The 144,179-nt window shown below is 41.4% G+C and overlaps 1 protein-coding gene across 1 annotated transcript; it reads left to right on the forward strand.

Moving 5' to 3' along the window:
• Positions 1 to 1,841: 1,841 nt before the first annotated feature.
• Positions 1,842 to 94,568, forward strand: LOC308286373 (germinal-center associated nuclear protein-like; the record flags this gene model as incomplete). Its single annotated transcript, XM_080727369.1, has 29 exons — positions 1,842 to 1,953; positions 10,990 to 11,137; positions 11,768 to 11,985; positions 25,609 to 25,748; positions 27,850 to 28,047; positions 30,502 to 30,537; positions 34,212 to 34,352; positions 34,551 to 34,642; positions 35,986 to 36,148; positions 38,437 to 38,597; positions 39,812 to 40,086; positions 40,870 to 41,072; positions 41,574 to 41,674; positions 41,835 to 41,966; positions 44,152 to 44,265; positions 45,429 to 45,581; positions 46,406 to 46,603; positions 47,684 to 47,752; positions 49,056 to 49,190; positions 49,882 to 50,035; positions 51,825 to 52,107; positions 53,884 to 53,981; positions 58,687 to 58,917; positions 60,233 to 60,395; positions 63,379 to 63,638; positions 91,991 to 92,050; positions 92,643 to 92,723; positions 93,316 to 93,555; positions 94,545 to 94,568. 29 exons carry the CDS (start codon positions 1,842 to 1,844, stop codon positions 94,566 to 94,568), a joined length of 4,383 nt encoding a protein of 1,460 aa, XP_080583495.1.
• Positions 94,569 to 144,179: the final 49,611 nt, after the last annotated feature.

The raw sequence follows: 144,179 nt of genomic DNA on the forward strand, positions 1-144,179 counted from the left end.
CGGTACCTATTTTAACTGCCAGGTACAGTATGACTGCAACTGGCACGACTGGTCTTCAACCAGCCTAAGTTCTCACATGTCTCCCCCCTTCTCCGCAGCCTCCACTGGCTCCCGGTTGCGGCCCGCACTGAATACAAAACACTGATGCTGACCTTCAAAGCAGCCAAAGGTATGGCGCCTCCATACCTCCAAAACCTGATCAGCCCCTACAACCCCACCCGTTCACTTAGATCAGCCAACACAGGGATGCTGACAGAACCCTCGCTGAAGGCCCCAGGACAGAAATCCACTCGTCCGAGACAGTTTGCCCTCCTGGCCCCCAAGCTGTGGAATAAACTTCCTGTCGCACTTAGAACAACGGACTCACTCGCTAGCTTTCGCCGTGGACTGAAGACTCACCCTTTCAGACTCCACCTTGACCCATAGCACCACTCAATGACCATACATGAAGCTAGTCAACATTTTTGTTTTAGTTTTTCTCTTTACTGATTTTATTGTTTTAGATTGAAATTCATATGCATTTGTTATATTGTTGTTGATGTTCTGACATGTTATCTTGTTATTATAGTAATGTATTATCTGCTTATTGTAAGTCGCTTTGGATTAAACGCGTCTGCTAAATGCCTGTAAACTGTAAACTGTAAACTGCCAGGTATGAATTAATTAATCTGCTTTTTCTATTTGTGTGTGTGTGTATTTATACCTTATTCTCACTGGCATCAGGAACGCACCATGTGGCCAGGATGTAAACAAGAAACACATGACCAGGCGAGCGTTGTCTTTTCTTTCACCGGAGAATAATAATTGTATTCGTGATCATCTGTTCTTTAGTTAGGGTCCATAGAAAAAAACAAAAACAAGATAAATGGATTTTTCTAAATCTGATAACATGGAGCCGGGCGGACCGTAACATTTTTGGGATGAAGTCATTTCCGGTTTTATTCTGTGATTTGTAGTCCTGGGATTACTCACATGATGAGGAAGAGCGCCATCTAGGTTGAACCACTGAAAAGCAGTTTGACGACTCTAGTCGTCCTTGGTGGTGAACCGTTGGATTCTGAATGACATTGGCGGTGAATGTGTCAATCTCTGTAGAGTTAATCAGCACATATAATAGCTCTAATTAGCAACGCTCACCTAAATTCAATAGGGTGAGCTTAAAAACAATATTTCTCTAAATTTCAAAAGTCTAAATCATGATGATGATGACTGTGGTGTCCCCCAAGGATCTGTACTCGGACCCTCCCTATTCACCCTGTATAATGCTCCCCCTCGGCCGTGTCATCAGCAAGCATGGAATATCCCTCCATTGCTACGCTTATGACTCCCCCCTACAGTCCCATTGTCATCCCCGTCACCATCATCTTCACCTTCATCCACACTCACCATCTGCCTGGAGGAGATAAGAGGCGTGGATGAAACAAAACTTTTTGCAACTCCACAGCTCCAAACCAGAAGCCATTCTCATCTGCACCCCACACCAGGTTCAATCGGCCCCCATGAGTCATGACATGCATCACCTTCTCTGGCCAGGACTTAGCCCTTTCATCTGTTGTCACCAACCTGGGTGTTACAATGGACCCCAACCTCCACGATGAGGCCCACATCAAAAACCTTTGCAAAACATGCCTCTTCCACCTCTAGTCCACGCCTTCGTCTCATCCAGGCTGGACTACTGTAATGCACTTCTCGTCAGGATCCCAAGCAAGAGCCTTCAAAGGCTCCACATACATCCAGAACAGTGCGGCTAGGATCATGACGAGAGTGGCATAACTACAAGCGCATCACACCCATCCTCTGCTCACTGCACTGGCTTGGCTTCCCAAGTCCTCCCGGACAAAATGCAAGATCTCCCTGTTAACCCACCAATGCATCCACAATGCGGTAATGCCTCCTACTACCTGAAGGAACTGCCCGAGCCACAAACCTCCACTCGCAGCTTCCACTCTGGAAGTACTAACTGCCTACAAGTCCCACCCACCAAGCTCCGCAACCAAGCTTTCTGCTCAGCTGGCTCTCTGTTGTAGAGCCAAAGTCTGCCCGTGCTTTTAAGAGAGGACTAAAGACTTTCCTATTAACCCACGATTTGTGTAACCCATTTTCTTCACCCAATCCCAATTGCTAAGTGTAATCCTGGGTGATACACTCCCTCTGCCAACCTGAGGAGAGCAACGAATTGCGCTAATGCTTCCTTCAATGCACGAGGAGTCCAAGCCGCTGCTTATCACCTGAGTCTCCCTGGTGGGATGTAGTTTGTGAAAGGAACACGTTATCCTCACCAGTTTCTTTCCCCTCCATCAGGCGCCCCGGCTGGCCAGGGGGGAGGCAGTTTAGAGACCAGGATCACTGCATGTTTTTGTGAGGGTACCTATCCTAAGGGACACGGCGAGAGCATGCAAACTCCACACAGAAAGGCCCTTTTGCCAACCCCACCTAGGGCATGGGCACTGATGACGCAGAAGAGAGAACACACCCTCAGCGCCCACAAAGTCCCCAGCGGGAATCAAACCCAGGAACTTCTAGCTGTGCGACAGAGCTAGCTCTGAGGCGACAGCACTAAAGCCTCAAGACTTGTTTAACCCCTATAGGTTTTCTTTGCTTACCTTGCTTGTTTTTAACGCCTCTTTTTTAAGATTGTTTAATGTGTTTTTGTTTTTATTACGGTATGTACTGTGCAATAGGATAATAGAAGATAATATTGTAATGTGAAGTAATGTCATATTCCCTGAAAGAGAGGTGGACTCTGTGATTTGACAACAAACGTTTTGCCTACCTGTAAATTGTACAGAATATTGATGAAATGTCATTGGTTGACATGCAGCACCTGACTTTAAAATTGGAATATATGTCTTTAACACATAATAAATTAATCTACATGGACAGTTTGCCTCATGTTGCTTTGTTACTCTCTAAGCATGACTGTAGAAACAATTAATAATTCAGCAAGGACTACAGTATCCAGGTGCTGCAGTGCAGAGGTGAGAGAGACTTGTGGTTGTACAGTGAGTTATATGATTAAAGGTATCCGGTCGACTCGCTAAATTTCAAAGTCGCCAAATTTGCGGGACAACTTGCAAAAGTCAACCAGTTGTGGACATCTCGCACAATTCGCTGGAGGAGTCGCCTATGGACTATTAGGCCTATAAACGAAAAAAAACATCTACTATATTAAATTGATCTAATTAGGATGCAGTCATGCAGAAGAATGGCAATGCAACCGTGCAGAGCTTTACCAATCAGAATTGTATATATCATTTTATGGCCACCGCTTGGGGGGGAAAGAAATAAAAAAGAGAAAGAAATCCAGTGTCCATGGAGTGAAAGCTGTTTGTGCATGCAAATTGCAGCTACATTAATTCATGTCTCAAAGTTATTCTATGATGCGTTTGGTCCTCATATGTAGGCTAGAAGCAAAGTAGGCTAATAACTGTATCCATCTTTGAATGTTCGGTGTAACTTTGATCCATATAAAGTCTATCATTTGGGACAGACATGTAGTTGGGGACGTTGGGGAGATGGTGAGATGGTGATGGTGTAGTATGCTTTATAGTAGGCTAATGGTTATAATAATGCTGCTGTCGCTGAGCAGATAGCCCTATTCAGTCGTCTGTGGCCTGAGTGTTTGATTATAATTGTTTATATCACAGTCCGTGGTTTAGGGGAGAGCCGTCCACGCTGGCTGGCGACATGACTTTGGAGCATTTGGCGATGTGTCTTAAATCCTTTGGCGACATGTCCACGCTAGCTGGCGAGGTGTCCTAGAAAATTGATTTGGCGAGTTGGATTTTTAGCGAGTTGACCAGTATTCGTTTATAATTATAAATGTACTAAACTATTAGGGTTAGGTCCATTTATCATTTATAGACTAGGCTGGATTTCAGAAAAGGTGCTTATTTAAAGTGCTGAAGGCAAATCGTGTTAATTTATGACATACATGTTTTCTAGGGGTATTAAGGGCTGCTGAATCCAAATCTGCTGTATGTCTGAATGTACTGAATTTCCCCCTTGGGATAATAAAGGTATCTATCTTATCTTATCTTATCTTATCTAATCTATGTCAAGCATACAGACCAAAATAGGACCCCCCCTGAATGAGAATGTTTCCCCAGACCTTCTTACCTGGTTAGGTTGATATGCCTCAATTCTGCCCCTGTTCTGAGATTTGTAGATTAGTCCCCACTGCTAAAACGGGCGTATCACCTCTATCCAAAAGCGCACATTTCGGCCGCTTCAAAAGATTTTTTTTTTAAATGAATCGTCCAGACATGCTTCCTAGACATACCAGACACGCTGTTGTAGCCTGTGAAGGGTTAATAGCCTGTTTACCAGGGCTAAGGAAAGCAATGCTGCCTCGAGCTCTCGCGAGATTTCGCGAGACTTCCGCTATATAGCTCTCAGAGCTGATGCTGGAAGTGGCCGTGCTCATGGCTTTGTTTACATCAATGCACAGAGCGTCTCGCTAAAACACTGTGTGTGGTGACTGTAGGAAGCATGTCTGGACGATTCCTAAAAGATTTTTTTGTTTGGAAGCGGCCGAAATGTGCGCTTTTGGATAGAGGTGATACGCCCGTTGGGGAATACAATGAAATATTCTGATTTAAGATCAATTTTGAGGGACCCACTTTTATATCATTTATATTGTGAAAAATAGCTATAGTCCACGCCCTTAGCGTTATTCCACGCCAACCAGTCTAAAAACACCAAATATTGCCCAGATGTAGCTCAGGGCATGCTCTAATGATTTAGCTATGGTACCCAAGCTGGCGTCCTTCGGGGTCACCATAGTGGCCAAATCCAATATGGCTGCCACCTGAAAATTGTTTTTTTGTTAGACTTTAAATCAGATGATCTACAAAGGCAGACCTGGTGTCTATTTTAGGTTGTTTGACAATAATAGAAACATACTTATCTTTACGATTGGGTGTGTCTGGACACCTAATTTGCATATCTCCAAGATGGCAGATATATGAAAAAGCAACAAGATCATGGCTTTGATCCTGGGCATCTCTAACTCAGCGTATGAGTAGCATGACTTGGGTCTGGCAAGCTGTGTGGTAATATAAGTACTGGTAGCTGATAGTAGGTGTTGCACTCAATAATTCATCTTCCAGGGGACTAGCACATTGGTATGTACTGATAAGTAGCCACTCTGTCCTATACTAATTACTGTTGTGGAGTCAACCATAAGACAACCATTCAGACACGATAGCAGAGTCAGACTAGCCAGTCACTGCAACCACATGGATGTGCTAAAGAAGATGCTGATGTGGAAAGCACAAATGAGCTGGCTAGATGTATGGTGAATCGAGATGACTGAAGATGCAGATAAAGGACGCGTCTGAGAGAGATACGCTCTATATAGTTATCAGAACTAACAAACTCGTTTCCTACAGAGGATCGCCCCGATGGTCAATTTCAACACACTGAAGACCATAGCTGGTGCAATAATCCAAACAGCCCAAAACAAACTAATTAGGGTCCTGCTTAACCTTCCCTATCAGACTCACCTCACCACTACTCACCAGTTAAGAGTTGACAGAGATGACAGAGTACAGCAACTTGCAATGGGCCTGGTGTACAAGATACACTACACCACTATGATACCCATGTACCTGTCAAAATACTTTACAAACGTTATAGTCTAGCGGAAAGATGCTGATTTCAATGCATGATAGTTCAGTTGTTGATAAAAGCATGACATTTGGCACAAATGACCTTCATATGACCCTAATTAATAATCAACCTCTGGCCAAGCAAAATTCCAACATTTTTCAAGATGGCCAGCCAGTTTGAAAAATGGCTGCAACTGGACCTACGTTTTGGACAATATCACATTGCTTGGGCTGTAAATCTTTGATTTTCCTCTCATTTTGATATAAGAGAATGTTCTGGAGGTATTACAACCAGGCAAGTTCAGAAATAATATTAGGTTCCAATATGGCGGCATATTTTCCAATATGGCTGCCGATACATTGCATAAATGTACATCTGCTCATAGTTAATCCACAGTTGGTGATACAACCATGAAATCTGGCACAGATCACGTTTATACTACCCCAATTGATAATCAACCTCTGGCCATGCAAAATTTTAACATTTGCCAAGATGGCCAGACAGTTTGCTGCAACTGGACCTACGTTTTGGACAATATCACTTTGTTTGTGCTGTAAATCTTTGATTTCCCTATCCTTTTGATATATAAGAGAATATGTTCTGGAGGTATTATAACCAGGCAAGTTCAGAAATAATATAGGTTCCAATATGGCGGCATATTTTCCAATATGGCTGCCGATACATTGCATAAATGTACATCTGCTCATAGTTAATCCACAGTTGGTGATACAACCATGAAATTTGGCACAGCTGACCTTTATACTACTCTAATTGATAACCAACCTCTGGCCACGCAAAATTCCATAATTTTCAAGATGGCCACCAGTTTTCAAAATCGATGCCCAGCCTAATTGACCAGGGCACACTGGTTGACACTATAGCACACTAGTCGCATGGGGTTCGATGTTAGCTATTAGTGAATACATTTTCTAATTTCACTTACAAGGAAGCTGACACAAGGATGTTCCTTTATGCAGCCTATGCTGCGAATCATGGAGTGTCAGCTGCCATCATCTGAAGCTCAGATACTGACGTTCATTGTCAAAGCAGTTTCAGCCATAGCTGAATGGTTAGTGAGCCCGCCTGGGGAACCAGAGCCCCAGGTTCGATTCCAGGCCAGGCCAGCAATGTCGATCTGTGTCCCTGAGCAAGACTCTTAACCCCTAATTGCTCACACGCTCCTTGTGGGCAGCAAATCAGCTGGGTTGGGCTGAATTTCCCTCGCGTGAGGGGTAGGTAACTACTAACTAGCTATGGGATCAAATTCATCAGGTTCTTTCATGCATTCAGCGAATGCAATACAGTTTCGTCCTTCCATGGACGGTCAGCATGGCAGACATGGAACGTGTTTCAGAAGATATCCCGGGTCTTCACCAAATTAGGTTCAACACCTGTTGCAGTAACTGATGAAGACATAGAAGTCATTGAGGAGTTTGTAGTACTCATGTACGATAGAAGTAGTTCCTACAAGGAAGTGAATGAGGCAAGGCTGCACTTGTCTGCAAGAAAGCAGCGATCATATGACTGTATTCTACCAACATGCTGCTCTGAAAGAACACTGCAAGAGATCTGCATTCCAAGCAGGACATATATGGGGCCTGTCACTCTAATGTAGTCCTGTTTTGTCAAGTCCAATTCACTTGGGATAGCACCAGAGGGACAGAACCTGGCTTCCACAATGGATGGATCTTCCAGCAATGGCCAAATCATGCCAAGAGCTGACGCAATGTCAATGTAAAAAGGACGCTGCAAAAACTTTAAGTCTGGACTAATCTACACACCCCTTTGTGGTTGCAGTTGCTAGCACACAGGCCTGTCACTTTCCCAGCAACCATTATAAATGAGAATGTGTTTATAATGATTTGCCTGATAAAAAAAAAGCAAAAATAAATAAATAATAAATACAATACAAAATACATTTAAAAAGATGCTAAGTTTTATAGGATCTAAGTGTGTGTATGGTGACCTTTAAAAACATGTCAACCTATTTGAACCTATAGGTCATTCTAAAGCTACAGAATCACTTTAAAATGTGCCATAAAGGGATTCCGTGAAGTGGTAATTTACACAAATATGTGTTACAAGCTCATGTGGATTAACCATAAACAGTAAATGTCAATTTATTGGCAACCATATTGAAAAATGTGCCGTCATAAATCAAAGATTTACAGCACCAGCAAAGTGATCTAGTCCAAAGCGTAGGCCCAGTTGCAATGCAGCCATTATAAAAACTGGTGGCCATCTCGAAAATGGAGGAATTACGTGTGGCCAGATGTTGATTATCAATTCTCCCCTTTGCAAATCCCGCCCCATTCTGCCCTGATACTATGGTGGTACAGATGACCCTGGGCAGATTGTTTTTATAGTGGCAGTGAATGGGGGGAGAGGGTATTTTCATTGCCTCATTATTGCAATTTAAAGTACCAAAGGAAAAACATCTAGGTGATATTAATAAAAAGGGAAGACAAAGGTACAGTAGTTACATTGCAAACCAGGGGGTTTCCCCGAAAATATATGTTTTAATTTGTTTAATCCCAGTGGGACAGAATCACCATTGCAGATTCTTTTATAGTGGAAGTGGATGGGATTTTTCTTTTTTTCATAGCCTCATTACAGCTATATAAAGTACCCAAAAAAAAAACATCTACGTGATATTAATAAAAAGGGAAGAAAAAGGTACAGTAATTACATAGCAAAACAGTAGTTTTCCCCCGAAAATATATGTTTTAATTAGTTTAATCCTCTGGATCAGAGAGAGAATAGAAATAGAAAGAGAAAGCGCAGTGCATCTTGGGTAGGAAGATGACAGCCAGATTATAGTTCTCCTCACATAATAGGCTGGCTTTCGTAATTCTGCCCAATATATGTACCCAATCGTAACTCTTAGTTACATTGATAAGGTCCATGTGAACTAGTTTGTTGAAGCTTATTCATTATATTGAGTGAAATCGCGATCACCTCGCGCGGCCGTACTAGACGCACGCCGTGTCGCGCAGTGCGGACCGTTCTTGAAAGCCTGAAGCAACATTCTCCACTGCACAAACTCCACCCCCGATAGCAAAAAGTGAATGTTTTTTTCTGGTTGGCCAGTCAGGGAGTCTCAGGGACCAATCAGAAGGCTGACAAACGGTGGATTAGGGTAGTCTAAATGTGATCTGTGCCAAATTTCATGCTTGTATCTCCAAATGTGGATTAACTATGAGCAGCTGTACATTTCTGTAATGTATCTGCTGCCATATTGGAAAATATGCCAACATATTGAAACCTAATGTAATTAATTTTTTATCTTGTTTGATTGAAATACCTCTAGAACATTATTCTTAGATCAAAATGAGCTGAGAATCAAAGATTTACAGCCCCAGCAAAGTTATGTAGTCCAAAACGTAGGTCCAGTTGCAGCCATTCTGAAGACTGACGGCCATCTTGAAAAATGTTGGAATTTTGTGTGGCCAGAGGTTGATTATCAATTAGGGTCATATGAAAGTCATCTGTGCCAAATGTCATGATTTTATCACCAACTGAAATAGCATGTCAACTTTCCGTTAGACTATGTTTCAACTATACTGAGCCGCGCAACATCGGAACTGGCTCTGTTGAATTGAATTGTAGTCCTTGGATAAGTCCCGGAAAAGTCGCGCTGCGATTGGCCAGTAGTCACTTTGACTGACAGTGTTCCCTTAGTTTTCCCAGGATGTCCGGACTACAACTGTTGCACGTCACTCCAATGAACTGCAGAGGCGAAGGAGGCATCTAGCTCTTTATATCTGTGCCGATCCATGCCAAATTTTGCACACACACCAAACAGTGGCACAACCTCCACCCATCAATTCTCACATGGCCCTCTTCCAGCACCACCATGAGGCCGATTCTTGCGAAACACATTTTTGGACACTGCTCCTACAAATTTTGCCCTAAAATCATGCAAATCGGTACACACTTGCTCTACACTCATGTCATCAACATGGATCTGTCCCATTTAGCGCCACCATCAGGACGATTTTTTCAAACACATTTTTGGACACTACTCCTAAAGATTTTGCCCTAAAATCACGCAAATCGGTACACAGTAGGGGATTCACGAATAGTGATTTTTAGTATTCGATTTATCTGACCTCAAAGTATTGGAATAGTCGAATATTCGACAGGACTGGCCAAACTGTCAAACATCAAGTAAGCAAGAGGCGAACATTGTGAAAATAGCCGATCTACATCCTCACAACGCCTCACGTTGCGAGGCGTTGTGAGCATGTAGATCTGCTATTTTCACAATATTTATCTGGGGAACCGAGTCACATTAACACCCAAGGGGCCAAACTCGTTCAGTAACGAGATAAGGCCACTAGGGGTCACTCTGCCAAAATGAGTTGTCTCGTTCCTCAACGAGACAACAAAGGGTTAACTGTACAGCATGCTGCGTGCATGCTGTGTGCCCTGTGAATGACCCTAGTCCATACATCACACCGTGGCTCGCAGAGAGAGAAGATGGCGCGACTAGGCTGCATTGATTTCCATTCTAGGCTGAAACATAAAAAGGGCTTTATCTATGAATGAGGTGCAAAGAACGCCAGGGAAGCAGAGATCTGATTGTTTTCACGGCGACACTTTACCGCGATGGTCGGCCCCGGTTTGGATTTTAGTTTTGCGAGCGTTTGTAAACAAATGGATTATCTTCCTCAATCTTCAGTGGACACTCACATGCACACGCACGAAGCTTCCGAGGCTCTTCAAAATATAAAGCGGGAGTGAACGGCGGCAGCAGCAACAGCTAGAAATGTTAGAAACCTTGGCTTCCCATGTGTTAAATGTAATACCTACAATTAGCCAGTAGCTATGCCCTTCCCCTAAAAGCTTTTGTCCAATGCTAGCTTAGCAACCGGCAGCTTGCCAAGGCTGTTGCCAAGGCAAACCTTGGCAAGCAGGAAGTTATTCTAAGCTAGCATTGGACAAAAGCTTTTTGGGAGGGGCATAGCTACTGGCTAATTCCAAGTGCTTGTCAGGGTTCTTATGAATTCCTATCTAGCCAAGCTTTATAAACCATGAAGAAATATATATATTTTTAAAGACAAAACAATAATAATAAAAAAAAAAACATAAGCGAATATTCGATTTCGGTGAACAACGTCGAATAGTGACTTTGAATATTCGAATATTTTAATATTTGGTGAATACCCTAGTACACAGTATGTCTACACTCATGTCATCAACATGGATCTGTCCCATATAGCGCCACCATCAGGCCGATTCTTTCAAACACATTTTTGGACACTGCTCCTACACATTTTGCCCTAAAATCACGCTGCGGCCTGGTGGTGGTCGCTTATCTCCCAATTAGGGAGTCTTTCTGGTATTGTATTTTCCCATATGGCCCGCCCCCAGGTCCAGCTGAGAAGGGGAAGAGACCGGCGTCCAAGCGGGAGGAAGGGGAGATGAAGGCCCAGAGCTCCTCCTCCTCATCCTCTTCTCCAGTCAGGAGACCCACGGCGCCACCTAGAGTTCCACCTGTCAGCAGCACCTTTGCCCGCAGGTAACCTTTGACCTTTAAGCCATTTAGACCGGGTACGCATTATTGCGTATTATTATTATTGAATGCTTTAACTATTGAACAATAGCAGATATACAAGCTCGCAGCGCGGCACCGAGTGCCGCGCTGCGAGCTTGTAGATCTGCTATTTTTGGAAAATTTTGAAAATGTGTGTCTTTGAATATTTTAACCGATTCTATAAGTGTCTTCTAAACCCTTCTACGTTTTTTTGAAAAACACATGTTTCTATGTCAGTGATGCTCAAACTTTTTCATGTCAAGGACCCCCAAAATGATATTTATTTGGCCACGGACCACCATCTCAAAATATTTCCATATAGTTCCAGGGGCCCCTCAGTAGGAAAATCTTAGTTAAAATTTTCCCTTTAAAAAAACAAAGATTCTAGTCCTAAATGCCTTTATTCACCTTCACCCGCCGCAGGTGACCTGTGAAGCTGAGTTAGGTTTACCGATGCCATTCCTGCTGTACCTTTGAACTTTGGCGACACAGATTTGCGTTCAGGTTCAGGCCTAAGAGTGTGTGTGTGTGTGTGTGTGTGTGTGTGTGTGTGTGTGTGTGTGTGTGTGTGTGTGTGTGTGTGTGTGTGTGTGTGTGTGTGTGTGCGCACATCAGCTCTCCGGTCAAGAAGCCAGCGGCGGCCAAGGCCCTGCAGATGGACAGTGACGGAGGGCAGCAGAGGGAGGAGCCAGGCCCGGAGGCCCCGCCTCCCAGCTCCGCCTCCCCCGAGCGCCCCGTCCCCTCCTCCATCCTGCCCCTGATTGGCCAGCTGGCCGAGACCGCCGAAGAGAAGTACCGCCTCCTGGAGCAGAGGGACAAGATACTGCGACAAGGTGACGGCGCTAGGAAAACATTTTTCTTGAAAAACGGATGCTAAAATAAAAATAATGTTTAAAAAAATAAGCTTCATATATGTTTCTATTCCAAAATGACCACAAAAAGCGTAAAATAATGATAAAATAATCATTTTGGCCATTGTCAGACCGACACTTTGTTTACATTCTATCTAGTCTATAGACTAGGATGCAAACAAAGTGTCGGCCCTACAATGAAAAAGACCGCAAGGATCAGAATATCCCCAATAGGGCTGTCACAATTATTACATAATCGTCTAATCGCAATTATTTGACATAATCGCAATTAGTTTGCATAATCCTCATAATCGTTTCCATGTTGAGAACAGTGTTGTTTTTGGCAGGTATTTTAGATTTAGTCTTAGTCTTTGACAAAATGCTTATAATAATGAATTGCATTTTTATAGCGCTTTTCCAAGTGCTCAAAACCACTACGTCACTAACGTAGCCTTTGGGAATAGTACCGTTCTCCGCATCCAGTGAAAAAAAAGTTGGCATGCTTTACAACAAACAATCCAAATTAATTTACGTTTGCTTAAACAAGCCAACATTAAATTAGAAAACGTTGAGGTAGGAAAGTGACCATGGCCGGGTCCAGTTGTCAAATCAACTTCTCAGCAAAGCAAAGGATTATGATTTGTTAAAAGGACTGTGTGTCCGTTGGATTGGAATATAGCAGCGCTCCGTCGTAGGTAAGCCTGCATTATTTCCTGGGTTGTAAAATAATTCCATATCGTTGCTTCTTTTCCGACGACTGAATCTATTAATTGATGTTGATGCTGCTGCATGAGGCAGATACAGGAGGTCTTTCCTCAATCAGATGATTAGCTTTCATTTCCCAATAGAAACGTAATAAATTCTCAGCAGTAATGTGTGCTACTAACTTCTGACATTAACAAACAACACGCGTATAGGCATGCCGACATCCCAGCCAATCACAGAGCCTGTTGCTATTTGCGTCCTAGAACGTTCCGTATGATTGGCCACTACTCAGCCACTATAATATTTTACAGTTTTCATGCATGTTAAAACGACCAGATGTTCGTCTCGTCTCCGTCACGTCAATGAAAACACACATTCGTCTCGTCAATATGTTAGTCACCGTGCCCCCCATTTTAGCTCGTTAACGTCACGTCTTCGTCGTGAAAAAAAGGTGCGCTAACGAAATGATATTCGTCATCGTTTCGTCAACAAAAACAACACTGGTTGAGAAATCTTAATATAGTTTCAAACACTTTGCTTGTAGATCTGCTATTTCCACTACCAATGTTCTTTTTTAAGTATAAAGTTGTCAAATATGTCCGTGAGTTCTTTGTATATTTAGGTTGTGTGTCATATCTGCCATGTGCAACTTCAAAACCTAAAAGCCAAACAGAAATGTAATTGTCAAAGACAAAAACACAATTAAATCGCCAATCACAATTATTTGAGTGACAATTAATCGTCATGTAAAATGTCATAATCGTGACAGCCCTAGAGGTGACGCCGCTATGAAAACTTAATATCACAATTATTGTGACCAAAGAAATCGCGATTTACAATATTATCGCGATCATCAGAATATCACCAACGTCCATTATCCAGGGGACGGAACATTTGCGACGCGTTGTGAGCTTGTAGATCGTCTATTTTTTGTCAAAGAGATTTGATAGAGAGTGAAAAAAAATACTATTTTAAGTACGTTTTACAAATAGAGGGTTTAAGTGGTACCGGATATGCAGCTCGGCAAATAAAAGGTGAATTGATGCATGATGGAGGACGATTTCACGATAAATTTAATCTCCATTATCGTGGAGATTTTTTATCAAGATAAACGATAATATCGCTTGTCGTCCCATCCCTAGCCTTCGCACGCACGCACACACGCACGCACGCACGCACGCACGCACGCACGCACGTACGCACGCGCGCACGCACGCGCGCGCGCGCGCACGCACGCACGCACGCACTATGGCGGCTTTTCCGTGCCAGGTAAGCAAAGAGACGCACGGGTGCCGCATGGCTTTTTGTTTACATATGCGTGCGTGCATGCATGCGTTAGTTGTGCTCCAGTGGCACTCCGGGGCACACGTTGCACACAGCTTTGGTACGCGTGACACGTCATGTAAAAAAAAAAAAAAAAGGATGGCACAGCTATAAGGTACGCGTGACATGTCATGTAAAAAAAAAAAAAAGGATGGCACTGACAAAAAAAAAAAAAAAAAAAAAAAGTCTGTAGATGTACAGTGATTCTTATATCAATGGTTTCATTGTAGACAATTCATTTTAAGCTCTAACTCATGAACACAAGGGTCCATTTGGTTTCATCTTATGTTCTAAATAACAGTCTTGCCTGACTTTCATGAGGGCAGAGGTATAGGCCTACCTTTTTTTTCTTTTTTTTTTTCTTCGGTGATATGCACGGCAGCACGTCATTACTTTCTTTCTGACAGTGGATTTCAACCAGTGGTCCGGGGCCCCACAGTGGTTCTTGAGGGGGTGCCAGGTGTCTAATGGCTTTTCAATCAATCCTCTACAAGTCTCCATGATTCATGAACATTAGCAATGGACCGACGTATCTCTCTCTCTCTCTCTCTCTCTCTCTCTCTCTCTCTCTCTCTCTCTCTCTCTCTCTCTCTCTCTCTCTCTCTCCCCCCCCCCCTCTCTCTATGTCTGTCTGTCTGTCTGTATATATAAAGATATTGGCGATACGTTGTGCCATTGACCGTTAAAATGTTTAATTGGCCGGTAATTATAAAGTCCACCGGCACCGGACACTGTGACCGGCTGGGAAAATGTCTCCCTTATATAGGCTATTTTATCATGTGGCTCCCTTTGGGCTATTTTATCAGATTTAAGCCTATTATTCTTATTATTATTTGGTTAAAGTAGTAGGCTACAACCATTAAATCAACATCATCATTTTTGTATCATGATCTGTCAGCGTGGTTTAAATCCCGAAGGGTGAGCGTGCTGCGGGCTGCTTCTTCTGTGCTGTGTGCTGTTAAAAATCAGCCTATTCGTCGTACGATGGTGACGCGCGTTGAAAATATCAGAGCTACAAGCTCACAACTCGTCGCAATTCACCACGCTATGAGCTTGTATATCTGCTATACGCAACACGGCCATACGGCGAGCTGCCTGCAGCTCTAGCGCTTGTCCCAAATCAGCGCTGTCTTGTTCGCTGGAGACCCTGCAGAGTCGGGGTTTACCAGTGGCGTCAGTTCAGCAAAAGCTAAGGTATGGCAACATGACTGGTGTCTTGCACGCGCGCCCTCGCGTGCGTGCAAGACACCAGTCATGTTGCCATACCTTAGCAACAGACATGATGAAAAGTACATTTTATTATTTCCCACTGTAGCCAAGGTATGGCAGCTGCCATAGCTTGCCATACCCAATTGACGCCTCTGGGGTTTACTGTTACAGAACCGTGCGGATTCCGTGGTAATCTGAACCAAACCGGACCAGTTGACGATTATAAAAAAGGGATCCGAACTCAGTGGAACCACGTGGATATTATAGCCTACAAGACTTTCTGATACAGAAATTGATGTGGTGGTGCGCTCGTTGAATTAAGGCAACTGAGAAAAGTCAGCCTTCCTTGCGCCATCATAACATTAATAAAACAAAACAAAGGTTGTATATTTGCATATTAAGGTTTAATGACACGTAAAGACCAAATCATAGGCCTATACGTAGATTAATTCGTAGGCTATTGTGTCGCCGCGGTGGCGCAAAGGCAGTTCACTTGCGCCCACTTTATTCACTTATTTTTTGGCAAGCAATAGTTCTGCATAAGTAGATAGATATTATTTAGTTAATTATAAAAACAGGAACAGAATGCATCTGTGATATAAAGAGGAAAGAAGCCCAAACCTTATGGGCTATGGCTCGGCGAGCCCAGACTTATTTAGCTGCCTCTCTGTCTGTCTGTCTGTCTGTCTGTCTGTATAGGCCTATATAAAGATATTGGCGAAGCATACGTTGTGCCCAAGGCCAAGAGGGGTGCAACATGACCTTACACACATCGACGTAGAAGCCGATGATCCAGCAATCATTATTTTAAGGCCGTCAGTAGATTAACCACTTGAACCCTAGCATATAGGCTATTCTGAGAACTTTAGACAAAAATGGCAGATCTACAAGCTCACACCGCCTCCTGCTGCTAGGCATTGTGAGCTTGTAAATCGGCTATTTCACACATGAATCCAAAATACACTGATGATTGTGCTGTCAAACAATGAAACTATATGGAATCTATGAAGGTTGTGGGGATCCCTGCTTCATCTCTCTCGCCTGTGACACCACGCAAAGCGTTTCGGGGTATTCCGAGTTTTGCACGATCTGATCATCTGCTTCAAATACCACCAGTGGTCCTTGAGGCTTGAGGTGGTCCACAATCCCCAGCTTATTAATGATGGAGTTGGACAGTTGGTAACCAAATGGACCTCGGCGCTTGCTGAGATCTCTCTCTCTCTCTCTCTCTCTCTCTCTCTCTCTCTCTCTCTCTGCTCTCACTGGGCGCAGTGGGGCAAAGTAACTAAGTAGATTTACTTATACTGTATACTCAAGTAAAATGTTGAGGTATTTGGATGGAACCGACGTATCTCTCTCTCTCTCTCTCTCTCTCTCTCTCTCTCTCTCTCTCTCTCTCTCTCTCTCTCCCCCCCCCCCCCCTCTCTCTATGTCTGTCTGTCTGTCTGTATATATAAAGATATTGGCGATACGTTGTGCCATTGACCGTTAAAATGTTTAATTGGCCGGTAATTATAAAGTCCACCGGCACCGGACACTGTGACCGGCTGGGAAAATGTCTCCCTTATATAGGCTATTTTATCATGTGGCTCCCTTTGGGCTATTTTATCAGATTTAAGCCTATTATTCTTATTATTATTTGGTTAAAGTAGTAGGCTACAACCATTAAATCAACATCATCATTTTTGTATCATGATCTGTCAGCGTGGTTTAAATCCCGAAGGGTGAGCGTGCTGCGGGCTGCTTCTTCTGTGCTGTGTGCTGTTAAAAATCAGCCTATTCGTCGTACGATGGTGACGCGCGTTGAAAATATCAGAGCTACAAGCTCACAACTCGTCGCAATTCACCACGCTATGAGCTTGTATATCTGCTATACGCAACACGGCCATACGGCGAGCTGCCTGCAGCTCTAGCGCTTGTCCCAAATCAGCGCTGTCTTGTTCGCTGGAGACCCTGCAGAGTCGGGGTTTACCAGTGGCGTCAGTTCAGCAAAAGCTAAGGTATGGCAACATGACTGGTGTCTTGCACGCGCGCCCTCGCACGCGCCCCATCTGCTTCAAATACCACCAGTGGTCCTTGAGGCTTGAGGTGGTCCACAATCCCCAGCTTATTAATGATGGAGTTGGACAGTTGGTAACCAAATGGACCTCGGCGCTTGCCGAGATCTCTCTCTCTCTCTCTCTCTCTCTCTCTCTCTCTCTCTCTCTCTCTCTCTCTCTCTCTCTCTCTCTCTGCTCTCACTGGGCGCAGTGGGGCAAAGTAACTAAGTAGATTTACTTATACTGTATACTCAAGTAAAATGTTGAGGTATTTGAAGATATGATTAGGCCTATTATATTATAAAACATCCATTGATCCACTTTAGCCGTACGTTTTATGCCTATATGCCTATAACAAGACAACTAAAGGAAAGAGAGAGAGGGGGAGGGGTTATTATTACCCTTATTACTATACTACTAACTAGGTAACCTCGCACACCAGGCTTTCTACTACTGCTACTACTACTATTGCGAAGGGCAAATGCGTTGTACAGTAGTTATCTAAACCGGAGCATGGAGGAGCTTGGAACATGCATGGTACAAAAAAAATGGCGGAATGGCAGAGAATCTATGCAGATTAGCAGTAGGCCTAAATGGTGAGGCCACATTCTCATAATATAATTCGGTTTAGTCGTGCGAATAGGAGGGGTGAAGTTGCCACATTCTTGCATATTTAATTGATACGTTTGCGTCTGTGTGTAACCGCAGGACCCCCGCAAGCGCCGCATTAGCCTATTTATCAGCGGTCAACGTTCGTAAACGGGCAATCAAAAAATAAAACCAGCGGCGGCGGGAGAGTCTCGCAAAATCTACCAGCAATAAACCAGACAGAAAATACTTTAGCAAGATATGAATATCTACGAAGAGGACAACGTCTCTCTCTCTCTCTCTCTCTCTCTCTCTCTCTCTCTCTCTCTCTCTCTCTGCCCCTCGTCTTGCCCTCCGCTGGCTCACTCGCTGTAGCCTGACACTTCAGTCCGCACATCACCCCCCCCTGCTGGTGGGTGGTGTGTAGTGTGGACTGAAGCTGCACGTATTTTAATCTATTTCGAAGGCGCCTTTAGAGCGGGCGCTTTGAATGGGCCAATCAGGGTTGTATGCTTGGGGCACGTGGTGATTTCTCCCTCCTGCGCTCCGGTCCCAGCCCCCTCCAAACAGAGCTCTTGAGCTCACGTGAGACTCGCTCGTGGACTCTGATTGGTGTCCTCTGCCCACGTGAGAGTCTAGTGGACTCTGATTGGTCCGTGAAAACTGTCATGGCGGAGTCAGACTTGACTCGTATTATTTTAATAAACTATGAAATAGTGCCGTTTCCTCACGTTTTAATACCATTTTGCACTAACGTAAACATGCAGACATATAATATGTTATGAGAAATAACGTATTTTTGCAATGTCACGCCACGTCGACATCGCGCGGCGTGTGTGTGTGTGTATGTGTGTGTGTGTGTGTGTGTGTGTGTGTGTGTGTGTGTGTGTGTGTGTGTGTGTGTGTGTGTGTGTGTGACGTCAATAGGCTTTAGCCCGCCCACGCCGAAGTAGAATCTGCCCTGGTAATCTCAGACTCTCCCGGAGTGAAACGTAGTGAACGTAGTGTGAGATGTCTGGCGCTCGCAGTCAGGCAACACTCGCTGCGCAAAAGCGTCTCCATTTGGACATGATTTGGCACAGAGAGCAGCGCGCGCAAGCTAGGGCGAGAGACCCACACATCGGCCTATATTATATTAGCCTATAGCCTATATATGATATACAAGTGACTCCAGAAGCACTTTCCTTTCATCTAAATGTGAGCAACTCCTCACAAATAATACACTATGTGCGATGGAGGGAGGGGTGATCAGAAATTAAATCAATGAGGGGAGGAGGCGGCCAGAATGGTCAGAAATCTAATGAGAGCGGACGGTCTGGAGGGGGATTTAACCTCGAAGTGTCGTTTTGATTGCCGTTGGAACTAACGGTCTAACGCCCGTCCTGCGATAGTCATGAACAGCGTGACACCAGATAGATATAGATAGATAGATAGATAGATAGATAGATAGATAGATTATTATTATTATTACCCTTATTACTACTATACTACTAAGGCAAGGGGTGCCTCTCCGCTGAGCGCATGCATTGCTCGTGCCTAGAGCTTAGATTGGGCCTAAAAAAAGTGAGCCTGGCCCAACCCAGCCGGCAGAACGTCAGCCCGGGCCCGGCCCAAAGCCCGATACATAATTGACAATTGGAGACCGGCCCGGCCCGAAGACCGACATTTTTCTAAACAAGCTTAATTGCAGAGTGCGTGTAGCAGCGGCCTTTTGTTTTCATTACATTTTAAATATTGGTGAAGAACAGAGACATGATACCCCTTTCCAACTGTCTTTATTTTTAAAAAAAAACAGCTTGGAGCAAATGGGGATATAAATGTATACAATTTGCTATAATTGTGACAATTCCCAAATCATTTTTTTTACTGTAAGAACAATTAAACATTCAAGTGGAGCCTGCGCTCTCGCCAGTCAGGCAGGCATATTGTATGAAACTGTACATTTTCTTTTCCTATGTAAACTTCTAAATAATAAAGTCTTCAATACAGTAGTAACGGAGGAGGGGGGCCAGGGCCTACAGCCTCAAACAAACAAACAAACAAACAAACAAATAAAAACGTAGGCCTAATCCCTTCAATCGCGATTCAATTGTGAAACAGGTCCCGACTCCCGAGGACAATTTAACAATGAACAATCCTTTGAGTTTGCGTTGTGCGACATTTGTGCAATTAAAATAAACAATCTCAAGTTAAGTATGTGTATAAAATATTAGAATGAATAGCCTTAATCAGTCAAGCAACGAAACATTCCCATTCCCTGGTTAAATTAAAGTATATAAATAGGCTAAACAAATAAAATAAACAGCATTTGTTATTTTAGTCCGTAACACAGCACTTTTCTTTGTATGAATCAACACTTATTCGTTCAGTTTAATAGTCCCAAAAATCCAGCGCTGGGCGCAAGGCCGCGCCGGGAGGCCGCACCGCCGCAGGGCGCTCGCTCCGGCGAATAATCCAATCAGACAGCAAGCAGCTGAAATTAAATAAAATACATTTATAAATAAATGATAAGATCACAAGAGACCAAGATGACTACATTCTACGTTGGCCATTGGGTATATATTGCCAACAGTTAAAGGCTAGGCTGTTAGGGGGTCATTACATGAGGTCGATTTTTTTGTAGACGATAGTTTTTACTATTGATTCGGCCATTTTGACACACGGAGACGCGGTTTCATGACCCTAACCGATACTTTTCGGAATTCGGCTCTGAAAGTGCATTTCTGCGGTTTCGCATTGGTTTCGCACCGGTGTAATATAGGAAATCGGCGGCGAGGGAGAGTGCGATGATGTCATAGCCCCCTGCTCCCCCTCCCCTGCTGCATACAGTGTCAGTCTGTCATACTAACCGAAAATGTATTATTATTATTTGTGTTGTTTTAGGCCTAATTAAAACCCAGAAAATAGCCAAAACTGAACACATAGTGATCTATTAGCCCAAACCTCATTTGGAAAATATCAGGAGTAGGCTAGCCTATATGAAAGCCTTTTAAAAATGTTTATAGCCTACAATTGGAATCCTTCTCCAAACCAATCAATTACAACTGCCAGCAAAAGACGTAAAGATTATGTAGGTCCGATCAATTTAGTATTTAGCGCAGCTGGCTACTATACAGCTCGTTTGACAGGAGTCGCAAGCCCACTAGGCTACCAACAGCTCTCCTCTCATCAAAGTTACTTTAAACCAGTATTCCATTCTCAGCCAACTAATTATTAAATCCATTTATTTCCGAGTTTCCAAGAGACCGACCATTTAATGATTATTAAAGCCCATAGTTGTGCGTCCCTCTCTGCCTTCATGTGCCGATCCATCCACTTGCAGTGCAGCCGTGCGCTGTTCTGATTGACAGCGAGGAGCTGTAAACTGTACACTTTATCATGTAACATTTATGGTATTCCAGGCAATAATGCATTCCCCTTGTTTTTACCTAAAAACTGGATTAATTCTTCAAAATGTGGACTACATCACGTCACAGATGCAGCGCACTCAAGGTAATTATTGTGACTTATCCAGATGCTTTGCAATTAGGCTACTCACACGAGTAATGAATATGCTGACAGACAGACAGACAGACAGATAAAAGAAACTGCTCATATCACAAAAAAAACGTCCTCCTATCGCTCCTAACTTTTACTGTCCAGTCAGAGTCCACGAATAGGCCACTCGCTCATAATGTCACCAAAAAAAAGAAAGAAATTCCTCCTCCTCCTCCTCCGGTCAGTTCTGCAAATGCAAAGGTATGGCAACATGGCTGTTGTCTTGCACGTGTGAAGGCATGCATGCAATACACCAGTCATGTTGCCAATACTTAGCAACAGGCATGATGAATTTATTTTAAGAAGTACATTTTATTATTTCCCCTTGTAATCAAGGTATGGTAGACTACCATACCCATATGTGCCTCCATAGGCGATTTTAAGGGGTGTCCTAGGGTGCACGTGCAACCCCTGGCCGCCAGGCGGCCATTTTGATTTTTTTTTTTTTTGTAATGTAACTTTACATCCACTCAGACCGAATACAACAACACCCCCTAGTGGTAGTGATAGAGGCTGGCAGCTCCAGGCAGCCCCCCCCCTCCCCTCCTGATGTGATGTCATATCCACGCGCCAGTATTGAAATTGAAAACAACGTGACAGACGTATGTCAAACATACACTCTTGATGCAGATGTTCTGAAAGCTGAAATCTCTGTAATGACTTCCATGTACAGGGAAGAGAATGTGCGCAAAAAAAAAGAAATGGAGGACACGACACTGTTTGAAAAGAAACTTGCTTTTTTTCAAGAGAAGGGAATGCATAATTCTGATTCATTTGGTACATTAAAACACGTCTACACACTGTACCTCACCATACCAGTTACGAGTGCTTCAGCTGAGCGCAGTTTCTCTACTTTGAGACAACTAAAAACGTATTTACGGACAACCATGACTGATAGAGGCTGCAGTTCATTGTGTAATAAGGATGTGTCTACTATTTGTTTTTGTGAAATGCTTATTTGACACTGTAAATGACTGCTTGATTGCTTGATGAATGATGATTAACTTGATGTTTGGCTTTGCTGCCTCTGTCTGCAAAATAAGTAAATAAATCCTATACTAGACATGCTCATGGTGTCTAGAAAAAGAAGCACCTGTTTTACACTTTTTTTGTTTATATTGTGTTACATTTGGGTACAAAATTAACTGCAGAAATCCGCTAAAACAACATTACAAAACCGCTAATATCCGCAATTTTTTTATAAGGATGTGTCTACTATTTGTTTTTGTGACGACGTCGTGCAACGTCGTGTTTTTGTGACAACGTCGTGCAACGTCGTGCACGCGCGCACAGCGCGCGTGCATGAGGCGCGCGCTGCGCGCGCGTGCATGAGGTAATAGAGGTCGTGCACCCCCCGCTGGAAGAGGCTAGAATCGCCTATGTGTGCCTCTGTAGGCTACTGCGTTCGCTGCCTCGCAGCATGTTGCGTTATAGGTCTACTTCTGTGTTGCAGATAGAAGACAGAACTCACTTTATATAGCCCATCCCCGTAGATAATGTCCAGAAATATGCTCCATAGGCTATAAATGTTCCGACCTTCATCTTCCAGGTGACTTTTGTTGATGTTTCACTTCACCTCGCTAAAAACCTCCTTTTGCGGGACTCATTGAATATGCGTACAGACGATAATAATATGGATTTGGGAGCATAGCCTAATTACAAAGCATGTCTCATTAAAAACAATATATATTTTATAGTTGAAGGGTAAATACACAGTATAGGCCTATGTAGGCTGGGAACATGACACATTTTGCTTGAATTCATGTGTTGTCAACTTGTCGTATAAACACAGAAAAACGAACCAACAACCAGGTGTAAACGCGACGTTTTTTGGGTAATAAACCCAAAACGAGACCGGCAGCGTTTCCAATCGTCCTGGTATAAAGACCCCCAATTGTGATGAAGAAAATCGTTCAACGATGTCCTTCGCTCGGAGATGGTTCTGCCCGCAGCGCTGAAAACCCGTTCACTGGAACTGCTGCTGGCCGGGATGCAACCGATCTGACTAATACTTGTTGTGTATATTGTGAATGTGACACAATGCATACACACATAGCTAGCTCCAAATTTTTTTCTTTATTTATTTTTCTCAAGCCCGACCCAGCCCAAAGCCCGACATGTGCGTGACAAATTGAGCCCGGCAGGCCAGGCCGCTGCTCAGAGCTGAAGTTAACAACTAAACAAAACAAACAAATAACGAAATAAAGGTCTAAACACAACATAACTGAACAGAACTAAACAAATAATAAATAAAGCAATTTAACTGACAACTTAACCAGAAGGCAGCCATTCCGAAGGGCTCAACTTAGGAACACCAAACAAAACAAAAACAGTTAAATAAATAAATAAATAAATAAATAAATAAATAAATATAAATAAATTAACGAAATATGTATAGTCTCAATCAGTCAAGGATTAAAACATTTGGTTAAAATGCAAATATAAAAATGGGCAAAACAAATAAAATAACCAGCATCTGTTATTTTAGTCCATAAACACAACACACTTCTACTTAATATATTAGTCCCAACCAGCAGGGCGGAAGGCCGTGACTCATGCATGCGCTGATCTGACAGTTACATTTCATCATCACATCATCGCCCAAATAATAATAAATAATATATTCGGAATGACGGGGTGTTTCCAGAAAATGAAACGAAATCTATTTGGTTTCACTTTATGCTCTCAAGATTTAAAATATCCATTTGGTTAACAACTCTCCATAATTTAGCTGTGGACCACTTGGAACTTCCCCCAAGGACCAACGGTGGTCCTTGGCCAACGGTGGTCCTTGGGGGGAGGACCACCAGGACCACCAACTCACCAAAGGACCACCGGTGGTCCTTGAGGGTCTGTATTTTATCCCAATTCAAATAGGCCTATATAAAGCAAATTTGCTACGTCAGCCCTATAAGGAGCACAGAGAGCAGCCCACATGGAGACAGTGACAGACCAACGCATGCTCGCATGAACGTCTGGATGGATGTTTTATTTGATATACACGTCTACACACACACACGCAGGTTTAGCGCTGAGAATCAAATGTGTGGCACACATCTCACACGTGCGTACAAGAGCAGAGCAGCAAGTCAATCATGCGAGTATTATGGCTGCGGTTCTGCTCATGAGCGCATGCCTGAGCGGATGAAAAAAACGGACCAAAAGATTTATGCGTGCGTTAACACGAGCGTTCGCCACAAACGCCTAACACTACGCGACCTCGCGTTCCCCTGTGAGGCACAAAAGAGAAGGCACACGGGGACGCGTGCCGGCGACGTTTGCGCGTTCTGATTCAAAAGCCATTTGAAAATTACAGGAGACGTTCATGCGTTCAGTACAACACAGATAAAATCGAATGCGTGCGCGCGAGTGTAGCAACGTCCATGTGGCACGTTTTGCGCTCGATACACGCACGCACGCACACACACACACACACACACACACACACACACACACACACACACACATTCTACAGTTGATTTAGTTGAATAAAATGTATTTCGACAGGCCTTGGTGGCGTCGCAATGGCTGGTTATAGCTGACCCACAAGCAGTGTTGATTTCGTCGACTAAAACTATGACTAAAAATGTTTGTCGACTGTGTTTTTTTCACTGACGAAAACAAAATAAAAACGAAATAAAAACTAAGCTGTGATGACTAAAACTAAGACTAAATATATTGACAATTTGGTCTACAAAATAAAAACTAGACTAAAACGTTAGGGAGGGACTGGTGGAGAAGAGAGTCATTTTATATTTGGTTGCTCTCAGGTTTTGGCATGCTGAAAATAGCAGATCTAAAAGCTCACAAAGTGTCGCAGAGCGACGCGTTGTGAGCTTGTAGATCGGCTATTTTCAGCACGCAACCAAGTGTAAAATCAGTCATTACGATGCCATCAAGGCCCGCCAAAATACTTGAGTTGACTAAATCAACTGAAGATTTAGTCGACTAAAACCTTATGATATTTAGTTGACTAAAATGATACTAAAACTAAAACTTTTCAGGTGAGTAAAATTATGACAAACTAAATGACATTTTATTCAAAAGACTATGACTAAAATTAATTTGCTGTCAAAAACAACACTGCCCACAAGTTATTTTCCGTCACTAGTTTTTGTCAACCAAGCCTGCTGAGACGGTCCACAGCCCTCCTCTAAGACACAACGTGTGTGTGTGTGTGTGTGTGTGTGTGTGTGGTCTGCAGGTCGCCCTAAGAGGACAGACCTGGACATGTCCAAGGTGTTCGTGGGGACGTGTCCTGACATGTGTCCAGAGAAAGAACGCTACATGAGGGAAACACGCAACCAGCTCAGTGCCTTCGAGGTTCTCCCCGACACCAAGATGGTAATGTCCCTAACCCAGGCGTCTTCAATGTTTTCAGGCCAAGGACCCCTTAGTTGAGAGAGAGATGAAGCTAACCCACAACCTGTTTCTATAGTTTCATAATTTGACAGCACAATCATCAGTGTATTTTGGATTCATGTCAATTTGTGTTTTCAGATATTTAACCACTTGAACCGTCAATACTTAATAGAACTTTCACTATGTACTTAGTCTGCTCTTTTTCCCCTCTACACCAAACCTCTTTTTGGGACAAGGCCAACTAAAAGGCCAACTAAAAGCCAACTTATTTCCATAGGAAACCATTGAAGTATCTCATATAACATTGAATGACAGATGGATAGAACACAGTACTATGCAGTAGATATAGTAAAAAAAAAGTAAATAAAAATAAAATAAACAGTGTACAACATATATACAGTAGGTATTGTTTGTTTGACTTGACTTTGGGTTGAACGTGACAGCGTAGACTTGTTTGACAGCACTATTATCAGTGTAGGTTGTTCATGGTTTAATGTATATTTTAAGATTATTATATTTTTTTAGACATTGAACTTGAACCGTCTGCTCTTCTTTTCCCTCTACACACCAAACCTCTTTGCCAAGAATAGCAGATCTACAAGCTTATAGATCGGCTATTCTTGGCTAATGTTCCACACAGAATAGGGACACTAGGGTTGAAGTGGTTAGTGTAGAAAAAAATAAAAAAAGTTCTTATCACACAAAGATTTGGAGGACCCCCTTTAGTAACTCTGAGGACCCCCAAGGGGTCCCGGACCCCCTGTTGAAGACCCTTGCCCTATGTATTTATTGATGTTTGTAGGTGTATTAAGGAGTGTTTAAGGAGTACATTATAATTAGGGATGAAGCTTGTTCATTGTTATTGATAATGAGCACATTATTGATCCTGCTTATTGACCCCGGCTTTCATCGAGCCCACTATTGAGTGTTTTCTAATATTTTGTGGAAATATATGAGACGACAAATTCTGAACATAACTGGTATCTTTTCTATTGGCCAGTTGTTGCGACTGTGAGTTTGTGGCTGACCACCATCTATGAAGATGACAATTGATAAAAGTAACAAATGTCATTACCAGGCCTGGAATTTCTACATTTTAGGGGCAAGGCCACTTGGCCTTTGGTGTTGTCCATTTTTTGAGGGCACAAAGGTTAAATGCCAGGGCAGGAAGGCCATCAAATAAAACAACAATTTTAGTCCATTTAAATAATTAATTTAATTTAAATGTTACATTTAACATGTAGAATATCTGCTGTGAAATAACTAAATGGGTATTTCCAATCTGATGCTCAGCCCTGCACAAATCAAAGATACTGGATTGGTTTAAAAATGGGAACTCAACAAGTTACTGGTGTCTACATGACAAGAAAGACACTGGTGTCTACATGTTGACAAGACAGAGACAGAGGATAAAGTGGTATTCAGCTGGGGCATTAAGGCCACTGTGGCCTCAGGTCATGCCAGATTTTGGAGGGGCACAAGGCCAAACTGAGGGGCAACGACGGCCATGGCCTTCATGGCCTCCCTGAAATTCCTGCCCTGGTCATTACATATCATTAAAACAATCATTCATTAGTGTGCATTAGTGTTAAATGGCTTTATATTATGGATTGTATTGTAATAATTTCTTCATGGCCTCTTGTCTTGATTGTTTAAACATGACATCATGGGCCTCTATGCTCGATAACAAGCTTGATAAAGCCCAAAGCTTATTGATACTGGGTAATCAATAAATCTGTTATTGGGTTATCGAGCTGCCCTTGTTTAGGGCTCTGTCCCTAATTATAATACATATTGATGTTTCCAGGTGGACCACCAAGCAGCCATGTGTTTATGTATGTGTTTATGTATGTGTTTATGTATGTGTTTATGTATGTGTTTATGTATGTGTTTATGTATGTTTCCAGGTGGACCACCAAGCAGCCATGTGTTTATGTATGTGTTTATGTATGTGTTTATGTATGTGTTTATGTATGTGTTTATGTATGTTTCCAGGTGGACCACCAAGCAGCCATGTGTTTATGTATGTGTTTATGTATGTGTTTATGTATGTGTTTATGTATGTGTTTATGTATGTTTCCAGGTGGACCACCAGGCAGCCATTAAGGAGTACAGCCGCTCCTCTGCGGACCAGGAGGAGCCTCTCCCCCATGAGCTCCGCCCCCTCCCTGTCCTGTCCAGGACCATGGACTACCTGGTGACACAGATCCTGGACCAGCCCAGAGAGAGCACCAGAGACTGGTACGACTTTGTGTGGAACCGCACCCGCGGGATACGCAATGTAAGCAATAGTAGTAGTAATAGTAGTAATAGTTTGTAGAGGCTTATTGCTGGTTGGCCCCGGACACACATTTAAAGCATGTGCTTTATGCTTTACCTGGGGGCATAGCAGTAGGCCTGGGACGATTCACTTACCTCCCGATTCGATTCGATTTCGATTCATAGGGTGGCGATTCGATTTATATCACGATTATAGATTTTTCTGCGATTCGTGATTCGAATCGCGATTATTGCGATTCTTTCCCACAATTTACATTGCTTTTTTATATAATTTGAATTAAAAATGTTTAGGTGGTGGTCATACGTAGGACCACAGCACTTTATTCTCACACAACCTTTTTTGTGCAGGCCTGATTGTGTGTGTGTGTGTGTGTGTGTGTCTGTGTGTGTGTGTGTGTGTGTGTGTGTGTGTGTGTGTGTGTGTGTGTGTGTGTGTGTCTGTGTCTGTGTCTGTGTCTGTGTGTGTGTGTGTGTGTGTGTCTGTGTGTGTGTGTGTGTGTGTGTGTGTGTGTGTGTGTGTGTGTGTGTCTGTGTCACGCTGTAAACTACTTCTGAGCAACGGGTATCAAGAGGTCAGGTCACCAATTGACCTCTCAGAGAAGTTCAATAGAAGCTTAACAAGCTTCAATTAAGAGCTGTATTCCATCGGCTGTATTTCTCCTAAAATATATATAAAAATAAAAAATAAAACTATTCACAATTCACTTACCTCTCGATTTGATTAATTGAATCGTGGCATCAACATCGCGATTAATTGGTGAATCGATTTTTTGGCACACCCCTACATAGCAGCGTCCCAATGTATTCTTTACACATGTTTTGAAGAGGCAAGCTTGCTCTGTGGCTTAAGGACAACCTTAAGAAGAACTTAGAACAAGCTTGCCTCTTCAAAATCAGAATGAATGGACCCTATTCACAGCCTGCCCACTCAGCAAATTTCTCAGCAACTTCCTGGTGCTGATGTCAGCTTTGAAGGGTAAACTAACGCAGAAAATGCTGGACTTGAAGCCAACAAATCATTATTTTGAATGGTAAAGTAAATTATAATGCTTTGTGCCTTTTACTATCTTGTGTTCTTGATCATGCTATCCGTATTTTATACTTTACTATCCGGAAATTGCATTACATTTGCGATTTCTGTGTTAACTCTATGGGCTTTTAGCAGGGTTTTACCCTTCAAAGCGTGACTTCAGCACCAGGAAGTTGCAGAGTGGGCGGGGCGTGAATAGGGCTAACCTCCCCCTAGGTAAAGCATAAAGCACTTGCTTCAAAACGACCGTCAGGTCGACAGAGCTTCTAATTAAGTTGCTGCTTTCACACTCACCAACATGGCTCTGTGCCACTCACTCACATACTGTAGCTCTGTGCCACCTTGGCTTTCAGACGTGACAGGAGATGAGCGTGACATGAGGCGTGACTGACTCACTCACTCACTCACAGACATGAGCTGGACGTTTTCATACTAACTGCAACCGGACCGCCAAAATCAGCCAGAACTATCCCTGTTATGTAGTGTGCTAGACAGGGACATGCACACATAGACATCAAAGGGGGCTTGAGCCCCATTCCCTTTTATCTGTCTATAAAAAGTGCTCTCTCCAGACCATGAATGCAGTTTTCACTGTGTTGAAAGAAATGCAAATGCCCTCTTTCCATGCCATACCTGAAGGCAGCATTCAAGAGAATTGCCTTGAATGCAGCATCTTATGTTGAAAGAATTGTCCTCTGTGTAGAAATCCATGCCATTACACCACATGTCCAGTATTCACTTGATTATACTTAGTTTAATGTGGTTTCAAGTACCGAAAATAGCCGACCTCCAAGCTCACAACCCGTCGCAGCGCGACGCGCTGTGAGCTTGGAGGTCGGCTATTTTCAGAAAAGTCTATAACTGAAGCTCAAGGGAATTTAATTCAAAAGAAACTAAATGGAATTGAATTAGAAAAGTCTGTGACTGGACCTAAATGGAATCTAATTCAAAAGTCTGTGACTGAAATTAAATAGAATTTTATTCAAAAGTATATCAATGAAATTAAATGGAATCTAATTCAAAAGTCTGCGACTGAAACTAAACAGAACTTAATTCTAAAGACAAACAATGACATACTGTATGTATGTTCTCCAGGACATCACCCAGCAGCACCTGTGCTGCCCGCTCACCGTGTCTCTGATCTGTATGTGTATTCTCCAGGACATCACCCAGCAGCATCTGTGCTGCCCGCTCACTGTGTCTCTGATCTGTATGTGTATTCTCCAGGACATCACCCAGCAGCACCTGTGCTGCCTGCTCACCGTGTCTCTGATCTGTATGTGTGTTCTCCAGGACATCACCCAGCAGCATCTGTGCTGCCCACTCACCGTGTCTCTGATCTGTATGTGTGTTCTCCAGGACATCACCCAGCAGCATCTGTGCTGCCCACTCACCGTGTCTCTGATCTGTATGTGTATTCTCCAGGACATCACCCAGCAGCATCTGTGCTGCCCGCTCACCGTGTCTCTGATCTGTATGTCTATTCTCCAGGACATCACCCAGCAGCACCTGTTAGTCAGGTCTCTTATGTTAAGAAATGTATGTTTGTCGGATTTCTTTGAAGATTTGTAAAACTATACATTTTTTGAATCTTCAGAGCATGGAGAATCCAAAAATATATGTTCCCATTTGCACAGACACCTGCAAAGCCGCCATTTTGGACATTCAAAATGGCTGACATAAAATACATAATTTGTGCTATTTTGGCTTCTAGACAACCTAGAAACTTAATTAAACATGCCAATCCTATGTTTTCTGGGTCAAGGAATCGATTGAGTTGGGTGTAAAATGTTCCGGACCCCCACCCCCTTTCTGGGGGTTATCTATTTTGGGACCTCCCAGAACAGTACACCAGCCAGTTAATGTAAAATTTTCATAATAATAGAGTTGTTTCATAGGTTTTAAAACATCCTGAGTTCATTTATTACACTTTTAAAGCAGCCAGAATAACTCTTCTGACTTTTGGTTGGGGTCTTTCTTCACCTGGGACCCCCCCACACAGACTCCTGAGCCTATCTCAGTGATCGCTCTGCTCAAGAACAATGTTAAATTAGATCATAATTGAAGCATAAAAGTTGTTGTAGCTGGGCTCTGAAAACAAAAAGGAGTAGGTCCTAGTAGCAAATACCAGGGGTCTTCCGCGGGGGGTCCGGGACCCCTGGGGGGTCCTCAGAGTTACTACAGGAGGGGACCCGCCAAATCTTGATGGGATTTGAAACTTTTTATGTAACATTTGATGGTTTTCGTATTCTCAGTATTATTTATAAAATTTTTGTGTTGGACAGTTATGGTTGACAGGTGTTACTGCAGGGATTGCAATAATTAAGGTATTGCAATGTATTACTTTAGGCGTGCAGACTAACGTGTCCCTTTATTGCACTGCACTCACACTGACAACCCAACACACCTCTGTGTTATCGTCACCCCAAAACCTGCACCCTATCCTCTTAAAGAGCTCATGGTCAATTATGCCCAAAGAGATTAACTACAATACATGTCCTCCCTAATAGTGTTGACAGTCTTTGTTTGTATTGTTTAAGCAGCTGCACCGTCCCTTGCAATCTGCTTTGCAGCCACATTTGATGAGCTCAATTTGCCTATATTTACTGTATATGAGTTAAAGCGAAGGATCTCAATGTCTTACACTTACCTGAGTTTCCTTTTAGTTGACCTTGTATCAGTGAACTGTCATGAAACTGTACTTTTTCCTATGCAAAACCTCTAATAAATACTTCAATCAAATCAATAAAAAAAAGCCTTTGATGCAGGGAGGGAAAGACACCTGACTGGAACATACCCTCCACTCTCTGAATTCCATCTATTTTCTTCAATTGATGGAAGCTCAGGGGAATTTGTCAAGTATGACAAAGTAGGCATCATAATATGATACCTTCATCAAGGGACATGATTTTGAGGAAGTGCACACACAGGAAGAGGCTGATACCCTGATTCCTCATCAAGTCCTTGCCTCTGCTGCTTATGGTGCTTTGTGAGACATATGTGTTTCGTCACCCGACACTGATGTCCTCCTGCCTACCGGCTCTTCATCAGAAGAGCTCAAAACGTTACCACAAGTAAACGTAATGTTTGGAAGCATAAATTGGTGTGCAGACTTTTATTGTTCTATTTGTATGCACTGCTTTAGTCTAGCACTCAGCCAACATTGGCTTTAGATGTGCGTGCCTTCTGGCTGCATTGCAGTCACTTTGTCATCTCCTGCTGTTACTTCTCTGATATTTGTCAACAGTCAAAGCCAAGGTACAAAAAAATGTAAATAGATATATTTGAGCGAGTTCAAGTTATTGAATGTCACAAATGTCAAGGGTTCCTTGGGCTACACAATTCATCATAGGTCAACGCCTACTTGAAGCCTGACAATGATGACAAAGCCATTAACCACTTAGCAAAGGTTCCATTTCCCCTGAGCTTATTAATCAACATTGCAGTCATTGGAGCATGTTGCATGCCGTGTTTACAGTTCTAAAGGTCCAACAACCAACTCGTGCTGCACTGCTACCACATATCCTCCGTGCCAACTGTCACAAATGTCACAATGCGGTATAAATCATACCTGACAAATTTCCCTGAGTCTGCATGCCCAAAATAAGAAGTTGCAATACCTTAACTCATCTGGTGCCGATCCCGAACTAGTTCGGCTTTATTTCAATCCAATACAATCTTTTTTTTATTAATTCACTTACCCCGAGCTGCTTGTAGAGTCGTGGGTGGTCCTGGCTCGCTAGCCGCTAGCCAGCTAGCCGTTCTACTCTGTCCGACGATATATTCCATTAAAAATGGTTTAAAATACATTTTTGAGCTCCCCAATGTTCACCCGATGTTCGGCGCCGCTTCCGATGAGTACACGAGTGTGCCGATCCCGAAGTAGTTCGGCTTTATTTAATTAAATGAATAAAATGATAAGAGGCCTTCTGAAGCCTGGCTTGATTTTTGTAGCTACTAGCCGAAAGCTAACAACGTCCCGGCCGGCCGTAATTTGCGAACGCAATCGCCAATCTCCGCCTAATCCAATGAAAGACCGCATCTTTAAAGGCTTATATCTCTTTTTTGTGTTTTAGGAAAGCGGCGCGAGGTTTATTTACGGCGAAATCGCCCAAAAATGATCTTTTAGATGACAAAATGGGAATAGCCATTCTGTTAGCATCTTCATCCGGGACATTTCCATGCCGTGCATCAACGTGAGCACGTCAGGTCCTGGAAGCTGAAGTCCTGGAAGCTAAAGCGCTCGCCTATGAGAGATGCGCTGGCATTCTTTGGCCCCTAGAGGGCGCTGGCACGCAAAGAGTTAATTATTCCCTGCAGTAACACCTGTCAACCATAACTGTCCAACACAAAAATTATATAAATAATACTGAGAATACTAATAAACCATCAAAGTACAATACATAAACCCAGGATACATAAAAACATTCAAAGTTTCAAATCCCTTCAAGATTTGGTGGCCCCTGTAGTAACTCTGAGGACCCCCCAGGGGTCCCGGACCCCCCACGGAAGACCCCTGGTATTTGCTACTACTACTTTTTGTTTTCAGAGCCCAGCTACAACTTTTATGCTTCAATTATGATCTAATTTAACATTGTTCTGGAGCAGAGTGATTACTGAGATAGGCTCAGGGGTCTGTCTGGGGGTCCCAGGTGTGGAAAGACCCCAACCAAAAGTCAGAAGGGTTATTCTGGCTGCTTTAAAAGTGTGATAAATGAACTCAGGATGTTTTAAAACCTACAAAACAACTCTAATATTATGAAAACAGGACATTAACTGGCTGGCGTACTGTTCTGGGAGGTCCCAAAATAGATAACCCCCAGAAAGGGGGTGGGGGGCCGGAACATTTTACACCCATAATGTACTCATTCGATTCCTTGACCCAGAAAACATAGGAATGGCATGTTTAATTACGTTTCTAGGTTGTCTAGAAGCCAAGATAGCACAAATCATGTATTTTATGTCGGCCATTTTTTATGTCCAAAATGGCTGCTTTGCAGGTGTCTGTGCAAATGGGAACATTGATTTTTGGATTCCCCATGCTCTGACGATTCCAAAAATGTATAGTTTTACAAATCTTCAAAAAAATCCGACAAAAATACACAACCAACCTGACTATGTGCTGCCCGCTCACGGTGTCTCTCATCGAGAAGTGCACGCGTTTCCACGTGCACTGTGCTCACCACCTGTGCGAGGAGCGCCTGATGACGTTCGACACCAAGATCAACAACGAGAACATGACCAAATGTCTGCAGAGCCTGAAGGAGATGTACCAGGTGAGAACACGTTTGTGTACGTGATACGCATCACGATAGAGAGGTCACGATAAGACATGTATCACAACAGGGTTCCCACGGTCCTGAAATTCCTGGAAATATTATGAAATTAGAACAATATCTTTCCAATACTGGAAAACATACATACTCAAATGTTTTACTCAAGTAAAAGCATCAGCTCTTATCTTATTTCACCAGGACCTGGCAACACGCAACGTCTACTGCCCCCAAGAGGCCGAGTTCCGCCAGTACAACATTCTGGTCAAACTTGATGATGGAGATATCCTGAGGTCAGTGACAATGACAAGCATTTCATGAATGAAAGGAAAAGGTTTAAGAAGTAGTGAAAACATGTCAGTGGAAAAGGTGTGTATGTGTTAGGGCATTCACCAAATATTTGAATATCAAAGTCACTATTCAACGTTGTTCACCGAAGTCGAATATTCGCTTATTATTATTATTATTATTATTTTATTGTTTTTTCTTTAAAAAAATATATAGTTTATAAAGCTTGGCTAGATAGGAAGTAAGAATGAGTTGTCAATGCCCCTGGTGGATGAATTTGTTAATGCTCTATACCAGGGCTTCTCAAACCTTTTTCGGCCGTGACCCCCAAAATAAACATATTTCAACTGGGGACTCCCACCCTGACAAGCACTCGGTTCTGCAGATAAATATTGTGAAAAAATGTTCGCCTCTTGCTTATTTAATATTTGCCAGTTTGGCCAGTCCTGTCGAATATTCGACTATTCGAATACGTTGAGGTCGAATAATTCGAATACTAAAAATCACTATTCGTGAATGCCCTAAGAAGTAGTAAGAATAGCAGTTTGTAGATCTGCTGTTTTCACTAGTTTGGGTCCTGGCCAAATGTATCATTTCTCGTTTGGGTCTTTCTTGAGCTATAGGGTTTTTGAACCACGGGTGTAAATTCCGTAATGTGTGATTTAATTGTGCACAAATGGCGGAAACTGCCGATCTACAAGCCTCTGCGTCACAACGCACCGTGAACTTATAGATCTTTAACTTCCTTTAGTTTTCAACAGGTACAATACCACAAGCAGCACAGATGCGACGCAATGTGAGCTTGTACATCGGCTCTGTTAGCCGCAGTACACTGTGGCACGAAGCATATATCAGGCAATGTCTTCAATGTTTTCAGGCCAAGGACCCCTTAGTTGAGAGAGAGATGAAGCAGGGACCCCCACAACGTTTTCATCGTTTGACAGCACGATCATCAGTGTATTTTGGATTCATGTCAATTGTGTTTTCAGATATTTAACCACTTGAACCGTCAACACTTGACCTTTCACCCTGTACTTAGTCTACTCTTTTTCCCCTCTACACCAAAGCTCTTTGCCAAAAATAGCCGATCTACAAGTTCACAACGCCTCGCGCTGCAAGGCGTTGTGAACTTGTACATCGGCTATTTTTGGCTAAAGTTCTCAGAATATGGACACCAGGGTTCAAGTGGTTAATACAAAATAAAAAATAAATCTTTCTATCACTCAAAGATTTGAAGGACCCCCTCTAGTAACTCTGAGGACACCCTAGGGGTCCCGGACCCCCTGTTGAAGACCTGTGTAATGTGTATATGTATGTGTGTATATATGTACCTGTGTCTCTGTTACAGAGAGGTGCAACAGTACCATCCAGATGTGCGTAACTCTCCTGACGTCCAGTTTGCGGTCCAGTGCTTCTCTGCTCTGAACAGCAACAACTTTGTGCGCTTCTTCAAGCTGGTGAAGAGCGCCTCCTACCTCTCTGCGTGTTTACTGCATCGATACTTCAACCAGGTACTGCACACCTCTGATCCAGGGGTTTTCAAAGTGGGCACCCTGGGGTGCTGTGCCGCAAGATAATTTGATAATATTTCGAATTCATCAATATCACTTCACTATGCTTAGTAAAACACAGGGTTCCCACGGTCATGAAATTCCTGGAAATATTTTGAAATTAGAAAAAATAGTTTGGAAGGTCCTGGAAAAAATAGCTATGCATTGTCTTTGGTTATTGATTTTGTTAATACCTCTGAAATGACAAATTAAACATTGGCCAAATTGTCAAATATTAGAGGCAGAAATTGTGAAAATAGCCGATCTACATGCTCACGGCGTTGTGAGCATGTAGATCGGCTATTTTCACAATAAAACGTGTTATACAAAATTCCTCAACTCTCTTCAAAAATATGATTATTTCGGGGGTCACGGCCTGAAAAGGTTGAGAACCACGGGCATACACTACCTGTCTTTGGGCATTGCGCAGGAGTAAGCGACTCGTTATTGAGCTGAACTATTGTTATATAGTCCTGGAAATCGGGTTAAATATTCTGGAAAAGTTTTGGAAAGGTTTGGGAAATGAATTGGTAAAAATGTGTGGGAACCCTGAAAACAGACCTGATTTGCACTGTACTTGATGAGTTCTTTTTCTATCTACGACAACTCTCTTCACCAAAAATAGCAGATCTACAAGCTCACAACGTTACGTGACGCGTTTTGAGCTTGTAGATCGGCTATTTTTGGTGAACCTTCCCCCCAGAATAGGCATGCTGGGGTCCAAGTGGTTAAACGTCAAGTATAACGTTATTTTCAGTCAGTTCTGATGGAAACGGATATGTCTCCAATAGGATGTAAGATTTTAAAAATGAACAGTGTAACTCATGGGTGCAGTGGATGAAACAGTTATTTACAGGGGTGCCCCGAGTCAAACAAGTTTGAAAACCCCTGCTCTAACATGGGGACTGAGTTACTAGGGCCCAGGAGGGGCCTTCATTATTTTATACTTTAGCTATTGAAAAATAGCAGATATACAAGCCAACAGTGAGCTTGTAGATCTACTATTTTGGAAAAGTCTTGAAAATGTGTGCAAATCTTTGAAAAATGTATTTTTAACATTTGTAACTCAAATTCTGCTTCTGGGGGGGTCCCTGAAACTAAATGTTTTGCGATGCGGGTTGTGGCCAAATACATATCATTTTGGGGGTCCTTCACGTGAAAAGGTTTGAGCACCACTGCTGCTGCTCCTAAGCAGCAGTGTTATAGCAGTGTTTAACACTTCAAAAGGCCATAGACCGGTGACCATTGCTCTTGTCAGCGCAACATAAAACTAGGTTCTGTGTTCTTGCGTCATGGCATCCACTTTGAGAAACCCTGGTGTAGGGCAGGCTTTAGAGTCCAACACTCACTAGTGGTTCTCAACCTTTTCAGGCAGCGACCCCCAAAATATTAATATTTTAACAGGGACCCCCCCACCCTGACGAGCACTAAGAGTTGAAGCATAACATTTTGTATGACACGGTTCTATTGTGAAAATAGCAGATCTACATGCTCACAACGCCTCACGTTGTTGTGAGCATGTAGATCGGCTATTTTCACAATTTCTGCCTCTAATATTTGACATTTTGGCCAAGGTTTCATTTGTCATTTGCCAAGGGGGTCAGTCATTATAGGAACCCTAACCCAATTTGGAGGATGTGTTTATTCCTTTTCCCATGATTTATCTCTGCTGTGTCTGACAAGTATGTTAACTGTACTGTATGTAACAATGTTCTGCTGTCTATGCACTCTGTAACTGGCTGTTCTTTCATAAAGTCTGACTGCATTGGCGGTGTTTATGTCGAAGCATGCTTGTACTACTGTTCATGTGGACATACACATTTGTGTGTGTGTGTGTGTGTGTGTGTGTGTGTGTGTGTGTGTGTGTGTGTGTGTGTGTGTGTGTGTGTGTGTGTGTGTGTGTGTGTGTGTGTGCAATCTATTTGTGTTCATCTTTGGCAGCCTTGGACACGTCGTACATAGGTTGGTTGTAAGAGGCTTCCAACAACTTGGGATGCCAAAAAAAGCAGCTAAACGGCTTGCAAAGTTCTGTGCAATCTCGTCTACTATCGGTAGTCGCCAAATGTGGCGAAGGCGTTGTTATATGTACCCTTGAATGGTGTGTGGTTATTGGATATTTGTCCAGGATTTGCTGACTGTACATTATTTACAGCACCTTGTAATATTTGTGTCCTTGTACTTGTATCTCTTATGTGGACATAAATAAATTATTGAAATGTGTGTGTTTGTGTGCGTGCGTGCGTGTGCAGGTCAGAGCTAAGGCCTTGAAGACCCTGAACATCGCCCACACGGTGGGCTCTCAGCGCTCCACCAGTTTCCCCATAGAAGACATGGTCAGGATGCTGATGTTCCACAACACAGCAGAGGCCACAGACTACATGACTCACTACGGACTGACTGTCAGCGACGGGTAGGATTATTAATATGTCTGGGCGATATTAGGAAAACCTTCGATATTCGATAACGTTGTTGAATACCTCTATCGATATTACTCACCACATTAGTAAAAACAATTGCATTATATAGTTTGTAATGTTTTTCTGCTTTAGGTCCACTGCCTGCGTAACCCAGATAATGAATAGCATATCCATGCATGTGGACTGCACTGTACACATAAAATGAAGATTTCCATTTCCCAACAAGTGTTAGGTGCATGCATAGTGTCTGTTAATTAATTTGACACATACACCAATACCTCATTTCAAGCTGTCTTCGTCGATATGTATATCTGTTACACATCTGTATTCAGAAACATTGCTATTCAGAAGATTGACTTCCATTATTCTAAATGGAGGTGTCACCTAATCCTAACCTTAACCCTAACCTCAGTGGGGGTATTTCTGAATAGGAATGTTTCTAAGTAGGGGTGTTTCTGAATAGAGGTCTGCCCCCATGTATACCTTGTATGTTGATACCTCGATAGGAGGCGAACAGTGCTCTCCTTCGTCAGAAGCACACATGCACGACCCGCACACAACTCCGGATGCGGTTTGGAATTTCCATACACTAAATCAGGGGTCTTCAACGTTTTCAGGCCAAGGACCCCTTAGTTGAGAGAGAGAGATGAAGCAGTGACCCCCACAACCCGTTAATAGATTTCCATAATAGTTTCATCGTTTGTCAGCACAATCATCAGTGTATTTTGGATTCATATACAGTAAATGTGTGTTTTCAGATATTTAACCACTTGAACCGTCAATACTTGACATTTCACTCTGTAGTCTGCTCCTTTTTCCCCTCTCCACCAAACCTCTTTGCCGAAAACAGCCGATCTACAAGTTCACAACGCCTCGCAGTGCGAGGCGCTGTGAGCTTGTAGATCGGCTAAGTTCTTAGAATATGGACACTAGTTCAAGTGGTTAATATAAAAAAGGAGAAAAAAAAGGTTTCTATCGCACAAAGGAGTTGGAGACCCCCCTTTAGTAACTCTGGGGACCCCCTGTTGAAGACCTCTGCACTAAATTGTCCATTTTCAGTGCAGTTTGCGATTCAAAATCGTGCCAGCCTTATATTTATAATGTGGGGGTGTGTGTGCGCGCGCGCGCGCGCGTGTGTGTGTGTGCGCGTGCGTGCGTGCGTGTGTGTGTGTGTGGTCACGTGACCCTCTCATGACTCCGCCCACAGCCAGGTGGAGCTGAGCCGGACGGCCTATCAGGAGCCAGAGCTGGCCCTGTCCCAGCGCAGGTCGGAGGTCATCCTGACCAAGCGGTCGGTGCCGGTGGGTCAGGTGGTGAACGGGGGGGCTCTGCCCCTCCCCCCCCAGCACACCCCCGTCTGCAGCTTCGACGCCCACAACAGGTTCACTGGAGGAGAGCCGGGGGCCGCGCCGCCCCCAAGCTCCACCACCTGTCCCCCAGCCGCCCCCTGTCCCCCCGCGCCAAGCCTCTTCAGGGGAACAGGTACCAGAATCCCTTTAACCTAGGTGGCCATATTTTCAGCCACTCAAACCGGGACGGGAACCCCTTTGGCCTAAAACCGAGACCCTCAAAGCAATGCGCACGCTGCGGTGCACGCGCTTTCCCATTCTCTAGCGTTTGTGCACATACGCATCGCAGGGTTGCATACAGGCAATGAGTGATTGACAAACAGCCTCAGGGTGTATTTGTTCATGTTTTTCTGATTGTCTAGGTGAGCATGTTTTCAAGAAAAGAACATGATAAATGTCTATGCAACCACTGAAAACGGCTACTGTTATTTTAATTCTGGTGAATGTTGAAAACCAGGGACTTATTAGTGTTTTAGTTGTAAGACATTTACCATGAGAGGGAGTGGGTTGTTGGCTGATTTACCACTGTTTCAGGGTTGTGGCACGAGGCGAAGCCGAGGAAAACTTCTACCATATAAATGAAAGAAAACACAGTTGTAACTTGCAAGGTTATCTAGTTAAAATCATTATTTTTTTCAGTGCGTGGGGTGGGGGCCAACTCAATGTTGTTGACTGATTTACCACTGTTTTAAGCCAATCAGAATCCAGTATCTGAACATGTGACCACAAAAAGTGGTAGAATTAGAGATATTTGTCGGGACAAATGGGACAGTCCCGGCCAAACCGGGACGTCTGGTCACCCTACTTTAACCCAGTGGTTTTCAACCTGTGGGTCGGGAACCCTCGGGGGGGGGGGGGTCCCCAAATAATATTGGGGGGTCCCCAGATGATTAACTTAAATACTCAACGTGTTCAGTCTTTGCAGCGAAGCCGGATGTGAAGTCGGAGAGTGACGTTGAGTCGTGGCCGCCGGTCAAAGCCCCCCGCTCCAGACCCGCCACCCCACAAGACCTCTGCAGTACCACCGCCCTGCCACTAGAGGCTGCTGACGTCCAGCCCCAGGAGCAGCCTGTCAAACTCCCCACACCCCCACCACCTGCACCTGTCTACACTGACGAGGTAAGACATACACACCTGCACCTGTCTACACTGACGAGGTAAATAAGCAAACCTGCAGCCAGGAGTGTGGCACCAAATTCTGGGCCCTGGGTACAAGGATTCGGAAAATATATAGTTCCAGGGACCCCCCAGAATCAAAATTTGAGTTAAAAAAGTTTGCTTAAAAATACATACATTCAAAGACAGATTTTCACGACTTTTCAAAAATAGCAGATATACAAGCTCACAGCGCAGCACCGAGTGCCGCGCTGCGAGCTTGTAGATCTGCTATTTTTCATTGCTAAAGTATAAGATAATGAAGACCCCTCCACCTTGGGCCCTGGTAACTCAGTCCCCAGGTTCTGTGTAAGGGTTAAAAAATATAGTTTTATTATAATTATATCATTATATTTCCAACAACATCGCCACTGTGCCATTTTGAATCTTGTGTGTGTGTGTGTGTGTGTGTGTGTGTGTGTGTGTGTGTGCGTGTGCGTGCGTGCGCGTGTGCGTGCGTGACAGGACATTGTGAGCGTGTTGGACACCATGGTAGAGGAGGTGCTAGGGTCAGAGGTCAATGAGGTCGCTCTGGGTGGATTCGCCTACACCTCTGTAGCCCTGGAGTAAGTAATCACATTACAGTAATCTATTACAGTAATCCCAAAACAATTCTGGGACAACGTGAACCTTCAGAGGTTTTTCTTTTAACAACGTGTGTGTGTGTGTGTGTGTGTGTGTGTGTGTGTGTGTGTGTGTGTGTGTGTGTGTGTGTGTGTGTTGCAGTGAGAGCAGTGTCCAGGTGGAGGCGCTAGTGAGTCTGGTCGTGGGGGAGGAGCTTCGGGAGGTTTCGTCCAATCAGATCCGTCTGGAGGAGGAACGCATCGCTGAGGAGAAGCGCAGACTGGACGAAGCCAGGTTGGAATGACTGCCCCCTGCTGTCCTTATTAGCTCATTATTAACTCATTGTCACAATTCACAATCACAGTCACAATTATTACATCGTGATTATTTGACATAATTGCGATTATTTTTCATAATCGTCATAATCGTTTCCATGTTGAAAAATGTTCACATATATATATATATATAGATCTACAAGCTCACAATGCGACGCGTTGTGAGCTTGTAGATCGGCTATTTCCACTATCAATGTTCTTTTTTAAGTATAAAGTTGTCAAATTTTTCAGTAATTTCTTTGTATATTTAGGTTATGTGTCATATCTGCCATGTGCAACTTCAAAGCCTACAAGCCAAACATAAATGTAATTATCAACGACAAATACACAATTAAATCGTTAATCGCAGTTATTTGAGTGACAATTAATCGTCATGTAAAATGTCATAATGGTGACAGCCCTACTCTTTGACTGCCAGGATTCAGAGGGTTTTTCATCAACATTTGAAAAATCGCTGAACATTCTGCGTCGCTCCGATCTGCTCACAGGAGCATCCAAATGACGCCCACGGGTGTCCTAGGATCTTAACCCATTTAGGCCTAAAATTATTGAATGTTGTAACTATTAGAAATATCAGATCTACAAGCTCACAGCGCGGCACTCGTGCCACGCTGTGAGCTTGTACATCTGCTATTTTTCAATAGTTAAAGCACAAAATAATGATACACCATAATGTGTACCCGTTCTAAATGGGTTAAAATAATCCGTGTTCACACGCGACTAGGGGTGTAACGATATAGTAACTGTATCGAAATATCGTTTTTAACTTAACTTAACGTTTTATTTTGTATCATATCGAATCGGCAGTGCAAAGAATCGATTGTATCGATACTACCTACTTGTGCATTGTATTTAGCATTTTTAAGAAGAAAAAATTAAAAAGAGGGGTTTAATTACTTTTCCTTTCCATATAGCTACACTGGTCTATCGATAAATGTGTGTAATCTCTGGGTTCATGTCAAGGTGCAGGTTTGTCAATATACAATGTCCATGTATTTGGCAGATAATCACTGTGTTTACTTATTTATATCCATAATAATACATGTTTCCCTTAAAAACCTGCACTATCCACACCTTTCACAAAGATTTAATTTCTTTGCTAAATAGTTACTATATCGATTTTAAATCATTGAATCGAATCGTATCGTAGCGCCATGAATTAACCAATATCGTCCATGTATCGTATCGTCAACCATGTATCGTGATATGTATCGAATCGCTATTAAAATGTACTGTTATACCCCTACACGCGACCATTTGAAATACAGAGGATTCCGTGTCAACTTCCTCGCCACATACAAGCACTCTATGTGTATATATACAGAATGTCTCAGTGTTTTGGAGGTTCTGTGAGATTGAGACCAGGAGCGCTCGTTTTGCGGCGCGGAGCAAGCGGTGGCTTTGATCCACACCTGGCTTTGATGTGCCCACCTGAGTGACAACAAACACAGTAGCAAACAGCATAACTCATCAAACTTTGTGACGATTGCTAGGTTGCTATTTTTCAATAGTTAAAGTATACAATAATTCCAGTTCTTAACCCATTTAGAACGGGGACACATTATTCTGTATCATTATGTTATGCTTTAACTATTGAAAAATAGCAGATATACAAGCTCACAGCGCGGCACCGAGTGCGAGCTTGTAGATCTGCTATTTTTGAAAAATCTTGAAAATTTGAATTTTGACCCTATTCTATAAGTGTCTTTTGAATCCTTCTTAAGGTTTTTTGAAAAACTATTTCTATGTCAGCAATCTGGCTCGCCATCGTCAAAGAAAAGGTCCTTTTCACTTGGAGCTCAGTTAGTCTGTTCTTGAGAGACTACTATGTCAGTGGTTCTCAAACCTTTTCATGTGAAGGACCCCCAAAATGATATGTATTTGGCCACGGACCCCCCCATCTCAAAATATTTAGTTCCAGGGACCACCCAGAAGCAAAATTTGAGTTACAAACGTTCGCTTTGAAAATACATATATTCAAAGATTTGCACACATTTTCACAACTTTTTCAAAAATAGCACATCTACAAGCTCGCAGCGCGGCACTCGGTGCCGCGCTGTGAGCTTGTATATCTGCTATTTTTCACTGGTTAAAGCATTCAATAATTCTAGTTCTAAATGGGTTCTAATACTGCTGTGTTCCAGGAGGAGACAGGAGCATGAGGTGTTTGTCAGTCAGTACAGTGTGAGTCTCAGTACAGAGCTGCTCCAGGAGGTCCTGGACCAGAGCATCACAGAGACCGCCGCCCAACAGATCCGGTGAGTCAAGTAAGCAATTTACCCCGAGTGAGAGGACTTTTCTACCACTTTTTCCCGTATACATGAAAGAAAACACATAGTTGTAACTTGCAAGGATCTTAAGTTACAATCATTATTGCCTATAAAACTTCCGCGAGACAGCAGATAGTTCCACAAACAACATCTTCTACTCACCAACAGATGGCGCCAACTCCATAGTAATCCATGCGTCTAGCTTACAGCTAAGCTAACGTCAGTTAAAAGCACCGTTCCGGCCGTAAATAGAGGCTGTTCGCTTCCAGAAAGGCATAGGTTCAGAGAAAAGGGGCTTTAAAGTTGGCGGATTGCATTGGATCCAAATAAATCGGCGACGATAGTACGCACGTTAGTAAACATAGGACCGCTGCGACCTTCATTTGTTGGTTGGGGGAACTACCTCCTGAAGTCCCCGGATGTACACTGAGGCGCATTGATCTCGGACACACAACTTTGCGGCAGTTGTCCTCTCATAACCTCCGGAATTTAGCCAATCAGAATCCAGTATTTGAACACGTGACTCGAAAAAGTGGTAGAAGCCTAATTTATTGTTCGCCCCGGTTTAAAACACCAGCCCTGTAATTCACAATCACGTTAAAGACATAATTTTCTTCAGGACAACCAGGGCAATCAGAATATGTAGGCATTGATGTCATATGCATCTATCCTCCACAACGTTCCAACATCCCATCGTGCATTGCGCAGAATGTGCAGGCAGGCGCCGCAGCCGAGAGTGATCTACAAGCTCACAACGGTTGCATCTGCGACGCGACGTGAGCTTGTTTGTGTCCCGCAAATAATGCTACAGTAAATTATTGCGGAAACAGGTGGACAGAGGGTATGCTCGTGACATCATCATCATGCTCGGACGTTATGCGGGAACGCCTTCTACTGAGTTGCAAAAAATAAAATAAAATAAAATACAAACTTGTAAATGTATGAATATTAGATTTTCCTTTTAGAAACACATTCTCCCAAGACCTGGCAACCAGAGGGGGAAAACACACGTCCAAAGTTTCTACCAAATATTCTGTGCCAGGGACCCCAATGGCCCATACAGGATAACATTTTGTATTCACCCCCCAAGACTTTCTTTTGAAAAGCGGTGTGTGTGTGTGTGTGTGTGTGCGCGTGCGTGCACTCCTCAGAGAGGCTCAGGAGGAGAAGGAGGAGCTTATCTCTCGCTGCACCGAGGAGGAATGCTCCGCCCTATTGGATGAGACGCTGGAGGCAGACATCGCCCTATTGGTGGAAAACGTACTGAGGGCAGAGCTACAGCGCATCCACAAGTACATCAAAAGGTAAACCCACCTCTTAAAGACCATGGACAAATAGGCCTGTCACAATTATTACATAATCGTCTAATCACAATTGTTTTCGCAATTGTTTACCATAATCGTCATAATCATTTCTATGTTGAGACATTTCTCCAAAAGTAGTGGATATAGTAGATCTAAACTCTCACAACGCATCACATCGCAATGCGTTGTGAGCATACTGTATCTGTGCGTTGTGAGCATATCTGTAGTGATAATATGGCCATAGCTAACACTGGATGCCAAAAAAAGTGAAACATTTGAGTATTTGTGTATTAAACAATTAGAGCCCTAAGCCCAGCCACTAAACAGAAACGTCTTTGTGTGATGACGAACATCAAGAAAATGTATAATTCACGAGGTCAGAATGACTGACAGGTGTCTGTGTCAATCAATGTCATCTACTTCAACTTCGGCGACTCCCCGCGAGTCGCTGGTTCGCGCGTCTCCTCCTTCCCCCGCCTCCCCTTTTGTCCTCTCCGTACAGCAGGGCCAGTCTGTTGCACTGGCTTGCCTCTGGTCCAGCCAATCACAAGCCGTGGCCGACATCTGATGTCCTATGAACACAAATTTGTTTCTGTAGGCGCTGTCTTGTTGTCAGCCCGCCTATCTTTACATATTAATGTCGTCAATGAGTTATGGCCTGTCTACTTTTTGACCGTCAAATAACAATCACCCAAGTGCTCTGCTGTACCTCCTCTCTGGAGCGTTTCAGGAGGAACTGCGTCACTATAAGGAAGTGGAGTGAGTGGAACACTTGGTTTCATTGGGTCTTTAACAAGACATGTGCTGGATGTGTTTGATCTCAGATGGTTGGACGTGGTGGCGTTCCGGCGCCAGCTGAAGAGACAGATGCGGGGTTTCCCCGCCGCCCCGTGCTGCGTGGACCCCCGCTTCAAGCTGAAGGCCCTGGCCCCCAGCGCCCCCCAGAGGCCCTGTCTGGAACAGCTGGCACGAGGCCTGGTCAACCTGGGCAACGCTGGCACCGTCTCCTTCTCTAGCACCAGGTGGGCCTAATTAACACTGTCACCTTCTCTAGCACCAGGTGGGCCTAATTAACACTACACTGTCACCATACCCGTAGAATGGAGAGAGTTACGACACTTACATCGACTCCCATTGTAAGTGTGGAAACTATGGTGGAAAGCTAGCTTAGCCTAGCTTACTGGAGCCTGTTCTCATTCTTATCGAGCCTTTGCTGCTCTCCAGCCCCGTCTGCCCCCATTATAACCAAGGCATTTTCACTCGCTGGTAAGTAGACTAAATCACGTCTTTTTTTCCCCTTTTAATAATGTTGTCTACCTTGGAGAGGCCCGTGAATGCGTTAAAAGGGTGAAAAAGACGTGATTTAGTCTACTTACCAGCGAGTGTAACACTCTCCTCTAGTCTAAACCACACTGACTGTCACCTTCTCTAGCACCAGGTGGGCCTAATTAGTGTGGTTGCCTAGAGGGCAAAACCTATTCTAGTGTGGCATTTGTCATCTTCTTGGATCAACTTTTAGCCAATCAGGAATCAGCATTCTAGAAAAAAAGTCATACTCCTTTAAGGTGTGTGACCCCACATCAAAGCAGTTTTCACACACCTTTGGGTCTAGTTGAAGTCCATGTATGTTACAGTTAGTTTGAGAAACCAGTTAGAATGGGAGAGGAGCGCTTGTTTTTGTTCACCTGGATGTGGAAGAAGCCCATGTCTCAGTGGTAGAGCATTTGACTGCATTAGTCCCACGCTGGTGAATGCTAACCTGGTGAATGCTACTATGTCTAAACCTAACCCTAACCTCAGTAAAACTATGCCTAATCCTAACCCTAACCTCAGTAAAACGATGCCTAAACCTAACCTCAGTAAAACTATGCCTAAACCTAACCCTAATCCTAACCTCAGTAAAACTATGCCTAATCCTAACCCTAACCTCAGTCAAATTATTCCTTTGTGCCCAAAAACGAGCGCTCCTGTTCTCAATCTAACTGAATCTCAAACTAACTGTGACATATACTTAATGAATCCATTCTTGAGTCTTTGTTCTTTACAGGGTGGATCAAAAGGAGACGTGCTTAATGTATCCATTCTGTAATGTCTCTCTGCAGGTCTGATCAGATGAGACAAGAGGCCATGCATCAGATGAGAGTGCAGTACTACTTCCAACAGCTGTTGAAGTAAGTCACTGAATCAACGACTACCATTTACACCAGGGGTCTTCAACGTTTTTAGGCCAAGGACCCCTTAGTTGAGAGAGAGATGAAGCAGGGACCCCCACAACCTGTTCATAGATTCCGTATAGTTTCATTGTTTGACAGCACAATCATCAGTGTATTTTGGATTCATGTCAATTTGTGTTTTCAGATATTTAACCACTTGAACTGTCAATACTTAATGAACTTGACCTTTCACTCTGTACTTAGTCTGCTCTTTTTCCCCTCTACACCAAACCTCTTTGCCGAAAATAGCCGATCTACAAGCTCACAACGCCTTGCAGCGTTAAAGTTCTCCAAATATAGACGCTAGGGTTCAAATGGATAATATAAAAAAGGAGAAAAAAAGGTTTCTATCGCACAAAGATTTGGAGTTCCCCCTGTAGTAACTTTGACGACCCCCTAGGGGTCCCGGACCCCCTGTTGAATACCCTTGATTTACACTGTAGGCTTTTATCACACACTCTAATCCAGTGGTTTCCTGTGGGTTTTAGGGGGTCCCCAGATGACGGTGAAGTGACAATTTAAAGACTTTTAACAAATTATCAGCCGAGTAGGGCTGTCACGATATGGCATTTTACATGGCGATAAATTGTCACTCAAATAGTTGCAATTAACCATTTAATAATGTTTTTTGTCGTTGACGATTACATTACTGTTGGGCTTTAAGTCTTTGAAGTTGCACATGGCAGATATGACGCATAACCTAAATATACAAAGAAATAAAGGACATATTTGACAACGTTCTACTTAAAAAAAGAATATTGATAATGGACATAGCCGAGCTCACAATGGGTAACATCGCGACACATTGTAAGCTTGTAAATTGGAACTGAATATTTTGAGATGGGGGTACATGGCCAAATACTTATCATTTTGGTGGTCCTTCACATGAAAAAGTTTGATCACCACTGACATAGAAACTAAATAAAAAAATACATTCAAATTTGCAATATTCAAAGACTTTTAACAACTTTTCAAAAATAGCAGATATACGCGCGCGCTCACAGCCGCATCTGTGAGCTTGTAGATCAACCTGTGGGTCAGGGCCCCCAGGGGGGTCCCCAAATTATTTTGCCGGGTCCCCAGATGATTAACTTCACAATAGAACCATGTTATACAAAATGTAATGCTTCAACTCTTAGTGCTTGTCAGGGTCAGGGCGAGGGTGTGGTAAAATATGATTATTTTGGGGGTCACAGCCTGAAAAGGTTGAGAACCACTGGCCTAATACACACTCTCACTCATTGTATCTTGTGTTCTTCAGTGAGAGGGTGTGGAGACCACTGGATCTCCCAGCGCTGGTGATGGAGAACCTTCCCAACCCGTCTGACAGGATCTACTGGAAGACCACCCTGCTACTGCCTGGAGACCATGATGGACACACCAGTCTGGAGGACAGGTTAGGAGATCCACTGACCTTCTATGATGGGTGGAGCGTTGTCCAGGGGGTTTTAGGGAAGAGAGAAGAATCTGGGACGCGTGGAGCGTCGTCCAGGGTGTTTTAGGGAAGGGAGAAGAGTCTGGGACGCGTGGAGCGCGTGGAACGCGTGGAGCTCACAGCGCGGCACCGAGTGCCGCGCTGCAAGCTTGTAGATCGACTATTTTTTTTAAATTGTGAACATTTGAATTTTGACCCGATTCTGTGTCTTTTGAATCCTTCTAAGATCTTTTGAAAAACGTATGTTTCTATGTCAGCAATCTGGCCAGCCATCGTCAAAGAAAAGGTCCTTTACACTTAACTGGAGCTCAGTTAGTCTGTTCTTGAGAGACTACTATGTCAGTGGTTCTTTTTCATGTGAAGGACCAAATGTATTTGGCCACAGACCCCCATCACAAAATATTTAGTTCCAGGGACCACCCAGAAGCAAAATTTGAGTTACAAACGTTCACTTTAAAAATACATATTTTCAAGGATTTGCGCACATTTTCACGACTTTTCAAAAATAGCAGATCAAGCTCACTCGTGCCGCGCTGTGAGCTTGTAGATCTGCTATTTTTCAATAGTTAAAGCATTAAATAACTCTAGGCCTAATTGGCTTAACGTGTCTATGGCGACATCACCATGGTGCTTCCTGTCACCTGACAATCAGGATCCTCTCTGATTGGCTGGAGGCGAAACTGGGCGGAGACAAGAGGTCAGAGGTCACAGAGAAGCGTCCGGACGGTGCACTGCAGACGCTCTACGTCAGCAACACACTGCACCACCACGACCAGCGCACACACTCTGTGCACGTCAGCATCAAGGTGCACACACACACACACACACACACACACACACACACACACACACACACACACACACACACACACACACACACACACACACTCTGTGCACGTCAGCATCAAGGTGCACACACACAGACACACACACACACACACACACACACACACACACACACTCTCTGTGCACGTCAGCATCAAGGTACACACACACACACACACACACACACACACACACACACACACACACACACACACACACACACACGCTCTGTGCACGTCAGCATCAAGGTACACACACACACACACACACTCTGTGCACGTCAGCATCAAGGTACACACACACACACACACACACACACACACACACACACACACACACACACACACTCTGTGCACGTCAGCATCAAGGTACACACACATGCACACACTGTGCACGTCGGCATCAAAAGTCTTTTCTCTCACTCCCCCCCCCCCCCCCCTTTTCTTTTGAGGGTACCTACCTGAAGCAGAGAATCTTTATTAGTGTGGTTTCCCAACAGGGCAACACAGTCCTGGGGAAACTCCACTAGATAAACCTTTTTGTGAATCAGATGCCATTGGAAATTGAAGGAAAAACATTAGAGGAGTGGTGCCAGCTGGAGTAATGGTTGAGCTTCACATGACAGGTTAACTTGCATGCAGAATACAGTCACGGCAACCACACTTGCAATTTCCAATTTCATCTTTCTAGTTATTTGTATTTGAATGCATTGATCATTACCCATTTAGGCCTAGAATTATTGACTGCTTTAACTTTTGAAAAATAGCAGATATACAAGCTCACAGCGCGGCACCGAGTGCCGCGCTGCGAGCTTGTAGATCTGCTATTTTTGAAAAATCGTGAAAATTAGGATTTTGACCCGATTCTATAGGTGTCTTTAGGTGTCTTTTGAATCCTTCTAAGTTTTTTTGAAAAACCTATGTTTCTATGTCAGCAATCTGGCCAGCCATCGTCAAAGAAAAGGTCCTTTTCACTTAACTGGAGCTCAGTTAGTCTGTTCTTGAGAGACTACTATGTCAGTGGTTCTCAAACCTTTTCACGTGAAGGACCCCCAAAATGATATGTATTTGGCCACGGACCCCCATCTCAAAATATTTAGTTCCAGGGACCACCCAGAAGCAAAATTTGAGTTACAAACATTCGCTTTGGAAATACATATACCGGTAGTCAAAGATTTGCACACATTTTCACGACTTTTTCAAAAAATAGCAGATCTACAAGCTTGCAGTGCGCTGCGAGCTTGTAGATCTGCTATTTTTGAAAAATCGTGAACATTTGGATTTTGACCCGATTCTATAAGTGTCTTTTGAATCCTTATAAGGATTTTTGAAAAACCTATGTTTCTATGTCAGCTATCTGGCCAGCCATCGTCAAAGAAAAGGTCCTTTTCACGTACCGGTAACTGGAGCTGTTCTTGAGAGACTACCATGTCAGTGGTTCTCAAACCTTTTCATGTGAAGGAACCCCAAAATTATATTTATTTGGCCAACGGACACCCATCTCAAAATATCTAGTTCCAGGGATCACCCAGAAGCAAAATTTTTGTTACAAACATTCGCTTTGGAAATACATATAGTCAAATATTTGCACACATTTTCACGACTTTTTCCAAAAATAGCAGATCTACAAGCTCGCAGCGCGGCACTCGGTGCCGCGCTGTGAGCTTGTATATCTGCTATTTTTCACTGGTTAAAGCATTCAATAATTCTAGGCCTAAATGGGTTAAGTAAAGCATTGACATCGACACATTTCCCCGTCCCAACGTTCCAGGTGTCCCGCGGGCCTCTGAGCGAGGACAGCCTGCTGAAGGTGGAGGAGCGTCAGGACCTCCAGGGCACGGGGGGCCTGGTGCTGCTGCTCCCTGCCCAGGCCGGGGCCTCTCTGCCGGGCCAGGAGGACGGGGACGTGGCCCTCCTCTCCGCTCTGCTCCAGCTCAGGCAGCTGCAGCAGGTCAGCAGCTGGCACTGCCCGCTGCCTCTGGTCATCCTGGTGCCCGGAGGAGCCTGTGGTGGCGCTGCCGCAGGCGCCACCGCACCGCCACAGCTGGAAGAAGGTATATATCGCCAACACGCAGCGGTGGAAAGTAGTAAAGCTGGGCGATATTAGGAAAACCTTCGATATTCCATAACGTTGTTGAATACCTCGATATCGATTACTTACGATATTAGTAAAAACAATTGCATTATGTTGTTTTTAATAGGTTCAGCTTTAGGTCCACTGCCTGCGTAACCCAGATAATGAATAGCATATCCATGCGTTCGCACTGCACAGTAAACACAGAATAAAGAAATTAAATGCCTGATTTCCATTTTCCAACAATGGTTTTATTGAAATAACCACACCTGGTTACAGATGGACTGTTTTTTTTTTTTTTTGCATGTGCTACGAGCATACATAGTGTGTCTGTTAATTAATTTGACACATAAACCAATACCTCATTTCAAACCGTCTTCGACGATACAGTATGTATACCTCGCATGTTGATACCTCGATATCGATATATTTCTGATATATTGCCCAGCCTTAGAAAGTAGCTAAGTAGCATGTATTCGAGTAGAGGGGGCTAGTCACATGGCATAGATAGATAGATAAATAGATAGAATACACACATATAAATATTTATTGTTTGTGACTGTAGGTTGCATTTACTATGAAAACCTGCAGTTCATGTGTGTCAGTCAGTTATGTCTCATGTCACGCTCCATATATAGCCAACACAGAATTCATTTGCAACCATTCTTTGATTAATTTTGTCCTCGTCTCTTTTATGACCATATATGGTGATCTCTGATGTCATCAATATTAACTCATCTGGTGCCGATCCCGAACTAGTTTGGCTTTATTTCAATCCAATACAATCTTTTTTTTATTAATTCACTTACCCCGAGCTGCTTGTAGAGTCGTGGGTGGTCCTGGCTCGCTAGCCGCTAGCCAGCTAGCCGTTCTACTCTGTCCGACGATATATTCCATTAAAAATGGTTTAAAATACATTTTTGAGCTCCCCAATGTTCACCCGATGTTTGGCGCCGCTTCCGATGAGTACACGAGTGTGCCGATCCCGAAGTAGTTCGGCTTTATTTAATTAAATGAATAAAATGATAAGAGGCCTTCTGAAGCCTGGCTTGATTTTTGTAGCTACTAGCCGAAAGCTAACAACGTCCCGGCCGGCCGTAATTTGCGAACGCAATCGCCAATCTCCGCCTAATCCAATGAAAGACCGCATCTTTAAAGGCTTATATCTCTTTTTTGTGTTTTAGGAAAGCGGCGCGAGGTTTATTTACGGCGAAATCGCCCAAAAATGATCTTTTAGATGACAAAATGGGAATAGCCATTCTGTTAGCATCTTCATCCGGGACATTTCCATGCCGTGCATGAACGTGAGCATGTCAGGTCCTGGAAGCTGAAGTCCTGGAAGCTAAAGCGCTCGCCTATGAGAGATGCGCTGGCATTCTTTGGCCCCTAGAGGGCGCTGGCGCTCAAAGAGTTAAGCTCATATCTGGGAGTGTCGGTCTCATGATAATCAAAGTGGTTGTCGCAATGTGAGTCATACTTACAAATAAATACCAGCCTTGTCCCTTTTATGCCCATATATGGTGATCCCTGATGTCGGCAATAAATCCCATTCAGGCCGGGAACACATTTTAGTGTATTACAGTACATATACAGTATGTAGGAACATATTTGTTTTTGTAGGCAAATTTTTGAATAAAATTGTTTTTCAGAAAACTTTGGTCAGGCCTAAATGGGTTAAGCCCATATCTGGAAATGGCCATATATGGACACATTGTGTCAGTCTCTTACTGATATATACTGGTTATTGTGTTCACAGCTCTGATGCTGGGCTCTCTGGTGGAGGAGGGTCTGGTGTCTGAATACACCCTCATCTACATCCCTGAGACCACCTCTGACCTGCAGGGGTCCCAACAGGTAACACACACATTTTAATGGGGGGCGGCATAGCTCAGGGGTAGAGAAACCGTTATTAGAGCACAAAGGGTTCACGAAGGGTTCCCAGTTCGAATCCGGGCTCCCCCTGAGTTAATGACGAAGAGTCCTTGAGCAAGACTCTGAACCCCTAATTGCCCTTGCATGGTTTCCTCCACCACCGGTGTATGAATGTGGGCGTGAATGGGTGAATGTAATGCACAATCTCTGTAAAGCGCTTTGGATAAAAGCGGTATATAAATGCACCATTTACCATTCATTCCTTTATCGGATTACGATTAGAGACATAAATCATCAAAGTCCAATAGTAATAAGAGGCAATGCAGTACAGTGCAAAAGATCATGTTCACAAATAATGTCCTTAATTCCCTATGCTATAGGGCAGATTGTGAAACACATAAACTATGGGTATAGATGGCACCGTCTTTTCCAAATAAAGTGACTGCCAATGATGGCAGACACAGAGCAGAACTTAGCCAATTGGTTTGCTGCTTTTTTTGCCAGTCCAGCAAGTTGGACTCTTACACATTGTAATGAACATGCCCTAGGCCAGGGATACTCAAACTTCTGAACAAGTTGGACTCTTACACATTGTAATGAACATGCCCTAGGCCAGGGATACTCAAACTTCTGAACAAGTTGGAGTCCTCTTACACATTGTAATGAACATGTCCTAGGCCAGGGATACTCAAACTTCTGAACAAGTTGGAGTCCTCTTACACATTGTTATGAACATGCCCTAGGCCAGGGATACTCAAACTTCTGAACAAGTTGGACTCTTACACATTGTAATGAACATGCCCTAGGCCAGGGATACTCAAACTTCTGAACAAGTTGGAGTCCTCTTACACATTGTTATGAACATGCCCTAGGCCAGGGATACTCAAACTTCTGAACAAGTTGGAGTCCTCTTACACATTGTTATGAACATGCCCTAGGCCAGGGATACTCAAACTTCTGAACAAGTTGGAGTCCTCTTACACATCGTTATGAACATGCCCTAGGCCAGGGATACTCAAACTTCTGAACCGGTGGGCCACATTACAACAATGAAAAACTCGCACTTTCGAACGACCATCATTTCGACCGGAGGGTTAGCGACTCACCCCACGGAGGTTAAGGTTAGGATAAGGGTTAGAGTTGGGTGTCGAAAAGATGACACGTAGAAACAGCGAAGCTATCCCCTGCGGTTGATAAAATGACATTACTTGATAACTTTTTGCTTTATTTCCACATAATACAAGACAATTGCAATGTGCATTATTTTACGGCTTGGAATTCCATTTATATTCTGTCAATGACAACATTTGTAATCAAAGTAATTTGCTGCATTTTCTCTCTTTTTAATAATTCTGTGAAATTAGCATATTCCACAAAAACACCAAAACAAACTAATGTACGTTTGTCTGCTATTTGTCTGGGTTGATATCTGTCTTCCTGCTATCGAGTTGGAGCTGAGCACAACTCTCATTCAATTGCTTCACAATGCTATTTATGACGTTGCCACATTCAACACAAATTGCTTTTTACAGAAAATAAACTTTAAGGAAAATAAAATCAAACAATCTACTTAAAATAGATTACCCTGTTTAACTACCAAATGGCTAATTATGCAGTTGTTAAGTAGAGCTACAGTATGTCCCTTCATTTGCATTAGGCCTACAATAACATGTTGGGTATGCTAATAAGTTGGGCAGAGGCAGAGCCACTGGTAAAAAAAAAAGAGCGAGAAAAAAAAAAAAAGCGGCGAAAATCGGCGATTTCTATGGCCGTTTTCAAGATGTTTTGGCCATTATCTCTGGAACGCAAGGTCCAATCTGCTCAGTTTAAAGCTTGTTGGATGCGCAACTTTGAGGAGGGGCCGGAGTTTGAGTATCACTGCCCTAGGCTACCAAATATCAAAATTATAATTTTACAATTATAACCACAAGCAGAGATGGTATTTGCAAGAGGCTGATATTTTGACCATTTATAGCTAAAGCAGGTGTCCATGTACATATCAAAAGAGCATCCAACTTCTAGAATGAGAACTGACTTGGTAGATTCATTGATCATGACAATGATCTGGAGTATTGGGGAAGCTTTCCACAGTATTGTTAAATGTATTGTTGAGTTGAGATGAGTCGAACCAGTTAATTTGAACAGTTTTGTTAATATGGAATATTGTGTGTTGTCCAGTGGCACGGCGCAGTTCTTTTGCTGTCAAATCCACAATGCGATCGTGGCGTGCCATATACAGTCCCTTGCAAGCGGGGCAGCCGTTCATAATGTGCGCAACGGATTCCAGTTCTTGGTTATTGTGCAAAAGGCAGTATGGCTCGTGTTGTGATGGGTACCAGAGGGCGAGGTTGTATTTGGTAGGTAAAACTATTGTAGAGTTGTGTAGTATGGAATGGGACACAGTGTGGTCAGCACACGGCAGACAGGCCAGTTTCCCCTGTAAGCGCAGCTCAGTCCAGCGTTGCCGCTGGCGGGCTTGATGATGTTCAATAATGTCTGCAGTTTATGGGGTCCAGCACTTTTTTGGTTTCGTCGGTGTTCAGCACCGCCCGCACGGAGATACTCCCGTCGGTTACCACCACGTCGCCAGCCTCCACCACACGGTCCGCGTCGCTCCAGCTCAGATGTATTTGAGCGCTGTTGCATAAGTCGTTGAGGTCAGGCCAGTCAGAGCGCACTCCAAATCCCGGTGCGCGCGTGTCTAGTTTCCCACTCTGCTTTGTTTCTGAATCCCAGAAAGTTGGCCTCAGTTGTTGAGTGTGGGACTTTGCACTTTGATAGATCCAGGAGAAGTGATGCTCATGCCTGTTCTCTGACAGCAGGATCCTCGTTGTTAAGCATACTGACAAGATGATTTATTCTCCTAGCTGCGTATATCCATTCAACATTGGGGACGCCTAACCCCCCCCCCCCCCTCGCTTCTTTTATGGGAGATTAAATCTCTAGTTGAGTGCGTGTTCAGGGCCATCCATTTCCGTAGTAAATGGACCGTCTTATTGTTTAGTTCTGTTAAAGTGCATTTGGGTATGTGGATATTGGCGAAGAGATGCTGCACTTTGGAGAGCGCAATCTCGCGCACTGCTGTTAATTTCATGGTTATGAAATTAACAGACACCTGCATGCATACACACACATGCATGCACACACGAGCGCTCACTCACACACACACAGGGCACATGCTGTGTTCAACAAATAGGGCTGTCACGATTATGACATTTTACATGACGATTGTCACTCAAATAATTGCGATTAACGATTTAATTGTGTTTATTTTGGGGGGCACGGTGGCGCAGTGGTTAGCGCTTCGCCTCACAGCTAGAAGGTCCTGGGTTTGATTCCCGCCGGGGGACGCTGTGGGCGCTGGCGGCGTGTTCCTCCTCTGCGTCATCAGCGCCCACACCCTAGGTGGGGTTGGCGATAGGGCCTTTCTGTGTGGAGTTTGCATGTTCTCCCCGTGTCTCCTAGGGTTGATACCCTCACAAAAACATGCACGTAATCCTGGTCTCAATAATGCCTCCCACTGGCCAGCCAGGGCGCCTGATGGAGGGGAAAGGAACTGGTTGGAATAACGTGTCCCTTCCACGCGCTACGTCCAAACCAGGGAAATCTCCACTGTCAGGTGAAAAGAAGCAACTTGGACTCCGTGCATAGAAGGAAGCATGAGGTCAGTCCGTTGTCTCCCCAGGCGCGGCAGAGGGAGAGCAGAGCCCAGGATTACATAGGCAATTAGCACTGGGTGAAAAAATGGGTTACAAAATTGTGGGATAAAAATTAAAAAAAAAAAAAAAAAAAAAAAGATCTGCTATTTTGCTTCTGGGGGGTCCCTGGACAAATATATTTTGAAATGGGGGTTTGCGGCCAAATGCATGTAATTTTGGGGGTCCTTGACATGAAAAAGTTTGAGAACCACTGATTAGAAGAAGGATTTAGAAGACATTTATAGAATGGGGTCGGAATATTCAAATAACATGCAAAAATGTTGCGATTCTTTTTTTTAAATTGCAGATCTACAAGCTTGCAGCGCTGCACTTGGTGCTGCGCACATCTGCTCAATGTTAATAGTTAAAGCATTGAATAATGGTTAAAGTGGTTAAATTCTAGAGTGACACTAATGTGTTCTAAATGGTTTCATGTTTTTTTTTTTTTTTGATAACTTTGTCTTTATTTGAATTGCAATTTAATACAAAAACGTATCAAGACATACCGTCATAAAAAATGAATACCACAAATTAAATTGGACACAAATGTATCAAATCAAAAACAGAAAACAAAAAGAAAATTGCAACATTTACGGGGGTTCACATTATACACATTTCTCCTTTTTTGAATTTATACAATTTTTCCCATGTTTTATTATAAAGTTCTACTTTTATTTTCAACACAACTCAGATATTTGTCCCCTGCTTGTACAGACTCCTCCATATGACCCATGCATATAGTACCAGACATGAATGAGGAATTTCATATCCCAACACCTCACATATAACCGAATGTATGACATCCCAGAAGGGCTGGACCATTTTACAACTCCAAAATATGTGTGAATGTTTGGGATCAGTTTGGCCACATTTTCTCCAACACATTTGGTGAGTTTTAGCTTGTTTACTCTTAATCTGGGGTGTGATGAAAGGTTTCATGAATTTTACATACATTATAAATAATAATATCATGGTATGTTTCTCCCCAGGTGAAACAGGCCATGGCGTGGCTGCTGTCTCGCTCTCCCCCCTCCATCCACATGTGTGGTCAGACTCTGGTCCAGCTGGTGGAGAGCACTCTGACCAGAGAGTTCACCTCCAGACTGTGTTCTCACCATGCCCAGAGGCGGAGCTCCGCTCTGGGCCCCGAGGCTCCAGGGCCCATCATCAGCCTGTACAACGCTGTGCTGGAACACCTGGCGGAGCTGGTCAGCTCCAAGGTAGGCACTGTTCTTTTTGACTGCACCTTTTTAATATAGTTTTATTCTTAGTCTTTTGAGTAAAATGTCATTTAGTTTTAGCAATATTTTAGTCATTTGTTAATTGTTTAGTGTTAATCTATTTTAAATTCTCAGTTGATTTTGTGGACAGGAATGTATTTTGATTTTACACTTGGTTGCATGCTGAAAATGGCCTATCTCACAACTCTGCGACAGATTGTGAGCTTGTAGATCTGCTATTTCAGAGCGCAACCAAACAGAAAATGTTTTTTATTTATTTTTTATTTTTTATTTTTTAGTTCTGCTGGATCTCTTCTCCACTAGTCCCTCCCTAACATTTTAGTTTTAATTTGCTGACAAATTTATCAATTTATTTACTATTAGTTAATAGTTTTAATTTTATTTGGATTTTATTTTCGTCAAAATTTTTCTTCATAGTCAATGAAAATTACAATTATTACATATTAATCACCTAATCACAATCAATTGACATACGTAATCGTTATAATCGCTTCTATGTTGGAAAACGTTCATACATCTTCAAACATTTTCCCAGAATAGCAGATATACAACACGTCTCTTTGTTATGTGTTGTAAGCTTGTACATCAGCTATTTCTGCTGTTTTACTTTATTTTGAAATGTAAATGTATTAAATATGTCAGCAATTTCTAAATCTAAGTTATTTGTCATGTCTCACCTGTGCAATTTGTGATTATGAAGCCTAAAATGCCAAACAGAAATTAGATTGGTATTCATAACGTTCCAATGTTCAAATGCCCCAAAACTCATTTAATTCATTAATCACAATTATTAATTGTGACTATTAATCGTCAAGGTGCCTAGGCTATAGGCCTGCCTGTGTGTCGTGGGTTCGAGTCCCATTCCAGACGATCTCACATCTCACTCTCTCCCTGTTTCCTGTCCATCTTAACTATGCCCCATTTCCACTGTAGGGCCAACCCAGAACTAGAACCAGAACTTTCCAGATCCAAGAACTTTCAAGAACCTGTGAAGTTCCGGGACCAAGTTCTGCTTACATTTCCATATAACCAGAACTAACCGGGAAGGTCCCAAAAAAGAGCAGCAGCGCTGCTGGCCCCTCCCATAAGTTCCCAGAACTCAAGTTTAGTTTTACCTCAGGAGCAGGACCTAAAAAAGGTTCCAGGAACCTTGTCTGGAACCGGGCCGTGCGCAAAAACCAGAACCAAAAAAATAGGTTCATGTTCCTGAAAGTTCTGGTTCCACCTTACAGTGGAAAAGGGGCTTATTACTCTATAAATAACAATGTTGTAATGGTGTCTGCTGTCCTCCCAGGCCCTGGCCAGCCTCTCCTGGCACCCGGGGGAGTTTTCCCAGGCTGAACCCAGACACCTGCTGCCTCACGTGGGATGGAACTCTGACGACCACCTGGCCTGGCTGCGTCACACCCTGCTCAGCCTGCACATCCCACCCTGGCAGCCAGAGCCCTCCCAGCACGGTCAGTGGAGACATGGATTCATCTATCAGGATGAGGATATGATTTATTCCTATTCATTATCTATATAGCATGGTATTTATCCATATTATGTATCTAGATAGCATGGTATTTATCCATATTATTTATCTGCATAGCATATTATTTATCCATATAATGTATCTATATAGAATATTATTTATCCATAAGATTTATCCATATTGAATGTTATTTATCCATATTGTCTATACATAGAGTAGCACAGGGGTCTTCAGCGACCCCTTAGTTGAGAGAGAGATGAAGTAGGGACCCCCATAACCTTTTCATAGATTCCATATAGTTTCATTGTTTGACAGCACAATCATCAGTGTATTTCGGATTCATGTCAATTTGTGTTTTCAGATATTTAACCACTTGAACCGTCAATACTTAATAAACCTGACCTTTCACTCTGTACTTAGTGTGCTCTTTTTCCCCCTCTACACCTAACCTCTTTGCCGAAAATAGCCGATCTACAAGCTTACAACGCCTCGCAGCGCCAGGCGTTGTGAGCTTGTAGATTGGCTATTGTTGGCTATAGTTCTCAGAAAATGGACACTATGGTTCAAGTGGTTAATATAAAAAAGAAGAAAAAAACGTTTCTATCACACAAAGATTTGGAGGACCCCCTGTAGTAACTCTGAGGACCCCCTAGGGGTCCCGGACCCCCTGTTGAAGACCCCTGGAGTAGCATATTTATCCATATGGCATTTATTTATCCAGATTATGCATCCATGTAGCATATTATTTATCCATATAGAGAACCAGAGTTATTACAGAGGGAATAGACAATGAGTATTATGCTCAAAGTTTAATACAACATCTCAGTGAAAAGCAACCCACTCATGGGTCCTGACCCACTGTTTGGGAAACAGGAGAGTGTTTTTTGCAGGTCTTTCAGTCCGAGTGTATCAAAAAAGCAACTGGGTTAAGCACCGTTGGTCCCACCAGTTTAACATTCACCAGCTTAGCATTCTCCAGTGTCGGCAGGTTAGCATTTCACCAGGTTAGCATTCACCAGCACCAGCAGGTTAGCATTTCACTAGCTTAGCATTCACCAGTGTCGACAGGTTAGCATTTCACCAGTGTTAATTTTAATGAGGTTAAAGTTAGGTTTAGGTGTTTCTCTGTCCCTCAGACTTTTGTCACCTCGATGCAGCCAATCGCCTGCTTCCGCTGCCTTAACACAGTTGCTGTTTTGATACACTCGACTGAAAAAACCTGCAAAAAACACTGTCCCTTTGGAAAACTGCATCAGAAGCTTCTAAAGTTCCACTGCAGTGCACTGGCTCCCCCTGCTGGGCAACAACTGCTCTATCTCTACATGGCTGAAAAGTTCTCAAAACATTACACTTAATTCATTAACAGATTACATTAACAGGCGTCATCTGTTTCTGTCAAACTGGAGCTATGACTTGAGCTTGGCTGTCGTTGGAGGTTTATCTACAACTCTGCAATTTGAGGACCCCCTCGAAAACAAGATGGTGCATCTCAAGGGTTTTATCCTGCAATTGAATTGTGAATAAACAAAAAAAAAAAGTGGTTTTATTACAGTAGGTATGTGTCTAGGTCAGTGTTTCTGTGGACCTTTGGTGTGCCCTTTGAGATGTTTGGTTTTCCCTTTGAAATGTCAAAGGTAACTGGGGGACCCAGGGAGATCCCCAAATGATTTTGGGATCCCCAGATGACAGTGAAGTCACAATTTAAGAAAGAAAATGGACCATCACTGCACCAAAAGTAATCAACAAACTATATAAAAACTGGTCAAACATTGGCCAAAAAGTACACACCGTATATCTAGGTGTGCCCTGGGATCTGTTGGCTATGAAAAGTGTGCCCAGGCAGAAATAAAAGGTTGGGAAACACTGTCTTATGTAAATGTCTCCTAAATCTTTCTAACCAGTACTATTATGCGTGTTAAATAATATTAAACACACATAATAGTAACATAATATGACACATTTTGTCATTATGTTCATGTTTAATGTCAGCCCCCTGTTCAGAGCTGTGCGTGTCCATCTACCAGTACTGTTATATTGTTTTATATTATGTTAATGTTATGTGTAAAGCATGGATTAATCCATGTTAATGTGTTCTATCATGTTGTTTTGTTTTATATTATGTTAATGTCATGTGTAAAGCATGGATTAATACATGGTAATGTGTTCTATCATGTTGTTTTGTTTTATATTATGTTAATGTGTAAAGCATGGATTAATCCATGGTAATGTGTTCTATCACAGTGGTTCTCAAACCTGTGGGTCAGGACCCCCAGGGGGGTCCCCAAATTATTTTGCGGGGTCCCCAGATGATTAACTCAATGTGCAGCATTGTTTTCTCACTCATCAGTAAACAAACCAACATAAAGTCTAAGTGTATAGAGGGTATATGCACATTTCTAAAGTGACAATTTAAGGACTTTTTAATACCTCTAAAATAAAAAATCTAACTTTAACCAAATTGTCAAATATTAGAGGCAGAAATTGTGAAAATAGCCGATCTCGCAATGCGAGGCGTTGTGAGCATGTAGATCTGCTATTTTCACAATAGAACCTTGTTATACAAAATGTAATGCCTCAACGCTTAGTGTTCGTCAGGGTGGTGGGGGGTCGCCAGTTAAAATATGATTATTTTGGGGGTCGCAGCCTGAAAAGGTTGAGAACCACTGTTCTATCATGTTGTGTTAATGTTCTATCATGTTGTGTTAATGTTCTATCATGTTGTGTTAATGTTCTATGATGTTGTGTTAATGTTCTATGATGTTGTGTTAATGTTCTATGATGTTGTGTTAATGTTCTATGATGTTGTGTTAATGTTCTATGATGTTGTTTTAATGTTCTATGATGTTGTTTTAATGTTCTATGATGTTGTGTTAATGTTCTATGATGTTGTGTTAATGTTCTATGATGTTGTGTTAATGTTCTATGATGTTGTGTTAATGTTCTATGATGTTATATGGTGTTTGCAGCCTCCTGGTCAGAGCTGTGCTCCTCCATCTACCAGTACTGTTCCCTCATCCCGGCCTCTGACCACACAGCCCCTCTCCTCATGTCCAGACTGGACCACCTGCTGCACAGCGTCAGCCTGCAGGGGGGCTCCCAGAGGACCCCCCAGAGGACCCCCCAGAGGACCCCCCAGAGCACCACGTACCAACACATTCCCTGGGACGACATCGTGCTGCTCTGCATCGACCACAAGATGAAAGACTGGCCCCCCGCCGGACCCCCTGTCTGTGAAGGTCTGTCTCACTGTCATAGTTCTAATGAATAAGAGTATCTTTAGTTTGTCATGGTTCTAATGAATAAGATTCTCTTTAGTTTGTCATGGTTCTAATGAATAAGATTCTCTTTAGTTTGTCATGGTTCTAATGAATAAGAGTCTCTTTAGTTTGTCATGGTTCTAATGAATAAGAGTCCCTTTAGTTTGTCATAGTTCTAATGAATAAGATTCTCTTTAGTTTGTCATACTGTAGTTCTAATGAATAAGATTCTCTTTAGTTTGTCATGGTTCTAATGAATAAGATTCTCTTTAGTTTGTCATAGTTCTAATGAATAAGATTCTCTTTAGTTTGTCATGGTTCTAATGAATAAGATTCTCTTTAGTTTGTCATGGTTCTAATGAATAAGATTCTCTTTAGTTTGTCATGGTTCTAATGAATAAGATTCTCTTTAGTTTGTCATAGTTCTAATGAATAAGATTCTCTTTAGTTTGTCATAGTTCTAATGAATAAGATTCTCTTTAGTTTGTCATGGTTCTAATGAATAAGAGTCTCTTTAGTGTGTCATGGTTCTAATGAATAAGATTCTCTTTAGTTTGTCATAGTTCTAATGAATAAGAGTCTCTTTAGTTTGTCATACTTCTAATGAATAAGATTCTCTTTAGTTTGTCATGGTTCTAATGAATAAGAGTCTCTTTAGTGTGTCATGGTTCTAATGAATAAGATTCTCTTTAGTTTGTCATAGTTCTAATGAATAAGAGTCTCTTTAGTTTGTCATAGTTCTAATGAATAAGATTCTCTTTAGTTTGTCATAGTTCTAATGAATAAGATTCTCTTTAGTTTGTCATGGTTCTAATGAATAAGAGTCTCTTTAGTTTGCCATGGTTCTAATGAATAAGATTCTCTTTAGTTTGTCATAGTTCTAATGAATAAGAGTCTCTTTAGTTTGTCATGGTTCTAATGAATAAGAGTCTCTTTAGTTTGTCATGGTTCTAATGAATAAGATTCTCTTTAGTTTGTCATGGTTCTAATGAATAAGATTCTCTTTAGTTTGTCATGGTTCTAATGAATAAGATTCTCTTTAGTTTGTCATAGTTCTAATGAATAAGATTCTCTTTAGTTTGTCATGGTTCTAATGAATAAGATTCTCTTTAGTTTGTCATGGTTCTAATGAATAAGATAACATTTATTAACATATAATAAACATTTATTAACAATTAATAAAATAATTTATTAATGTTAATAATTGTATCTATAAGACAGTTATTAATGTTTATAAGGAATTTAATAAACATTTATTAACAGTTAAGAGGATGTTAATAAGACAATTTATAACTGTTAATAAGTGCTTTATAAGACACTTATTATTTCTTTATAAACATTTGTAAGGCATTCAATAAAGTTAATAGTAGGTTTATTAGACATTTATTAACTTTTAATTGCTTATTTCTAAGACACTTGAAAAAACGTTTTCATTTTTCTAAAACGTTTTTAAGGAATTAATAAACATTCATAAACTGTTAATAACCTTTAATAAAAGTTATTAAGATATTTACACAGCATTAAGTAACAGTTTAATAGATGTTAATAATATATGTACATTAACCGTTATGAGTTTACTGAACCGTTGGTAAGGGAACTAATAAACCTTAATAAATTGATAATATATTAAGGTTACTAAAAAAGGGTCTTATAAACGGTAACAAATCCTTATTAGACGCTTGAAAACCAAATTTATTCTTAATAAATGTTTATAAGAACTGTAAAAATCATTAATAATATTTATTAAATGTTAACACATGTTAATAAGATGTTTATAAAGCTTTACTTAACCGTTAACAGGTTACCCTAAGTTAACCTAACCGTTGGGAAGGGATCTAATGAAAATTAATAAACTGTTTATAATATATTATAAAACTGTTAATGGGGTATGAAATAGTCTTATGCACTTGGGGGGTAAAGAGGAACGGTCATTTACTATAATTAAACAAACCTTTATAATGTGTTTTATTAACTAGAAAAAAGACTTATAAACATCAACAACTTGTTAACAATGTCTTTATTAACACTTAAATAGGCAGGAACATTCATCTATAAACATTTATAAACAGCTAGTTCGTTTAAAGTGGGAAGTGGGAAGAGTCATCTATAAACATTTATAAACCTCTTACAACAAATAAACGGTGTCTTATTAACAATAACAAATACTTAACAATGCACTTATTAAAGTGTGAACAGTCATCTATAAACATTTATAGTTCGTTTAAAGTGGGAACAGTCATCTATAAACATTTATAAACCTCTTACAACAAATAACGGTGTCTTATTAACAATAACAAATACTTAACAATGCACTTATTAAAGTGTGAACAGTCATCTATAAACATTTATAAACAGCTAGTTCGTTTAGTGGGAACAGTCATCTATAAACATTTATAAACCTCTTACAACAAATAAACGGTGTCTTATTAACAATAACAAATACTTAACAATGCACTTATTAAAGTGTGAACAGTCATCTATAAACATTTATAAACAGCTAGTTCGTTTAAAGTGGGAACAGTCACCTATAAACATTTATAAACCTCTTACAAAAAATAACGGTGTCTTATTAACAATAACAAATACTTAACAATGCACTTATTAAAGTGTGAACAGTCATCTATAGTTCGTTTAAAGTGGGAACAGTCATCTATAAACATTTATAAACCTCTTACAACAAATAAACGGTGTCTTATTAACAATAACAAATACTTAACAATGCACTTATTAAAGTGTGAACAGTCATCTATAAACATTTATAAACAGCTAGTTCGTTTAAAGTGTGAACAGTCATCTATAAACATTTATAAACCACTTATAAGAACTAAACAGTGTCTATTAACATTAACACATTGTTTATGTTGGCACTTATCAACACGTTAATAGACATTTTGCAGGTACTTGGTTTAAAGTGGGAACAGTAATCTATAAACATTTATAAACACATTATAAGAACTAAACAGTGTCTTATTAACATTAACAAATTGTCAAAAGGCACTTATTGACGCGTCAATAGGCATTTTGCAGGTACTTGGTTTAAAGTGGGAACAGTCATCTATAAACATGTATAGATATAAATATTAATGTTTTGGGGCTAGCGATTCCTTTGCAGCTTATGTAATATCATTCCAGTTTATGTACAACTATCACTGTTGTACACCTCTTCCTCCTCCTGCCATCGCTTGAAGATGAAGAGCTTGAGGAATTTGAGGCGAAGGTGGTTGAGTAGCTGGACTCGGATGGTGACTTGACAGAGGTTGGAGACTCATTTCTTGATGCTGTAAAAACAAAATGCAAAATGTTATATAAATAGGAGGTTAGGCATTTTAGACATGTTTTGTTCATAAAGGGGTTACAGTGCACTTATTGTAAATAATAATAATAACAATAAATAAATAAATAGGAGCAGCGCTCTTCCGAGCACAGGTCTCCAATGTGATAAGCAAATGTGAAAAGGGTGCCATGTCATCTGTGGCCTGTCATGATTTCGTTCCAAAGATGTGTTTTGCTCAAATTGAGCTGCTGGTGGTGCTATAACAGGCCGATGTGAAAAGGGTGGCATTTGTTCCTTGACCTACGGAAATCACAAGCTGCGTTTCTGATTTGAGGCATTTTGTTCAAAACGGACCAATCCTGCAAACTTTGGAAGCCACTCAACTAGGATGGAATATGAATTATCGGACAGCTCAGTCTTGATCACTTGCCTATAGCGATACTCTGTACTGATTCCTGTGATTTTTGGAACAAATCTGAAGGAGTAATTTAAAAAAAAATGTTTTACTTAAGTCAGCCTCCAGGTGGCACTATAAAAAGCAGATGCGAAAAGGGCAAAGGTTTTTCCTTGGCCTCGTGGGAGTGCGCATACAACGTTTTACACTGATCGGTGGAGTTATTGGTAAGAACCATAGACTGTAAAAAAATATGGACGATGCAAAGCCATTGGTTTCTATGCTGCGAAGATGACGTTTTTCGTTCAAAAGGGAGCACACTTGCAAAAGCCAGTCTTAGCCTATCAGGATGGAATTTGAAGAATCTGAAAGACCTGTTTCGTTTAATGACTATAGAGATACCATGTAACGATTTGCGTGATTTTTGGACAAAATCGTTAGAAGTGCTGTCCAAAAATCTTGGATCACATGACCACAAGGGGGGGGGGGGGGGGGGGGGGGGGGCAGCCTGTATTACAATCCATTGTAAACAATGGAGCGATGGTCCCAAAATATGAGTTCTGTTCAACCAATTTATTTGGACCAAATCGACAAATGGGCAGATGACAATTTGGATTAAATAGATGGGTACATCCACAATATTCATGGCAGTTAGGTTGCAATGTTACTCTGTACAAAGACTTGCTACAGTATCTGTGCAGACTAGTGCTTGCTCTGCCATTATATTAACTTACTGTATTGTGATTTTTGCATACTAACCCTTAAAGGGGCACTCCACCACTTTTCAACCTATGTTCATATAATTGGTCCTCACTCAAAAATAGCTTTTTTTTTCCCTCAGAGGAGGGCTGTGGGCAGGTCAGAAACCCATCATCTTGTGACATCATCGATTGCCAATCCAGTTTATAGAAACTGCAGGCTTTCTATTCCCGCAAAGTTGCAATTTTAAAGTGGAAGCCATTGTTCTCACGATAATAAAAATCTATTTTTTTTTTCAAAAATATTGATACATTTTTTGGGGGGAAAATGATGATGTCACAAGACGATGGATTCTGAACTTCCCACAGCTCTCCTAGGAGACTTGGACTGAGTAGAAAAAAATTGTGATATTTTACCATGAACATTAGTGAGGACCTATTATATGAAGACAGGTTGAAAAGTGGTGAACTACTCCTTTAAATTCTGTTCGGGTCATTATGACCCGTTTCACATTTTCATTTGGAAAAAAAAGGTAGAAGTTTTTTTTTTTTCCACCTGAAACTCACTGGCCTTAAAGATTCTTCTGAGATGAAACATGTACAAAGTTTTACACTGATCGCTGGAGTTATTGGTAAGAACCATAGACTGTTAAAAAAATATGGACGATGCGAAGCCATTGGTTTCTATGCTGCGAAGATGACGTTTTTCTGTCCCTTGTATGGGTGTCGCCATCATTGTTCGAATGGTACCCCAGGAATCACAAGGAATGCTATTGGCTGCCAACGGTCACGTGGAACCGCAGGGATACATGGGAGAATGTGGTGTTGAGCCTCCCGAAATGAAGAGCCTCCCGAAATGAAGCACACGAAGAACACAGCAGGCTAGTATCAGTTTAGTTGGCCACTCCCCCCGCAAATCTATCATCAATTTTAACATAAACGTGGCCATATTTGCACAAAAGGCATATCATGATTGAAAGGGAGTTTTCCACTAGCGACAGGAACCATAAAGTATGTATGACAATGTTTATTAAGGTTAGAAAATCAAAGGGGAAAACGAATGGGGTCCAATGAAGACAAATTCTTTTTGGTACCTTGCGGGGGGAAAACAGCGCAACTAGCGGCCAAACATAGGAAGTTTTAGTTCTGTATAGAGACACACGGGCGCCTACAAATATGGCCGTCCTATTGTGATAGCGACCCCACTTCGGGTAAGGGAGAACGGTGCACTGCAAGCCAGCCCATAGAAAGTCATTGCAATTCAGCTGTGGTTAGCCTAATATTAAAATAATCCTACACGAACTGCAGACTATCTTGATTTGAATAAAAATATGTTTCCAGATGTATGGACTGACTCTGCCAACATATCTTCTTGTTTTCTAAATACATGATGTGTGTCACATTTAATGTGCCACTTGAATGGATTACCCATAATGTTAACAGAGAAGAGGGGAAACGGCAGACACAGAACCTGTCGCTTTTCAGTGACATCACTGTCTTTACTGCTGTGCGTTTATGAGCGCTGACTTTGAAGATCCCGACCTTTTCAACTACAGAGTGGATTCTCCAGGTTAGTATTAACCAAAAATAACCTGCAAGACTCCGTTTGGAAAAGGCGAGATGCGATCATTTCCCAAAAATAAACAGCCTAATTATACATGAGAGACGAGCGTATCTGGGTATAGAAAACCTCAAGGGATGCGTCCATGACGTGTGTACCATGCGACCACCTAAACTTAAGATTTCCAATGCTAGCACTTTTGACTCACAGATGAAGTATATTAAAGTATATTGTAGGTAGTGTATCAAGATGACAGATATGCCACTTTAAAAAGGCAAAATTAAACTCATGGGACACTTTATTAGAACACAAAAGAAATCGCTAATGCCTCAGTAGTCAACCACTGAAATTATGATATTTCACGATGCCTTTCATTGGGATTGCATTGGCAGCTGCAGTTCACCATTCATCCTTACCCGAAGTCGGGTCGCTATCACAATAGGACGGCCATATTTGTAGGAGCCCGTGTGTCTCTATTGGTATTCGTTTTAAATCGGCGGAACTATGCCCCTGGTAAAAACACAAATCTGCCTGTTATAGCGCCTCCATGAGGCTGATTTGAACATTTTTAACTGGCATTTCTTCCTCTGCCTAGTGGGAGCGTGCGTGCAAAATGTCACTTACATCGAACTCTGTGTTCATGATTTGAGGCATTTCGTTCAAAAGGGAGCACACTTGCAAAAGCCAGTCTTAGCCTATCAGGATGGAATGTTTCGTTTAATGACTATTAGAGATACCATGTACCGATTTGCGTGATTTTTGGACAAAATCGTTACAAGTGCTGTCCAAAAATCTTGGATCACATGACCACATGGGGTGGCAGCCTGTATTACAAAATATGAGTTCTGTTCAACCAATTTATTTTGACCAAATCGACAAATAGGCAGATGACAATTTGGATTAAATAGATGGGTACATCCACAATATTCATGGCAGTTAGGTTGAAATGTTACTCTGTACAAAGACTTGCTACAGTATCTGTGCAGACTAGTGCTTGCTCTGCCATCAACTTACTGTATTGTGATTTTTCCATATTAATCAGGAACAAGAAATTGTTAATATGATGGCAGAGCAAGCACTGCAAAGATTGCAAGTCTTGGTGGCGCCCACTGGCCTAGTGGTCCAGGCGCATACCACATACTAGGCTATGATGCCTGCTGGCGTCGCCGGATCGATTCCCGATCCGGACAACCTTTGCCACATGTCATTTCCCATCTCTCTCCCCATTTCCTTTCACTTGAATATCATTACCGTGGATTAAATCAATCCAGTTACTGGAGCCCTTCTATTTAATCCTTTTGGGGATGTTGAAGTTATCATCTGCCCATTTGTTCAATTTGGTCAAAAGAAATTGGTTGAACAGAACTCATATTTTGGGACCATTGTTTATAATGGTTTGTAATGCAGGCTGCCACCCCTTGTGGTCATGTCATCCAAGATGGCCATGGTGTGAATAGAGGTTCTGCTCTGGCACCCAGGGAATGTGTGTGCTCAGTTTCGGCCTGGCATAGACAAAGGGTTTGGCACTATAACAGGAGAAGTTCACAGCAATTTTCATCTTCATCTTAATTTTTCATCGTCCTGCTGGACGGAAGAGCAGCAGGACCATTTTAGTAATACATTTTAAAAATGAATAAGGGTAATAATAACAATAATAATAATAATCCAGCAACAATTTCATGGACCCCCTGCAGTAACTCCGGACCCCCTAGGGGTCGTGGACCCCCCGTTGAGGACAGGGGTGTCGCACCAAATTCTGGGCCCTGGGTACAAGGATTCACTCACATTTTGTGCTTTAAAAAGTTGCTATATGCAGTTTTCTGCTGAGATAAGCAGGAAACAGTCAATTGCTTATTACTTTTTTTTTTACACTTTATTATATTCAGACGGCTAACCATGCTTCCTAAAGAAATGTTGTCTCTGTGACACTTCCTGGGGCCACAATCTGCCTCCAAAACTATTATTTTTCTCTGTGAGAAGTTCTATCATTGGTCGATAGACAGATAGCCTGCCCAATAAGCAGACCAATCAGGACCGCCTCTTGTTGTTGTTCGGATTGGTTGACACGTCTGTCAATCCTTTTAGCCCCGGTCGGCTGGTTCATGCACCAATGAGCTGCTAGTGACAGCGCTTCTCCTAGAAGCGCCACAGAGACTAGATTCTTTTTAGGGAGAATTGTTAGCCACCTGAATATAATTAAATACAAATAAAAAAATAAAATAAGCAATTGCCTGTTTCCTGCTTATGTCAGCAGAAAACTGCTTATAGCAACTTCAACCATTGAAAAATAGCAGATGTACAAGCCCACAGCGCGGCAACGAGTGCCACGCTGCGAGCTTGTAGATCTGTTATTTTTTTTTAATTGTGAACATTTTTCATGAGGTTTTTTGATAAACCTATGTTTCTATGTCAGTGGTGCTCAATCGTTTATGTGAAGGACCTCTAAATGATATGTATTTGGCCACATCTCAAAATATTTAGTTCCAGGGACCCCCCAGAAGCAAAATTGTATCTAAAAATGTTACCTTAAAAAATACCCATATTCAAAGATTTCCACACATTTTCATGACTTAAAAAATAGCAGATCTACAAGCTCGCAGCGCGGCACTCAGTGCCGCTCTGTGAGCTTGTGGATCTGCAATTTTTCAATAGCTTAAGTATAAAATAACAATATAAAATCAAATTGGTTTAATCTCATGCTCTCAAGAGTGCTTGTTACAATAACACACTGGTAAATAAAATATCTGTAAATATTTTCTACATCTACAGCAGTGGTCCTCAGCCTTTTCAGGCTGTGACCCCCAAAATAATCATATTTTAACTGGGGACCCCCCACCCTGACAAGCATTAAGAGTTGAGGCATTACATTTTGTATAACTGTTTTTTGCGAGGCGTTGTGAGCATGTAGATCTGCTATTTTCACAATTTCTGCGTCTAATTTATGCCAATTTGGCCAATGTTTAATTTGTCATTTTAGAAGTATTAAAAAGTCCTTAAATTGTCACTTTAGAAATGTGCAGCTACCCTCTATACACTTAAACTTTTTATGTTGGTTTGTTTAGTGTTGAGTGAGAAAACAGTGTTGCACATTAAGCTTATCTTCTGGAGACCCCCCAAAATAATTTGGGGACCCCCCGGGTTGAGAACCACTGATCTACAGTAATGCACTTAGCAAATTCGTTTAGCCCTTAGCAGGAGGTTACATCACAGCCAACAATAACAACATTAAACAGGCCTAAGTGAAGTAAAAACAAAACAAAAAAAACGTCATACTGTACCTTGGATGCATACACATGAACAAAGAGGGGCTTGTAGAGTGATTTCGCTGACTTGTAGGCACTTAAACTGTTAGAACAACACACAGTAGTTGCGTGCATATCGACGTTGTGTTACTGTGTGTTACGTTCAAATATGTCCGTGTTACGTTCATCAAATGCGGCCGGACGGAAACAGTGTTTTGCCGATAATAGTTCCGCATTGTTCACAAGGAGGGTGGGAACAGCTTTAGCACTGACTGACACAGCTGCAATTAATTACTGTCACGTACCACGCCACCTGTACTGTGCGGATTGGCTATGAGTGTCAGGCAGTGGTTTAAGCAAAGTAACTAAGTATTTGTACTTTACTTGAGTATTTCCAATTTCCAATACTTTTACTTCTACTCCAATACATCTCGGATTCAAATATTGTACTTACTGCAATACGTTTATTGCGACCGTCAGGGAGCAGTTTACTATGAAAACCTCCACCGGCCGTCCGTCCGTCGGTCGGTCACACGTCACACGTCACACCTTTGCCCTGCTCATATCTCCGCATCAGTATATAGGGCTTGTTTGTTTATTGTATGACATCACGCCACATCATCAGCTGTGAACTCTGTGATGTCATCGTATCGCATCAGTATATAGGGCTTGTTTGTTTATTGTATGACATCACGCCACATCATCAGCTGTGGACTCTGTGATGTCATCGTATCTCCATATATGGCCATCTCCGTATATGGAGATATAAGTCGTCCATGCCCAAGTATGGGCTGGTGAGGTCAGACTTTGTGTGATGCGTAGGTTATCTCCATATATGGAGATTCAACATTCCAGGCAATGCTCTCTTCCCTGGTGAGAATTGCCCCTTTATATAGGGCTTGTTTGTGTATTGTATGACATCACGCCACATCATCAGCTGTGGACTCTGTGATGTCATCGTATCTCCATATATGGCCATCTCCGTATATGGAGATATAAGTCGTCCATGCCCAAGTATGGGCTGGTGAGGTCAGACTTTGTGTGATGCGTAGGTTATCTCCATATATGGAGATTCAACATTCCAGGTGTAACTATGGCTACCCGTATGACGTGAGAGGTGGAGGTTGTGATATTTGTGGAGATAAGCGACCAACGGTCGCTTATCTCCCGATTAGGGAGTCTTACTGGTATGAACACTTCATGATGAACACCACTAGTTTATATGAATAGCCGTTACTTAGTTGCGACCGTAGGTCGCATTTACTATCAAAACCACCACAAAGTGTCAGTAACTCCGTCAGTCTGTCTGTCACACCTCACACGTCACACTTTTTCCCTGCTTATATCTCCGCAACCGTTGCCCCCATCCATGCCAAATTTTGCACACACGTTCCTTGGCTGCCAAACTACAACCTCCAAGGACCCCCGGAGCTCCAGGGACCCCCAGGTCCCTGGGGGACCCCCAGATGTAAAAAATGACCAAATGCGCAAACATGACCAAATGACCACCCCAACGGGGCTGCTCACGGGGAATTCCCGGGGACCACCGACTCCTGGTGCTCCAGAACGGATGCAAAAGTGGTGGCGCCCCCAGTGGAGGACCCCCTACACTGCAGCTCACATAAAATGCCGTAACTCCGGCTAGGAGCGACCGGGACAGCCGGGGCCGGTACCTATTCGTCCGCCTTGCCGGCGCGGAGACCCCACCCCTCATTTCTCACATGGCCCTCTTCTAGCGCCACCATGAGGCCGATTCTTGCAAAACACATTTTTGGACACTGCTCCTACAATTTTCGCCCTAAAATCACGCAAATCGGTACACAGTATGTCTACACTCATCCCATCAACATGAATCTGTCCCATATAGCGCCACCTCCACGCCGATTTTTAAAAACACATTTTTGGACACTGCTCCTACAGATTTTGCCCTAAAATCACGAAAATCACTACACAGTATGTCTACACTCATGTCATCAACATGGATCAGGAAGATTTTGGCAAAACACATTTTTGCCCTATTTGTGGAGATAAGTGACCTACGGTCGCTTATCTCCCGATTAGGGAGCCTTACTGGTAGATTTAGATTAGTATTACAAAACTATACACTAAGAAATTCAGCCATGTATCAATTTTGGCCATTTGAAATTACCCGACCTACAAGCTCACTGTGCGCTTGTAGATCAGCTATTTTCAAAAGATGTTTTAAGTACATTTGAAAACTTATTTTGCCCAAGACTTTTGCAATTTTATTCAATTACAACCAGTAAGACTCCCTAATCGGGAGATAAGCGACCGTTGGTCGCTTATCTCCACAAATATCACAACCTCCACCTCTCACGTCATATGGGTAGCCATAGTTACACCTGGAATGTTGAATCTCCATATATGGAGATAACCTACGCATCACACAAAGTCTGACCTCACCAGCCCATACTTGGGCATGGACGACTTATATCTCCATATACGGAGATGGCCATATATGGAGATACGATGACATCACAGAGTCCACAGCTGATGATGTGGCGTGATGTCATACAATACACAAACAAGCCCTATATAAAGGGGCAATTCTCACCAGGGAAGAGAGCATTGCCTGGAATGTTGAATCTCCATATATGGAGATAACCTACGCATCACACAAAGTCTGACCTCACCAGCCCATACTTGGGCATGGACGACTTATATCTCCATATACGGAGATGGCCATATATGGAGATACGATGACATCACAGAGTCCACAGCTGATGATGTGGCGTGATGTCATACAATAAACAAACAAGCCCTATATACTGATGCGATACGATGACATCACAGAGTCCACAGCTGATGATGTGGCGTGATGTCATACAATAAACAAACAAGCCCTATATACTGATGCGGAGATATGAGCAGGGCAAAGGTGTGACGTGTGACCGACCGACCGACGGACGGACGGCCGGTGGAGGTTTTCATAGTAAACTGCTCCCTGACGGTCGCAATAACTATTTCTATATTGCAATATTGACACTTTTAATTGCAACCGTCAGGTCCCAGTTACTATCAAAACCTCCATCGGCTGTCTGTCCGTCATTCAGTGCGTCAGTCCGTCAGTCAGTCCGTCAGTCTGTCTGTTACACGTCACGTCACACTTTTGCCCTACTCATATCTCCGTCACCGTTGCCCTTGGCTATCCATGCCAAACCCCTCTCACATAGCCCTCTTCTAGCGCCACCATGAGGCCGATTCTCGCAAAACCCATTTTTTGATACAACTCCTACAATGTTTGCTTAAAATCACACACATTTGTACACAGTATGTCTAGACTCATGTCATCAACATGGGTCTGTCCCATTTAGCGCCACCTTCAGGCCGATTTTTTAAAACACATTTTTGGACACCGCTCCTACAAATTTTGCCCTAAAATCACGCAAATCGGTATACAATATGTCTAGACTCATGTCATCAACATGGATCTGTCCCATTTAGCGCCACCTTCAGGCCGATTTTTTAAAACACATTTTTGGACACCGCTCCTACAAATTTTGCCCTAAAATCACGCAAATCGGTATACAATGTCTAGACTCATGTCATCAACATGGATCTGTCCCATTTAGCGCCACCTTCAGGCTGATTTTTTAAAACACATTTTTGGACACCGCTCCTACAAATTTTGCCCTAAAATCACGCAAATCGGTATACAATGTCTAGACTCATGTCATCAACATGGATCTGTCCCATTTAGCGCCACCTTCAGGCCGATTTTTTAAAACACATTTTTGGACACTGCTCCTACACATTTTTATATAAAATCGCGCAAATCAGTACACATTCTGTCTACAGTCATATCATCAACATGGATCTCTCCCATTTAGCACCACCATCACTCCATCAGGCCGATTTTTACATGCGACCTGACAGTCCCTTATCTCCCGTATGAAACCCTTGTTGCGACCGTCAGGTCGCAGTTACTATCAAAACCTCCACCGGCTGTCAGTCAGTCCGTCTGTCTGTCTGTCTGTCACGTCACGGCACGGCACGGCACGGCACACTTTTGCCCAACTCATATCTCCGCCACCGCCAAACAACAACCTCCAACCTCTCACATGGCCCTCTTCTAGCGCCACCATGAGGCCGATTCTTGCAAAACCCATTTTTTGACAACTCCTACAAAGTTTGCCCTAAAATCACACAAATGTGTACACAGTATGCCTAAACTCATGTCATCAACATGGGTCTGTCCCATTTAGCGCCACCTTCAGGCCGAACACATTTTTGGACACCGCTCCTACAAATTTTGCCCCAAAATCACGTAAATCGGTACACAGTATGTCTACACTCATGTCATCAACAAGGACATATAGCGCCACTATTAGGCCGATTTTTTCAAACACATGTTTGGACACTGTTCCTACAGATTTTGCCCTAAAATCACGCAAAGTGGTACACATTATGTTTAGTGTTTATTGTCACTCTTTCAGTTCATATTCCTTCCTATGGGATCCATAGACTCTCGGAAGCGACGATGACCAACACCTGATCACCCAAATACCCAACACCTGATCACCCAAATACCCAGACTAAATGTGCTGCATAATCAATGAGCAGAATAAGTCCGCCTTATAAGGTAATGGGTCCACCTTCACCATGACCAACCAAACTCACCGGTCATGGAAGGAAAACATTGGAAGGACTATACCCACCAGTCCAATTGCCACTTGGAAAAAGGGAAAGGACTGTACCCACCATTTTCACTTAAGAAGAGGAGGCAGCCACTTGTAAGACTGAGTGTGCACCAACAATGCGGGAACCACGTCCAGGTGATAATAAGCTGCAAACGTAGATGGCGACGGCCAATTGGCCGCCATGCAAACCTCCTGCATGGAGACCCCCTGAGAGAGGGCCCATGAGGTCTACACCCCCCTGGTGGAATGTGCCTAAAGGTCCTCCGGCAGAGGAACCTGAGCACTATCATAGGCTTCCCTGATAGCCTCCACAATCCACCTAGAACTAGAGGCCTTAAACACCTCTTTTCTCTTAGGAGAGTTGCTAAAGGAGACAAACAGACGTGACGACTGTTTCTCATTCCTAGTCCTCAACTGACTATTATGCCTTCAAGGCCCTCACTGGACAGAGGCAATGCAGATGCCGGTCCTCCTCCGATGCAAAAGGAGGAGGGTGAAAGGCGACCAACTCGACCGGGTCCCTACTCACAATCCCGTTCTTTGGTACAAATTGGATATTGGGCTTAAGCAGAACCTTACGGTCACTGTTAGCAAACCTCATACAGTCCACTGACCCTTTTGGCTGTAGTCAACGCCAATAAGAGCACAGTTTTGAGACTTAGGTGTCTCAAAAAAACCTTCCCCAAAGGCTCGAAAGGGCCTCGTCTCAAACCCCTCAAGACCACCTCTAAATCCCAGGCGATCTGGCCATCTGACTGGTGTGCGTGGCACCAGCCATAAACAAGGTCACAAAGGGCCTTTGAGGGCACATCACCATTGACACCTAGGTGACAAGCATTAATAGCCGCCATATAGCCCCTGAGCGTAGAAGGTTTCAGGCTTCCACACTTGCGAAGCGGCCAAGAGAAATCCACTTCTTCTGAACTCGACATATTGTTAGCTTTAGCTAGTATACGGGGGAAGGGCTAGGATAGCCGTTAGCTAATACACAAATGTTTGGCTAGCACTGCTAATCCTACCGGCTTAAGCACAGAAGTCGGCAGTGGATGGGAAAAACCAACGGAACTATAGCAGATGTACAAACGACTGTAGACATACTGCGTGATTTTAGGATAAAATCTGTAGGAGCAGTGTCCAAAAATGTGGTTGAAAAAATCAGCCTAATGGTGGCGCTATAAGGGACAGATCCATGTTGATGACATGAGTGTAGACATACTGTGTACAGATTTGTGTGCTTTTAGGGCACAATTCGTAGGAGCAGTGTCCAAAAATGTCTTTTGCAAGTATCGGCCTCATGGTGGTGCTAGAAGAAGGCCATGTGAGAGGTTGGAGGTTGTTGTTTGGCGGTGGCGGAGATATGAGTTGGGCAAAAGTGTGCCGTGCCGTGCCGTGCCGTGCCGTGCCGTGACGTGACAGACAGACAGACAGACGGACCGACTGACAGCCGGTGGAGGTTTTGATAGTAAGCACGACCTAACGGTCGCAACAAGGGTTTCATACGGGAGATAAGGGACTGTCAGTTCGCATGTAAAAATCGGCCTGATGGTGGTGGTAAATGGGAGAGATCCATGTTGATGACATGACTGTAGAAAGAATGTGTACTGATTTGCGCATTTTAGAGCAAAATTTGTAGGAGCAGTGTCCAAAAATGTGTTTTAAAAAAATCGGCCTGAAGGTGGCACTAAATGGGACAGATCCATGTTGATGACATGAGTCTAGACATATTGTATACCGATTTGCGTGATTTTAGGGCGAAATTTGTTGGAGCGGTGTCCAAAAATGTGTTTTAAAAAATCGGCCTGAAGGTGGCGCTAAATGGGACAGACCCATGTTGATGACATGAGTCTAGACATACTGTGTACAAATGTGTGTGATTTTAGAGCAAACATTGTAGGAGTTGTGTCAAAAAATGGGTTTTGCAAGAATCGGCCTCATGGTGGCGCTAGAAGAGGGCTATGTGAGAGGGGTTTGGCATGGATAGCCAAGGGCAACGGTGGCGGAGATATGAGTAGGGCAAAAGTGTGACGTGACGTGTGACAGACAGACTGACGGACTGACTGACGGACTGACGCACTGAATGACGGACAGACAGCCGATGGAGGTTTTGATAGTAACTGGGACCTGACGGTCGCAATTAAAAGTGTCAATATTGCAATATAGAAATAGTTATTGTAATTGAATAAAATTGCAAAAGTCTTGGGCAAAATAAGTTTTCAAATGTACTTAAAACATCTTTTGAAAATAGCTGATCTACAAGCGCACAGTGAGCTTGTAGGTCGGGTAATTTCAAATGGCCAAAATTGATACATGGCTGAATTTCTTAGTGTAGCCTATAGTTTTGTAATACTAATCTAAATCTACAAAGTAACGGCTATTCATATAAACTAGTGGTGTTCATCATGAAGTGTTCATATAAACGTATTAAGTGCAATATTTGAATCCGAGATGTATTGGAGTAGAAGTAAAAGTATTGGAAATTGGAAATACTCAAGTAAAGTACAAATACTTAGTTACTTTGCTTAAACCACTGCCTGACACTCATAGCCAATCCGCACAGTACAGGTGGCGTGGTACGTGACAGTAATTAATTGCAGCTGTGTCAGTCAGTGCTAAAGCTGTTCCCACCCTCCTTGTGAACAATGCGGAACTATTATCGGCAAAACACCGTTTCCGTCCGGCCGCATTTGATGAACGTAACACGGACATATTTGAACGTAACACACAGTAACACAACGTCGATATGCACGCAACTACTGTGTGTTGTTCTAACAGTTTAAGTGCCTACAAGTCAGCGAAATCACTCTACAAGCCCCTCTTTGTTCATGTGTATGCATCCAAGGTACAGTATGACGTTTTTTTTTGTTTTGTTTTTACTTCACTTAGGCCTGTTTAATGTTGTTATTGTTGGCTGTGATGTAACCTCCTGCTAAGGGCTAAACGAATTTGCTAAGTGCATTACTGTAGATCAGTGGTTCTCAACCTGGGGGTCGGGACCCCCAGTGGGGTCCCCAAATTATTTTGGGGGGTCTCCAGAAGATTAGCTTAATGTGCAACACTGTTTTCTCACTCAACAGTAAACAAACCAACATAAAAAGTTTAAGTGTATAGAGGGTAGCTGCACATTTCTAAAGTGACAATTTAAGGACTTTTTAATACTTCTAAAATGACAAATTAAACATTGGCCAAATTGGCATAAATTAGACGCAGAAATTGTGAAAATAGCAGATCTACATGCTCACAACGCCTCGCAAAAAAACAGTTATACAAAATGTAATGCCTCAACTCTTAATGCTTGTCAGGGTGGGGGGTCCCCAGTTAAAATATGATTATTTTGGGGGTCACAGCCTGAAAAGGCTGAGGACCACTGCTGTAGATGTAGAAAATATTTACAGATATTTTATTTACCAGTGTGTTATTGTAACAAGCACTCTTGAGAGCATGAGATTAAACCAATTTGATTTTATATTGTTATTTTATACTTAAGCTATTGAAAAATTGCAGATCCACAAGCTCACAGAGCGGCACTGAGTGCCGCGCTGCGAGCTTGTAGATCTGCTATTTTTTAAGTCATGAAAATGTGTGGAAATCTTTGAATATGGGTATTTTTTAAGGTAACATTTTTAGATACAATTTTGCTTCTGGGGGGTCCCTGGAACTAAATATTTTGAGATGTGGCCAAATACATATCATTTAGAGGTCCTTCACATAAACGATTGAGCACCACTGACATAGAAACATAGGTTTATCAAAAAACCTCATGAAAAATGTTCACAATTTAAAAAAAATAACAGATCTACAAGCTCGCAGCGTGGCACTCGTTGCCGCGCTGTGGGCTTGTACATCTGCTATTTTTCAATGGTTGAAGTTGCTATAAGCAGTTTTCTGCTGACATAAGCAGGAAACAGGCAATTGCTTATTTTATTTTTTTATTTGTATTTTATTATATTCAGGTGGCTAACAATTCTCCCTAAAAAGAATCTAGTCTCTGTGGCGCTTCTAGGAGAAGCGCTGTCACTAGCAGCTCATTGGTGCATGAACCAGCCGACCGGGGCTAAAAGGATTGACAGACGTGTCAACCAATCCGAACAACAACAAGAGGCGGTCCTGATTGGTCTGCTTATTGGGCAGGCTATCTGTCTATCGACCAATGATAGAACTTCTCACAGAGAAAAATAATAGTTTTGGAGGCAGATTGTGGCCCCAGGAAGTGTCACAGAGACAACATTTCTTTAGGAAGCATGGTTAGCCGTCTGAATATAATAAAGTGTAAAAAAAAAGTAATAAGCAATTGACTGTTTCCTGCTTATCTCAGCAGAAAACTGCATATAGCAACTTTTTAAAGCACAAAATGTGAGTGAATCCTTGTACCCAGGGCCCAGAATTTGGTGCGACACCCCTGTCCTCAACGGGGGGTCCACGACCCCTAGGGGGTCCGGAGTTACTGCAGGGGGTCCATGAAATTGTTGCTGGATTATTATTATTATTGTTATTATTACCCTTATTCATTTTTAAAATGTATTACTAAAATGGTCCTGCTGCTCTTCCGTCCAGCAGGACGATGAAAAATTAAGATGAAGATGAAAATTGCTGTGAACTTCTCCTGTTATAGTGCCAAACCCTTTGTCTATGCCAGGCCGAAACTGAGCACACACATTCCCTGGGTGCCAGAGCAGAACCTCTATTCACACCATGGCCATCTTGGATGACATGACCACAAGGGGTGGCAGCCTGCATTACAAACCATTATAAACAATGGTCCCAAAATATGAGTTCTGTTCAACCAATTTCTTTTGACCAAATTGAACAAATGGGCAGATGATAACTTCAACATCCCCAAAAGGATTAAATAGAAGGGCTCCAGTAACTGGATTGATTTAATCCACGGTAATGATATTCAAGTGAAAGGAAATGGGGAGAGAGATGGGAAATGACATGTGGCAAAGGTTGTCCGGATCGGGAATCGATCCGGCGACGCCAGCAGGCATCATAGCCTAGTATGTGGTATGCGCCTGGACCACTAGGCCAGTGGGCGCCACCAAGACTTGCAATCTTTGCAGTGCTTGCTCTGCCATCATATTAACAATTTCTTGTTCCTGATTAATATGGAAAAATCACAATACAGTAAGTTGATGGCAGAGCAAGCACTAGTCTGCACAGATACTGTAGCAAGTCTTTGTACAGAGTAACATTTCAACCTAACTGCCATGAATATTGTGGATGTACCCATCTATTTAATCCAAATTGTCATCTGCCTATTTGTCGATTTGGTCAAAATAAATTGGTTGAACAGAACTCATATTTTGTAATACAGGCTGCCACCCCATGTGGTCATGTGATCCAAGATTTTTGGACAGCACTTGTAACGATTTTGTCCAAAAATCACGCAAATCGGTACATGGTATCTCTAATAGTCATTAAACGAAACATTCCATCCTGATAGGCTAAGACTGGCTTTTGCAAGTGTGCTCCCTTTTGAACGAAATGCCTCAAATCATGAACACAGAGTTCGATGTAAGTGACATTTTGCACGCACGCTCCCACTAGGCAGAGGAAGAAATGCCAGTTAAAAATGTTCAAATCAGCCTCATGGAGGCGCTATAACAGGCAGATTTGTGTTTTTACCAGGGGCATAGTTCCGCCGATTTAAAACGAATACCAATAGAGACACACGGGCTCCTACAAATATGGCCGTCCTATTGTGATAGCGACCCGACTTCGGGTAAGGATGAATGGTGAACTGCAGCTGCCAATGCAATCCCAATGAAAGGCATCGTGAAATATCATAATTTCAGTGGTTGACTACTGAGGCATTAGCGATTTCTTTTGTGTTCTAATAAAGTGTCCCATGAGTTTAATTTTGCCTTTTTAAAGTGGCATATCTGTCATCTTGATACACTACCTACAATATACTTTAATATACTTCATCTGTGAGTCAAAAGTGCTAGCATTGGAAATCTTAAGTTTAGGTGGTCGCATGGTACACACGTCATGGACGCATCCCTTGAGGTTTTCTATACCCAGATACGCTCGTCTCTCATGTATAATTAGGCTGTTTATTTTTGGGAAATGATCGCATCTCGCCTTTTCCAAACGGAGTCTTGCAGGTTATTTTTGGTTAATACTAACCTGGAGAATCCACTCTGTAGTTGAAAAGGTCGGGATCTTCAAAGTCGGCGCTCATAAACGCACAGCAGTAAAGACAGTGATGTCACTGAAAAGCGACAGGTTCTGTGTCTGCCGTTTCCCCTCTTCTCTGTTAACATTATGGGTAATCCATTCAAGTGGCACATTAAATGTGACACACATCATGTATTTAGAAAACAAGAAGATATGTTGGCAGAGTCAGTCCATACATCTGGAAACATATTTTTATTCAAATCAAGATAGTCTGCAGTTCGTGTAGGATTATTTTAATATTAGGCTAACCACAGCTGAATTGCAATGACTTTCTATGGGCTGGCTTGCAGTGCACCGTTCTCCCTTACCCGAAGTGGGGTCGCTATCACAATAGGACGGCCATATTTGTAGGCGCCCGTGTGTCTCTATACAGAACTAAAACTTCCTATGTTTGGCCGCTAGTTGCGCTGTTTTCCCCCCGCAAGGTACCAAAAAGAATTTGTCTTCATTGGACCCCATTCGTTTTCCCCTTTGATTTTCTAACCTTAATAAACATTGTCATACATACTTTATGGTTCCTGTCGCTAGTGGAAAACTCCCTTTCAATCATGATATGCCTTTTGTGCAAATATGGCCACGTTTATGTTAAAATTGATGATAGATTTGCGGGGGGAGTGGCCAACTAAACTGATACTAGCCTGCTGTGTTCTTCGTGTGCTTCATTTCGGGAGGCTCAACACCACATTCTCCCATGTATCCCTGCGGTTCCACGTGACCGTTGGCAGCCAATAGCATTCCTTGTGATTCCTGGGGTACCATTCGAACAATGATGGCGACACCCATACAAGGGACAGAAAAACGTCATCTTCGCAGCATAGAAACCAATGTCCATATTTTTTTAACAGTCTATGGTTCTTACCAATAACTCCAGCGATCAGTGTAAAACTTTGTACATGTTTCATCTCAGAAGAATCTTTAAGGCCAGTGAGTTTCAGGTGGAAAAAAAAAAAACTTCTACCTTTTTTTTCCAAATGAAAATGTGAAACGGGTCATAATGACCCGAACAGAATTTAAAGGAGTAGTTCACCACTTTTCAACCTGTCTTCATATAATAGGTCCTCACTAATGTTCATGGTAAAATATCACAATTTTTTTCTACTCAGTCCAAGTCTCCTAGGAGAGCTGTGGGAAGTTCAGAATCCATTGTCTTGTGACATCATCATTTTCCCCCCAAAAAATGTATCAATATTTTTGAAAAAAAAAATAGATTTTTATTATCGTGAGAACAATGGCTTCCACTTTAAAATTGCAACTTTGCGGGAATAGAAAGCCTGCAGTTTCTATAAACTGGATTGGCAATCGATGATGTCACAAGATGATGGGTTTCTGACCTGCCCACAGCCCTCCTCTGAGGGAAAAAAAAGCTATTTTTGAGTGAGGACCAATTATATGAACATAGGTTGAAAAGTGGTGGAGTGCCCCTTTAAGGGTTAGTATGCAAAAATCACAATACAGTAAGTTAATATAATGGCAGAGCAAGCACTAGTCTGCACAGATACTGTAGCAAGTCTTTGTACAGAGTAACATTGCAACCTAACTGCCATGAATATTGTGGATGTACCCATCTATTTAATCCAAATTGTCATCTGCCCATTTGTCGATTTGGTCCAAATAAATTGGTTGAACAGAACTCATATTTTGGGACCATCGCTCCATTGTTTACAATGGATTGTAATACAGGCTGCCCCCCCCCCCCCCCCCCCCCTTGTGGTCATGTGATCCAAGATTTTTGGACAGCACTTCTAACGATTTTGTCCAAAAATCACGCAAATCGTTACATGGTATCTCTATAGTCATTAAACGAAACAGGTCTTTCAGATTCTTCAAATTCCATCCTGATAGGCTAAGACTGGCTTTTGCAAGTGTGCTCCCTTTTGAACGAAAAACGTCATCTTCGCAGCATAGAAACCAATGGCTTTGCATCGTCCATATTTTTTTACAGTCTATGGTTCTTACCAATAACTCCACCGATCAGTGTAAAACGTTGTATGCGCACTCCCACGAGGCCAAGGAAAAACCTTTGCCCTTTTCGCATCTGCTTTTTATAGTGCCACCTGGAGGCTGACTTAAGTAAAACATTTTTTTTTAAATTACTCCTTCAGATTTGTTCCAAAAATCACAGGAATCAGTACAGAGTATCGCTATAGGCAAGTGATCAAGACTGAGCTGTCCGATAATTCATATTCCATCCTAGTTGAGTGGCTTCCAAAGTTTGCAGGATTGGTCCGTTTTGAACAAAATGCCTCAAATCAGAAACGCAGCTTGTGATTTCCGTAGGTCAAGGAACAAATGCCACCCTTTTCACATCGGCCTGTTATAGCACCACCAGCAGCTCAATTTGAGCAAAACACATCTTTGGAACGAAATCATGACAGGCCACAGATGACATGGCACCCTTTTCACATTTGCTTATCACATTGGAGACCTGTGCTCGGAAGAGCGCTGCTCCTATTTATTTATTTATTGTTATTATTATTATTTACAATAAGTGCACTGTAACCCCTTTATGAACAAAACATGTCTAAAATGCCTAACCTCCTATTTATATAACATTTTGCATTTTGTTTTTACAGCATCAAGAAATGAGTCTCCAACCTCTGTCAAGTCACCATCCGAGTCCAGCTACTCAACCACCTTCGCCTCAAATTCCTCAAGCTCTTCATCTTCAAGCGATGGCAGGAGGAGGAAGAGGTGTACAACAGTGATAGTTGTACATAAACTGGAATGATATTACATAAGCTGCAAAGGAATCGCTAGCCCCAAAACATTAATATTTATATCTATACATGTTTATAGATGACTGTTCCCACTTTAAACCAAGTACCTGCAAAATGCCTATTGACGCGTCAATAAGTGCCTTTTGACAATTTGTTAATGTTAATAAGACACTGTTTAGTTCTTATAATGTGTTTATAAATGTTTATAGATTACTGTTCCCACTTTAAACCAAGTACCTGCAAAATGTCTATTAACGTGTTGATAAGTGCCAACATAAACAATGTGTTAATGTTAATAGACACTGTTTAGTTCTTATAAGTGGTTTATAAATGTTTATAGATGACTGTTCACACTTTAAACGAACTAGCTGTTTATAAATGTTTATAGATGACTGTTCACACTTTAATAAGTGCATTGTTAAGTATTTGTTATTGTTAATAAGACACCGTTTATTTGTTGTAAGAGGTTTATAAATGTTTATAGATGACTGTTCCCACTTTAAACGAACTATAGATGACTGTTCACACTTTAATAAGTGCATTGTTAAGTATTTGTTATTGTTAATAAGACACCGTTATTTTTTGTAAGAGGTTTATAAATGTTTATAGGTGACTGTTCCCACTTTAAACGAACTAGCTGTTTATAAATGTTTATAGATGACTGTTCACACTTTAATAAGTGCATTGTTAAGTATTTGTTATTGTTAATAAGACACCGTTTATTTGTTGTAAGAGGTTTATAAATGTTTATAGATGACTGTTCCCACTAAACGAACTAGCTGTTTATAAATGTTTATAGATGACTGTTCACACTTTAATAAGTGCATTGTTAAGTATTTGTTATTGTTAATAAGACACCGTTATTTGTTGTAAGAGGTTTATAAATGTTTATAGATGACTGTTCCCACTTTAAACGAACTATAAATGTTTATAGATGACTGTTCACACTTTAATAAGTGCATTGTTAAGTATTTGTTATTGTTAATAAGACACCGTTTATTTGTTGTAAGAGGTTTATAAATGTTTATAGATGACTCTTCCCACTTCCCACTTTAAACGAACTAGCTGTTTATAAATGTTTATAGATGAATGTTCCTGCCTATTTAAGTGTTAATAAAGACATTGTTAACAAGTTGTTGATGTTTATAAGTCTTTTTTCTAGTTAATAAAACACATTATAAAGGTTTGTTTAATTATAGTAAATGACCGTTCCTCTTTACCCCCCAAGTGCATAAGACTATTTCATACCCCATTAACAGTTTTATAATATATTATAAACAGTTTATTAATTTTCATTAGATCCCTTCCCAACGGTTAGGTTAACTTAGGGTAACCTGTTAACGGTTAAGTAAAGCTTTATAAACATCTTATTAACATGTGTTAACATTTAATAAATATTATTAATGATTTTTACAGTTCTTATAAACATTTATTAAGAATAAATTTGGTTTTCAAGCGTCTAATAAGGATTTGTTACCGTTTATAAGACCCTTTTTTAGTAACCTTAATATATTATCAATTTATTAAGGTTTATTAGTTCCCTTACCAACGGTTCAGTAAACTCATAACGGTTAATGTACATATATTATTAACATCTATTAAACTGTTACTTAATGCTGTGTAAATATCTTAATAACTTTTATTAAAGGTTATTAACAGTTTATGAATGTTTATTAATTCCTTAAAAACGTTTTAGAAAAATGAAAACGTTTTTTCAAGTGTCTTAGAAATAAGCAATTAAAAGTTAATAAATGTCTAATAAACCTACTATTAACTTTATTGAATGCCTTACACATGTTTATAAAGAAATAATAAGTATCTTATAAAGCACTTATTAACAGTTATAAATTGTCTTATTAACATCCTCTTAACTGTTAATAAATGTTTATTAAATTCCTTATAAACATTAATAACTGTCTTATAGATACAATTATTAACATTAATAAATTATTTTATTAATTGTTAATAAATGTTTATTATATGTTAATAAATGTTTATTAACAGCACCTTCGTTTAAAGTGCTACCAATAAAAGTTTCAATGATAAACCTTCAACATAGCTATAAACTACGGAGGAGAAATGTACAAATAATGTAAATAGTACCAGTACATAGCAACACTAATGATTAGTCTTAGCAAAACAAGTATCATTTCCAGTTTTGGGTCATCATTGTTCTTTTGTTGTTGTAGGTGGTTCACCTGAAAGTCATCATGAGCTAGCCAGGCCCTCCATGTAGTAGGAGAACGTAGTAAAAGCCGTAATAAAAACAAATTTGTGTGCAAAGTAGTACTATACATTAAACTTTATTATCAATGTCAGAAATAACCTAGTCGAACATGCCTGTTAAAACACGAAAAATACTTTTTAAGAGTTGGTAAATGCAGACATGCAAACAGCCCCAAGGTGAAAAAGGTGACAACATTTTTGGTACAAAATTGTTTTGCGAAATTTTTGCCCTTTTTTGGGTCGATAGGGTGAATTTGCACGATTCTAAAACAGTGACTTACTCATACAATACATGCAGCAAAATTGGAATTGTTGCCTACCGATTGTTCTATCTAGATATAATGAAGAAAATTATAAATATAATATAGCCTACAGACAGTTGTCTTTAATAGACAGGCATAGACAGAGACACAATGCACGCTGTGAGCTTGTAGATCGGCTATTTTCTATCTTACTTCTTAAATATGTCAGTGTTTTCTAAGATAATTCCTTAGATTTTTATTTTATTTATTCATGAAATTATAAGGGGAAAAAACATTTATTTATTTTAAATCATTAAATGTTATTCTTTTTGGGGGAGAATGTTTTTTGAATGTTTTTAAATGATACAAAACTAAATGTAGGAAACCAAACATTAAGGGACCCATACAAATGTTTTTGGCGACCCACAAATGGGTCCCAACCCAGTGCTTGGGAAACAGTGTTGTAAAACCACAGATGATTGTTGTATTCTCCGCTTTGAGAACTGTCTGTGACTCTGCCTCATTTTTCTCTCACCCTCTCTCTGCCTCATCTTAAAATAAATGCGAGAAATCTCTGTTCTGTCTAATAAGAGGCAGATGGAACGAGAGAGTGTTTTTTACTGGTGATTCAGTCAGAGTGTATGAAAGGGTGCGCTCGTTTTATTGTCCACGACATTGCAAGCGGCGCGAAGGCCAGCGGACCTTGGTCCTGCTCTTCGCCCCCGAGCGCCGCAGGCGCGAGTGGCCGCGAAGAGCGGGCCAGGGGCGGAGCGCCGCGCGAGTTACGAAGCCGTGGTGAATGCAATCGTTATATTTATGCCCAGGCCGTAAGGCCTGGGCAAGCCCACGATAAACGCCCGCGCAGTCCGGTGCGCATTTCCGAACGCACCCTTTCCCCACACTCGGACTGAAACACCAGTAAAAAACACCATCCCCAGATGGAACGGCATGATAGCCTTGATTTAGCGTTAGCTCTGCTCTGGTCCATAGCGTTAGTGGAGAACTCCACTGGAGTTCTCCACTAACGCTATGGACCAGAGCCAATTTAGCGTTAGCATGTTGCTAAGCTATCGGATCACCGTTGAGGAAAACCAACAAACGTAGGCTATAATCGATCATGTCACGTCACCGCATCGATGCAGGATAGCGACCGCATGGCGATACAAGCGAATTAAAAAGAAACGCTACACTTCTATCAACAGCGTCGTCGTAATATAACTAGTTAAATGTGAAAATTCTCAAGAAAAGTAGATACAATAAACCCTTACCGTGCTTTTATCGTCACTGTTTATAACCGGCGGCGTTCTTGCCGCTTGATGGAGCCTTGAAATGTTTCGGGAAACGGAAACGGATATGACGTCTTCACGCATACGTCTGCTAAGTTGGTAATAATAATAATAATAATAAAACTTTATTTTTATAGCACCTTTCATGACATGAAATGCAGCTCAAAGTGCTTTACAGAGCATAGAATGAAGCACAAGTGCTTAACAGAGAAAAAGTAAAATAAAAATAAAAGTAATAATGGTAGTCTCGCGTGACCTGGTGACGCGAGACTAGTTGGTGGGGTCCCGCGAATATAACATATTATTCTAAGTTGAAATAGGCCTAATAATACATTAAGAAAAGCCCAAGCTATTACAAAAAAAGAAATGTATTGTTTATTTATGTCATTTATGGACTGCGTTATTTGCTAATTTAAATAAAATCTTATAACAACCCCCCCATCCTGATTTGGTATAACCCATTCTTCCTGCGCGCCACATCAATCAGGAAGTGAACACAACACAGTCAACACACCAGGGCTTTTTACTTTTAGAAGCAGAACTAGTGCCTTCTGTGTCGTCTTTCTGAACTTTATTTCACTGGAAACACGTCATTTTGTATTGCTCTATTACCTACCTCTCCATTGTATTTTGGGGTAGAAAGTTATGGCGTGTTGGAGGTGTGTAATTTGTTTTGTTTTTGTTGCCTTAACGCTCAAGTCTCTCTTGAGTCATATAAACACCGCACACAGCCGCAATCCAGATTTTCGTGTTATATGTGGTATTGAGGGTTGCACAGAAGAATACAGAGTATTTAACTCCTTCTATTACCACATCAGACGAACACACAGGCAGTATTTTCAATCTGGTCTACCACCCACTGGATTGCTGAGGACAGCATCATCCGATCCTTCCAGATTTGGTTCTGAACATTTTGATATTCCCATATTTTCATCTCAATCAAGTTTGCTGAGGACCAGCAGCCAAGTCAACACATCCTGCTGTCAAACTCAAATGTCACAGGTAAGCTGTCAAATTGGCTGCACAATGAAACATATTAATATTAGTAGTAGTATTATCACCATAATGCCCCAGGGATACTCTATTTATAACCCATTTTATTAAATTCATTCAAAGGAAATAAGTGGATTGTGCAATACTGCAGTAGTAGACTAAACATAATCATCAAAACCATCAGCTCCCACTGAGGCATGATGATGATAACAACTACAAAGACATAATAGAAAATTGCGTTTGTGGTTGGCTTGACATGAATTAATTTTCCCCATTGAAGTCAATGGGGAAAATGAATGCACTCCTTCTCCCTTTTATCCCCATATATGGAAATACCAGATGTCATCAATATTAAGTCCTTGGCCTGTATTTTCTGACTCCCAAACCCTAAACCCCTAAACGTCTTTGCCTCTTTTTACTCTTATTAAAACATTTTTAAATAGTTCAAATAGCTGATCTACAAGTGTATAAAATATTGTGCAAATAGTAAACAAAGGCAAAGACGTGCCCCTTATCTTGGAATTTGAATGTGGTTGCGTTATTTGGTCATACTGTGTCAGTCTCATGTGGTTTGTGATGTCAGACATCTCCATATTGCCCTGCATTGGCAACCAGACTAATACCATTAATAATAACCATCTTGTGTTGCTGTCATTTTGCGGGCATATAGGATGGAACTGTTGCTAGCCTTGAGATGCAGAGAACGAGTACGGAAGTCAACACCCCTGTGGATCCAAATGAAATGTCACTGGTAATGATGATATTTAGTGTGCCATGGATGATAACAGACAATTGATAACACTCTTGAACTAGTGTTAAAACTAATTGTATTAATCTATCTTGTCTCTAGGAAGGAGCTGGTTCTGGTAGTGACGTCAACGCAGCTGTCGCACCAAATCAAATCTCAGAGGTAAGATAACAAGACCAGGACACCTGGTTGTGCCAGACCCCCCCCTGCTGGTTGGGGTAGGAAAAGAGGGACCGATCGACTGACCGACTGACAGACCGACAAAGCCTTTTGTAGGCCGACCCCCTGGGTCTGGCAAAAATCACACCTAGTGTGAAATAAGTGGTGCTATTCATGTTGTGATGTCATTGCTATACTCAATCATGGTTGGACAATTGGACTGACTTTGTACTGTCTGACACACCCCGGGACATACTCATTCATTGTAGCAGTACTTTCAGCACCGCTCAAAAATGTGTTATTATAATGGTATTCAGCTATATGACAGCTGATGTTATGGCAGGGTGATATGATATGATCATTTATTGTAATTGATAACCTATTTGATTTTGGAAATCGCATATCTATAAGCCCACACAATGTCACAATGGAACCTGTGAGCCAGCAGATCTAATGCATTTCATTATTGTCATTATCGTTATTATTATTATTATTATTATATTATTTTGGGATGCCTTTCAAAACCCTGCTGGTTTGTCAGTCAAGGACAAATCAGAAGCTACGGATTAATGAATTCTGTCTATTACATCTACAGAATGGAGCGGATTTAAGTGATCTCACCAGACGTGCAGTTGCATTTGCCATAGATGTCCGGGAACGGGGCCACCTGTCCCAGGTATTGTATTTTACAATAACATGGGGAGTCACACAGGAAAGATTATTTTTAGTTGTGCAGTGTGTGGCAAAATGTTTAATCGAAAGGCACAACTGAAGAGTCACACAATGATTCACACTGGGGAAAAGCCCTTTCCTTGCACAGTTTGTGCCAAAGGCTTTACTCAGAAGGGTACTCTAAAAACACACATGAAGTCTCATACAGGCGAAAAGCCCTTTCCTTGTACTGTTTGTGGGAAAGTTTTTACTCTGGCGGGTCAGCTAAAATCACACATGGGGACTCATCCAGGAGAAAAGCCATTTTCCTTGTACAGTGTGTCGCAAAGGTTGTCTTAGTGTGTGTGTGTGTGTGTGTGTGTGTGTGTGTGTGTGTGTGTGTGTGTGTGTGTGTGTGTGTGTGTGTGTGTGTGTGTGTGTGTGCGTGTGCGTGTCGTCATCTTCTAATTTCCAATGGATACCACAGTTAACAAAGTAATTAGCAACACCTTTATGTCATACATGCGCTGTCTCTCTGTCTCCCCCCCTCCTCTCTTCTTTCTCTCCCCCTCTCTCTGTGTCTGTCTGTAAACATGATGTCTCATTCTTTGTTTCAGAGGAGTGTGAACAGTATTGTGTCTGGAGTCCAGCTGTACCAAAATGCTCTTCTTCACACCATGAGGGACACCGTGCAAAGGATCTTCCAAAGACATTCAGAGTCAGCCAGCGTGGAACATGTTCAAGAAGAGGTATTGGCGACATTGGACAGTTTTCAAGATCCTTTCTCCACAATGGCCACTAGCTACATGCAAGACAAAACCATCAAGAAGCTTTTTGACCCAGTTGAACCAGAAGAAGTATTAATATCTCAAACGGCGTTTAGGAAAAAAAAAGGACAATCAAGGGAACTCGCAATCAAAAAAAATGTATTTTTCTATATACCCCTAATTAATAGTCTTGAGCAGTTGTTATCTAATTCCAGAGTTTTTAATATGATCAACACCACACCACAGAGCTGCCACAAAGAGGGTTTTTTGTATGACATTAATGATGGAAGACTTTTCAAAACCCACCCATTGTTTTCAATAAGACCTTCTGCTTTGCAGATTATTTTGTATTCTGACGAGATACAAATCTGTAACCCCCTGGGTTCCCATGCTCCTGTAAATAAATTGTTGATGTTCTACTATACTTTAGGAAATATAGACCCCAAATTTAGGTCAAAAATGGCTGCAATCAGACTCCTTGCTATAGCAAAATCAAAAGACATTCGTGATTGTGGTGTTGACGTTATATTGAAAAGACTTAATGAAGATTTACAGTTACTGTATAACGGTGTAAGAATCACAACTCTGAATGGTGAAATGGAGCTATACGGTGCTGTTGTTTCATTGTGTGGTGACACACTTGCTCAACATGAGCTTGCTGGATTCAAGGAAGGTGTTGGTTTTGCATACAGTAAGTGTAGGCATTGTGAATGTACATATGAGGAAATGCAGATCAATTTTGATGAACAATTATTCACTAAAAGGACAAAGGAAAAACATGTCAGACAGTGCCTTGAAATAGAAAGAGCTAGCACAGAGTATGTAAAGTCAGCCCTCAAAACCACTTATGGAATAAACAGAAGAAGTAAGCTGGTTGATTTTCCTGGCTTTGACCTCATTGAGCAGACGCCACAGGATTTAATGCACATCATACTGGAGGGCGTTGCGCCTATGGAAATTAAGCATGTGTTACAACACCTTGTTCTTTCTGGAGAGGTGGATTTAGATGTGTTCAATTCAGACATGCAGAATTTTAATTTATCACCCATTGATATACGTGACAAACCATGTCCCATCAGTTTCAGTACTTTGGCATCAAATGATAACAAACTTAAACAATCATCTGGGCAAATGCTTATATTGTTAAAGATTCTGCCTTTTCTGTTGAACAGAATAGAGAACAGTGAATATGTTAAGTTTATTTTGGAGTTGATTCAGATAGTTAAGATTGTCTTTGCCCCTGTTGTGTCTGTGCACACTGTATTAAGACTGAAAAAAATGATTGAACTACATCTGAAACAATTTAAGTACCTTTTCCCAGAGAAAAATATTATCCCTAAGCAACATTACATGCTGCATGTCCCTTCACAAATTATTTCTCTTGGACCGTTGATTAGACATATGTGCATGAGGTTCGAGTCAAAGCACTGTTTTTTCAAACAGTGGTCCTCTAAACTTAACTTTAAAAATGTCTGTAAATCACTTGTGAATCATAATCAGCGTTATGAATGTTGTCAAAATGCATTGGGCACTGAACATCCCATTTTTGTACATGAGAAGGAATTGGGTCCTGTATCAGAAGTACACAATTTGGAATATATTAGAATAAAAATAAGGGAGTTTCTGGGGATTGATGGCATAAAGCATGCAGTCAAAGTTAAGTGGCTTAGTCTCAATGGTAACAAGTACATCAGTGAAAGGTCTCTGATAATCGTCAGTGCAACTGAGACCCTACCTGTCTTTGCGCTTATTAAAAACATTTATTTGGTTGACAGTTCACTGTATTGTTTCGAATATCAACTTTATGAAACCGTTGTTTATAATAGAAATCTATTAGCATATGAAGTTGTGGTCCCTAATGTTGCCCAGGCAACAGAGGTGATAGATGCTGAAAAGCTGATTGATTATACATCATATTTTCCCATTAGTTTAAAAGATGATGTGTATGTTTTGACAAAATATAACATTGATGATGTAATTGCACTGAGAAATGATAATTAAGAACCCAATGAGTGTTGTGTAATTAACTTGTTACGACCTGGATTAAATATGAGGTGTGATTTCTATGGATTTGCTTTATTATGGACTTTATTCCATGTACTCTGATCTTGCAATTTGAAAGCCACTGTACTTAATTAAATGTGAATAAATGTGATGTTGAACAATAATTTGTTTTGAATCATTCCGATATGTAGTGTGAAAGTAGTAGACTGAAGGTTGCTGTTTACTCTGGAACCGTACAGATCTGCCAGCAAAACACTGGAGATCTATAAATAAAGGTGAAAGGCCAAGGTCACCTCTCCCCGCCTTTGGGAGTTTTACTAGTTTGGTACTTAAAATAAGTACTCAGAGCTACTCATTTTCTTAAAAGTGACACTGTGGATTCAACCTTTGTCTCAGAGGGTAATTTTTACTTGATGTAAATGTGAAATATTATAATTTAAGATCTAATATCATGGTAAGAAAAAAAAGAAATATTTTCTTAAAACAAAAATCATCATCTTGTACAATTTTATCTTCTTTAGAATATAATTTTTAAAACTAGACCAATAAGAATTTATGGCTAGATATACGATTGCAAATCTTGCTTAGTTCATTCATTTTTGCAGTGTTGATAATATTTGTAATTTATCATTGTTACTTCTGTCAGAAGCAAGCATGAAGTTGAATCATGTGCGTGGTGTTCTTTATTTGTATCATTGCAATGTCCTTTCTGGACAAACAGGCTATAGTTTGGAATACTAAAAACAAGAGTTGAAACAAAGTCAACTGGGAAAGCAAATAGTTAACAACAGGTGGGTTTTCAGGGGGCATCTCTGATACGTTTGGGGAGTACATGTAAGTAAATGCAGTACAAGGCTATAGAATGAGACTCTAGAAAAGTCTCTAATAGCTAAATCTCTGCTACACTATAAATATAATCCATTGCAGCATTGCTGCTTATTTTAACTACAGGACAGTAAAGTAACAACTATGTTGACAGGGGAGTCACAAGGGGGGAAAGTGGGACTGAGTTATTGGGCCCAAGGTGGAGGGGCCTTAATTATTTTATTCTTGAAAAATAGCAGATAATACAAGCTCACAGCTTGTTACCGAGTGCCGCACTGTGAGCTTGTAGATCTGCTATTTTTGAAAATTCTTGAAAATGTGTGTAAATCTCTGAATATATGTATTTTTAAGCAAACATTTGTAACTCAAATTTTGCTTCTGGGGGAGTCTCTGGAACTAAATATTTTGAGATGGGGGTCTGTGGCCAAATACATTTAATTTTGGGTCTCCTTGACATGAAAAGGTTTGAGCACCACTGACATAGAAACGTAGGTTCTTTTTTTTAATATAGTAGGCCTACATCTACAAGCTCGCAGCACGGCACTCGGTGCAGTGCTTTGAGCTTGTATATCTGCTATTTTTCAATAGTTAAAGCACAAATTAATGCGTAATAATCAGTTCCCAGTCTAAGTGGGTTAAAACCCCTCCATATGAAGAACATTCATGGGGGGCCCGCAGTGAATCCTTGTAGGCCTACCCAGGGCCCAGACGTTGGTGTGACACCCCTGTATGTTGATAATAATGGACAGGTCGTCAGTCCCTGTAGTCCAGACTGCATTGCCACTTCAGTCTTCAGACATGATTTTGTGGCGGTCCCCACTCCCAGATGACAGTGAAGTGACAATTTAAGGACCTTTAAGACATTTTCACTACACATGGGCCCGATTCATCAATCTGGTCGTAAATAGGACTTATTTTTTTCCTTAAATTTCATCTTATATTTCAGTAAGTCCAAACGTCAGTCAATTCATCAAGCAGTGTGTAAGTCCCTATTTTGTTCTCAGCACAGGTGTATATCATGATGAATTGGACGGCTGGACAATCATCGTAAATCAGCTGCGCGTTCACGTTCAGGTTCATTTGCATGCATTTGCATTCATTTGCATTGTTCCACGCCCATAAAAGGCTACACGCTGCTTTTGTTGATGTGATAGAAACATACCACAATGGTGTACACCAGAGGAGGAAAAGCGACGGGAAAGAAAGGAAAAGCGCCAGCTAGGCCTCCAGCTCCTTCAAATCCTTCTACAACTCCAACTCCAACTCCAAAAACTAAAAAAAGAAACTATAGCGAAAATGAAATCATGGCCCTCCTCCATGGAGTGGAGAGGAAAAAAAGAACACTGTTTAGCTCCACAACCTCCGGGATCCACAATCCTGATAAAGCTGGCGCTTGGACTGCCATAACACACGATGTTAATGCCGTCAGTTCTGTACAGAGGTGAATATAGCCACTAAATTAATTTATAATACACAGGACCAAACAAACGCATATAGGGCTTTGTGTTATACTTTTTACATTGTATAGTCGCTTCACTATAATTTACTATTTTGCAAACTTCATAAAGTATCTAATCCACCAAAGGTCTGCTGCTGAGGTCAGGAAGAAATGGTCTGAAATGAAATTAAATGTCAAAAACAAATTGGCCCAAAGAAGACGCTGTACGTCTGCCACGGGAGGGGGGCAAGACACTGGACCACCGCCGTCTCCCATGGAGGACCGCATCCTAAGCATAATTGGTATGTAGGGCATTTATTTTATTTTATTGTGAGCCATACCATTACATTTGTCCCATGCATGATTTGATTTTGATGTAATTATTCTCCTAATAGGAGAGGTGGCTCTGTCCGGAGTTCCCATGGTGGAGGAGTTGGACACAGACACCATGCCGCCACTACAGATCCCAGACTCCGACAATGAACTTGGTAGGCCTACGTAAACTCAACCATTAGCCTACTTTATACCATAACCCATTATAAAAATAACTGTTCTGCTTCTTATTTGAAAGCCTATATGGGCGCACAACGCATAACGATAGCCTACATAACTAAACTTGATAGTTGAAATCAAGGACATCAAATAATAACATTTAAACTGAACATTTTTTTAATAGGTGCATAGTATAATTATATATATATTTTTTTTAAACAGATGACGAGGAGGAGGATTTTGATGAAGAGGAGGATGGCGATGCGTCCTCCATTCATTCCCAGCCCGGGGCCGCCGCTGCTGCTCTTCTCCCCGCTTTCAATCCTCCCAGCGCTCCGTCTCGCCATGCTCCGTCTCCTCCACCTGCCGATGATGATCTGCCGGTGCCAACGGCATCCACCTCTGGTGTGCGCACGCCGCGCAGAGCTCCAGCTGCCGCCACCACGTCTGATCCTCCTGGCCGGGTGGAGGTGGTGTCAGCAGCGGTCGTCTCGACTGCGGTGCTCCACAACCAGGAGCAGTTGCTGAGGGCGGTGGAGAGGCTGGAGCAGGGACTCGACAGGGTCGCAGCTGCTGTGGATCAGGGGGCAGGGAGGCTTGCCACTGCTGTGGAGGAATTGGCGAGGGCTCTCATGAGAAATAACCAATAAAAGGATTTGTTTGAATTTGCTTCATGCGTCTATATGCATCCTTACTTCAAAAACGAGCGATTAATTGTTGGCGCAGTGCCATTGCTGCCCTGTTGTCCTCTGCGCCGTTAGGTGGGTCCACTGGCATGTCCAGGGGTGGAATTTCCATGGCCAGTGGAAGCGGGTCACCATGGCGGTTCGCAATGTTGTGGAGCACACAACAGGCCATTGCCATCTTGCAAACCTGTTGTAGATGGGAATAAATTAATACATTAATAGACTGCATAACATACTGTTAATTTAAAGCTGTTTCAGGTCATGATGGTCTAATGTGGATATACATTTCTATTTAATATATTTTCAGACTTGTATATGTGGATATATATATATATACATTTTTTATTTATTTAATACCTTTTCTGGTTTGTACAGCAGTTTTCCTCCAGCCGCGTCCAGGCACATCCAGCGGCCCTTCAGCCTCCCAATGGTGCGCTCGACAATAGCGCGCGTGAGGACGTGGCTGCGATTATAGGCCCTCTCCTGCTGGGTCTGGGGGGTGTATAGGGGGGTCATCAGCCAGGTGGCCAATGCATAGCCTTTATCACCTATAGAGAGACAGTTAGCCACAGCCATAAAGGTTAAAACTAAAGAACAAAAAGTAAAATTAAATACACATGTTCGTTATCTGAACTAAATAAAACGTTTTAATTAACTGTATTGTGCATTACAAAAAAAACACACAATGGAATTTATGCATTTAACTATTATAATATTGCATACAATCATATGAAACGAATTTCTATTTTAATGGCCATATGAAAGGGAGAGATAAATAAGCACTGGGGAAAACTCACCCACGAGCCATGCGTCCCCAGCGGCCTCCTGTTCCAGGCGCATGCCGACGCTGCTGTTCTGCAGAATGAAGCTATCGTGGCTGCCACCTGGCCAACGGGTAACTGCATTTAAAATGTTCATATTGGCGTCACAGATGAGCTGGATGTTTATGGAATGGTAGCCTTTTCTATTGAAATATGGATATGGTTCTGGTGATGGTGCTTTGATCCGGAGATGGGTACAGTCTATTGCGCCGATGGTGTTGGGGAATCCTGCCATGTGGAAAAAGTCCTGTTTTATGGGGAGTTGTTGTTGTGGGGTATATGGGAATCGGATGTGATTTGGTGCCAGGCGAATGATGCCATTCAGAACGGTGGGAAGGAAGCGCGAGACTGACGGCTGGGAAACGCTGAACAGGTCTCCCAGCACCCACTGAAACGACCCCGTGGCCAAGACGCCCAGGCTGCACAGCACCTGAACATGGGCAGGGATGGGATGTGTCCTGTAATAAATAATAGGATAATGATTACAATATGCTTCACATTTTTTATATGCAGTGCACTTCTCAAATTGCTGCATGGCATAAAATAGCTCAAAATAATATGATAAGAACATAAATTAAATTCCAAACATGTTTAAATTGAACCTGTTAGTTTGTCTGGTGAGATGTGGCTCCAGGGCCTCGCAGAGCTCCATCAAACTATGCCTCGGCAGGCGAAAACGGCTCCGAAGCCACTCGTCGTCCTCCTCAAAGACGTTGCGGTGGTCCCGAAAAACTCGGAGATCTCTCCTTCTGGCTTGTTGGGCCAATGCTTCCAATAACATTAAATCTGCCATTGTTTTGCACAGGTCGGAAAGCCACTCGGTCCTTAATATATAGCACTGTCAATCAGTTTGAACAAGCTGGTCATGATTAGGCTATTTTATTTTTTTATTTAAAATAAATAAGAGACTAATATATTTCAAATTTCATTTTATATTTTACTACATGGGCCATTGATATTTTTAATGGGTATATTTATAAGTGCAGTTTACACACTATTCCATGCACACTAAAGGATTTAGCATGAAGAAAAATATACTCCATGGTCTGACATGGCTTATTTCCATCCTAAATATTTACACCATGGTCGGAGGTGGTGTAATTTCCATCGTATTTCCAGCACAAATCCAAGACCAAAATACAATGATGAATTTGACCCCCAACTTGAGAATCATCCTAAATGCCGGTAAGAACAAAATATGATCGTATTTTTGGTCTTAAGGGCTTGATGAATGATGTGTCCATAATATATCTACAACCACCACTGGCCAAGTAAATCATTATCACTTTTTTACTGTTCTACAATGACCAAGGCATTGAGCAGTGGACTTAAAACCCCTTATAAAAAAAACATATTCATGACTTTACTACTTGGAAGTTAATGATTAACTACGGATAAAAATCAAACTTTAATACTTTGACTCGTGATCATGCTGGTTAGTCGTATAGGCGTCAGTAATGTGTGAGGATTCGCATGAATTTGCTGTTCAAGTCTAAAGTCTAAAGCAGTGAAAGGTAAGATATTATCTTAACGTTTTCTTTTTTGTTTTGTTTTTTTTCAACTTTTAATGTAACTTAATCATGTAGAAATGTGTCTGCTGAACCACTGTAGGTTTCAGGGTTTGTGAGCAGGAAACAGCGGGTCGGTAATCACTGTTGGTTACTTGTGACAAAGTACAAAGAAGTAATCTCCACGCTCATGAAGAAGAAGACTGCAGCTCACAAATCAAACTATTTATTTACAGATAAATGTTATGTAAATTAAGTGTGGTAATTTGGATATTTGTTCTTCTATACAGGAGACATGGCAGGGTCCAGAGGTCATGGTAGGTCACAATACTTTTATTACCCGATAGATCAGTGGTTCTCAACCTGTGGGTCGGGACCCCTGCCCCTGGGGGTCCCCACATGATTATGGGTGGGGGGAGGGCAGTGAAGTGACAATTTAAGGACCTTTTTTAAGACATTTTAATACCTAAAATAAGACCATTACTGCATTAAAAGTGATCAACACACTATACTATTTAAAACATTGTCACAATATTTCTCTGTGGAACCGAGTCAAAGCAAATGTAATGCCTCAACTCCTACAATCCCAAGTGCTTGTCAGGGTGGGGAGACCCCGTTTCAAATATTTTGATTATTTTGGGGGGTTCCCAGTTCAAATTATGTTGATTATTTTGGGGGTTCGTGGCCTGAAAAGGTTGAGAACCTTTGCAGTAGTTGAATCATTATCAAGTGATATGGGGAGGAGGGAGATACAGTATGTGGTTCACATTTAAAGCAACGACACATAAACATTATCATTCACTGACAGACAAGGCAGGCCTTTGCTTAAATGTATTCAACAAATCTTCACTGTTTTCACTACTGACACTAAAGGGAAAAAATATATATATATTATTCGTACAAGGACGTGTCTGTCTTCTACAGTAGGTTGAATTTGACATAATCCTCCTTACTTGTAATACTTTGTGTAGTGTCTGATGGAAACAAAACTAGAAACTTACAACTAACCTACTAAAAAGAGTTACTTCCTCTAGGGCAGGGTTTCTCATGGTGGGTGCCGTGGCACCCTAGGGTGCAAAGTCCAGGGGTGTCTCAGAATACTTTGATAATATCTGGAATTTATCATTGTTACCTCTGTCAGAAGCAAGCATGAAGTTGAATCATGTGCGTGGTGTTCTTTATTTGTATCATTGCAATGTTATAAGAATATAATATAAATGTCAAAAACAAACTCAAGACTTTCTGGACAAACAGGATACAGTTTGGTAATTGGGACAACTGCTTGTAAATTGGACTGTCCGGAATTGTCCCTGATGTCTGGCCACCCTAAGTGAGACTACGTGCACATACCTGCATTTAGGCCAAGTAACAATAACAACTTTATTAGGCGATAAAAAGAGATAAAAGCAATACAACACTAAAAAACAAGAGTTGAAACAAAGTCAAGTGGGAAAGGAAATAGTGAACAGGTGGGTTTTCAGGGGGCGTCTCTGATGGGAGTACATGTGAGTAAATGCAGTACAAGGGCCACAGTTTGAACATGTATTGTAGGTCTGCATCAGGCAAACGGATTAAAGGGATATTTCACTTGAATTCAAAATGACTTTTGGTCATTTAATCGTCTACTCAGGCTTTTGGGAGCACCCAGAACAGTTTTTAAGTTGCTTGATTTGGTATTGATTTTATCAGACACACCCCCGTCCTATTCTAACTCCATTTTAAACACTAGAATATCGCCCGCCTTCGGCGGGCGAATCCTAGTGTTCGCACGCTTCGCGTGCTCACATGCACACACGCACAACTGCTCCAAGCCATGTTGCCCACAAAAAGCACTGTTTCTTCATGTATTTTGAGTGTGTGTGTGTGTTTGTGTGTGTGTGTGTTAATTAACAGTATTTATTATTATTATTAGTAATCCATATGCCCATGGAGATCTCTGTATCTGCCCATATGCCCACATGCCCATATGCCCATGGAGATCTCTGTATCTGCCCATATGCCCATATATGGAGTTCTCAGTCTTATCTGCCCATATGCCCACATGCCCATATGCCCATGGAGATCTCTGTATCTGCCCATATGCCCATATATGGAGTTCTCAGTCTTATGCCCATATGGAGATCTCTGTATCTGCCCATATGCCCATGGATATCTCTGTATCTGCCCATATGATGCCCATATATGGAGTTGCAGTGATGTCACAATGACTCAGCGCTTGCGCCCGGCACTGCAGTGATGTCACAATGACTCAGCGCTTGCGCCGATTTTGCGCCGATTTCCGCATAAGGAGATTCCGAACGTTTCGCGCCGGTTAGGGAAAACCGCGCGTCGGGTCGGGTCGAGGCCCGGCACTGCACTCCGCGTCGCGGCGGGGAACGCGCGTGCCGAATCTGAAGCCGGTGGGGCGGGCGAATCCTAGTGTTCGCACGCTTCGCGTGCTCACATGCACACACGCACAACTGCTCCAAGCCATGTTGCCCACAAAAAGCACTGTTTCTTCATGTATTTTGAGTGTGTGTGTGTGTGTGTGTGTGTGTGTGTGTGTGTGTGTGTGTGTGTGTGTTAATTAACAGTATTTATTATTATTATTAGTAATCCATATGGAGATCTCTGTATCTGCCCATATGCCCACATGCCCATATGCCCATGGAGATCTCTGTATCTGCCCATATGCCCATATATGGAGTTCTCAGTCTTATCTGCCCATATGCCCACATGCCCATATGCCCATGGAGATCTCTGTATCTGCCCATATGCCCATATATGGAGTTCTCAGTCTTATGCCCATATGGAGATCTCTGTATCTGCCCATATGCCCATGGATATCTCTGTATCTGCCCATATGATGCCCATATATGGAGTTGCAGTGATGTCACAATGACTCAGCGCTTGCGCCCGGCACTGCAGTGATGTCACAATGACTCAGCGCTTGCGCCGATTTTGCGCCGATTTCCGCATAAGGAGATTCCGAACGTTTCGCGCCGGTTAGGGAAAACCGCGCGTCGGGTCGGGTCGAGGCCCGGCACTGCACTCCGCGCCGCGGCGGGGAACGCGCGTGCCGAATCTGAAGCCGGTGGGACGAACGGTTCTCGAGATACGCGGATTACAGACAGACACACACGCAGACACACACGCAGAGACTTCTCGCATTTATAGATAGACTAGAAGCTCGGCCGCCCGTCGGGTCGAGGCAAGGCCCCTGTATTGCCCATATATGGAGATCTCTGTATCTGCCCATATATGGAGATCTCAGTCTGTGTCCCTTTTATGCCCATATATCTGTCTGTGTCATGCCCATGGAGATCTCTGTATCTGCCCATATGCCCATATATGGAGTTCTCAGTCTTATGCCCATATGGAGATCTCTGTATCTGCCCATATGCCCATGGATATCTCTGTATCTGCCCATATGATGCCCATATATGGAGTTGCAGTGATGTCACAATGACTCAGCGCTTGCGCCCGGCACTGCAGTGATGTCACAATGACTCAGCGCTTGCGCCGATTTTGCGCCGATTTCCGCATAAGGAGATTCCGAACGTTTCGCGCCGGTTAGGGAAAACCGCGCGTCGGGTCGGGTCGAGGCCCGGCACTGCACTCCGCGCCGCGGCGGGGAACGCGCGTGCCGAATCTGAAGCCGGTGGGACGAACGGTTCTCGAGATACGCGGATTACAGACAGACACACACGCAGACACACACGCAGAGACTTCTCGCATTTATAGATAGACTAGAAGCTCGGCCGCCCGTCGGGTCGAGGCAAGGCCCCTGTATTGCCCATATATGGAGATCTCTGTATCTGCCCATATATGGAGATCTCAGTCTGTGTCCCTTTTATGCCCATATATCTGTCTGTGTCCCTTTTATGCCCATATACGGAGATATCTGTCGGTTCGAGGCTAGGTCCCTGTATCTGCCCATATGCCCATATATGGAGATCTCTGTATCAGTCTGTGTCCCTTTTATGCCTATATACGGAGATATCTGTCTATATATGCCCATATATGGAGATCTCTGTATCTGCCCATATGCCCATATATGGAGTTCTCAGTCTTATGCCCATATACGGAGATATCTGTATATGGAGTTCTCAGTCTTATGCCCATATACGGAGATATCTGTCGGGTCGAGGCAAGGCCCGGCACTGCAGTGATGTCACAATGACTCAGCGCTTGCGCCCGGCACTGCAGTGATGTCACAATGACTCAGCGCTTGCGCCGATTTTGCGCCGATTTCCGCATAAGGAGATTCCGAACGTTTCGCGGCGGTTAGGGAAAACCGCGCGTCGGGTCGGGTCGAGGCCCGGCACTGCACTCCGTGCCGCGGCGGGGAGCGCGCGTGCCGAATCTGAAGCCGGTGGGACGAACGGTTCTCGAGATACGCGGATTACAGACAGACACACACGCAGACACGCACGCAGAGACTTCTCGCATTTATAGATAGATGATAGATTAATCGAAAACACCCGTTCTTTTTTTCTGGGGAATCATACTTCCCTCTGGATACGTGAGCTGGCTGTGTTTTGTCATTACTTTTCTTTTCATATATTTTTAAAAATTATTTCGGAAAATGGAAAAAATGAACACAACTAATGTATCCTTCCTATCGGGCAGAAACCATGCATCTCCATATTTCAACTTTTTATGTTCTTTTCCCGTAAATCAATGCACTTCTTAGTAATTGCTATAGTGTCACACAAAGGTATAACAGCCCCCACCTTCACTTAATGAGGCCTGCAGGTTAATTGCGACCGTAGGTCGCATTTACTATCAAAACCTCCACCGGCTGTCCGTCTGTCCGTCTGTCCGTCTGTCCGTCTGTCACACGTCACACTTTTGCCCTGCTCATATCTCCACAACCGTTGCCCCCATCTATGCCAAATTTTGCACACACACTCCTTACCTGCCAAACTACAACCTCCAAGGACCCCAGGAGCTCCAGGGACCGACCCCCAGGTGTAAAAAATGACCAAATGTGCACAAATGACCAAATGACCACTCCAACGGGGCTGCTCACGGGGAATTCCTGGGGACCACCCACTCCTGGTGCTCCAGAACGGATGCAAAAGTGGTGGCGCCCCCAGTGGAGGACCCCCTCCACTGCAGCTCACATAAAATGCCGTAACTCCGGCTAGGAGCGTCCGGGAGAGCCGGGGCCGGTACCTATTTGTCCGCCAAGGCAACGCGGAGACCCCACCCCTCATTTCTCACATGGCCCTCTTCTAGCGCCACCTTCAGGCCGATTTCTAAAACACATTTTTGGACACTGCTCCTACAGTTTTTGCCCTAAAATCACGCAAATCGCTACACAGTATGTCTACACTCATCCCATCAACATGAATCTGTCCCATATAGCGCCACCTTCAGGCCGATTTTTAAAAACACATTTTTGGACACTGCTGCTACAGATTTTGCCCTAAAATCACGAAAATCACTACACAGTGGCCCTCATTTATCAATGGAGTGTAAAAAATGGTCTATGTTTTTCACCAAATTTTGCGTAGGGCAACGTGTGCACGGCATTTATCAATGCTTCCTAAACAGACACACCTGGCGTACATTTGATCCCAGCGTTGATTAATGCGCAGGCTGAAATTTAAATAACACGCCCTTAATTATTCTCGAAACGCCCCCATTTTACGACCAGAACAACCCGAATACGACCTAACAACCAAAGAAAAGCCATGTCCGCGTCCCACACAGACCACGCACACATGCACGCACGCACGCACACACCTACACACGCAACTAGGCTACTTGGAACAGCAGCATTGTGGTTTACACAGCAGTCTTTGACAGTGGAAACGTGGGATTAACCAATGGTACAATCTTTGACAAGGAGGCTATAGCACCGCAGCCGACATGAATGACACAAGTCACTGGTCACTGCCATGAATACTTTTGGATATTAATTTAAACCATTGCCTACCCGTGCCGTGCGTGCGCAGACAGAGCGTGTTCATTTGGTTACAAGCAATCATATTCCCCATGGCCATGATCTCAAGGCTCGCCACGTCGGGTTTCATCATTAACTCCAGCATAGTGTACAGTATCTACTGTATAAATTGAGAGACCCCACGGTTACGTTTTGGATATTAATTTAACACAATTTCGGTGACGAGCGCAATGCACTTTTGAGTGCTTGAACTAGCGATCATGTACCGTTCCTGCACGGGCTGGTCTTCTCCCAGGTGGGCCGTGGACCCCCAAATAAATCATCCGCAGCGTGCGTGCGCGGGGCTGGGCACAGCCAGGTTTGGAGCTTCGGGTTTTATCCATATTTAAAAGGACTCGCGTCACTGTATAAATTGGAGGCTCACGCCTCACGGTAGATCACAGCGGCGCCGCGCTGGTCCCGAAAATGCTCTCGCATGCGTTCGTAGGCTATAATGTGCTTGTTCTGAGCCAGGTCTGCAATCTTAAAATATAGACTGTTAAAGCACTTAACAGTAGATTGCTTCCATGTTGCTAGATTTTGATTGCTTGTCATTGTAACTTGGAAATAAAATCGGCGTGCATGTCCATGATGTAGCTGGCTATAATATACTTTTATAAAATGTTATATTTTCACAGGATTATTTATTATTGTGTTGGATATACATTTTCGAGTGGATACATGTGTCCATTGCCTGTCAAATAGTTACACAATGCTGCTCCGCACGTCTACAATGGAACAAAGTGGTGTAGGATGAATCCTACACCACCTCTGGACTTGAGACGTGAGATTTGATCCTACCCTACGCCAACGTCAAAGTCAAGTTGAAATGATAAATGTCGAGACTTCCCTAAATTTCGGTGTACACCCAAATTTTGATCTGCACCACGTTGATAAATGAGGGCCAGTATGTCTACACTCATGTTATCAACATGGATCAGGAAGATTTTGGAAAAACACATTTTTGCCCTATTTGTGGAGATAAGCGACCTATGGTCGCTTATCTCCCGATTAGGGAGTCTTACTGGTATGATAAATACTATATTGATTTCAGCTGTTCCAAACATGCAAACATGACACGCTATAAATACTTATTTAATTTACAGTCTAGAGTAGTATAGTAGTCTAATGACTAGTATTACCAGTAAGACTACTAAGGGCGACAAGCGACCTCGACCTAAAGGGCGAGGTCGCGCCATGTCTTGGCCATCTGGCCATGAAGACCCCCTGGAACCCATATATGTGAAAATACTATGACGTCTATCACATCTGACATACATACGATCCCTTTTATGCCCATACATGGAGATCCCTGTCTGTAGAAGCAGCCACACATTCTGTATATGGGCTGTCTTCCTCCATATAAGGGCATTCCCGTAAAGTCCTGTTAGATATGGGCTTAATAATATTGATGACATCAGGGATCTCCATATAAGGACATAACAGGGATTCTGTTAGTGTGGTTTAAATTAAATACAAATGTTTTCTTTTCAGGAATCCAATTCAAAAATAGCAAAAAACAAAAACAAATATTCAGGTTTCAAAAAATAAAAAATAAAAAGCTCAAAACATGTTGCAGTGCGACACGTTTTGAGCTTGTAAATTGGCTACTATTATTTGCTACTTTTGTGTGACAGAATGTTAACAAAAAAATAATAAAATACAGAGATAACAGGTTTCTGCCCGAGTGAGTGTGGAATAGCAGCCTTCTCCATCATCTAGGTTGCCACCACTGCCATATTAACAACAGCTTGACTGAATAATAACTACATTGGATCCATTGGAACAAAGTTGTTTTTTCTTCTTTTTTAAAATAAATAACACACATGGGTTCCGTGTGTGTGTGTGTGTGTGTGTGTGTGTGTGTGTGTGTGTGTGTGTGTGTGTGTGCGCGTGTGTGTGTGTGTGCGTGCGTGCGTGCGTGCGTGTGTGTGTGTGTGCACGCACACACTCGTAAAGTGTTGGTTACATCACTGCATGTCTTCTTAATTATGATCAGAGATGGGAAAAGTACTCACGTTCTGTACTTAAGTAAAAGTAAAAGTACGACTTTGGTAAAAGTAAAAGTACTCATTCCAAATAATTACTCAAGTAAAAAGTAAAAAGTATTTGCTTTGAAAAGTACTTTTAAAGTAAAAGTAAAAGTATTTTTACCGTATATTTCTAGAATTTGAAGGATATTAAAATTAAAAGATCCCCACCAAACACACGTCTTAAAACTGGCCCAGAATGGTTTCCTACTATGATGTGAAGTCTAAATGCAGCAGTGTTTTTTAGACTGAGTACAGATAGCCTAATATTTGACTCTCCAAGTACAATCATTATTATTATAAAAAATATATGTAGGCTATATCCCACGATTTTGTAACCCATTTTCTTCAAGTGCCAATTGACCAACACGTAGGCCTACACCTTTATGACTGATGTTAAAATACAGATAAGGTTTCCTAATAAGAATGTCGTTTTGATTGTTCAATTATAATTATAATACATCTCACATCCACAGACAGATTTCTGACTGTTACTGTAAGATGTTTGCATATTGTCTTGTCTGTCAGAGGACCCCAATGTAAACAAGCCATATAGACCTACTGTAGTGCTTTTGCTATGCGAACTGCTAATCAAGTATTCAATAAAAACACACGCATGCACACGCATTAGGGCACGCACGCGCCCCACACACACACACACACACACACACACACACACACACACACACACACACACACACACACACACACACACACACACACACACACAGACAGACACGCTAAAGGCTTTTTTGCGAGGCAAAGATGACCGAAGCTACAGTTAATTGTGCAGAGCAGACCATTTCACTTTTTCCACAGAGAACTTGACAGAAGCATTACTTTATCTGCCACTAACTCACCTAAGCTTCGGGAGGTTCAAAACGAACGCATTTCCAACGCGTGTTCATTACAGGAGCGCAGCATGGCCAAAGTCTTGTGTTTATAATCCATAGAAGTTATAGACTAATCCACGTGAATTGTGCATAGAGTTGTGTTGTCATTTTTAAACGAGATGAATGGTATCCAGCATGTTATGATGGTAGAATTAAACCACTTCCTCTGAGAACCGTGGATTTCAAAATAAGAGCATAGGGTATTAGGCTATTATGTAGACTATATGATCCGTTTTATTTGTTAGGCTAGTTACAGGAAGTAAATAGACCGGTGCTCATGCCGGTGTTGCCCCACTTGACACAGTGACTCTCTCACTCCAGAGCGTCACCGCAGCTTCTATGCATGATGATCGATCGCTCTAATCATTTCGTTTGATCTGCCACGCATCGGCGCTGCATTAACATAAAAGTAGCGAGCCTGTTTTGAAAATGTAGCGAAGTAAAAGTACAGATACTTGTGTTAAAATGTAACGGATAAAAGTAAAAAGTACCCAGAAAAATAAATACTCAGTAACGTACAAAGTACTGAAAAATGTACTTCGTTACAGTAACGAAGTATTTGTACTTCGTTACTTCCCATCTCTGATAGGCAATGTGTCTCTGATACTGAGAGACTACAGAGATACAGATTATGGAGTTTACATCTGTCAGGTCAAACATGGAGAACGGGAGAAGGAGATTGCTGTGGGATTATACGGTAAGTGATCTACTGTCACTGTACATTATCATTAACCTGATATTGTCACTGTCAGGTGGAAATCTTGTCCATGTCCAAAACTGTTACTTTTCAGATCATGGAAAAAAAAGAACATCTGTTCTAATGAATGTAGTGTAGTTATTATTTAGTCACAAGCTATTTTTAATACTTTTCATTGGTTCAATATTTATAAAACCCACAGATATATTTATCCGATTAAACTCTGTACTCTGTACTTGGACCACTTTTTTCCCTCTAACCATAAATAGCCAAAGATATGTGGTGTAATGTTCCCCCTAGATATCCCCCTAGATATCTATCTATAAATAATTGTAATGTTCCCCCTAGAACATGGATGTTGGGGGCATAAGTGGTTTAGCACTGTCACTTTCACAATATTTCAAAAATACCAAAACAGACGATCTAGAAAGCTCTCTTGATCCACTTTTGAGTGACATTGTAGTATGATGAAGTAGGGTAATAATAATAATAATAATAATAAAAAAAAAAGTACAGAGATTAGTGATGCGCGGATTGACCCGGTGCCCCCACCCGCCCGCCAACCCGCCCGCATGCGGGTGGGTGGGTCAAAGGTTTTCAGACTCCATTGGCGGGCGGCGGGCGGGCGGGTTATCACCACTCTCATGTGCAAAAAAAAAAAAAGAATAATCACCTGTTCTTATTTGCCTTTTATTCTTAATAAGAGTAGGCCTATAAGAATAAGAATACTACGTTTGAATACGAGCACGACGAGCGAGCGAGTTTTAAAATGCGCCAGAGAGGAGCAAGGTTTCTCCTCCTCTCCTTGGTGCGAGGCAGCGAGGACCGTCCCAACTCCGCTCCTGTTGGGGCCGCGAACCACATTTTGCCAACATTTGACACAACGTGAGCACAGCAGAGAAGATGCACAAACAATTCAGCGCGTGTCGCTGATCAGGATTTCACTTATATGTCTCTGTCATCCACACAAGTCTGTTTATAAATACTTTGTGTGTGTCGGTTAAGTTATATAACCAGCCAGTCAACGGATACGATTTGAAACACAACTTTCGCAAGTGAGACGGATTTTTTGACTGAATGAACCAACCATGCTCACCTCGAGAGACTCCAGTCGCTCCCATCTCTCCAATCTGGTGATTAATCAATAACCAACAGGATTTAATATTGTCCGTCTTTTGCTGTCTGTTTAAAGTGCGAGGCGCCGCGCTGTATAAATATGATTGACATAAAACCTGAAACGCCATTCTTACCCCGACGATGCCCCAGCGAAGAATGAACGTCTTTGAATGAATGTCTTTTAGGCTAAACCCCAATTTGAACAACACGTTTGTTTATTTAGCCCATGACAATATTGTGCTACTGTAGACCTTTCTGTGTAAAGCGACTTTGGGTACTTAGAGAGCCATATATAAAGATGAGCTATTGTGGAGATGATATACCATCTTTTTTTTAAATGCGGGTTGCGGGGCGGGCGGATTCTTGATTTATATATTGTTCTGCGGCGCGGGCGGGTTACGTTTTGTGCGGTCTGTGGGTCGTGCGGGTTATGAAAAAAAGCTGACCCGCGCACCACTAACAGAGATGCAAGGTTTCTGCCCGACAGCAACGACATGTAGGATATAATTATGTAATCATGTTTATCTATTCCCAAATTACCTCTTGTACTAATGTTTGCTGTTTAATACAAAATAAATAATTGTAACAATGTAAATGTAATGTAAATGACTCCACCAACTATTGCTGTATTGGACTCTATCATAGAGTTCTCAATGGGCCTGAAAATGAAGGCCTGGCCCTAACTGGGCCCTAACTGGGCTGACCAGTAATAATGAACATACATTTTAGGTCCTACCTGGCACGTTAACGTCGGGTCGGGTTAGGGCAAGTTTCTACTCTATCATAGTGGAACTCTACTCTATCATAATGGTAACATTCTATAACAGTGACTGACAGTCAGGGCTCTATTTTCATTGTCTTAAGTACCAGCTCTTTTGCCTTAACTTAAGACTTGGATGCGTAGCAAATGTTCTGTTTGGCTGTTTTAAGTGGCCAAACAGCATTCACCATGCATCCAGGTCTTAAATTAAGGCATAAAAGCTGGTACTTAAGACAATCAAAATAGAGCCCTAATCATATCAATGAGCAGCTCCAGTCATGTTGCTGCTGGTAAACTGAGAAACAGGTTGGGAAGTGTAACCACTCTCACTGTCCACGGTTTATATTTCACATATTTTGTATTAAACAACTTTTGAGTGAGTCAAAATCAATCTTCTGTGTTTACATATTGCTCTAACATGCACTCTCCCTTAACATACTGTATACAGAAACAGAATGCATGTTAACACCATAGACTGTATAAATGATGCCATACTGAGGAAGATTAAATGAATGAATCAGAAGATTATTATGGAGAATAAACTTAATTCCTGACTCCTGAGTAGTGTGGAGGTGAACATTTTGTGCATACATTAAAAATATGACAAGTTAGTGCCCACAAGGCTGGTTAATAATAAATGCCATGGACTTCAAGTACTACTGAACCCCTTTCTTGTTTTACTATAAAACTGATCATTTTTAATAGGCTATAAACCAACTTGTCATAGCAAGCAGATAAACAAACAGAACACTCTTAACGTATACTATAGTGTAGAATCTCTAAGCTGACGTTTAGTCGCTTTACAAATTAAATTACAATGTTGAAAAGACTGCTGAATCATGATTTATATGAGGCAAGATATTACCGTATATTGTATAATAATTGAGATAGTTGTTATTTTATCCCATTCTATTATTGATTTCCATATTTCAGGTTCAACAATTACAACATTATTAATACTCTTTCTGTTTTGTGAAGTATCAGTTTTCTAATTATTCCAACCATGTGTTTTCTCTTTCCATGAATGACGAATGTGTACGTGAACTAGCCTGTAAGTATCAAATCAGTCCTTCAAGTAGATCCAATGTTTTACATAATGATGTTTATCTATTCCCAAATTACCTATTGTACTAATGTTTGCTGTTTAATACAAAATAAATAATTGTAACAATGTAAATGTAATGTAAATGACTCCACCAAATATTACAGTACTCTATCATAGAGTTCTCAACAGGCCTGAAAATGAAGGCCCGACCCTAACTTGGCCCTAACTGGGCTGGCCAGAGGCCCGGCCCGGCCCGACTATTTAACATACATTTTAGGCTCTACCTGACCCGTTAACGGCGGGTGAATGCAACCGCGGTTTTCCCGGTGAACCTGAGCACAACGGTGGGGGCGCGAGAGTTTGGGGAACACACACCACTGACTATTGCAGATGATGGAGAGGTTATATATGGCTTTATGTAATGAGAGGCACTCTTGCCAATTTCGTAAGAGACTTGTCGCCAATTGCAAGATAGTTATCTGGGGCCATGATGATAACCTCTTCTTCCCACTATTAACTAGACTAAGGATTTATATTGTCTGTGTTATTGTTTACAACCACAATTATTCACGTGTGGAAAGATCGCAGTTCCACTAGTTTTACTAGTAGGCTTAGAAGCCTTTTCAGAAGTTAATTTGATGTTTTCCATTTGATGATTTCCTTTATCCTCATCTAATCTTGCGCTAATGCACGCAACTGGTCAGGTTTTAAGGTCTTATTAGTTGTTTCTCCTAAGCTCGCGACCCTCCTTGCCCATCGGCCCCCACTGTTGCGCTCAGGTTCACCGGGAAAACTGTGGTCGCCGGGTGGGTATGGTGGGTTAGGGCAAAATTCTACTCTATCATAGTGGAACTCTACTCTATCATTGTGGTACTATTCTATAACAGTGACTGACAGTCAGGGCTCTATTGTCATTGTCTTAAAGGAGGACTTCACCACTTTTCAACCTGTCTTCATAATGGGTCATCACTAATGTTCATGATAAAATAGCACAATTTCTCTTATGTACCAGCTCTTTTGCCTCAACTTATATTCCGGTTTTAATATTAAGGGGCTCCCCGTGGCTTGTAAAGTGTTAATGCGGCTCGCAGGTTGATACTGGAATACTGGTACATTATTGATTTCAGCTGTTACAATTCCAAACATGCAAACATCGTCCATATTTGTAGCCTAATGACAAGTATAATTGTTAGCCTTTTTTATGTCCAACGTATTTGCATTTAAGTTCATAAAGTTAACATGAGTATAACTAAACGCATTTTAAATTAAATCAAAATGTTACATTTCAGGATTCCAATTCAAAAATAACAAAAAATTATTCAGGATTCCAATTCAAAAACATCTAAAATAGCAGATTTACAAGCTCAAAACGCGTCACGGTGCGACGCGTTTTGAGCTTGTAGATCGGCTATTTTTGATTCTTTTGTATGAGATATACTAGAATGACAAAGTAGGACGTAAGCAATATGCAATGTGGCCCTCTGGAGTGAAGGTGGAAATATAGTGGCCCTCACCATCATCAAAGTTGTCCACCTCTGCTATAAACCAACCTGTCATAGCAAGCAGAAAAACAAACAAAGAAACAAAGAAACAAACAAATACTCTTAATGTATACTATAGTGTAGAATTGTATCTCTAAGCCAGGGTTATAATAGTTTTGGATTTTTTCATTAGTTTTTATTTTTATTAGTTTTGAGGTTTTGTTTTCAATTACAGTTTAGTTTTAATTCGTTTTTAAAGTGGGGTTGCTAGTTTCGTTTCGTTTTTATTTTTTGAAAATGCTTAGTTTTAGTTTAGTTTAGTTTCGTTTTAGTCTTAGTTTTAGTCTTTTATGTAATATGGGGTATTTGTCAGGTGTGAGATTAAAAAAAGCTCGGGAAAAAGTATTGTCAAATAAAAAATCTAAACATCATATTGTGGAGAGTGGCAGGAATGTTGAGACATACAACTTCTCTCTTTGACCTCACCAACTGGTGGGTTTTTCATTTTATTTTATAATATTTCCACAAACAAAAGCAACAGCAGCAGCATAGCTTCAACAGGTTGCTAAAATACTGAACTCTCTAAAGCCAGTGGTTCTCAAAGTGGGCTTTGAGGACCCCCAGGGGTCTTTGAGGGGTTTGCAGCAAAAAGGGCGATAATTAATTTTCACCATCATTCCATACCTAAGTAACACAATGACAAAATATATGACTGTTTTGGTCATGGGTTTCTTTAACTTTCTCAAATAAAACATGTAAAAGCAAAACATCTTATCAGAAGGGGGACACAGGGAGAAAAAGTTATCAAATGTCCAAGTGTCAGTTTAGGGTCCTTGACATGAACAGGTTTGAGAAGTACTGGTCTAAAGTAAACAGCACAGAACTAGGCTAAAGACCTTCTTAAAGGGGCCACATAACTACGTGCCCAGTAACAGAAACCTGTCCTGCATTGAATACAATGTATTCACTTACTACTGTATGACAGATGAACATACATCCACAAAACACAAAGTCAAACAGCTCACAGTTTACACAAGATGCCGCCTTACAGTAAGTGCTCAATCTAAGAACAGTAAAGGAAAACAAAAAACCCCTGAGGTTTGATTCATTTAGATGAGCAAACTCAAAAATACCATAATAAAAACAATATTAACCTCACATTAATACAGTGAATGTTTTTAAAACTTAAAGTGCTTAGAAAACGTAATGTACCTGGCTAGCAAAAAATAAAAAAATAAAAGTACAAGGTGTTTCACGAGGTAATTATTTTCCCATGTTGTTTCTTAGCTCAGGGATAGGAGAAGAAACTTGCACTAACAGGGAATTTAGCCTGTGTTCAGTATTCAGTTCAGTATCTGTGACATGTTGGCCTTAAGTTAGCCTTCAGGTTCAAGCCTTTCTTGTGTCCAATAGGGAAAATTGTTTCCAGTAAAGCAAACACAGTTTACTACTGTGCACCGTTTTTTTTCTCAGCAATTGAATGCAACAATTTCCTGTTGATTTTGAGGAAAACACGTCGCTCCAGAGATGTTGTCATTCTGTTTCTCAGGCCCGATGACAGCAGTCCACAGACAGAGAAGATGCGCTCCACAAAGGCTTGTGAGGCAGGGGCACTAACGAGATCCAATGCCACAGCGACAAGTTTAGGATAGACAGCCTCCCTTGATCTCCAGAACTGCAACGGTGTCTCATTAAACACACCCTCTTTGATGTCGTTGAGATACTTGTTCATGTCGGTCAACACACTGTCCGTCGCATTAGGCTGATTTGTGGACACGTTGACCTGCATGCGGGATGCAAGGAAGCAGTATTTCTGAAGGACAGCAGTTGCTCCTGTTGGAGTTTGAGTGGCACTTGCAGTGGCATCATCATTCTGAGACGCAGTAGCTGGGTTATACTGCGCTGCCAGGTTCTGCACAAAGGACTGTGCTGCCCTCTTCAGTGGCCCCGTGTCTGGTGTTTGAAGAACCAGCGAAACACTTGGATCCATTAGGCAGGCTGCTGCTGGTGTAGCATCAAACTGTGGGGAATCAGGGCTAAGAATGCAAGCGAAACGTTCTCGCAGTGACTTCAGCATCACTTGAGCTAACTGCTTCCCAACAGTTGTAGTCAGCAGGTGTGCCTCAAGGTTGAGCAGGCATGGCACTACTTGTGAGAGTGACTGGCTGTCACTCTGAAGCTGGTCTGTGTGAATGGCAAAGGGCTCAAGCAGCTTGACGAGGTTCTCCCAATCACTTGTGAGAAGTGTGTCCATGCTCAAATCCTCCAGTTGGTTTAGTTCAGCTCTGGTCTCCAGGAGTCTTCTCATCATATCAAAAGTGCTGTTCCAGCGTGTGGTACAATCCCGGACCAGAGTTTTGCCACAACTTTTAAACATTTCTTCATTTGCCACTGATGATTTCCTCACATCGCGTACCAGCTTTCTTGCTCTTGTTATGACTGCATCTGCACTTGGGTGCTTCATGGCATCTTTCAGTGTTAGCTGAAGTGTGTGGGCCAGGCATGGCATTCTCTGGAACTTGTTGTTCTCATCTTCTGGCAGGTCAAGTTCTTAGCAAATCCAAAAAAAGAGAAACAGACAATTAGATAATGTAAGCATCATGTAAAACAGAAAATAGTTGTACAGTTCTGCTATAATTCAACTTGAGCCATGCATTTGATTTAATAAAAAATGATTTATGAATGTTGGCTGTAGTCACTACTCAGCCTAGGTTCTAGAACAGGGGATCATAGTTATGCAAAATTGCAAGCTTACTTGTTTTAATATAATTAATTTTGGGGACGCAAACAGGGCATTTTAGGAATTAAAACAGGGCAGATAATTGTTTATAATGAAGATTTCTTTGTTTCCCTGTAAAAAAAAAAGGCATACAAAACATATTGGGATTGGCTATTAGCCAAACTGTTATTTTATTTAAACATTAGTGTGTCTCCTCCAATCTCCGTATTCATTGGATATTAAATTATATGAATGACAATAACTATGTAAAAGTGCACTGCATGTCAGTGTCAACTGTCAACTTCACACTTTTGAACCTGGGCTAAAATGCTGTGACCTCAGCATGCACATTTTCAGTAGGCTTATTTCATAGTGTAGACTAATTGAGTACAAAAACATTGTTTGCAGACAAACCATTATCATGCATTGCTTAGTAGAACTCTATTTCTACCAAGCAACCAGACTTGCAGTGACAGGCTTAAGGCCCATTCCCACTGGGACAGATAACAGATAAAAAAAATCTCTTTCTCCAGATATTCTTCCATTCAAAGTGGATGGTAGACACAGATAAAAAAAAATATCTACCACAGATATTTGCCACAGATACTTTTATCTGTGGCAGCTATTTGTTTTACCTGTATCTACCATCCACTTTGAATGGAAAAATATCTGGAGAAAGAGATTTTTTTATCTGTTATCTGGCCCAGTGGGAATGGGCCTTTAAGAATATTACTGGCACTATAACAGCCTGTAGCTTGCCTGCCTGCCTCTGACTGACTGACTGACTGACTGACTGACTCTCACACACACACACACACACACACACACACACACACACATACACACACACACACACACACACACACACACACACACACACACACACACACACACACATAGTGTAAACACACGAACACTCACCGAGTCCTCCGCCCTCTTCCTCCTCCTCGTCTGACTCCTCTTCGTCTGACTCCGACTCCTCTTCGTCTGACTCCATAAACAGTTCATGGTCCACAGCCACAACGACACCATCTTCATTACTTTGCTCTCGTCGTCCATCCCTCAGCAGCCGCACAGCCTTCACAATGTTCGAGCCGTTATCTGTGACAACGAGCAGCACCTTGTCCTCTCCTATACCCCATTCTGCTAATGTTTGATCAATGCAGCGGGCAATTTTCTCACCGGTATGTGGGTGCTCCATTCGGTGCAGGTTAAGCAGAGCATGGTAAACCTGCCCCCCAGGCGGATGATAGAAACAGGCTGATATACCCATGAAAGACGCCGTCAATCCCTTCTTGCTCCAACCATCTGCACATAGCGTCAGCTTCCTGGCTTCCCCTACGATCTCTTTTAATTCCAGCTTCGCCGTGTCCATCTTAGCCCCAATAATGTTATTCACTCTTGCAGCTCCGGGTGTTTTGAACTTTGGTTTGAATACAGTGTTGTACTTTCGGAAAGCGTCATGCTCAACCAGTCTAGTGGACATTCCAGTCTCGATAAACAAATTGACCAACACTTCCTCCCGCTTTTGGTGTTCCTGTGAATTTACCAACCAGCGGGTATCAGGTCGCCGGTGGAAGCTCTCCGTGAGTGTTCTCTGACTCTGGCCTCCGTTCGCCCCAGGCCCCGTGTTGCTGCTGCCTGGCCGAGGATTAGCATCCGTCTCGGGGGAGGGAGGCTGGGCTGCCGCGGTGTCCTTTACCTTCTCGAGGTACGCTAGGTTAGCCGTCTTATGCGTGCTCCTCAAATGGACTTTTAGATTGGTGGGGTTTTTCCCCTTGATTAATGCACCGCATGCCGTATTATTATTTTCTACAACAAGGCACTTACTCTTATCTGAAACAGAGTCGTATTCAAAGTAATCCCAAATGGGACTGTGCCGCTTTCTTCCAACTTTAGCCACCGCCATGATACCATGCTGGTCTGTGTTTTGATGTCCGAGGGGGCGTGTTAAACTGGCACAGAGCACAGTGGGACGCGACGTTAGGGAGGAGGAGGAAGATAGATAAAAAAAAAAAGGATATATGAAAATAGATTGGACATCCATCCAAAATAAATTGATAAAGACGAAAACTAAGGGATTTTCTCTATCATTTTAGTTAGTTTTAGTTAGTTTTGCAAACACACAATACAGTTTCAGTTTAGTTATCGTTTTTAAAAAAAAGCGTAGTTTTTATTTTTATTTTCGTTAACGACAATGTTTTTCCATTTTAGTTTTCGTTTTTTCGTTCGTTTTCGTTTACGATAATAACCCTGCTCTAAGCTGACGTTTAGTCACTTCACAAATTAAATTACAATGTTGAAAAGAATGCTGATCATGATTTATATGAGGCAAGATATTATATTGTATGATAGTTATTATTTTATCCCATTCTATTATTGATTTCCATATTTCAGGTAACAATTAGAAAAGTATTAATAAACTTTCTGTTTGTGAAGTATCAGTTTTCTAATTATTCCAACCATGTGTTTTCTCTTTTCATGAATGATGAACGTGAACTAGGGGGTAAGTATCAAATCAATCCTTCATGTAGATCCAATGTTTTACATCATGTTTTCACCATAGCAGAATACAAACTGAAGGATTCTAAACCAATGAAACCCTCTATACTTAAAGGGATATTTCACATTAAAAAAAAACTGTAGATAATTTTATCATCTAATCAGGCTTTTATGAACACCCTGAACAGTTTTTAATTTGCTTAATTCAGTATTTGGATATTTGATGTAAATGTTACCAGGCCCTCCTCCTCCAGTGCTTCTCCCCATACACACCCATTGTAACTTCAAACTCCATTTTAACCATGATAGATTAAAAAATACAAATAAATGAAAAAGGTTATTGAAAAAAAAAAACACGGCCTGCAGTATTAGGAGGCTAGTATGAGTCACCAGAAAAACAAATGTTTTTTATGAATCTATCAGAGTTTGGATTTACAATGGGTGTGTATGGGGATTTTACTTCATGTAGATCCAATTATAGATCAAAGTGTTTTATAAAGTTGTTAGAATGAATGCTGAATCATTATTAAGCAAGCTCTTATGTTGTATAATAATAGACCCGTTTCTTGTTTACAAACATTGAGACTAAATGCACAGGTGACTGTATCATGTAATCAATTCCACCAATCCCCAAACCTGTTGTTTTGGGGAGCGCTGGTTTCATTGGCTAATTTTGGTACCGACCTGCGCACGCATCTAGTTCTTATCAGTGTAACGTGGACCAGAAATACGTCTATTGAGTTAGTCGATGCATTTAACCCATTCTGTTATTGCATTCCATTTTCAGTTTCAGGGCCGGTTCTAGGGGGATCAGGGGTGGGCAGAGCCCTAGGTGGTGGTTGGGGATAGGGCCTTTCTGTGTGGAGTTTGCATGTTCTCCCCGTGTCTCCTAGGGTTGATACCCTCACAAAAACATGCAGTAATCCTGGTCTCTATAATGCCTCCCCCTGGCCATCTGGGGAAAGGAACTGGTTGGAATAACGTGTTCCTTCCACGCGCTACGTCCAAACCGGGGAAATCCCCCCTGTAAGGTGAAAAGAAGCAACTTGGACTCCTCATGCATAGAAAGAAGCATGAGGTCAGTCCGTTGTCTCCCCAGGCACGGCAGAGGGAGAGCAGAGCCCAGGATTACTTAGGTAATTGGCACTGGGTGAAAAATGGGTTACAAAATCGTGGGATAAAAATTGTGGGAAACAAAAGACCAAAATAGGGCCCTGTGTGTCAGAGCAGTTCCCGATGTAGTCTGACAAATGTAATTACATTCCAATCTCACAATTCATCCTATTTATTTACATAATTATTCCATTAAGGTGAGCTCTTCCTTAACCCTTAAGTGCTGTTCGGGTCATTTTGACCCGTTTTACATTTTCATTTGAAAAAAAAAGGTAGAAGTTAAAAATGTTTCCACCTGAAACTCACTGGCCTTAAAGATTCTTCTGAGATGAACATGTAAAAAAAATATTTTTGCACTACACCCATGCTACACCCCCCTCATATTTTTTGAACCTTAAGTGCTGTTCGGGTCATTTTGACCCGGAAGCACAGAAATACACAGTATTATGCCAAAACACAGACACACAGTCACCCCCACTTCTAACACCCCCCTTCCGAAGCCCCATTCCGAACCCTCCCCGCCTTCCTATAAGCATGAGCAATATTGCCCAGTATTAAATGAAGTAGTTTTTTTTATATGGATTTCAGCTAAATCAGTAAAAACGCCTAGCTCTTTCAGTGTTTAATGTGATATAGCAAAGCAGAAATGCAAACATTTACCAAATATATCATATGAATTGTTTGGTATTGAGTCAAAGTCAATGTATCATGATGATTTGTTAAGTTAAAATTTATATTAGTGTTGTTTTTTTTAAACCAAATATCCACCGGGTCAAAATGACCCGAACAGAACGAAGGTGTAGTGAATCTGAACAGAACTTAAGGGTTAACACACTGTACACAGAAACAGAATGCATGTTAATAGCAGATAGAAATGATGGCATACTGAGGAAGATTAAATGAACGAATCAGAAGATTATGTATGCGATAAGGTCTTGCTGCGTGGTCATTATGGCGTATATAGACACGACGGGCTGATAATTCCCCGAGGTGGAGCCGAGGGGAATTATCAGCCTGAAGTGTCCATATACACCATAATGACCAAGCAGCAAGACCTTATAGCACTTATTACCCGGCTAATAAATACAATTAATAATTTGACTCAAAACTAAATACAAAATTAAGTATTTCCTTGTTTACAGACGGCTGAAAGTGTTCCACAAGTGTTGCGCTCGGGGGTGGCCTTGGAAAACAAGGAAGTGCTGATCAAATAGAATCCATTTTCTGTTACTACGTCGTCTATTTCTCGCCTCAAATGTTTTTAAAAACATTCTTCAGAGCAACGTTTGGTTGTAAATGACGCTGTGTGTTTGTTTAGGGGCTGACATGTTGGATAATTCCATGCAGTGCAGCCTGAATACAGCAGCTGCTCTGAGCCGTTGATTAGGCAGCGGTGAATTATAGAGTGGAGTGGTCATTATACGCCTATAATTCAATGCTGATTTCAGCGCTCGACCAATCAGAATCAAGCATCCAAACAAGCCGGGTAATATGGAGTAGTTTCTGAGTAGTGTGGAGGTGAACGTGTTTTGCAAACATTCAAAATATTGCAGTTGATATGAAAAGCAAATCATCTTGACATCAGACAAAAGATTCATTAAACTGAACATTTTTTCTACCATGAAATTGATAATTTTACTATAAATCAATCTGTTACTATGTTTACTATAGTGTAGAATTTTATCTCTAAGCTGACGTTTAGTGACTTTTCAAATGTAATTATAATGTTAATTACTTGTTATTTCTTTTTATTAGAATGCTGAATCATTATAGCTATTATTTTGTATAATAATTGAGTTATTCAATTAATTTAACCCATTCTGTTATTGCATTCCATGTTTCATTTTGCTTAACAATCAGCACATTGTTAGTAATCTTTCTATTTGTGAAGTATCAGTTTTCTAACCATTCCAACCATGTGTTTTCCCTTTTCATAAATGATGAATGTGAACGTGAACTAGCTGGATGTGAGTATCAGATTTACATCAAGTTTTCACCATAGCAGAATACAAGCTGAAGGAGTCTTAACCAATTAAACCCTCTACAGACCTGAGTTAACTCTGTACTTGGACCACTGTTTCCCTCACCACCACATGTCTCTGTTAAAAATAGCAGATCTACAAGCTCGCAGCGTGTGGCGTTACAATGCGTTTAGAGCTTGTAGAGCCGAAATTTTTGGTTAATGTTCCCCCCTGAAAGTAGATGTTGGGGTTCAGGTGTTTAAATGTCACAGTGAATTGTAGCTATATCCTACATTGCTTGACGTTTTAAAGTCTAATGTTTTCTTAAGAGGATAGTTATGTTTTTGTTTTAATTAACATAACCCCACATAATTACATAAAATGTAAATTACTCAAAAGGTTCTTGACAATCGTGCAATCTATCATTGTGATACTACTCTACTAGTAAGACGCCTCGGGGCGACATGCAACCAAGGGCGAGGTCGCGCCATGTCTTGGCCATCTGGCAAGTGATGTATATCGGACCAGTTACCCATATGGAGATCTATGTACTGTATATGGAGATATGCTCTGAGAGCCCAAAAATGCTTACTCAGTTATTTGTTATGTGAAAATCCAATGACGTCTATGACATCTGACATCATACATACAATCCCTTGTATGCCCATACATGGAGATCCCTGTCTGTAGAATCAGCCACACAGATATGGGCTGTTTTGACCATATATGGATTCTGTTAGTGTGGTATGTGGCCGATGTGGCCTCCATATATGGGCATTCCCATATGAAGTCCTGTAAGATATAGGCTTAAATTGTAATGACATCAGGGATCTCCATGTATGGGCGTAAAAGGGATTCTGTTAGTGTGGTTCCCCTGACATCACAGTGACGTCAGAGCATGATGTCAGAGCGGCAAACCCATAGACCGTAAAAAAAGTGTACACGTCCGTCCAGACAGACGTCTACGGACAAGTTGTGATGGTTCTGATAGTAAACGGCGACCTGTGGTCACAATAACAGTGAGTGACAGTCAGGGCCCTAAAATAAAGCTCTTAATCCCAGCTCATATTCCTTAATTAAGTGATAACGGCATCATCTTATGCAAGGACACAACAGATTGATCATTATGATTAATGAAGCAAGCCATTATTTTGTATAATAATTGAGATAGTCAATTAATTTAACGTATTATCGCATTCCTTAACAATTTGCAAATTATTAATAATCTTTCTGTTTGTGAAGTATCAGCGTTGTGAGCTTGTATATTGGCTATCCAGAGCCCACCCAAACATGCATCCTGCCCACCCAATCGAAATTAACCTTCTCTTAATGCGGCCCGCAGGTTGATACTGGAATACTGGTACATTATTGATTTCAGCTGTTACAATTCCAAACATGCAAACATCGTCCATATTAGTAGCCTAATGAAGTATAAATGTTAGCCTTTTTTATGTCCAACGTATTTTCATTTAAGTTCACAAAGTTAACATGAGTATAACTAAACACATTTTAAATTAAATCAAAATGTTACATTTCAATTAAAAAATAACAAAAAATTATTCAGGATTCCAATAAAAAAAAAAAAATCTAAAATAGCAGATCTACAAGCTCAAAACGCGTCACGGTGCGACGCATTTTGAGCTTGTAGATCGGCTATGTTTGATTCTTTTGTATGAGATATACTAGAATGACAAAGTAGGACGTAAGCAATATGCAATGTGGCCCTCTGGAGTGAAGGTGGACATATAGTGGCCCTCACCATCATGAAAGTTGCCCACCTCTGCTATAAACCAACTTGTCATAGCAAGCAGAAAAACAAACAAATAAACAAAGAAACAAAACAAAACACTCTTAATGTATACTATAGTGTAGAATTGTATCTCTAAGCTGACATTTAGTCACTTCACAAATTAAATTACAATGTTGAAAAGAATGCTGAATCATGATTTATATGAGGCAAGATATTATATTGTATGATAGTTATTATTTTATCCCATTCTATTATTGATTTCCATATTTCAGGTAACAATTAGAAAAGTATTAATAAACGTTCTGTTTGTGAAGTATCAGTTTTCCAATTATTCCAACCATGTGTTTTCTCTTTTCATGAATGATGAACGTGAACTAGTTGGTAAGTATCAAATCAATCCTTCATGTAGATCCAATGTTTTACATCATGTTTTCACCATAGCAGAATACAAACTGAAGGATTATAAACCAATGAAACCCTCTATACTTAATTAAACAGACTCTGTAATTGGACCCCTTTCTCCCGCTATACAAATCTCTTTGTAAACAAAACAGCCAAACTACAAGCTTACATCTTATTGCGGTGCAACGCGTTGTGAGCTTGTATATTGGCTATCCAGAGCCCACCCAAACATGCATCCTGCCCACCCAATCAAAATTAACCTTCTCTTAATGCGGCCCGCAGGTTGATACTGGAATACTGGTACATTATTGATTTCAGCTGTTACAATTCCAAACATGCAAACATCGTCCATATTAGTAGCCTAATGAAGTATAAATGTTAGCCTTTTTTTATGTCCAACGTATTTTCATTTAAGTTCATAAAGTTAACATGAGTATAACTAAACACATTTTAAATTAAATAAAAATGTTACATTTCAATTAAAAAATAACAAAACATTATTCAGGATTCCAATTAAAAAAAAATCTAAAATAGCAGATCTACAAGCTCAAAACGTGTCACGGTGCGACGCGTTTTGAGCTTGTAGATCGGCTATGTTTGATTCTTTTGTATGAGATATACTAGAATGACAAAGTAGGACGTAAGCAATATGCAATGTGGCCCTCTGGAGTGAAGGTGGAAATATAGTGGCCCTCACCATCATGAAAGTTGCCCACCTCTGCTATAAACCAACTTATCATAGCAAGCAGAAAAACAAACAAATAAACAAAGAAACAAACAAAACACTCTTAATGTATACTATAATGTAGAATTGTATCTCTAAGCTGATATTTAGTCACTTCACAAATTAAATTACAATGTTGAAAAGAATGCTGAATCATGATTTATATGAGGCAATATTATATTGTATGATAGTTATTATTTTATCCCATTCTATTATTGATTTCCATATTTCAGGTAACAATTAGAAAAGTATTAATAAACTTTCTGTTTGTGAAGTATCAGTTTTCTAATTATTCCAACCATGTGTTTTCTCTTTTCATGAATGATGAACATGAACTAGTGAGTAAGTATCAAATCAATCCTTCATGTAGATCCAATGTTTTACATCATGTTTTCACCATAGCAGAATACAAACTGAATGATTATAAACCAATGAAACCCTCTTTACTTAAAGGGATATTTCACATTAAAAAAAACTTTAGGTAATTGTATCATCTAATCAGGCTTTTATGAACACCCTGAACAGTTTTTAATTTGCTTAATTCAGTATTTGGATATTTGATGTAAATGTTACCAGGCCCTCCTCCTCCAGTGCTTCTCCCCATACACACCCATTGTAACTTCAAACTCCATTTTAACCATGATAGATTAAAAAATACAAATACATGAAAAAAGTTTTAGGAGGCTAGTATGAGTCACCAGAAAAACAAATGTTTTTTATGAATCTATCAGAGTTTGGATTTACAATGGGTGTGTATGGGGATTTTACTTCATGTAGATCCAATAATAGATCAAAGTGTTTTATAAAGTTGTTAGAATGAATGCTGAATCATTATTAAGCAAGCTCTTATGTTGTATAATAATAGACCCGTTTCTTGTTTACAAACATTGAGACTAAATGCACAGGTGACTGTATTATGTAATCAATTCCACCAATCCCCAAACCTGTTGTTTTGGGGAGCGCTGGTTTCATTGAATAATTTTGGTACCGACCTGCACACGCATCTAGTTCTTATCAGTGTAACGTGGACCAGAAATACGTCTATTGAGTTAGTCGATGCATTTAACCCATTCTGTTATTGCATTCCATTTTCAGTTTCAGGGCCGTTCTAGGGGGATCAGGGGTGGGCAGAGCCCTATGTGGTGGTTGGGGATAGGGCATTTCTGTGTGGAGTTTGCATGTTCTCCCCGTGTCTCCTAGGGTAGATACCCTCACAAAAACATGCAGTAATCCTGGTCTCTATAATGCCTCCCCCTGGCCATCTGGGGAAAGGAACTGGTTGGAATAACGTGTTCCTTCCACGCGCTACGTCCAAACCGGGGAAATCCCCCCAGTCAGGTGAAAAGAAGCAACTTGGACTCCTCATGCATAGAAAGAAGCAAGAGGTCAGTCCGTTGTCTCCCCAGGCACGGCAGAGGGAGAGCAGAGCCCAGGATTACTTAGGTAATTGGCACTGGGTGAAAAATGGGTTACAAAATCGTGGGATAAAAATTGTGGGAAACAAAAGACCAAAATAGGGCCCTGTGTGTCAGAGCAGTTCCCGATGTAGTCTGACAAATGTAATTACATTCCAATCTCACAATTCATCCTATTTATTTACATAATTATTCCATTAAGGTGAGCTCTTCCTTAAGTGCCTATCCCAAACATGTTCGGGATATTCGGTATTAAAAACTATTTTTTATTTGCTATTTTACTTACCCCGAGCTGCTTGGAGCAACGTGGGTGGTCCAGGCTCGCCCAGCGCTCACCAACGAGAGACGCTAGATGCTCCGACGATTTATTCCATTGAAAATGGTTTAAAATAAAGTTTAGACCCCCCCAATGTTCACCCAATGTTCATTGTAGACGGCGCAACGTATTCCAGGGTGCCTATCCCGAACATGTCCGGGATATTTAATAAAATTAATTATTTTATCGGAGGCCTCAATGAAGCCCCGGTCTAGACGTCCATCCTTGGCCGGGACTTAGACTCGGCCATCCACGGGCCGTATTCGCGCTAACGGCCAAATCGCGCCGCCCACTCCAATAATAAATCACATCTTTAGACAGGATTTTCTCCGGATTGTGTCCCCAGACCCAAAGAGAAAGTTTTTTGCGGCTGAAATAGCTTTAGATCGGGCTTCTAAAGGGGTTAGCATTTTGGCTACGTGTCAGCTAGCTTCCTCTTCTCGACACCCATAGCATTGACTGGAGTGAAAACACAAGGCAGTTGGGAGAGGGTCGACAAAAGCTATAAAGAAGGTCTATGGAGAAATTTCTGGCACTCTAGCACCCCTTGTGGCCGGATGGCACTGTATGAGTTAACATACTGTACACAGAAACAGAATGCATGTTAATAGAAGATATAAATGACGGCATACTGAGGAAGATTAAATGAACGAATCAGAAGATTATGTATGCGATAATGTCTTGCTGCGTGGTCATTATGGCGTATATAGACACAACGGGCTGATAATTATCAGCCTGAAGTGTCCATATACACCATAATGACCAAGCAGCATGACCTTATAGCACTTATTACCCGGCTAATAAATACAATTAATAATTTGACTCAAAACTAAAAACAAAATGAAGTATTTCCTTGTTTACAGACGGCTGAAAGTGTTCCACAAGTGTTGCGCTCGCGAAGTGCTGATCAAATAGAATCCATTTTCTGTTACTACGTCGTCTATTTCTCGCCACAAATGTTTTTAAAAACATTCTTCAGAGCAACGTTTGGTTGTAAATGACGCTGTGTGTTTGTTTAGGGGCTGACATGTTGGATAATTCCACGCAGTGCAGCCTGAATACAGCAGCTGCTCTGAGCCGTTGATTAGGCAGCGGTGAATTATAGAGTGGAGTGGTCATTATACGCCTATAATTCACCGCTGATTTCAGCGCTCGACCAATCAGAATCAAGCATCCAAACAAGCCGGGTAATATGGAGTAGTTTCTGAGTAGTGTGGAGGTGAACGTGTTTTGCAAACATTCAAAATATTGCAGTTGATATGAAAAGCAAATCATCTTGACTTCAGACAAAAGATTCATTAAACTGAACATTTCTTCTACCATGAAATTGATCATTTTACTATAAATCAATCTGTTACTATGTTTACTATAGTGTAGAATTTTATCTTTAAGTTGACGTTTAGTGACTTTTCAAATGTAATTATAATGTTAATTACTTGTTATTTATTTTTATTAGAATGCTGAATCATTATAGCTATTATTTTGTATAATAATTGAGTTATTCAATTAATTTAACCCATTCTGTTATTGCATTCCATGTTTCATTTTGCTTAACAATCAGCACATTGTTAGTAATCTTTCTATTTGTGAAGTATCAGTTTTCTAACCATTCCAACCATGTGTTTTCCCTTTTCATGAATGATAAATTTGAACGTGAACTAGCTGGATGTGAGTATCAGATTTACATCAAGTTTTCACCATAGCAGAATACAAGCTGAAGGAGTCTTAACCAATTAAACCCTCTACAAACCTGAGTTAACTCTGTACTTGGACCACTGTTTCCCTCTACACCACATTTCTCTGTTAAAAATAGCAGATCTACAAGCTCACAGCGTGTGGCGTTACAATGCGTTTAGAGCTTGTAGAGCCGAAATTGTGTTGGTTAATGTTCCCCCCTGAATGTAGATGTTGGGGTTTGAGTGTTAAATGTCACAGTGAATTGTAGCTATATCCTACATTGTTTGACGTTTTAAAGTCTAATGTTTTCTTAAGAGGATAGTTATGTTTTTGTTTTAATTAACATAACCCCAAATAATTAGATAAAATGTAAATTACTCAAAAGGTTCTTGACAATCGTGCACTCTATCATAGTGATACTACTCTACTAGTAAGACGCCTCAGGGCGACATGCAACCAAGGGCGAGGTCGCGCCATGTCTTGGCCATCTGGCAAGTGATGTATATCGGACCAGTTACCCATATATGGAGACCCCTGGTACCATATGGAGATCTATGTACTGTATATGGAGATATGCTGTGAGAGCCCAAACATGCTTACTCAGTTATTTGTTATGTGAAAGTCCTGTGACGTCTATGACATCTGACATCATACATACAATCCCTTGTATGCCCACATGGAGATCCATGTAGAATCAGCCACACAGATATGGGCTGTTTTGACCATATATGGATTCTGTTAGTGTGGTATGTGGCCGATGTGGCCTCCATATATGGGCATTCCCATATGAAGTCCTGTAAGATATAGGCTTAAATTTTAATGACAACAGGGATCTCCATGTATGGGCGTAAAAGGGATTCTGTTAGTGTGGTTCCCCTGACATCACAGTGACGTCAGAGCATGATGTCAGAGCGGCAAACCCATAGACCGTAAAAAAGTGTATACGTCCGTCCGGACGGACGGACGTCTACGGACAAGCTGTGATGGTTCTGATAGTAAACGGCGACCTGTGGTCACAATAACAGTGACTGACAGTCAGGGCCCTAAAATGAAGCTCTTAATCCCAGCTCATATTCCTTAATTAAGTGATAACGGCATCATCTTATGCAAGGACACAACAGATTGATCATTATGATTAATGAAGCAAGCTATTAGTTTGTATAATAATTTAGATAGTCAATTAATTTAACCTATTATCGCATTCCTTAACAATTTGCAAATTATTAGTAATCTTTCTGTTTTGTGAAGTATCAGTTTTCTAATTATTCTAACCATGTGTTTTCTCTTTTCATGAATGATGAACGTGAACTAGTTGGTAAGTATCAAATCAATCCTTCATGTAGATCCAATGTTTTACATCAAGTTTTCACCATAGCAGAATACAAACTGAAGGATTCTAAACCAATGAAACCCTCTATACTTAATGAAACAGACTCTGTAATTGGATCCCTTTCTCCCGCTATACAAATCTCTTTGTAAACAAAACAGCCAAACTACAAGCTTACATCTTATTGCGGTGCAATACGTTGTGAGCTTGTATATTGGCTATCCAGAGCCCACCCAAACATGCATCCTGCCCACCCAATCAAAATTAAAAAAAGAAAAAAAGAAAAAAATCTAAAACTAAAATATCAATTTACAGGTTAGATCAAAGGTGCACACAGTAACTTTCATGTATTCAGAGATTCAAATCCAGATCTTGTGCTGATCTTTAAAGTGAATGGCAGCCGATACTCTGGTTTGATTAAAGTAACACCCAAACACACCTTGGCACCGTGCCCAGATTACCACACCCATAATAGCAACATGGGCATTGGTCACGCCTCCACGGCTTCATTTAATTAATAAGACCTGCCGTTAATTAAGACCAAAAGAGGGCCCTGTGTGTCAGAGCAGTTCCTCATGTAGTCTGACAGATGTGATTAAATTCCAATCATCATAATCCTGAGCTCTTCCTTAACATACTGTACACAGAAACAGAATGCATGTTAATAGCAGATATAAATGATGGCATACTGAGGAAGATTAAATGAACGAATCAGAAGATTATTATGGAGTAGTTTCTGAATAGTGTGGAGGTGAACGTGTTTTGCATACGTTCAAAATATTGCAGTTGATATGATTTTGAATAATAATTATAATAATATAAGGGTAATAATAATTATAATTTGTTATTAGAATGCTGAATCATTAAAGTTATTATTTTATTATAATTGAGTTAATTAATTTGAACTGATTCTGTTATTGCACTTGGACCACTGTTTCCCTCTACACCAAATTGCTCTGTTAAAAATACTGTAGCAGATCTACAAGCTCACAGCGTGTGGCGTTACGATGCGTTTAGAGCTTGTAGAGCCAAATTTTTTGGTTAATGTTCCCCCCTGAATGTGGACGTTGGGGTTCAGGTGTTTAAATGTCACAGTGAATTGTAGCTATACTACATTGCTTGACGTTTTAAAGTCTAAAGTTTTCTTAAAGGACAACTTTAGTTTTTTTACAACAAGGGTTCATATTTTAGATTGTAATTAAAGAATATATTTCAGGCCTGAAATTGAAGGCCCGGCCCTAACTGGGCTGACCGGCCCGGCCCGACTAATTAACATACATTTTAGGCTCTAACTGGCCCGTTAACGCCGGGTGGGCGCAACCGCGGTTTTCCCGGTGAACCTGAGCACAGCGGTGGGGCACGGTAGTTTGGGGATCACACACCACTGACTATTGCAGATGATGGAGAGGTTATATATATAGCTTTATGTAATGAGAGGCACTCAATTTCGTAAGAGACTTATTTGGGGCCATGGTGATAACCTCTTCTTCCCACTACTAACTAGACTAAGGATTTATATTGTCTGTGTTATTGTTTACAACCACAATTATTCACGTGTGGAAAGATTGCAGTTCCACTAGTTTTACGAGTAGGCTATAGTGTAGGCTTAGAAGCCTTTTCAGAAGTTAATTTAATGTTTTCCATTTAATGACTTCCGTTATCCTCATCTAATCTTGCGCTAATGCACACAACTGTTTTCACCAGGTTTTAAGGTCTTATTTTAGTTGTTTCTCATAAGCTCGCGACCCTCCTTGCCCATTGCCCCCCACTGTTGTGCTCAGGTTCACCGGGAAAACCGCGGTTGCCGGGTGGGTATGGTCGGATTAGGAAAAAATTCTACTCTATCATAGTGGAACTCTACTCTATCATTGTGGTACTCATAGGCATTTTCTGGCCCAGCTCAAACTGCCCCAACACAGCATCAATTTTCACAGCCCAGCCCAGCCAGCCCAGCCATTAAATACATATCAAATACGTCTTTGAATGTGGATTTTTAAGCCAATTTCAACTGTGCAAAAACAGAATGGAGGAGAAACTTCAGCACTGGGCTCTATTTTCATTGTCTTAAAGGAGGACTTCACCACTTTTCTGTCTTCGTAATAGGTCCTCACTAATGTTCATGATAAAATAGCACAATTTGTACCAGCTCTTTTGCCTTAACTTAAGACTTGGAGGTGTAGCAAATGCTGTTTGGCTGTTCTGAGTGGCCAAACAGCATTTGCCAGGCATCCAGATCTTAAGTTAAGGCATAAAAGCTACTTAAGACAATCAAAATAGAGCCCTAAGTCTCATATCAATGAGCAGCTCCAGTCATGTTGCTGCTGGTAAACTGAGAAACAGGTTGGGAAGTGTAACCACTCTCATTACTTTATATTTATATTTAACATATTTTTTTCATAAACATTTTTTGACTGAGTCAAAATCAATCTTCTGTATTTACAGTACATATTGCTCTAACAAGCACTCTCCCTTAAAGTAGTTTACCCCCAAAATGACCTTTTTTCTATTGATTACTCATGCCATGGAGAGTAGAGTTCAATAATATTTTTTGGTTTTTGTCACATTCCTAAGACAAAGATTTGAATCGAGTAAATTTACCCCCATTGATTCCGGATGGGGACCCGTTTCGAAACGGGTCAATTTATTGTTATCACATTTTTCACACAGTAATCAATAGAAAAAAAGTCATTTTGGGGCTGAACTACTCCTTTAAAGGGATCCCTGGCTAAATTATGACAAATATGCCTTAATACATTATAATTGTCCTCAGGGGCGTCATTTGGGCCTCCAGTGTGTTGCATTGGCAACACCCTAGCATTTCTGAGCATTTAGGTAAAAAAAGTAAGTCTCTAGCCCATTCCTGTCAAGAGTTATGATTTTTTTAAAGAATTAACCAACTGCTCACTGGAGTCTACAGTAGGTTTCACACAGAGATCAGCTGGCGACAATTGAGTTGATTGATTGGAATGTTAAGTGATCAGCTCTATCTCTCTTGTCTCTCTCTCTGGTTGTCTGGCTATGAATATACCTGTACATACCTGCAATATCCGAACTGTACTTAAAGATTACACATAATATTAGGCGTGAAAATTAATGATGTTAAGAAAATAACTTATTTTTTCTAAATTTTGAAAAATAATAATTAAACAGGGGTTTAAAATGTATTAAAGTATTATTATTCACTGATATTCCCTTATTGTTATACTGTTAGTACTGTATGTGTGTTTAGCTGCATGCCAAATATTAGGCCTAACTATACAGCTATCTGCATTTCCTTGTTAGACTGTTGTGTGGGGAATAAACACCCGAAACTGAAATAAATAAATAAAACACCCAAAACCGGATAAAACCCGAAATGTTTCACGCAAGTGGACAAACTCCATTCCTTGCAACACCCTAGATCAGGGCTACTCAACTTGAGATGGCTCAGGGGCCACTCAGCAAAATACCAAAAGTCCAAAGGGCCGCAAGCTAAAAATGACGGTCCTATTTTGGACGTTTACATTGATTTTGTACAGTACACAGTCTAATAATTAAGGAAACGCACAGAAAACAGCCACATTTCCATAAGCCAGGCCAAACCTCATTGAACCAAAAGATTGTCATGGATGGAATGATGAAATTGATGACATTTGAATTGTTTATCAAATTAGGCTTTATTCACAAAATGTGAAGTGAAAATGAACAGTTCTGGTTCAACCTTTTTGTAACCTCCCCCGTGTCTGGGTATGCAAAGCTAGTGAACTTTGGCAATGTAAAGGTATGTTTTCTCATGCCACTAACACTCCTTTTCATTAATAGGACAGATTTAAAATAAATAAACGTTTATACTTATTATTCAATCACTCAAACCCCAGCATCCCTATTCTTGGGGGACATAGCCGATCTACAAGCTCACCACAAGATGCATTGTGAGCTTGTAGATCGGCTATTTTTGGTGAAGAGAGTTATTGTATGGAAAAATAACTCAAGTACAGTTCAACTCCTCCTCAGATGCACTGTACTTGTAAAACAGTTTGATGCTTTGAGCTTTGTAAAACACAACAGCTCGTTGGAGGAGATTTGTGTTAATAAGCATAGTTCCTTGGCTGCAGCGCGATCTGTTGGAATGCTTGGACTGTCGGTGCCATAGAGTTATAGTCGGAGCTGACTGGCGGAGTCGCGGAGGGAGAGACAAGCAGCGGAGACAAGGGCTAGGTCTTAATAGACTGAAACATGACGATCGCGGGATTCGCGGCCGTTCATATCGCACGACCGTCATGCGTCTCCGCTCCAGTGAGCCCGACTGTGGTTGTCTGCTGCAAAATCTCCGCATATTTGTCTGTCTGACTGTCTCGTTGTACTGCAGCTCTAGTGTAGCCGCCTGCATCTCTGCACTGCTACTGCATTCGCTTCCTGACTCTTATCCCTAACTACGGAGTGCACCGAGGGTCAAACATCACCGCGTTTTGCGTTTCGCGTTAACTTTGACAGGCTTAGAAAAATCATATATTTTTTGGCATGATCATGACGGGCCGCACAGACATGCGGAAAGGGCCGCATGCGGCCCACGGGCCGCGGGTTGAGTAGCACTGCCCTAGATATTGGTCAAATTACGCCTCTGATTGTCCTCTATAAATACAATGTAAAATTTAAAACATCTTAAATATTTTATTTCTTCTAGAAATAGCTAATCTTTCACTCAAGAGGGGAAATGCCTGTCGCAAGTTGATGATGTCATAAATCCATGTATGAGCTATCCCTATAGAATTTATGGCATGCATGTGAAAATAAAAACAAACTTTAATTCCTATGGTTAATATGAGCATCAAATCAATATTTCAAATGTTTGTGTGTTGTTGTTTTGTGCCATAAATTCCATAGGGATAGACCACACATGGTTTTATGACATCATCAACTTTTGACGGGCATTTCCCCTATTGACTGAAAGATTCGCTATTTCTAGAAGAAATACAATATTTAAGGTGTTTTTAATTTTACATTGTAGTTATAGAGGACAATTATAATGTATTAAGTCATATTTGTCGTATTAGCGAGGGATCCTTTTAACATACTGTATACATAAACAGAATGCATGTTAACACCATACACTGTATTAACGATGGCATACTGAGGAAGATTAAATTAATGAATCAGAAGATTATTATGGAGAATAAACTTAATTCCTGACTCCTGAGTAGTGTGGAGGTGAACATTTTGTGCATACATTAAAAATATGACTATTTAATGCCTCAAGGTTGGTTAATAATAAATGCCATGGACTTTGATTCAAGTACTGAACCCCTTTCTTGTTTTACTATAAACCAACCTGTCATAGCAAGCAGAAAAACAAACAAACAAACAAACAAAACACTCTTAATGTATACTATAGCGTAGAATTGTATCTCTAAGCTGACGTTTAGTCATTAAATTGCAATATTGAAAAGAATGCTGAATCATCATGATTTATAAGGCAAGATATTAAATTGTATAATAATTGAGATAGTTGTTATTTTATCCCATTCTATTATTGATTTCCATATTACAGGTTCCAATTAAAACATTATTAATAATCTTTCTGTTTGTGAAGTATCAGTTTTCTAATTATTCCAACCATGTGTTTTCTCTTTTCATGAATAATGAACGTGAACTAGACCGTATCAAATCAATCCTTCATGTAGATCCAATGTTTTACATCATGTTTTCACCATAGCAGAATACAAACTGAATGATTCTAAACCAATTAAACCCTCTATACTTAAAGGGATATTTCACATTAAAAAAAGAAAAAAAAAGGTCATTTTATCATCTAATCAGGCTTTTATGAACACCTTGAACAGTTTTTAATTTGCTTAATTCAGTATTTGGATATTTGATTCAAATGTTACCAGGCCCTCCTCCTCCATGGCTTCTCCCCATACACACCCATTGTAACTTCAAACTCCATTTTAACCATGATAGATTAAAAAATAAAAATAAATGAAAAAGGTTATTGAAAAAAAAAACACAAAAAAAAACAGACCACGGTATTAGGAGGCTAGTATGAGCCACCAGAAAACAAATGTGTTTTTAATGAATCTATAATGGTTAAAATGGAGTTTTGTTCCCAAAAGCGATACAATACACGTTTTTTTAAAAGTGAAATATCCCTTTAATGAAACAGATCTGAGTTAACTCTGTAATTGGACCCCTTTCTCCCTATACAAATCTCTTAGTTAAAAAAAAAGAAAAAACAGCCAAACTACAAGCTCACCGCTTATTGCGGTGCAACACGTTGTGAGCTTGTATATTGGCTATTTTTTGGCAAATTGGAGTTACATTGTTGTGATTAAGTAGATTAAGTAAGGCAATAAAGTAGAAAACAAACCTAATCCAGAGATACAAGATTCTGCCTGACAGCTTTGTGAAGTATTACTTTTCTAATTATTCTAACCATGTGTTTTCTCTTTTCATGAATGTGAACGTGAACTAGTGCGTAAGTATCAAATACATTTTACTTCATGTAGATCCAATAGATCAAAGTGTTTTATAAAGTTGTTATTAGAATGCTGAATCATTATTAAGCAAGCTCTTATTTTGTATAATAATTGAGTTAGTCGATGCATTTAACCCATTCTGTTATTGCATTCCATGTTTCAGTTTCAGGGCCGGTTCTAGGGGGATCAGGGGTGGGCAGAGAGCCCTATGTGGTGGTTGGGGATAGGGCCTTTCTGTGTGGAGTTTGCATGTTCTCCCCGTGTCTCCTAGGGTAGATACCCTCACAAAAACATGCAGTAATCCTGGTCTCTATAATGCCTCCCCCTGGCCAGCCGGGGCACCTGATGGAGGGGAAAGGAACTGGTTGGAATAACGCGTTCCTTCCACGCGTTACGTCCAAACCGGGAAAATCTCCCCTGTCAGGTGAAAAGAAGCAACTTGGACAACTCATGCATTGAAGTAAGCATGAGGTCAGTCCGTTGTCTCCCCAGGCGCGGCAGAGGGAGAGCAGAGCCCAGGATTACATAAGTAAATTGGCACTGGGTGAAAAATGGGTTACAAAATCGTGTAATAAAAATACGGCCCTGTGTGTCAAAGCAGTTCCCGATGTAGTCTGACAAATGTGATTACATTCCAATCTCACAGTTAATAGCAGATATAAATGATGGCATACTGAGCCACTTTCTTGTTCTACTATAAACCTACCTGTCATAGCAAGCAGAAAAACAAACAAACAAACAAAACACTCTTAAGGTATACTATAGTGTAGAATTTATCTCTAAGCTGACGTTTAGTCACTTCACAAATTAAATTACAATGTTGAAAAGACTGTTGAATCATGATTGATATGAGGCAAGATATCATGTTGTATAATAATTGAGATAGTTGTTATTTTATACTATTCTATTATTGATTTCCATATGTCAGGTAACAATTAGAAAAGTATTAATAAACTTTCTGTTTGTGAAGTATCAGTTTTCTAATTATTTCACTCATGTGTTTTCTCTTTTCATGAATGATGAACGTGAACTAGGCTGTAAGTATCAAATCAATCCTTCATGTAGATCCAATGTTTTACATCAAGTTTTCACCATAGCAGAATACAAACTGAAGGATTCTAAACCAATGAAACCCTCTATACTTAAAGGGATATTTCACATTCAAAAAAACTTTAGGTCATTTTATTATCTTAGCTTTTATGAACACCCTGAACAGTTTATTTTTTTATTTTTTATTTGCTTAATTCAGTATTTGGATATTTGATTCAAATGTTACCAGGCCCTTGGCGTCTCCCCATACACACACATTGTAACTTCAAACTCCATTTTAACCATGAAAAAATATAAATACATTTAAAAAGTTATAAAAAAAAAAAAAGGCCTGCGGTATTAGGAGGCTAGTATGAGTCAACAGGAAAAGAAAAGTGTTTTTAATGAATCTATCATGGTTAAAATGGAGTTTGGAGTTACAATGTGTGTGTATGGGGAGAGGCCCTGGGCCTGGAGGGCCTGATAACATTTACATCAAATATCTAAATATTGAACGAAGCAAATTAAAAACCAGAGCCATCTACCTACGGAGAGTTGCGTCACTCCCGTTCACTTCATGGGGCCAGGTCTTCTACGCACACATCTATTGGCGTATAGTGACAAACGGCGAACCGGAAGTTTACAAAATGCATTGAAGTCTATGAGGTGTAAAGTGACAATGAACCACGTGACCAGCGCTGTTTCTGACCCCGCAGTGGCAGGACTCTCTGATTAGAAGGCTCTGTTAAAAACTATTCAGGGTGTTCCCAAAAGCCGATACAATTACCAAAAGTTTTTTTGAAAGTGAAATATCCCTTTAATGAAAGAGATCTGAGTTAACTCTGTAATTGGACCCCTTTCTCCCTCTATACAAATCTCTTAGTAAAAAAAAGAAGCCAAACTACAAAATCACAGCTTATTGCAGTGCAACGTGTTGTGAGCTTGTATATTGGCTATTTTTGGGCAAAAAAATAAAAAACTACAAGCTCACAGCTTAATGTGTTGCAATGCTTTGTGAGCTTGTATATTGGCTATTTTTGCAAATTTGGAGTGACATATAGTAGTATGATGAGGTAAGGATTAATGTACAAAAAAAATCCAGAGATGCTAGGTTTCTGCAGTGACAATATGTATAATTATGTAATCATGTTTATTGCGACCGTCAGGTCGCATTTACTACCAAAACCTCCACCGGCTGTCTGTCAGTCAGTCAGTCTGTCCGTCATGTCACACTTTTCCCCAACTCATATCTCCGCCACCGTTGCCCCAAGACATGCCAAATTTTGCACACACACTCCTTGCCTGCCAATCTACAACCTCCACCTCTCACGTCATACGGGCAGCCATAGTTACACCTGGAATGTTGAATCTCCATATATGGAGATAACCTACGCATCACACAAAGTCTGACCTCACCAGCCCATACTTGGGCATGGACGACTTATATCTCCATATACGGAGATGGCCATATATGGAGATACGATGACATCACAGAGTCCACAGCTGATGATGTGGCGTGATGTCATACAATACACAAACAAGCCCTATATAAAGGGGCAATTCTCACCAGGGAAGAGAGCATTCCCCACTAGCTGAGTATCTTAAGATGGTTGGATGTGATGATAAGCTATAAGCTTAGTTGATCCTGGCGATAAGGTCTGAGTCGAGGAATGCTCTCTTCCCTGGTGAGAATTGCCCCTTTATATAGGGCTTGTTTGTGTATTGTATGACATCACGCCACATCATCAGCTGTGGACTCTGTGATGTCATCGTATCTCCATATATGGCCATCTACGTATATGGAGATATAAGTCGTCCATGCCCAAGTATGGGCTGGTGAGGTCAGACTTTGTGTGATGCGTAGGTTATCTCCATATATGGAGATTCAACATTCCAGGTGTAACTATGGCTGCCCGTATGACGTGAGAGGTGGAGGTTGTGATATTTGTGAGCTTATCTCCCGATTAGGGAGTCTTACTGGTCTCTTCATGTATGAATTACTCTGTGCTTTGGTAATGGCTAATGAGTGTTTAATGTAATTTAAGTCTTCATTCTTTTTCCATATCACTGATTGTTGATATTTATGATTTGATTCGAGACATTTTGATCATACGATTTACAGGTTAGATTAAAGGTGCACGCTGTAACTTTCATGTATTCAGAGATTCAAACCCAGGTACTCTGAGCAAGTGCTGGCATTTTTTTTTAAATAACACTGCATCTTGTGTGATCTTTAAAGTGAATGGCAGCCGATATTTGATTAAAGTAACGCCCAAACACACCCGTGACTAATTTAGGGACAGTTTACTGTCAGGCCCGGATTTATATGACATGAGGCCCCTGGGCAAGGGGAAATAAAGAGGCCCTCGTGCGCTCGCAAAAATGCCAACTCCGGTCCACCTGACCACACCGTGACCTCACCTCCGGACCGCCCCGTGCATAATCTGACTGTGTATCCTCATTGGCTCATTGCAAGGGTCTAAAGTGGATACAGAAGTGGGGTGTGTGTGCATGTGTGTAGCCTATGTGTGTGGAAAGTACCGGATCCATAGAGTGGGCGGGCTTTAACACACTGCCCATATTTTTGAGCCGATTGTGCTGTTGCCGACCATTTTTTGCGCTCGCCGACAAAAACGGTGATCTGACTCGAGATCGGGCTTTGCTCGCTGATCGTTTTGCTCGCTGTGTATGAAAGGCTCTGAGAGCAAATCCGTGCGCAATTCCAGCCCTTGCCGACAGCTTACCGAGCTATATCTATATCTATAGCAGCTCTGTCACTCAATTATTAATTAATATTGGATAACCGGGATGAAATGTGTAACCTAAACTTACAGCTGTGTCCACTTAAAGGCAAGCCATCAGCGCACTGATCAGCATGCCTTGCGCGGGATGCCGTGCTAAAAAGTTAAACCTCTCATATAGCTCCATCGCGCATATTTTCACTGTAGGCTACAGTCTGTACGGTGGGGGTCCATTTCTCTCTCTTTTTCTGTCGTTCTCTCTGCCTCGCGGCGCTGTCTCTATCTATGTGTGTGTGTGTGTGTGCGTGTGTGTGTGTGTGTGTGTGTGTGTGTGTGTGTGTGTGTGTGTGTGTGTGTGTGTGTGTGTGTGTGTCTACACGCGCCTGAATGTGCGTGCATTCCGAATCCTGCCTTCCTCCTCCCGTCTGCCTGTCTGTTGTGTTGTGAGAGAAGTTGAACTCATTCATTCATAAAATAAAAATGCTTACAGTAGCCTACAAGTTTGAAGTAGCATAGGCTTAGTTGACAACTGTGTTTACTGCTGCTATTGCATATTTAAGTTCATTTATTATTAGAGCGTCCTCCTCTCGTTCAGCACAACGCAGCGAATCACCGATTCATAAAAACAAAAGGAAAAAAGACGGACATTCTGTAGGCTTGAATCCATTTCTGTGATCTAAGAAAACTGAGAATAGCCTACCAGGCAATATGAATAATTTGACATTATGGAAGATGCAGTTGGCTGTTGCGGTTGGTTCTGTAAATTGGATGATATAATGCAGTTGGATAATGGTTGATGAATTTTGCGGATTTGGATGACGCTCAGAGCCTATCACGCACCTAGTGTGGTTGTGTCTGTGTGCGGGTGTGCGTGCTTGCAGCGAGAGGGGAAAATCATTAGTTCCCGCTCTCGTGCACAATTAGAATTAAAAACAAATGTAATATTGGCTATGTATCGGGGATGCATCCTGGTGAAATATCTGGCAGTGTGTGATCCCTTGTCGGTGATCTGTCGGTGATCAATCTTGTCGGGGAAAAACCACAACGAGCCGATTTCAAGAAAGTCAATCGTTCAGTGTGAAATACTCTAATGATCTGATGCCTCGCCGACCACGCAAAATCGTACAGTGTATTCGAGCCCTTAGGCCGGCTTTACACTGCCACTGAAATCTAGCCTGAATCAGATCTGAGTCACTTCAAAAGTGGAATCCGATTTTTTTTAAACAGTCTAAATCCAAACATGTCACATGTAGGTCACATGAAATCCGATTTTGAAAAACCACATCCAGAGGTAGTTTCAAATCCGATCCATATCGGATCTGAGGACATCTGACTCAGTCTGAAAGCAGCAACCACATCCACCCCATTGAGTTATATGCAGGTCACATGCAAGCCACATCAAACTGGCCAAGCGTCACTTGTGCTGCACAACCCGAGCGCGGAGCCCCGACGTCATTACAGAGCGCGATTATTTACTATTTGATTACAGCGAATATTACAGCACGCTGAGCACATGAGAAAAACAAGAGAGGAGAGAGAAAACACGTGAGCTACATAGACACAACCAGAGAGAAGAGCAAAACACAAGAGTGAAGAAAAGGAGAGAAAAAGTTTTTGTTGTCTCTTGTCTGTTATGTCGCATTTCCTGAACATGTGATCAACTAGCGTCAACGTTGTGACGTGACGTCATAACGCCGACGTTGTTACCACGGTAACCAAAGCAGATATGTAGACGCAGGGCAGCTTTGGGCTGACGCTGTTAAAATCAGTCAGAACGCACAGATCAGATCTGTGTCACTTGCAAATGCAGTGTGAAAAGTCGGGCCAAAAGATCAGATTTGAGAACCAAATCGGATTTGGTCTGGATTTGACTGCAGTGTAAAGCCGGCCTTAGACTGCACTAAGCTTTCAGAGCCAGCTACATGCAGTGCGGCCAGCAGAGCAGAAGCTCTCAATGTTATTACCATAATAAAACAAAATGTACTGTAACCAAACACAAATATCACTTTATTTGGATTGCAATACTTTAAAATGTCATCATAAAAAATAATAATAATAAAAAAAAAATCACCACATCCATAATAGCAACATGGGCATTGGTCACGCCTCCACGTCTTCATTTAATTAATAAGACCTGCTGTTAATTAAGACCAAAACAGGGCCATGTGTGTCAGAGCAGTTCCTGGTGTAGTCTGACAGATGTGATTACATTCCAATCATCACAATCCACCCTATTGGTTTACATAATTATTCCATTAACATGAGCTCTTCCTTAACATACTGTACACAGAAACAGAATGCATGTTAATAGCAGATATAAATGATGGCATACTGAGGAAGATTAAATTAATGAATCAGAAGATTATTATGGAGTAGTTTCTGAGTAGTGTGGAGGTGAACAGGTATTGCATACATTAAACATATTGCAGTTGATATGAAAAGCAAATTATCTTGACATCAGACAAAAGATTCATTAACCTGAACATTTCTTCTACCATGAAATTGATCATTTGACTTTAAAGCAATCTGTTAGGTGAAAACGCTTCACTCTTGATGTACAGTATACTATAGTGTAGAATTGTATCTCTAAGCTGATGTTTAGTCACTTTTCAAATGTAAAAGAGCTATTATTTTGTATAATAATTGAGTTAGTATTAGTTTTCTAACTATTCCAACCATGTGGTTTCTCACAGGGGTAAGTATCACATCAATTTTACTCAAATACATTTTTACATCTTTGGTTATGTTTACAAAAGAACAGATCTGTAAGCTCTAGACGCGCCATGACACGGTGGATTAATAGCTTGTATCTCAGATTTTTTGGATAGGCAACACATGCATGTTATGCGATGTAA

The sequence above is a fragment of the Nannobrachium achirus genome, assembly GCF_963921795.1.
Source record: "Nannobrachium achirus genome assembly, chromosome: 6".
Taxonomy (NCBI): domain Eukaryota; kingdom Metazoa; phylum Chordata; class Actinopteri; order Myctophiformes; family Myctophidae; genus Nannobrachium; species Nannobrachium achirus.